The sequence below is a fragment of the Haliotis rufescens genome, unplaced genomic scaffold, assembly GCF_023055435.1.
Source record: "Haliotis rufescens isolate VD_foot unplaced genomic scaffold, xgHalRufe1.0.p SCAF_151, whole genome shotgun sequence".
NCBI classification, from domain to species: domain Eukaryota; kingdom Metazoa; phylum Mollusca; class Gastropoda; order Lepetellida; family Haliotidae; genus Haliotis; species Haliotis rufescens.
This window is the reverse complement of record NW_025963837.1, coordinates 1,560-145,738: the sequence shown is the minus strand read 5'-3', so window position 1 is coordinate 145,738 and position 144,179 is coordinate 1,560. Positions and strand designations below refer to the sequence as shown.

The following is a 144,179-nucleotide window of genomic DNA, read 5'->3' as shown; positions in this document are numbered from 1 at the left end:
TCAGAACGCATGCCACTTGATTCCTTGCATGTGCCTGGTGCTTGTTGGATAAACATGACTAGCACTAGCGTATGCTGGGGGTTACTCGGCAACACTCATCCTATTTCCCGTAGTGGCAGCAAGAAGAAGTTTGGAAATCTCAGCAAGCAAATGGACCCTGTATGCATCCCGCATCTGTTTTGTGCATGCTTGGATGAAAGGCTAGCACTAGCACATGCTGGGGGTTTACATGGTCACTAATCAAGGCGACCTTTCTGAGTATTCCAGATAAAGAAGATCGAATCCAAGTCTGCTTGACTTTCCCTTGCGTCTGTTCTGTGCTGGTACCAAATGAGAAGTAGCACTAGCATATGCTAGATGAAGTTGACAGGAAATTCAACTCTCACGAGGTTAAGCCTGCTTCAATACATTTGGTTGGGACCGAGGTTAAATCGCTGGTATTTGACATGTGCTTGCAAAAGTTGCAGCTAGCACTATCAAATGCTAGGGGTTTCCCACGGTACTTTCTGCAAGGTTGTTCTGTATATTATAGCATTTCAGATATTGATGATGGTGCCCATTCCCCCTGGTATCTGCGTAGTGTTGGCCGGATGCAGCAGCTAGCACTAGCAAATGCTAGGAGGAAAGATTACCCGGAACCAGCTTCTTTTCTTTGCAGATGTCGTGTATTGAAAAAATACGAAGAGGACTAAGTGATACCAGCCTAAAAGGAAACAGTATGGTTTTTCAGATTGCTAGGACGAAAAGCCCCAAGCTGATTGAATGTGTGCATAGTATGTAATGTTTCACTCTGCCGGACACTAATCCTTCGGCATCATGCTAAGATAATAGAATCCAATCAACAGCTTTTGTAAGTCGATCATCTTGCAGTCGAAAACCACTCAATGTGCAGTGACATGTGCAGCTTATTGCCGTGTCAGCGTCTCCTCTCTGTCATGAGAGTTGGCTATATTATGAAAACGCATTTGCTTCATGGACAGTTGTATCTTTCCATTGTAAATCCGACAACATAGGAAGAATGAAGTCCAATCAGAACGCATGCCACTTGATTCCTTGCATGTGCCTGGTGCTTGTTGGATAAACATGACTAGCACTAGCGTATGCTGGGGGTTACTCGGCAACAGTCATCCTGTTTCCCGTATTGGCAGCAAGAAGAAGTTTGGAAATCTCAGCAAGCAAATGGACCCTGTATGCATCCCGCATCTGTTTTGTGCATGCTTGGATGAAAGGCTAGCACTAGCACATGCTGGGGGTTTACATGGTCACTAATCAAGGCGACCTTTCTGAATATTCCAGATAAAAAACATCGAATCCAAGTCTGCTTGACTTTCCCTTGCGTCTGTTCTGTGCTGGTACCAAATGAGAACTAGCACTAGCATATGCTGGGGGAAGTTGGCAGGAAATTTAACTCTCTCAAGCTTCAGTCTGCGTCAATACATCTGGTTGAAACCGAGGTTAAATCGCTGGTATTTGACATGTGCTTGCAAAAGTTGCAGCTAGCACTATCAAATGCTAGGGGTTTCCCACGGTACTTTCTGCTAGGTTGTTCTGTATATTATAGCATTTCAGATATTGATGATGGTGCCCATTCCCCCTGGTATCTGCGTAGTGTTGGTCGGATGCAGCAGCTAGCACTAGCAAATGCTAGGAGGAAAGATCGCCCGGAACCAGCTTCTTTTCTTTGCAGATGTCGTGTATTGAAAAAATACGAAGATGACTAAGTGATTTCAGCCTAAAAGGAAACAGTATGTTTTTTTAGATTCCTAGGACGAAAAGCCCCAAGTGGATTGAATATGTGCATACTATGTAATTGTTGACTGTGCCGGACACTAATCCTTCGCCATCATGCTAAGATAATAGTATCCAATCAACAGCTTTTGTCAGTCGATCATCTTGCTGTCGGACACCACTCAATGTGCAGTGACATGTGCAGCTTATTGCCGTGTCAGCGTCTCCTCTCTGTCATGAGAGTTGGCTATATTATGAAAACGCATTTGCTTCATGGACAGTTGTATCTTTCCATTGCAAATCAGACCACATAGGAAGAATGAAGTCCAATCAGAACGCATGCCACTTGATTCCTTGCATGTGCCTGGTGCTTGTTGGATAAACATGACTAGCACTAGCGTATGCTGGGGGTTACTCGGCAACACTCATCCTATTTCCCGTAGTGGCAGCAAGAAGAAGTTTGGAAATCTCAGTAAGGAAATGGACCCTGTATGCGTCCCGCATCTGTTTTGTGCATGCTTGGATGAAAGGCTAGCACTAGCACATGCTGGGGGTTTACATGGTCACTAATCAAGGCGACCTTTCTGAATATTCCAGATAAAAAACATCGAATCCAAGTCTGCTTGACTTTCCCTTGCGTCTGTTCTGTGCTGGTACCAAATGAGAACTAGCACTAGCATATGCTGGGGGAAGTTGGCAGGAAATTCAACTCTCTCAAGCTTCAGTCTGCGTCAATACATCTGGTTGAAACCGAGGTTAAATCGCTGGTATTTGACATGTGCTTGCAAAGTTGCAGCTAGCACTATCAAATGCTAGGGGTTTCCCACGGTACTTTCTGCAAGGTTGTTCTGTATATTATAGCATTTCAGATATTGATGATGGTGCCCATTCCCCCTGGTATCTGCGTAGTGTTGGCCGGATGCAGTAGCTAGCACTAGCAAATGCTAGGAGGAAAGATCGCCCGGAACCAGCTTCTTTTCTTTGCAGATGTTGTGTATTGAAAAAATACGAAGAGGACTAAGTGATTTCAGCCTAAAAGGAAACAGTATGGTTTTTCAGATTGCTAGGACGAAAAGCCCCAAGTGGATTGAATATGTGCATACTATGTAATTGTTCACTCTGCCGGACACTAATCCTTCGCCATCATGCTAAGATAATAGACCCAATCAACAGCTTTTGTCAGTCGATCATCTTGCTGTCGGACACCACTCAATGTGCAGTGACATGTGCAGCTTATTGCCGTGTCAGCGTCTCCTCTCTGTCATGAGAGTTGGCTATATTATGAAAACGCATTTGCTTCATGGACAGTTGTATCTTTCCATTGTAAATCAGACCACATAGGAAGAATGAAGTCCAATCAGAACGCATGCCACTTGATTCCTTGCATGTGCCTGGTGCTTGTTGGATAAACATGACTAGCACTAGCGTATGCTAGGGGTTACTCGGCAACACTCATCCTATTTCCCGTAGTGGCAGCAAGAAGAAGTTTGGAAATCTCAGCAAGCAAATGGACCCTGTATTCATCCCGCATCTGTTTTGTGCATGCTTGGATGAAAGGCTAGCACTAGCACATGCTGGGGGTTTACATGGTCACTAATCAAGGCGACCTTTCTGAATATTCCAGATAAAAAACATCGAATCCAAGTCTGCTTGACTTTCCCTTGCGTCTGTTCTGTGCTGGTACCAAATGAGAACTAGCACTAGCATATGCTGGGGGAAGTTGGCAGGAAATTCAACTCTCTCAAGCTTCAGTCTGCTTCAATACATCTGGTTGAAACCGAGGTTAAATCGCTGGTATTTGACATGTGCTTGCAAAGTTGCAGCTAGCACTATCAAATGCTAGGGGTTTCCCACGGTACTTTCTGCAAGGTTGTTCTGTATATTATAGCATTTCAGATATTGATGATGGTGCCCATTCCCCCTGGTATCTGCGTAGTGTTGGCCGGATGCAGTAGCTAGCACTAGCAAATGCTAGGAGGAAAGATCGCCCGGAACCAGCTTCTTTTCTTTGCAGATGTTGTGTATTGAAAAAATACAAGGAGGACTAAGTGATTTCAGCCTAAAAGGAAACAGTATGGTTTTTCAGATTGCTAGGACGAAAAGCCCCAAGTGGATTGAATATGTGCATAGTATGTAATTGTTCACTCTGCCGGACACTAATCCTTCGCCATCATGCTAAGATAATAGACCCAATCAACAGCTTTTGTCAGTCGATCATCTTGCTGTCGGACACCACTCAATGTGCAGTGACATGTGCAGCTTATTGCCGTGTCAGCGTCTCCTCTCTGTCATGAGAGTTGGCTATATTATGAAAACGCATTTGCTTCATGGACAGTTGTATCTTTCCATTGCAAATCAGACAACATAGGAAGAATGAAGTCCAATCAGAACGCATGCCACTTGATTCCTTGCATGTGCCTGGTGCTTGTTGGATAAACATGACTAGCACTAGCGTATGCTGGGGGTTACTCGGCAACACTCATCCTATTTCCCGTAGTGGCAGCAAGAAGAAGTTTGGAAATCTCAGCAAGCAAATGGACCCTGTATGCGTCCCGCATCTGTTTTGTGCATGCTTGGATGAAAGGCTAGCACTAGCACATGCTTGGGGTTTACATGCACGTCACTGCAAACACGCAAACGTCGTTTTTTTCCGTATATGGTCATTGGACGGAAAAACGACGTTATTTGGACGTTTTCAAACCATCGTTTTTCCGTCCAAATAACGTCGTTATTTGACATCGGAATTTACTGGGACAGAACGAGAGCGTTAAGCTCCTCCCTTTCTTGATTGACATTGTCAATCAAGCAACAGCGTCTACCGGTATTTCTACTTCTCAGATTTCATTGGTCAGTATCCGCGTGTTAGATTACAGGCCCGCGTTTGACGCTGCACTCGAAGCGCTTAGCGGAAGTACTGAAATCAATCGTTCTGCGCATGCGGATTACTTAATGCCTTGACCAAATTTTCCGTTCTGTGCATGCGCGATTTCGCGTATTGTTTCCTAGATTTAATGTCACCACTATTTGACAATGGTTCATAAACACAGTCACGTGAAGGTTCGGAATCGTAACGAGTAACTATTGGAGATTCCAAGATGAAACTATTCTATGGCTATCTAGGCTGCCACCCAAACCGATCTAAACGGGACCCGATAGCTTATTGTATGCTATATAGTCATATGGAAGTGGACAAGAACTATACATTGTATTCCGGCCGATTGTTCTTGCATTTACTTATAAGTCAGGAAAATGGACTTAAAAGGGGAGTTGTTGAATGTAATTATTTTAATTATTAAATGTTGCCTATACACTAATCTGGACGAACTTCTCATTGTTCTGTTTATGTCATCCTATATACTATTAGTATGTTACCGTTCTAAAGTCAACCTCTCACATAACATTATATTGTTCATAGTATCAAAGTTTAATCAACAATATCAAGAGCAGCGATTTAAACCACTGAAACACCCAAACACAAGGCTGTTATCAAGCGCTAGTGCAGACGTGATGCATCGTAAAAACTGTATCGTGATGTCTTCAGAAATTCAATTATACTACGAGATATTACGGCTAACGCTGACTCACCGGTGGAACAAAGACAATATCGCTAATACAGATATGACGTATTTGAATGTTAATACTAAAGACAAACAATCATTATTTTTGCAGTGACGATATAACACGTATACACGTTTATTGTTAACTTTCATCAGTTTTGGTCTTCATTTTAATAACTTTGTTTTCACATATATATGTAGCAATACCCGACAAGCATGTCATACATAATATTGGGCAGTTTTCAATCTTGTACTGACTTACTCTGGTGTTAATGAGCGAACTATATTGGCTTGTGTGTAAAACCCCGTTTTTCTGGTAATCCTATTATTACTTAGTTTATTTCTATCTAATGACACCCTGTTCTCTGGATCATGGCTCCGTGACTATCCATAACAATTAAGATGAACATTCAGTTCAAGTAAATGAATGAGTTTGTTTGGACGCTACAGTCAGTCAAAAAACCAATGCTGTGAGGTTTGATAACACACTTCTACCAGATCGAACATCGCGGATCCTCATTTTCTGCCTAAAGAGAATCATAGTTCATATGCTAATCTCAAGATGACCTTACTTGTTGCTAAATCTATTATCTATCCCCCCAATCTTACCCCCCCCCCCCCCCCGCCCCGCCCCCCCCCCCCGCACGCACGCACGCACGCACGCACGCACACACACACACACACACACACACACACACACACACACACACACTTACACACACACACACACAAACACACACACACACAAACAACTGACCTAAATAACCTGGACAGGAAATACTGCTGTTAGCCTCTGGTCAACTCAGCCGCGCCACCGCAGAATGTTCGTCCAACTCTGCAGGGGGCATTCTCAGTGGCTTCAAACGCGCTGAAATGTTTTCGCCTTGCATCCAAGATGGTGGACAAGTGAAATCGTATGAAATTTGGCTATGTTAGGTCCTATCTCTTTTTTGATTACCCAATAAAGTCAATTCATAGTTACACGGTTGTGAAGAAGCTTACAACTTTATAAGACTTATTCATCTCATTCCAAAAAAAGCTACTCGCGCTAACATAAAGTTGTTGTTATTATGTCACTGTTTTATTTCTTTAAAAATATATTACATGTTCAACAATAACAATTAAGATGAACATTCAATTTCCGATATAAGTAAATGAATAAGTGTGTTTTACGCCACAATCAGTCAAAGACCAACGTTGTCCGGTCTGATGACACACAATCTACCAGGTAGCACATTGTGTACACCCTATCCCCATTGAAGTCTCCACCGTGGGTATTCCTGGGGACGAAAAGGCCCCATGTACCTAGGAATTTCATCAATACATTCATGCGCAGCATTCTCTGCCTAAAGAAGATCATATAGTTAACATGCTAATCCAACTCGAACTACCATCCCGCTCAAGATGAATGTTTTATGTAACATCCAACAGGCCCACATTTACACAAGCACGCACGCACGCACGCACGCACGCGCACACACATATTTGGATTAACCAATCCCTGAATTGAGAAGACGTGCTTTACGAAGCTCCTCCAAGTCGTCATCAATATCCGTATATGTCTGTGATATCATTACCCATCCAAAGCCGAATATACATTTATTGTGTTTTCTTGACAACAAATGTTATAATTGGGATAACACTTTCTGAGTAAAGTACAGATTCTCGTACTTTCTTGGGTTGAGTCCCGTCCGGGATTTGAACCCACACTGTGAGTGAGGCACCCAATCGCCAGAACACAAAGTTGGCGATCTAACCCAGCCACCGAACCAAAAATGTTAGTCCAGATGACGTATACTTTGTGTACTCCTCTGACAAGAGAAAAATGGCACGGCTTCTATGACCGAAAGCTTTGAACCAACAATGCCTTTAAGAAAGTGGTCAACAGTAACACACATTATATTTGGATACCACTTTCTCAGTAAACTACATATTTTTAGGGTGGAGATAATAGACGTTGATGGTTGATTATCAATGGACAAATAAAAGCCAAAACTTAACTTATGAATGATTGGTAATGGGAAATGGACAATGGGCAAACGGGAGGCGGGGTAATCAGCGCCATGCCAGTTATCTGTTGGCTTCCCTTGTTGCGTTCCCTTCTTTGCTATCTTTTTACTTTTGTTGTTCTTACAGGTACAAATATATGTTCTCTGCCTCATAGCATTTAATAATATGCACCTGATGAAGGAGAAAGTATATATTCCGAAACGCAGTGTTCCTCCGTTGACATCCATAAATATTTTTCCTTGTGTTTATTAGTTCTTAATGCCCTTCAAAGACTCAATCTAGCTTTGTTTTTAAATGTGGCAAGCTGTGATCTTTATTCATACTTTAGATATTCGTAATGGAGATCTGTAACTGAAGTTTACCGTAATCTTCCGCAACTCTCACCTCCTGACCAGTTGAACGTCTTAGTGCATTCAGATGCCATTGTAAAATTCCAGGCTGCCCCTCTTTCTGTGATGTTTTGACGGATGAAATCTATTGCGTTTTCATAATCTCTGTTTGCTGATATATAATATGTACATGTTGTAAAATATTTACGATATTTTAAACGTGTAATTCGATGCATATGCAATGCAATGTGAACATAAGTGCGGATGCACGAAGGCGGTTATAGTCATAGTTATACTGCGATGGATGTAGGGGAATGGTAGGGGGGTGTATGTATGTATGAAAGCACGAATACCGATACATGAGGGCGGATATAGTTATAGTTCGATGGATGTTGGGGAATGGTGGGAGGATGGATTATGTATGAAAGCATGCGCATGGATCCATGATGGCTGACGTAGACATAATGGTGGGGAAAGAAGAATGTGATGTGTGTGTGTGTGTGTGCGTGTGTGTGTGTGTGTATGTGTGTATGTGTGTGTGTGTGTGCGTGCGAGCATGCGTGCATGCGTTGTGATACGAGGGTGGGCGAACATGTTGTCAGATGATTGTGTGAGTAAGTTAAGTGGTCGAGGATGTGGCAGGTATGAGTATTGATGCATGCAGACTTGGGGTTGGGGGACTGGGTGTGCCTGTACTGAGGTCTTTTGTTTCACTCACTTATAGTGTTTTCTTTCACTCAAATACTGTTTTACGCATTTTAATGACTGAAACTGTAGTGACTCAAAGGTCATACTGGCCGGGCATTCAATATATCTACCCCAACTACATACGTAGCCATTTTAATGGTGTACAATTCCTCTTCTACCACACACACACACACACACACACACACACACACACACACACACACACACACACACACACACACACACACACACACACGCATTAATTGTTTTATTAAATGTATCTTCGAGAGTCAGTAAGAAACTAGAAATAACTGCCTTTGTTCTGTAAACCTCACCAAGTTTCAGCTTTCGCCTCTTCCTTTGTGGACTGAGGTTTCACATTTGTAAAATGATCTCTCTTATCTGTCTGTACCATCAACTTAACTGCCCTTACCCGCTGCAGTTTTCCCGTCCCATATTGCCAAGCAGGTGACCCACAAGGAGGAATACCGCCCTCCCTCAGTCCAGTAATACTGTGCCTAGCACAATATGTTGGGGATACGTAGCCTTGCTGTGGGCAAACATTTTGTAACAATTTGTAAACAGCAAATATTATTCAGTTTTATTTCAACAAAAGCGGAACAAATCCTACTTATTTTGTGGATACCATAACAATAAATCAAGCCAATAGATCGTTTGAGCTGGCATGAATATAAAAAATAATTAGCAAGTCGATAGTCATAATTCCCTCTGTTTGTCCCACGTGAAATGTTCTTCATGAATAGAATAGATGGCTGATAGACGTTCGACCGAATAATATCATTTGCTAACTTCAACTGTTCATCTAATTTCCATGAATGTATGTTACATAGTTCATATGTTCATGGGCTTCTTCACTGAATGTATAGTGTGGAGGACTACTTCACTTGAGGATAAGTAACATAAACAATGATGATAATTATGATAGTATTGCCATTATTATTCCTTCAGATTATTAAAAAAAAAGTTATTATGTTTTCATAGAGAGAAAGAGGTATGGAGATTGTGAGATTATTTTTAGCATCTGAATTGTTAACATAATTCTTAAAGATATTATGTTTTGTTTGTTTGTTGTTAAATGCTGCACTCAGCAACGTAAGGATATTAAAACATTACATTTAGGTTCAGTTGTTTTTTTTATATTTGTATCATTTTGCAAATGTTACAGAGACCTGATAAGGGATATATAATAATGTATAGTCGCTATTCTTAAAGTAAGAATATGTTACATTTATCAACCAGAAATATTGCACACAAGAGGATAATCATATTTCATGACACTATTCAACGTCGAAGTCAACGATATTTGTGTATGTTATTGCTACATGACACGGATACGTCATGATAAAGCAATTAGAAATTGGCATTTGATGATATAAGATAGCTACGCGATAAATCACAAAGAACAAAGAAGGAAGCGATATTTATTTCACGATAAAACATTGTTCTATCATGACGTCATTTATTGAGATTCGAACATGCACTCGCAACTTGAAAAGTAAAATTTGTCAATTTGACCTTATTTTTGAGAGGTATGTGTCTGGTGAGTTGTTCCCAATAAATGTTGCTGGAGAATCCGAAAATGAGAGTGATATGACAAATCGGTATTGGGAGAAAAGGTACAGATGATTGACGAGAAAATTGTGAGAATATGCGGGACCAAACTCAAATCCTAAAATGGATTTATCTAGCATGGCCGATGTCGGATTCTATTCAAGGAATCAACATTATTTAAGTACGGGTAAATATTGTAAAGCGTGTATTTTTTCCTAATTTAACACCCTAAAAGAGGCTGTACGTAATGTTGATATCTCATATAGAAATAAACGAGTCTCGGTCGTTGTTTATCGTACAATAAACAACTCCCACTCGTCGTTTGTTTCTTAATTACATGGCCATATACACTAACATTATATCTTTTCATGTTTATCGGTCAACAAAAGCGACATAAGCATTTCCATTATCATGAGAAACCCTTGCCGAAAGTAGCGCCAACTGCACCATTGCGTCAACATCAGGAGCATGTTTCATGATTCATCATAATAAATTATGACATTTGATGCTCGCAAAAACGCGAGCTCATTCCGATCCACTAGTGGCACCCGCCACAAACACATCCAAAGGCAAGCCAATTGTTCACCCGAAAAGGCAGAGAATTGCATCTGACATCATTTTTGTCATTGATACGTCAAACCTGGAAATGCCGTCTACACGTCCAACACAAAGCCCAAGCCAGGACCCAAATCCTTCAAACCCGGCCAAAGTTCTGTTAATTACATACATTTCCCCCTAACCTTAAATAATCTATACTAGTTCTGAAGTAAATCGTATTTACCCGTACGAATCGTCTTATGTTATTTATTGCCGATAAACAGAATATGCACACTTTCTGAAAGTACTGTGTGATAAGTCACGCACCAAACCTATACTCTCGATATACATGCTGCTCTTACTTAAAAAAGAATATTGGGTTAACAAGATACGTATATTAAAGTACCATGCTTTCCTGATGTGCTCTCATTCTAATTTGAAATAATGGCATAAATAGTTACCACTCATCTTTCAATATTTTTCAAGGTTGGGTTAATCACGAACATATTTGAATATGTACAACATCTATACTTACTTATCTTTATACTTAAAGGCATCAGGTTTGTCTGTCATAAGACCCCGAAACAAATATGTCCAACACAGCCCAATATTTGGCTCTTGGCTCCTTGTTCTTATATTTTATAAGTATTGTTTAAACAACTGTTTTTTTTTCTGTAAAATATGTTCATTTCAGAAATAAGTTGTTATTCTAACATTAGGTCTGTGGTACGTTTACTGCATCAGCATTACATTAAAACGATATTACATTATATAAATCCATACAGAGGAAATGCTTAACATTTATCTTTTAAGGAAGAGTGCAGGACGACTTGCTTTATACATATAAATGTGGACATATATGTATGGACATTTGGATGATACAGATATACCTCCTTAAAGATAGTGTGCGTAGATGACTGTAGAATATGGAATAATTATGTGAGTAATCGGGTTAATACCACGTTCAGCAATATTTAGCCATATTGCGATATTGGTTTCCAACATACAAGACGGACCATGAAATTATGACTGATTATAACACCCCAGAATCTCCGGTAGAAAAAGGGCTCAAAGCACGAATTAAGATCACGAGATGATACTGATGTATGCATCTGGACATATATTTGCGTAGTATTACTACCTTAATTCATCAGTATATATGTATTTTGCATAAAAGGATATTATAGGATCGACGCTGACATGCGCATATAACCTATTCACCAGTGCTGTAATATTTCATTTCTTCTGACACATATCGACACGAGAAATTATATTTAAATTTAAAAGGAGATCTGAACCTGTTGAACAAGGCTTGTTTCATTTTGGGCTATAGCATTGCCGCAAGGCCTGGGCGGAAGGGAACACCTGTTTGCACCCATCAGATACCAATCACAACTTCTCTATCCAAACGAAAACAAAATACGAAAAATGTCGGAAGTGTATCCTTCTAATTTTCTATTTAGATACATGTTTTAACTTTAAAGTAATTATATGTATCTCATGTATTATTGGTATCTGTGATGCTGGTACCGTTTTGTTGCCATTGTGTAGCTTTTGTGGAGTTATTATGAATATCAAATACATGCCTTGAAATATGGACTTGTGAAAGAACTCATCATTGAATCATTTGCATTTAAATTAATGCATATACCATTTACTTGGCGTGTATGGACATATTATCCATCTGCTTATACACACTTATTATGGACATATACAGAATTTCATTGTACCTTATTATTTAAAAAAATACCCGTGAAGATCCGGGTTAGAATAGGCATTCAACAACCCATGCTTCTACGAAGGCGATTTGGCTCGCTGACTTGGTTGATGCATGTCATCGTATCCCAAATGCGTAGATCGGTGCTCTTGATGATAATGATTAAATTGTTTGGTCCAGACTGGATTATTTACGAACCACCGTCATATAGCTGGTATATTGCTGAGTGCGGCGTTAAACAACAAACAATCAAACAAAATCTATATAATTATTAAACACCTTCCAACAATGAGAAATTAAACTTATATTTTCTAAATATTCTGTTATATTTATAACATAATTTGATTCATAATTTAATTATTGCGTTGCTTTCTTCCCTGTCATTCAATGTGCATGTTCAAACCCCTTAACTTTTAATATTTCATTTTTCATAAATGGCTACGTTAGTGCGTTGCCTAGCTCTCTCGTTACCTACTCACAAGAATAGATTAAAATAATTTGTTTTACTTTCATATTTCTGTTTATCTAATTCATAATACGAAATTGATAATATTATAGATCATATTCGTGTATATTACTATCTGATGCTAAGGTTTTATTTCAGAAAATATAATCAATTCAAAATGTAGAAAGATACACAATTTGCCATTATTTGACTTTTAAACTGTACAAAGTATGATATAATGATCAGAATGCCTGTAACGGGTAGTATTAAAGAAAGAAATATTTGTCGATAAGTCCCATTTTTCAGATATGCCCTTCAGTAGTATTATTGCATATCTCCAGAGAGAGGTTTACATTGTAGTTCTCATTATTTGTGGATAATTCAAAACAACATAGAAAATATATATGCTACCATGACGAAAGAATACAGAGTATACATAACTCGCAATTCTATATATTCAGCAAACAGCCCAAAACCGAAACTCCACAACATATCCGATTACACTGATTAAGGCTGTCCCAGTTCTCCATGCGATACTGACGCCCGTTCGTCTCCCAGACCATACATAATAAAGTTAAAAGGAATCCAGCTCAAGTCTAGAACGATTTGGCAAGCCTAGATTGCCTTAATTCTATCCATGAAAGTAAGCATTAATAAAAAAATATTGTTCTTGTCTGCTTCAGATTATATTTTGTAGATACTTATTTTAACTAGGAAAATTGTACTGACACCGGCGCTGTCCCTATTGAAGCTATCCATAAGAATTTCGAATTGCCGTCCATTGTTCGATGTCAATACATCGATGACAAGTGAGGATATCATAAAGTGATCGTTGATGCCGCGCGACACTTTGATAAAAATTATAATCAAGTTGACTGGTGTGTACATTACTACAGTGAACATGTACATGATCATGCCCTAATAATCAAATGCCGTAATGTCAAATACTAATTTATTATTGTGTGATGAATTTAACTGGATCAGTGGTAACATGTGATATTAATATTCCATCAATTTCTTTCCTGGTTGGTCCATCCATGTCTACAAAATGAAAATAATACAATTAAATTGGAGCATAGAACAATTCTTAATTTCAGGCTACAGCTGTGGAAATCTAGACTTTCCCAATCATTATAGACTTGAGTTGGTCTCATGTTTTACATTATTCTCTTGGGTCAACGTCACAGCTCATACCATACACTAACAAGACCAGCTTGCCCCCCGCCGGAGCGCCTGGATTTTGGTTATATCATCTAACATGGCCAACTCTGCTCTTAAGTAAACAAGAACCTAATCAGCGAGGGGTCCTTTATCATCCCTATGTGGCTGCTTACTAAAATCTGATATCTTTTCCCCAAAACCTGGTTAATAATATATTTTCTGCTGAATATTCGAAACAAATAGAGTGAGTTGGTACTACATGTACATATGTATACGGTTCTATTTTAAATGACTGCAGCGCTCCATTATGAAAACAATTTGTTTTAACGCCGCTCTCAGCAGTATTCCAGTGATATATGACGGCGGTCTGTTGTATATGAAATATATGCAAATTGAATCTTGAATCTTGAAAGTTGTAACATTTCCGCAAATAAGTATCACATGCAGTATACAGTATATCAACTGCCATATACTGTATATATCAGTATACAGTGTGTCGCGAGCTCTGTGCTGGGCTGGAGCACACATTTCCTACACCTCTCCCTTCGGCAAACACATCACGAGGGTTGCAACGAGGTCACAGGTCAGGCGTGCACTCGTCAGTTGTCTAATACGGTCAAGAGTAAGATCTTCCGGAAGACCACTGCACTGGAGGTATGTGGATTTTTGAGGAGGTACTACGGGTTTGGAACTGGGAGTTGAACACTAAGCACTTTTAGAGAAGAGCTCACAATAAAACGTTATGGACTCGCGGACGGACTTGTGTTTTCATTTCAAGACGTACATTTATCAGGTTGAACTTCCTAACTGTAACAATAACCGAACTTTACGCCTTTTATACACATTTGTGATGGGGCGACAATGCGACAACGAGACATATTTTGACCTTGAAAATTTCGCGTTACAGCATCGTCGCCCTTTTGTAAAATAAAGAAAAGGATTATCAAAGAGCGACAATGCGAACATGCGAACACGAGACAATGCGACAAATGGCCAATTGTCGCGCTTTTGTTAATTTTGACACGTTTTGCTTGTTTTTGTAAAGGCGTCAATGCGACAATGCGACAAAGAGACAATGTCCCTTCCATAGTAATCCGTGCAAAAAAAACTGAGTAATGCAACAGAAGTCTGACATGCCAGTTAAAAGATAGAGTGTTGCAGCTTCTGATTTCATAGATCTTCAAGAAGGGTTATCAATAATGGGATGGGTGATGAGTTCAACTGCATACGCTGTGATTAACAATAATGCTCCGAGTCAATACATTTTGTCAAATGTATGACATGTATTACGTGAATGAAATACATGCTCGGTAAAACTGAGGACGGGCATCATTGTGTGTTTCCGTGCTTTGTTCAGGTGAACAATTGACTTGTCCTTGCATGTGTTTGTGACGGGTGCCACTTGTGTGGCAGGATACGCTCACCTTTTCCCGAACACCCATTGGATGACCTGAACCACTTCGGATTTTTATCCCACATCAGTCTGATACACCATGATATAACTGAAATACTGAAATACTGTACAGTTGAAAATGATGTTTAATGCGATTACCGTAGTGTGTTACTGCAACTGTTCATATTTTGTGCAGTGATGTTATGTCATATGTAAAAGAAAGCATATTCAATTATCCAATTGATTTGAATGGAATATACTTGCGTCAGTGTATTTTATTAACGCCCCAAATCGTAATTTAAACACATAAAATAACAGATCACGCATGGTGCCTTGACTTACTACTAGATTTAATGGGCCACCCCGGAATAAAATAGTTCTCCCCAAAGCGAGGAACATATGTTTTAGTATGTTTACAAGAAATATATTCCAAACAATATCCTCATTAGATGAGAAGATATTTTATAGAATTACCTTAGTAAGTCAATTACAATGACAGAGCGTCGTAATACATTTACATCAAGTACAATACGTCAAAATGGCCGACACGATAAACGTGACGGGAGATATTTTCGAAGTTGTTAATTAACCTGTGGCTATTTCAAGCCTTTGTCGTCACTGATCAATTGGCCGATCATTGAAAGGTGATTGTGAAGATGTGTTAAATAGATACTAAGGTAAATTCATAGATTTCTGTAAATTGTCACTGCGACAGTTTGGATTTTTTTCGTGTTTTTTCTCTCTGGGATGGGTTGTAGCGAGGGTATCCTTAAATGGGCTTGCAACCACGCTTCTGTATGAATTCGTACCAGGGAATTCCAAGGGTTTTTCCCAAGGAATGTGGAAGTAGTCAGTGTTTACGCCTTTTCAAGAATACAGTCACGTGAAGAACGTCATGTGACCGACCTCGCGTCCAAGTCGTATATCTTGTAAACTTCACATTAAAAAATTAGTTATTGTTATAATCAAATGAAACACAACCCATTATCCGATAGGGGTAACTGTACATAGCCGTTACCACATTAAACTTAGTAACATTGTTTGGTTTGACTTCTTGGCGCGTGTCTGAATTCCATTAACATGTAACATATCCTAAAACTAGCTTATCAGCAAATCTCGCTGCACTGCGCGCGACAGATACCAGAGCAAGGCATGCCAGAAATACGAAACCTTTAAGCTTCCGAAAGGAAGCCTTGGACATCACGTGCGTCGGGGGACCAGCGCCATCTGATTGGCCGTTAACAGTTGTACAAGGCGGAGCAAAAAGCATCGTTTTTCCGTCCATTTTACGCTTGAAAAACTCGACCCTTTTCTGGACAATTTCTAGACGCTGACCAATTAATCAGTTTTAATGAATTTTTAGTCGTTTTTCCGTCCAATGACCATATACGGAAAAAAACGACGTTTTCGTGTTTGCAGTGATGTTCACTAATCAAGGCGACCTTTCTGAATATTCCAGATAAAAAACATCGAATCCAAGTCTGCTTGACTTTCCCTTGCGTCTGTTCTGTGCTGCTACAAAATGAGAACTAGCACTAGCATATGCTGGGGGAAGTTGGCAGGAAATTCCACTCTCTCAAGCTTCAGTCTGCTTCTATACATCTGGTTGAAACCGAGGTTAAATCGCTGGTATTTGACATGTGCTTGCAAAGTTGCAGCTAGCACTATCAAATGCTAGGGGTTTCCCATGGTACTTTGTGCAAGGTTGTTCTGTATATTATAGCATTTCAGATATTGATGATGGTGCCCATTCCCCCTGGTATCTGCGTAGTGTTGGCCGGATGCAGCAGCTAGCACTAGCAAATGCTAGGAGGAAAGATCGCCCGGAACCAGCTTCTTTTCTTTGCAGATGTCGTGTATTGAAAAAATACGAAGAGGACTAAGTGATTTCAGCCTAAAAGGAAACAGTATGGTTTTTCAGATTGCTAGGACGCAAAGCCCCAAATGGATTGAATGTGTGCACAGTATGTTATTGTTCACTCTGCCGGACACTAATCCTTCGCCATCATGCTAAGATAATAGACCCAATCAACAGCTTTTGTCAGTCGATCATCTTGCAGTCGGACACCGCTCAATGTGCAGTGACATGTGCAGCTTATTGCCGTGTCAGCGTCTCCTCTCTGTCATGAGAGTTGGCTATATTATGAAAACGCATTTGCTTCATGGACAGTTGTATCTTTCCATTGTAAATCAGTCCACAGAGGTAGAATGAAGTCCAATCAGAACGCATGCCACTTGATTCCTTGCATGTGCCTGGTGCTTGTTGGATAAACATGACTAGCACTAGCGTATGCTGGGGGTTACTCGGCAACACTCATCCTATTTCCCGTAGTGGCAGCATGAAGAAGTTTGGAAATTTCAGCAAGCAAATGGACCCTGTATGCGTCCCGCATCTGTTTTGTGCATGCTTGGATGAAAGGCTAGCACTAGCACATGCTGGGGGTTTACATGGTCACTAATCAAGGCGACCTTTCTGAATATTCGAGATAAAGAAGATCGAATCCAAGTCTGCTTGACTTTCCCTTGCGTCTGTTCTGTGCTGCTACAAAATGAGAACTAGCACTAGCATATGCTGGGGGAAGTTGGCAGGAAATTCAACTCTCTCAAGCTTCAGCCTGCTTCAATACATTTGGTTGAAACCGAGGTTAAATCGCTGGTATTTGACATGTGCTTGCAAAGTTGCAGCTAGCACTATCAAATGCTAGGGGTTTCCCACGGTACTTTCTGTAAGGTTGTTTTGTATATTATAGCATTTCAGATATTGATGATGGTGCCCATTCCCCCTGGTATCTGCGCAGTGTTGGCCGGATGCAGCAGCTAGCACTAGCAAATGCTAGGAGGAAAGATCGCCCGGAACCAGCTTCTTTTCTTTGCAGATGTCGTGTATTGAAAAAATATGAAGAGGACTAAGTGATTTCAGCCTAAAAGGAAACAGTACGGTTTTTTAGATTCCTAGGACGAAAAGCCCCAAGTGGATTGAATATGTGCATACTATGTAAATGTTCACTCTGCCCGATACTAATCCTTCGCCATCATGCTAAGATAATAGACCCAATCAACAGCTTTTGTCAGTCGATCATCTTGCTGTCGGACACCACTCAATGTGCAGCGACATGTGAAGCTTATTGCCGTGTCAGCGTCTCCTCTCTGTCATGAGAGTTGGCTATATTATGAAAACGCATTTGCTTCATGGACAGTTGTATCTTTCCATTGCAAATCAGACCACATAGGAAGAATGAAGTCCAATCAGAACGCATGCCACTTGATTCCTTGCATGTGCCTGGTGCTTGTTGGATAAACATGACTAGCACCAGCGTATGCTGGGGGTTACTCGGCAACACTCATCCTATTTCCCGAAAGGGCAACAAGAAGAAGTTTGGAAATCTCAGCAAGCAAATGGACCCTGTATGCGTCCCGCATCTGTTTTGTGCATGCTTGGATGAAAGGCTAGCACTAGCACATGCTGGCTGTTTACATGGTCACTAATCAAAGCGACCTTTCTGAGTATTCCAGATAAAGAAGATCGAATCCAAGTCTGCTTGACTTTCCCTTGCGTCTGTTCTGTGCTGGTACAAAATGAGAACTAGCACTAGCATATGCTGGGGGAAGTTGGCAGGAAATTCAACTCTCTCAAGCTTCAGCCTGCTTCAATTCATTTGGTTGAAATCGAGGTTAAATCGCTGGTATTTGACATGTGCTTGCAAAAGTTGCAGCTAGCACTATCAAATGCTAGGGGTTTCCCATGGTACTTTGTGCAAGGTTGTTCTGTATATTATAGCATTGCAGATATTGATGATGGTGCCCATTCCCCCTGGTATCTGCGTAGTGTTGGCCGGATGCAGCAGCAAATGCTAGGAGGAAAGATCGCCCGGAACCAGCTTCTTTTCTTTGCAGATGTCGTGTATTGAAAAAATACGAAGAGGACTAAGTGATTTCAGCCTAAAAGGAAACAGTATGGTGTTTTAGATTCCTAGGACGAAAAGCCCCAAGTGGATTGAATATGTGCATACTATGTAACTGTTCACTCTGCCGGACACTAATCCTTCGCCATCATGCTAAGATAATAGACCCAATCAACAGCTTTTGTCAGTCGATCATCTTGCAGTCGGACACCACTCAATGTGCAGTGACATGTGAAGCTTATTGCCGTGTCAGCGTCTCCTCTCTGTCATGAGAGTTGGCTATATTATGAAAACGCATTTGCTTCATGGACAGTTGTATCTTTCCATTGCAAATCAGACCACATAGGAAGAATGAAGTCCAATCAGAACGCATTCCACTTGATTCCTTGCATGTGCCTGGTGCTTGTTGGATAAACATGACTAGCACTAGCGTATGCTGGGGGTTACTCGGCAACAGTCATCCTGTTTCCCGTATTGGCAGCAAGAAGAAGTTTGGAAATCTCAGCAAGCAAATGGACCCTGTATGCATCCCGCATCTGTTTTGTGCATGCTTGGATGAAAGGCTAGCACTAGCACATGCTGGGGGTTTACATGTTCACTAATCAAGGCGACCTTTCTGAGTATTCCAGACAAAGAAGATCGAATCCAAGTCTGCTTGACTTTCCCTTGCGTCTGTTCTGTGCTGGTACAAAATGAGAACTAGCACTAGCATATGCTGGGGGAAGTTGGCAGGAAATTCAACTCTCTCAAGCTTCAGCCTGCTTCAATACATTTGGTTGAAATCGAGGTTAAATCGCTGGTATTTGACATGTGCTTGCAAAAGTTGCAGCTAGCACTATCAAATGCTAGGGGTTTCCCACGGTACTTTGTGCAAGGTTGTTCTGTATATTATAGCATTGCAGATATTGATGATGGTGCCCATTCCCCCTGGTATCTGCGTAGTGTTGGCCGGATGCAGCAGCAAATGCTAGGAGAAAAGATCGCCCGGAACCAGCTTCTTTTCTTTGCAGATGTCGTGTATTGAAAAAATATGAAGAGGACTAAGTGATTCCAGCCTAAAAGGAAACAGTATGGTTTTTCAGATTCCTAGGACGAAAAGCCCCAAGTGGATTGAATATGTGCATACTATGTAACTGTTCACTCTGCCGGACACTAATCCTTCACCATCATGCTAAGATAATAGACCCAATCAACAGCTTTTGTCAGTCGATCATCTTGCAGTCGGACACCACTCAATGTGCAGTGACATGTGCAGCTTATTGCCGTGTCAGCGTCTCCTCTCTGTCATGAGAGTTGGCTATATTATGAAAACGCATTTGCTTCATGGACAGTTGTATCTTTCCATTGTAAATCAGTCCACAGAGGAAGAATGAAGTCCAATCAGAACGCATGCCACTTGATTCCTTGCATGTGCCTGGTGCTTGTTGGATAAACATGACTAGCACTAGCGTATGCTGGGGCTTACACGGCAACACTCATCCTATTTCCAGTAGTAGCAGCATGAAGAAGTTTGGAAATCTCAGCAAGCAAATGGACCCTGTATGCGTCCCGCATCTGTTTTGTGCATGCTTGGATGAAAGGCTAGCACTAGCACATGCTGGGGGTTTACATGGTCACTAATCAAAGCGACCTTTCTGAGTATTCCAGATAAAGAAGATCGAATCCAAGTCTGCTTGACTTTCCCTTGCGTCTGTTCTGTGCTGGTACAAAATGAGAACTAGCCCTAGCATATGCTGGGGGAAGTTGGCAGGAAATTCAACTCTCTCAAGCTTCAGCCTGCTTCAATACATTTGGTTGAAACCGAGGTTAAATCGCTGGTATTTGACATGTGCTTGCAAAAGTTGCAGCTAGCACTATCAAATGCTAGGGGTTTCCCACGGTACTTTGTGCAAGGTTGTTCTGTATATTATAGCATTTCAGATAATGATGATGGTGCCCATTCCCCCTGGTATCTGCGTAGTGTTGGCCGGATGCAGCAGCTAGCACTAGCAAATGCTAGGAGGAAAGATCGCCCGGAACCAGCTTCTTTTCTTTGCAGATGTCGTGTATTGAAAAAATACGAAGAGGACTAAGTGATTCCAGCCTAAAAGGAAACAGTATGGTTTTTTAGATTCCTAGGACGAAAAGCCCCAAGTGGATTGAATATGTGCATACTATGTAATTGTTCACTCTGCCGGACACTAATCCTTCGCCATCATGCTAAGATAATAGACCCAATCAACAGCTTTTGTCAGTCGATCATCTTGCAGTCGGACACCACTCAATGTGCAGTGACATGTGCAGCTTATTGCCGTGTCAGCGTCTCCTCTCTGTCATGAGAGTTGGCTATATTATGAAAACGCATTTGCTTCATGGACAGTTGTATCTTTCCATTGTAAATCAGTCCACAGAGGTAGAATGAAGTCCAATCAGAACGCATGCCACTTGATTCCTTGCATGTGCCTGGTGCTTGTTGGATAAACATGACTAGCACTAGCGTATGCTGGGGGTTACACGGCAACACTCATCCTATTTCCAGTAGTAGCAGCATGAAGAAGTTTGGAAATCTCAGCAAGCAAATGGACCCTGTATGCGTCCCGCATCTGTTTTGTGCATGCTTGGATGAAAGGCTAGCACTAGCACATGCTGGGGGTTTACATGGTCACTAATCAAGGCGACCTTTCTGAGTATTCCAGATAAAGAAGATCGAATCCAAGTCTGCTTGACTTTCCCTTGCGTCTGTTCTGTGCTGGTACCAAATGAGAACTAGCACTAGCATATGCTCGGGGAAGTTGGCAGGAAATTCAACTCTCTCAAGCTTCAGCATGCTTCAATACATTTGGTTGAAACCGATGTTAAATCGCTGGTATTTGACATGTGCTTGCAAAGTTGCAGCTAGCACTATCAAATGCTAGGGGTTTCCCACGGTACTTTCTGTAAGGTTGTTTTGTATATTATAGCATTTCAGATATTGATGATGGTGCCCATTCCCCCTGGTATCTGCGCAGTGTTGGCCGGATGCAGCAGCTAGCACTAGCAAATGCTAGGAGGAAAGATCGCCCGGAACCAGCTTCTTTTCTTTGCAGATGTCGTGTATTGAAAAAATATGAAGAGGACTAAGTGATTTCAGCCTAAAAGGAAACAGTACGGTTTTTTAGATTCCTAGGACGAAAAGCCCCAAGTGGATTGAATATGTGCATACTATGTAAATGTTCACTCTGCCCGATACTAATCCTTCGCCATCATGCTAAGATAATAGACCCAATCAACAGCTTTTGTCAGTCGATCATCTTGCTGTCGGACACCACTCAATGTGCAGCGACATGTGAAGCTTATTGCCGTGTCAGCGTCTCCTCTCTGTCATGAGAGTTGGCTATATTATGAAAACGCATTTGCTTCATGGACAGTTGTATCTTTCCATTGCAAATCAGACCACATAGGAAGAATGAAGTCCAATCAGAACGCATGCCACTTGATTCCTTGCATGTGCCTGGTGCTTGTTGGATAAACATGACTAGCACCAGCGTATGCTGGGGGTTACTCGGCAACACTCATCCTATTTCCCGAAAGGGCAACAAGAAGAAGTTTGGAAATCTCAGCAAGCAAATGGACCCTGTATGCGTCCCGCATCTGTTTTGTGCATGCTTGGATGAAAGGCTAGCACTAGCACATGCTGGCTGTTTACATGGTCACTAATCAAAGCGACCTTTCTGAGTATTCCAGATAAAGAAGATCGAATCCAAGTCTGCTTGACTTTTCCTTGCGTCTGTTCTGTGCTGGTACAAAATGAGAACTAGCACTAGCATATGCTGGGGGAAGTTGGCAGGAAATTCAACTCTCTCAAGCTTCAGCCTGCTTCAATTCATTTGGTTGAAATCGAGGTTAAATCGCTGGTATTTGACATGTGCTTGCAAAAGTTGCAGCTAGCACTATCAAATGCTAGGGGTTTCCCATGGTACTTTGTGCAAGGTTGTTCTGTATATTATAGCATTGCAGATATTGATGATGGTGCCCATTCCCCCTGGTATCTGCGTAGTGTTGGCCGGATGCAGCAGCAAATGCTAGGAGGAAAGATCGCCCGGAACCAGCTTCTTTTCTTTGCAGATGTCGTGTATTGAAAAAATACGAAGAGGACTAAGTGATTTCAGCCTAAAAGGAAACAGTATGGTGTTTTAGATTCCTAGGACGAAAAGCCCCAAGTGGATTGAATATGTGCATACTATGTAACTGTTCACTCTGCCGGACACTAATCCTTCGCCATCATGCTAAGATAATAGACCCAATCAACAGCTTTTGTCAGTCGATCATCTTGCAGTCGGACACCACTCAATGTGCAGTGACATGTGCAGCTTATTGCCGTGTCAGCGTCTCCTCTCTGTCATGAGAGTTGGCTATATTATGAAAACGCATTTGCTTCATGGACAGTTGTATCTTTCCATTGCAAATCAGACCACATAGGAAGAATGAAGTCCAATCAGAACGCATTCCACTTGATTCCTTGCATGTGCCTGGTGCTTGTTGGATAAACATGACTAGCACTAGCGTATGCTGGGGGTTACTCGGCAACAGTCATCCTGTTTCCCGTATTGGCAGCAAGAAGAAGTTTGGAAATCTCAGCAAGCAAATGGACCCTGTATGCATCCCGCATCTGTTTTGTGCATGCTTGGATGAAAGGCTAGCACTAGCACATGCTGGGGGTTTACATGTTCACTAATCAAGGCGACCTTTCTGAGTATTCCAGACAAAGAAGATCGAATCCAAGTCTGCTTGACTTTCCCTTGCGTCTGTTCTGTGCTGGTACAAAATGAGAACTAGCACTAGCATATGCTGGGGGAAGTTGGCAGGAAATTCAACTCTCTCAAGCTTCAGCCTGCTTCAATACATTTGGTTGAAATCGAGGTTAAATCGCTGGTATTTGACATGTGCTTGCAAAAGTTGCAGCTAGCACTATCAAATGCTAGGGGTTTCCCACGGTACTTTGTGCAAGGTTGTTCTGTATATTATAGCATTGCAGATATTGATGATGGTGCCCATTCCCCCTGGTATCTGCGTAGTGTTGACCGGATGCAGCAGCAAATGCTAGGAGAAAAGATCGCCCGGAACCAGCTTCTTTTCTTTGCAGATGTCGTGTATTGAAAAAATATGAAGAGGACTAAGTGATTCCAGCCTAAAAGGAAACAGTATGGTTTTTTAGATTCCTAGGACGAAAAGCCCCAAGTGGATTGAATATGTGCATACTATGTAATTATTCACTCTGCCGGATACTAATCCTTCACCATCATGCTAAGATAATAGACCCAATCAACAGCTTTTGTCAGTCGATCATCTTGCAGTCGGACACCACTCAATGTGCAGTGACATGTGCAGCTTATTGCCGTGTCAGCGTCTCCTCTCTGTCATGAGAGTTGGCTATATTATGAAAACGCATTTGCTTCATGGACAGTTGTATCTTTCCATTGTAAATCAGTCCACAGAGGAAGAATGAAGTCCAATCAGAACGCATGCCACTTGATTCCTTGCATGTGCCTGGTGCTTGTTGGATAAACATGACTAGCACTAGCGTATGCTGGGGCTTACACGGCAACACTCATCCTATTTCCAGTAGTAGCAGCATGAAGAAGTTTGGAAATCTCAGCAAGCAAATGGACCCTGTATGCGTCCCGCATCTGTTTTGTGCATGCTTGGATGAAAGGCTAGCACTAGCACATGCTGGGGGTTTACATGGTCACTAATCAAAGCGACCTTTCTGAGTATTCCAGATAAAGAAGATCGAATCCAAGTCTGCTTGACTTTCCCTTGCGTCTGTTCTGTGCTGGTACAAAATGAGAACTAGCACTAGCATATGCTGGGGGAAGTTGGCAGGAAATTCAACTCTCTCAAGCTTCAGCATGCTTCAATACATTTGGTTGAAACCGAGGTTAAATCGCTGGTATTTGACATGTGCTTGCAAAAGTTGCAGCTAGCACTATCAAATGCTAGGGGTTTCCCACGGTACTTTGTGCAAGGTTGTTCTGTATATTATAGCATTTCAGATAATGATGATGGTGCCCATTCCCCCTGGTATCTGCGTAGTGTTGGCCGGATGCAGCAGCTAGCACTAGCAAATGCTAGGAGGAAAGATCGCCCGGAACCAGCTTCTTTTCTTTGCAGATGTCGTGTATTGAAAAAATACGAAGAGGACTAAGTGATTTCAGCCTAAAAGGAAACAGTATGGTTTTTTAGATTCCTAGGACGAAAAGCCCCAAGTGGATTGAATATGTGCATACTATGTAATTGTTCACTCTGCCGGACACTAATCCTTCGCCATCATGCTAAGATAATAGACCCAATCAACAGCTTTTGTCAGTCGATCATCTTGCAGTCGGACACCACTCAATGTGCAGTGACATGTGCAGCTTATTGCCGTGTCAGCGTCTCCTCTCTGTCATGAGAGTTGGCTATATTATGAAAACGCATTTGCTTCATGGACAGTTGTATCTTTCCATTGTAAATCAGTCCACAGAGGTAGAATGAAGTCCAATCAGAACGCATGCCACTTGATTCCTTGCATGTGCCTGGTGCTTGTTGGATAAACATGACTAGCACTAGCGTATGCTGGGGGTTACACGGCAACACTCATCCTATTTCCAGTAGTAGCAGCATGAAGAAGTTTGGAAATCTCAGCAAGCAAATGGACCCTGTATGCGTCCCGCATCTGTTTTGTGCATGCTTGGATGAAAGGCTAGCACTAGCACATGCTGGGGGTTTACATGGTCACTAATCAAGGCGACCTTTCTGAGTATTCCAGATAAAGAAGATCGAATCCAAGTCTGCTTGACTTTCCCTTGCGTCTGTTCTGTGCTGGTACCAAATGAGAACTAGCACTAGCATATGCTCGGGGAAGTTGGCAGGAAATTCAACTCTCTCAAGCTTCAGCATGCTTCAATACATTTGGTTGAAACCGAGGTTAAATCGCTGGTATTTGACACGTGCTTGCAAAAGTTGCAGCTAGCACTATCAAATGCTAGGGGTTTCCCACGGTACTTTGTGCAAGGTTGTTCTGTATATTATAGCATTTCAGATAATGATGATGGTGCCCATTCCCCCTGGTATCTGCGTAGTGTTGGCCGGATGCAGCAGCTAGCACTAGCAAATGCTAGGAGGAAAGATCGCCCGGAACCAGCTTCTTTTCTTTGCAGATGTCGTGTATTGAAAAAATACGAAGAGGACTAAGTGATTTCAGCCTAAAAGGAAACAGTATGGTGTTTTAGATTCCTAGGACGAAAAGCCCCAAGTGGATTGAATATGTGCATACTATGTAATTGTTCACTCTGCCGGACACTAATCCTTCGCCATCATGCTAAGATAATAGACCCAATCAACAGCTTTTGTCAGTCGATCATCTTGCAGTCGGACACCACTCAATGTGCAGTGACATGTGCAGCTTATTGCCGTGTCAGCGTCTCCTCTCTGTCATGAGAGTTGGCTATATTATGAAAACGCATTTGCTTCATGGACAGTTGTATCTTTCCATTGTAAATCAGTCCACAGAGGAAGAATGAAGTCCAATCAGAACGCATGCCACTTGATTCCTTGCATGTGCCTGGTGCTTGTTGGATAAACATGACTAGCACTAGCGTATGCTGGGGGTTACACGGCAACACTCATCCTATTTCCCGTAGTGGCAGCAAGAAGAAGTTTGGAAATCTCAGCAAGCAAATGGACCCTGTATGCGTCCCGCATCTGTTTTGTGCATGCTTGAATGAAAGGCTAGCACTAGCACATGCTGGGGGTTTACATGGTCACTAATCAAGGCGACCTTTCTGAATATTCCAGATAAAGAAGATCGAATCCAAGTCTGCTTGACTTTCCCTTGCGTCTGTTCTGTGCTGGTACAAAATGAGAACTAGCCCTAGCATATGCTGGGTGAAGTTGGCAGGAAATTCAACTCTCTCAAGCTTCAGCATGCTTCAATACATTTGGTTGAAACCGAGGTTAAATCGCTGGTATTTGACATGTGCTTGCCAAAGTTGCAGCTAGCACTATCAAATGCTAGGGGTTTCCCACGGTACTTTGTGCAAGGTTGTTCTGTATATTATAGCATTTCAGATAATGATGATGGTGCCCATTCCCCCTGGTATCTGCGTAGTGTTGGCCGGATGCAGCAGCTAGCACTAGCAAATGCTAGGAGGAAAGATCGCCCGGAACCAGCTTCTTTTCTTTGCAGATGTCGTGTATTGAAAAAATACGAAGAGGACTAAGTGATTTCAGCCTAAAAGGAAACAGTATGGTTTTTTAGATTCCTAGGACGAAAAGCCCCAAGTGGATTGAATATGTGCATACTATGTAATTGTTCACTCTGCCGGACACTAATCCTTCGCCATCATGCTAAGATAATAGACCCAATCAACAGCTTTTGTCAGTCGATCATCTTGCAGTCGGACACCACTCAATGTGCAGTGACATGTGCAGCTTATTGCCGTGTCAGCGTCTCCTCTCTGTCATGAGAGTTGGCTATATTATGAAAACGCATTTGCTTCATGGACAGTTGTATCTTTCCATTGTAAATCAGTCCACAGAGGTAGAATGAAGTCCAATCAGAACGCATGCCACTTGATTCCTTGCATGTGCCTGGTGCTTGTTGGATAAACATGACTAGCACTAGCGTATGCTGGGGATTACACGACAACACTCATCCTATTTCCAGTAGTAGCAGCATGAAGAAGTTTGGAAATCTCAGCAAGCAAATGGACCCTGTATGCGTCCCGCATCTGTTTTGTGCATGCTTGGATGAAAGGCTAGCACTAGCACATGCTGGGGGTTTACATGGTCACTAATCAAGGCGACCTTTCTGAGTATTCCAGATAAAGAAGATCGAATCCAAGTCTGCTTGACTTTTCCTTGCGTCTGTTCTGTGCTGGTACAAAATGAGAACTAGCTCTAGCATATGCTGGGTGAAGTTGGCAGGAAATTCAACTCTCTCAAGCTTCAGCCTGCTTCAATACATTTGGTTGAAACCGAGGTTAAATCGCTGGTATTTGACATGTGCTTGCCAAAGTTGCAGCTAGCACTATCAAATGCTAGGGGTTTCCCACGGTACTTTGTGCAAGGTTGTTCTGTATATTATAGCATTTCAGATAATGATGATGGTGCCCATTCCCCCTGGTATCTGCGTAGTGTTGGCCGGATGCAGCAGCTAGCACTAGCAAATGCTAGGAGGAAAGATCGCCCGGAACCAGCTTCTTTTCTTTGCAGATGTCGTGTATTGAAAAAATACGAAGAGGACTAAGTGATTTCAGCCTAAAAGGAAACAGTATGGTTTTTTAGATTCCTAGGACGAAAAGCCCCAAGTGGATTGAATATGTGCATACTATGTAATTGTTCACTCTGCCGGACACTAATCCTTCGCCATCATGCTAAGATAATAGACCCAATCAACAGCTTTTGTCAGTCGATCATCTTGCAGTCGGACACCACTCAATGTGCAGTGACATGTGCAGCTTATTGCCGTGTCAGCGTCTCCTCTCTGTCATGAGAGTTGGCTATATTATGAAAACGCATTTGCTTCATGGACAGTTGTATCTTTCCATTGTAAATCAGTCCACAGAGGTAGAATGAAGTCCAATCAGAACGCATGCCACTTGATTCCTTGCATGTGCCTGGTGCTTGTTGGATAAACATGACTAGCACTAGCGTATGCTGGGGGTTACTCGGCAACACTCATCCTATTTGCAGTAGTAGCAGCATGAAGAAGTTTGGAAATCTCAGCAAGCAAATGGACCCTGTATGCGTCCCGCATCTGTTTTGTGCATGCTTGGATGAAAGGCTAGCACTAGCACATGCTGGAGGTTTACATGGTCACTAATCAAGGCGACCTTTCTGAGTATTCCAGATAAAGAAGATCGAATCCAAGTCTGCTTGACTTTTCCTTGCGTCTGTTCTGTGCTGGTACAAAATGAGAACTAGCTCTAGCATATGCTGGGTGAAGTTGGCAGGAAATTCAACTCTCTCAAGCTTCAGCCTGCTTCAATACATTTGGTTGAAACCGAGGTTAAATCGCTGGTATTTGACATGTGCTTGCCAAAGTTGCAGCTAGCACTATCAAATGCTAGGGGTTTCCCACGGTACTTTGTGCAAGGTTGTTCTGTATATTATAGCATTTCAGATAATGATGATGGTGCCCATTCCCCCTGGTATCTGCGTAGTGTTGGCCGGATGCAGCAGCTAGCACTAGCAAATGCTAGGAGGAAAGATCGCCCGGAACCAGCTTCTTTTCTTTGCAGATGTCGTGTATTGAAAAAATACGAAGAGGACTAAGTGATTTCAGCCTAAAAGGAAACATTATGGTTTTTTAGATTGCTAGGACGAAAAGCCCCAAGTGGATTGAATATGTGCATACTATGTAATTGTTCACTCTGCCGGACACTAATCCTTCGCCATCATGCTAAGATAATAGACCCAATCAACAGCTTTTGTCAGTCGATCATCTTGCAGTCGGACACCACTCAATGTGCAGTGACATGTGCAGCTTATTGCCGTGTCAGCGTCTTCTCTCTGTCATGAGAGTTGGCTATATTATGAAAACGCATTTGCTTCATGGGCAGTTGTATCTTTCCATTGTAAATCAGTCCACAGAGGAAGAATGAAGTCTAATCAGAACGCATGCCACTTGATTCCTTGCATGTGCCTGGTGCTTGTTGGATAAACATGACTAGTACTAGCGTATGCTGGGGGTTACACGGCAACACTCATCCTATTTCCAGTAGTAGCAGCATGAAGAAGTTTGGAAATCTCAGCAAGCAAATGGACCCTGTATGCGTCCCGCATCTGTTTTGTGCATGCTTGGATGAAAGGCTAGCACTAGCACATGCTGGGGGTTTACATGGTCACTAATCAAGGCGACCTTTCTGAGTATTCCAGATAAAGAAGATCGAATCCAAGTCTGCTTGACTTTCCCTTGCGTCTGTTCTGTGCTGGTACCAAATGAGAACTAGCCCTAGCATATGCTGGGTGAAGTTGGCAGGAAATTCAACTCTCTCAAGCTTCAGCATGCTTCAATACATTTGGTTGAAACCGAGGTTAAATCGCTGGTATTTGACATGTGCTTGCCAAAGTTGCAGCTAGCACTATCAAATGCTAGGGGTTTCCCACGGTACTTTGTGCAAGGTTGTTCTGTATATTATAGCATTTCAGATATTGATGATGGTGCCCATTCCCCCTGGTATCTGCGTAGTGTTGGCCGGATGCAGCAGCAAATGCTAGGAGGAAAGATCGCCCGGAACCAGCTTCTTTTCTTTGCAGATGTCGTGTATTGAAAAAATACGAAGAGGACTAAGTGATTTCAGCCTAAAAGGAAACAGTATGGTGTTTTAGATTGCTAGGACGAAAAGCCCCAAGTGGATTGAATATGTGCATACTATGTAACTGTTCACTCTGCCGGACACTAATCCTTCGCCATCATGCTAAGATAATAGACCCAATCAACAGCTTTTGTCAGTCGATCATCTTGCAGTCGGACACTACTCAATGTGCAGTGACATGTGCAGCTTATTGCCGTGTCAGCGTCTCCTCTCTGTCATGAGAGTTGGCTATATTATGAAAACGCATTTGCTTCATGGACAGTTGTATCTTTCCATTGCAAATCAGACAACATAGGAAGAATGAAGTCCAATCAGAACGCATGCCACTTGATTCCTTGCATGTGCCTGGTGCTTGTTGGATAAACATGACTAGCACTAGCGTATGCTGGGGGTTACACGGCAACACTCATCCTATTTCCAGTAGTAGCAGCATGAAGAAGTTTGGAAATCTCAGCAAGCAAATGGACCCTGTATGCGTCCCGCATCTGTTTTGTGCATGCTTGGATGAAAGGCTAGCACTAGCACATGCTGGGGGTTTACATGGTCACTAATCAAGGCGACCTTTCTGAGTATTCCAGATAAAGAAGATCGAATCCAAGTCTGCTTGACTTTCCCTTGCGTCTGTTCTGTGCTGGTACAAAATGAGAACTAGCTCTAGCATATGCTGGGTGAAGTTGGCAGGAAATTCAACTCTCTCAAGCTTCAGCATGCTTCAATACATTTGGTTGAAACCGAGGTTAAATCGCTGGTATTTGACACGTGCTTGCAAAAGTTGCAGCTAGCACTTTCAAATGCTAGGGGTTTCCCACTGTACTTTCTGCAAGGTTGTTCTGTATATTATAGCATTTCAGATAATGATGGTGGTGCCCATTCCCCCTGGTATCTGCGTAGTGTTGGCCGGATGCAGCAGCTAGCACTAGCAAATGCTAGGAGGAAAGATCGCCCGGAACCAGCTTCTTTTCTTTGCAGATGTCGTGTATTGAAAAAATACGAAGAGGACTAAGTGATTTCAGCCTAAAAGGAAACAGTATGTTTTTTTAGATTCCTAGGACGAAAAGCCCCAAGTGGATTGAATATGTGCATACCATGTTATTGTTCACTCTGCCGGACACTAATCCTTCACCATCATGCTAAGATAATAGACCCAATCAACAGCTTTTGTCAGTCGATCATCTTGCAGTCGGACACCACTCAATGTGCAGTGACATGTGCAGCTTATTGCCGTGTCAGCGTCTCCTCTCTGTCATGAGAGTTGGCTATATTATGAAAACGCATTTGCTTCATGGGCAGTTGTATCTTTCCATTGTAAATCAGTCCACAGAGGAAGAATGAAGTCCAATCAGAACGCATGCCACTTGATTCCTTGCATGTGCCTGGTGCTTGTTGGATAAACATGACTAGCACTAGCGTATGCTGGGGGTTACACGGCAACACTCATCCTATTTCCAGTAGTAGCAGCATGAAGAAGTTTGGAAATCTCAGCAAGCAAATGGACCCTGTATGCGTCCCGCATCTGTTTTGTGCATGCTTGGATGAAAGGCTAGCACTAGCACATGCTGGGGGTTTACATGGTCACTAATCAAGGCGACCTTTCTGAGTATTCCAGATAAAGAAGATCGAATCCAAGTCTGCTTGACTTTTCCTTGCGTCTGTTCTGTGCTGCTACAAAATGAGAACTAGCACTAGCATATGCTGGGTGAAGTTGGCAGGAAATTCAACTCTCTCAAGCTTCAGCATGCTTCAATACATTTGGTTGAAACCGAGGTTAAATCGATGGTATTTGACATGTGCTTGCAAAAGTTGCAGCTAGCACTATCAAATGCTAGGGGTTTCCCACGGTACTTTCTGCAAGGTTGTTCTGTATATTATAGATATGCAGATATTGATGATGGTGCCCATTCCCCCTGGTATCTGCGTAGTGTTGGCCGGATGCAGCAGCTAGCACTAGCAAATGCTAGGAGGAAAGATCGCCCGGAACCAGCTTCTTTTCTTTGCAGATGTCGTGTATTGAAAAAATACGAAGAGGACTAAGTGATTTCAGCCTAAAAGGAAACAGTATGTTTTTTTAGATTCCTAGGACGAAAAGCCCCAAGTGGATTGAATATGTGCATACTATGTAATTGTTCACTCTGCCGGACACTAATCCTTCACCATCATGCTAAGATAATAGACCCAATCAACAGCTTTTGTCAGTCGATCATCTTGCAGTCGGACACCACTCAATGTGCAGTGACATGTGCAGCTTATTGCCGTGTCAGCGTCTCCTCTCTGTCATGAGAGTTGGCTATATTATGAAAACGCATTTGCTTCATGGGCAGTTGTATCTTTCCATTGTAAATCAGTCCACAGAGGAAGAATGAAGTCCAATCAGAACGCATGCCACTTGATTCCTTGCATGTGCCTGGTGCTTGTTGGATAAACATGACTAGCACTAGCGTATGCTGGGGGTTACACGGCAACACTCATCCTATTTCCAGTAGTAGCAGCATGAAGAAGTTTGGAAATCTCAGCAAGCAAATGGACCCTGTATGCGTCCCGCATCTGTTTTGTGCATGCTTGGATGAAAGGCTAGCACTAGCACATGCTGGGGGTTTACATGGTCACTAATCAAGGCGACCTTTCTGAGTATTCCAGATAAAGAAGATCGAATCCAAGTCTGCTTGACTTTCCCTTGCGTCTGTTCTGTGCTGGTACAAAATGAGAACTAGCACTAGCATATCCTGGGGGAAGTTGGCAGGAAATTCAACTCTCTCAAGCTTCAGCATGCTTCAATACATTTGGTTGAAACCGAGGTTAAATCGCTGGTATTTGACACGTGCTTGCAAAAGTTGCAGCTAGCACTTTCAAATGCTAGGGGTTTCCCACTGTACTTTCTGCAAGGTTGTTCTGTATGTTATAGCATTTCAGATAATGATGGTGGTGCCCATTCCCCCTGGTATCTGCGTAGTGTTGGCCGGATGCAGCAGCTAGCACTAGCAAATGCTAGGAGGAAAGATCGCCCGGAACCAGCTTCTTTTCTTTGCAGATGTCGTGTATTGAAAAAATACGAAGAGGACTAAGTGATTTCAGCCTAAAAGGAAACAGTATGGTTTTTTAGATTGCTAGGACGAAAAGCCCCAAGTGGATTGAATATGTGCATACTATGTAATTGTTCACTCTGCCGGACACTAATCCTTCACCATCATGCTAAGATAATAGACCCAATCAACAGCTTTTGTCAGTCGATCATCTTGCAGTCGGACACCACTCAATGTGCAGTGACATGTGCAGCTTATTGCCGTGTCAGCGTCTCCTCTCTGTCATGAGAGTTGGCTATATTATGAAAACGCATTTGCTTCATGGGCAGTTGTATCTTTCCATTGTAAATCAGTCCACAGAGGAAGAATGAAGTCCAATCAGAACGCATGCCACTTGATTCCTTGCATGTGCCTGGTGCTTGTTGGATAAACATGACTAGCACTAGCGTATGCTGGGGGTTACACGGCAACACCCATCCTATTTCCAGTAGTAGCAGCATGAAGAAGTTTGGAAATCTCAGCAAGCAAATGGACCCTGTATGCGTCCCGCATCTGTTTTGTGCATGCTTGGATGAAAGGCTAGCACTAGCACATGCTGGGGGTTTACATGGTCACTAATCAAGGCGACCTTTCTGAGTATTCCAGATAAAGAAGATCGAATCCAAGTCTGCTTGACTTTCCCTTGCGTCTGTTCTGTGCTGGTACAAAATGAGAACTAGCACTAGCATATCCTGGGGAAAGTTGGCAGGAAATTCAACTCTCTCAAGCTTCAGCATGCTTCAATACATTTGGTTGAAACCGAGGTTAAATCGCTGGTATTTGACACGTGCTTGCAAAAGTTGCAGCTAGCACTTTCAAATGCTAGGGGTTTCCCACTGTACTTTCTGCAAGGTTGTTCTGTATGTTATAGCATTTCAGATAATGATGATGGTGCCCATTCCCCCTGGTATCTGCGTAGTGTTGGCCGGATGCAGCAGCTAGCACTAGCAAATGCTAGGAGGAAAGATCGCCCGGAACCAGCTTCTTTTCTTTGCAGATGTCGTGTATTGAAAAAATACGAAGAGGACTAAGTGATTTCAGCCTAAAAGGAAACAGTATGGTTTTTTAGATTCCTAGGACGAAAAGCCCCAAGTGGATTGAATATGTGCATACTATGTAATTGTTCACTCTGCCGGACACTAATCCTTCACCATCATGCTAAGATAATAGACCCAATCAACAGCTTTTGTCAGTCGATCATCTTGCAGTCGGACACCACTCAATGTGCAGTGACATGTGCAGCTTATTGCCGTGTCAGCGTCTCCTCTCTGTCATGAGAGTTGGCTATATTATGAAAACGCATTTGCTTCATGGGCAGTTGTATCTTTCCATTGTAAATCAGTCCACAGAGGAAGAATGAAGTCCAATCAGAACGCATGCCACTTGATTCCTTGCATGTGCCTGGTGCTTGTTGGATAAACATGACTAGCACTAGCGTATGCTGGGGGTTACACGGCAACACTCATCCTATTTCCAGTAGTAGCAGCATGAAGAAGTTTGGAAATCTCAGCAAGCAAATGGACCCTGTATGCGTCCCGCATCTGTTTTGTGCATGCTTGGATGAAAGGCTAGCACTAGCACATGCTGGGGGTTTACATGGTCACTAATCAAGGCGACCTTTCTGAGTATTCCAGATAAAGAAGATCGAATCCAAGTCTGCTTGACTTTCCCTTGCGTCTGTTCTGTGCTGGTACAAAATGAGAACTAGCACTAGCATATCCTGGGGGAAGTTGGCAGGAAATTCAACTCTCTCAAGCTTCAGCATGCTTCAATACATTTGGTTGAAACCGAGGTTAAATCGCTGGTATTTGACACGTGCTTGCAAAAGTTGCAGCTAGCACTTTCAAATGCTAGGGGTTTCCCACTGTACTTTCTGCAAGGTTGTTCTGTATGTTATAGCATTTCAGATAATGATGATGGTGCCCATTCCCCCTGGTATCTGCGTAGTGTTGGCCGGATGCAGCAGCTAGCACTAGCAAATGCTAGGAGGAAAGATCGCCCGGAACCAGCTTCTTTTCTTTGCAGATGTCGTGTATTGAAAAAATACGAAGAGGACTAAGTGATTTCAGCCTAAAAGGAAACAGTATGGTTTTTTAGATTCCTAGGACGAAAAGCCCCAAGTGGATTGAATATGTGCATACTATGTAATTGTTCACTCTGCCGGACACTAATCCTTCACCATCATGCTAAGATAATAGACCCAATCAACAGCTTTTGTCAGTCGATCATCTTGCAGTCGGACACCACTCAATGTGCAGTGACATGTGCAGCTTATTGCCGTGTCAGCGTCTCCTCTCTGTCATGAGAGTTGGCTATATTATGAAAACGCATTTGCTTCATGGGCAGTTGTATCTTTCCATTGTAAATCAGTCCACAGAGGAAGAATGAAGTCCAATCAGAACGCATGCCACTTGATTCCTTGCATGTGCCTGGTGCTTGTTGGATAAACATGACTAGCACTAGCGTATGCTGGGGGTTACACGGCAACACTCATCCTATTTCCAGTAGTAGCAGCATGAAGAAGTTTGGAAATCTCAGCAAGCAAATGGACCCTGTATGCGTCCCGCATCTGTTTTGTGCATGCTTGGATGAAAGGCTAGCACTAGCACATGCTGGGGGTTTACATGGTCACTAATCAAGGCGACCTTTCTGAGTATTCCAGATAAAGAAGATCGAATCCAAGTCTGCTTGACTTTTCCTTGCGTCTGTTCTGTGCTGGTACAAAATGAGAACTAGCACTAGCATATCCTGGGGGAAGTTGGCAGGAAATTCAACTCTCTCAAGCTTCAGCATGCTTCAATACATTTGGTTGAAACCGAGGTTAAATCGCTGGTATTTGACATGTGCTTGCAAAAGTTGCAGCTAGCACTATCAAATGCTAGGGGTTTCCCACGGTACTTTCTGCAAGGTTGTTCTGTATATTATAGCATTGCAGATATTGATGATGGTGCCCATTCCCCCTGGTATCTGCGTAGTGTTGGCCGGATGCAGCAGCTAGCACTACCAAATGCTAGGAGGAAAGATCGCCCGGAACCAGCTTCTTTTCTTTGCAGATGTCGTGTATTGAAAAAATACGAAGAGGACTAAGTGATTTCAGCCTAAAAGGAAACAGTATGGTTTTTTAGATTCCTAGGACGAAAAGCCCCAAGTGGATTGAATATGTGCATACTATGTAATTGTTCACTCTGCCGGACACTAATCCTTCACCATCATGCTAAGATAATAGACCCAATCAACAGCTTTTGTCAGTCGATCATCTTGCAGTCGGACACCACTCAATGTGCAGTGACATGTGCAGCTTATTGCCGTGTCAGCGTCTCCTCTCTGTCATGAGAGTTGGCTATATTATGAAAACGCATTTGCTTCATGGGCAGTTGTATCTTTCCATTGTAAATCAGTCCACAGAGGAAGAATGAAGTCCAATCAGAACGCATGCCACTTGATTCCTTGCATGTGCCTGGTGCTTGTTGGATAAACATGACTAGCACTAGCGTATGCTGGGGGTTACACGGCAACACTCATCCTATTTCCAGTAGTAGCAGCATGAAGAAGTTTGGAAATCTCAGCAAGCAAATGGACCCTGTATGCGTCCCGCATCTGTTTTGTGCATGCTTGGATGAAAGGCTAGCACTAGCACATGCTGGGGGTTTACATGGTCACTAATCAAGGCGACCTTTCTGAGTATTCCAGATAAAGAAGATCGAATCCAAGTCTGCTTGACTTTTCCTTGCGTCTGTTCTGTGCTGGTACAAAATGAGAACTAGCACTAGCATATGCTGGGGGAAGTTGGCAGGAAATTCAACTCTCTCAAGCTTCAGCATGCTTCAATACATTTGGTTGAAACCGAGGTTAAATCGATGGTATTTGACATGTGCTTGCAAAAGTTGCAGCTAGCACTATCAAATGCTAGGGGTTTCCCACGGTACTTTCTGCAAGGTTGTTCTGTATATTATAGCATTGCAGATATTGATGATGGTGCCCATTCCCCCTGGTATCTGCGTAGTGTTGGCCGGATGCAGCAGCTAGCACTAGCAAATGCTAGGAGGAAAGATCGCGCGGAACCAGCTTCTTTTCTTTGCAGATGTCGTGTATTGAAAAAATACGAAGAGGACTAAGTGATTTCAGCCTAAAAGGAAACAGTATGGTTTTTTAGATTCCTAGGACGAAAAGCCCCAAGTGGATTGAATATGTGCATACTATGTAATTGTTCACTCTGCCGGACACTAATCCTTCACCATCATGCTAAGATAATAGACCCAATCAACAGCTTTTGTCAGTCGATCATCTTGCAGTCGGACACCACTCAATGTGCAGTGACATGTGCAGCTTATTGCCGTGTCAGCGTCTCCTCTCTGTCATGAGAGTTGGCTATATTATGAAAACGCATTTGCTTCATGGGCAGTTGTATCTTTCCATTGTAAATCAGTCCACAGAGGAAGAATGAAGTCCAATCAGAACGCATGCCACTTGATTCCTTGCATGTGCCTGGTGCTTGTTGGATAAACATGAATAGCACTAGCGTATGCTGGGGGTTACACGGCAACACTCATCCTATTTCCAGTAGTAGCAGCATGAAGAAGTTTGGAAATCTCAGCAAGCAAATGGACCCTGTATGCGTCCCGCATCTGTTTTGTGCATGCTTGGATGAAAGGCTAGCACTAGCACATGCTGGGGGTTTACATGGTCACTAATCAAGGCGACCTTTCTGTGTATTCCACATAAAGAAGATCGAATCCAAGTCTGCTTGACTTTCCCTTGCGTCTGTTCTGTGCTGGTACAAAATGAGAACTAGCACTAGCATATGCTGGGGGAAGTTGGCAGGAAATTCAACTCTCTCAAGCTTCAGCATGCTTCAATACATTTGGTTGAAACCGAGGTTAAATCGCTGGTATTTGACATGTGCTTGCAAAAGTTGCAGCTAGCACTTTCAAATGCTAGGGGTTTCCCACGGTACTTTCTGCAAGGTTGTTCTGTATATTATAGCATTTCAGATAATGATGATGGTGCCCATTCCCCCTGGTATCTGTGTAGTGTTGGCCGGATGCAGCAGCTAGCACTAGCAAATGCTAGGAGGAAAGATCGCCCGGAACCAGCTTCTTTTCTTTGCAGATGTCGTGTATTGAAAAAATACGAAGAGGACAAAGTGATTTCAGCCTAAAAGGAAACAGTATGGTTTTTTAGATTGCTAGGACGAAAAGCCCCAAGTGGATTGAATATGTGCATACTATGTAATTGTTCACTCTGCCGGACACTAATCCTTCACCATCATGCTAAGATAATAGACCCAATCAACAGCTTTTGTCAGTCGATCATCTTGCAGTCGGACACCACTCAATGTGCAGTGACATGTGCAGCTTATTGCCGTGTCAGCGTCTCCTCTCTGTCATGAGAGTTGGCTATATTATGAAAACGCATTTGCTTTATGGGCAGTTGTATCTTTCCATTGTAAATCAGTCCACAGAGGAAGAATGAAGTCCAATCAGAACGCATGCCACTTGATTCCTTGCATGTGCCTGGTGCTTGTTGGATAAACATGACTAGCACTAGCGTATGCTGGGGGTTACACGGCAACACTCATCCTATTTCCAGTAGTAGCAGCATGAAGAAGTTTGGAAATCTCAGCAAGCAAATGGACCCTGTATGCGTCCCGCATCTGTTTTGTGCATGCTTGGATGAAAGGCTAGCACTAGCACATGCTGGGGGTTTACATGGTCACTAATCAAGGCGACCTTTCTGTGTATTCCACATAAAGAAGATCGAATCCAAGTCTGCTTGACTTTCCCTTGCGTCTGTTCTGTGCTGGTACAAAATGAGAACTAGCACTAGCATATGCTGGGGGAAGTTGGCAGGAAATTCAACTCTCTCAAGCTTCAGCATGCTTCAATACATTTGGTTGAAACCGAGGTTAAATCGCTGGTATTTGACACGTGCTTGCAAAAGTTGCAGCTAGCACTTTCAAATGCTAGGGGTTTCCCACGGTACTTTCTGCAAGGTTGTTCTGTATATTAAAGCATTTCAGATAATGATGGTGGTGCCCATTCCCCCTGGTATCTGCGTAGTGTTGGCCGGATGCAGCAGCTAGCACTAGCAAATGCTAGGAGGAAAGATCGCCCGGAACCAGCTTCTTTTCTTTGCAGATGTCGTGTATTGAAAAAATACGAAGAGGACTAAGTGATTTCAGCCTAAAAGGAAACAGTATGGTTTTTTAGATTGCTAGGACGAAAAGCCCCAAGTGGATTGAATATGTGCATACTATGTAATTGTTCACTCTGCCGGACACTAATCCTTCACCATCATGCTAAGATAATAGACCCAATCAACAGCTTTTGTCAGTCGATCATCTTGCAGTCGGACACCACTCAATGTGCAGTGACATGTGCAGCTTATTGCCGTGTCAGCGTCTCCTCTCTGTCATGAGAGTTGGCTATATTATGAAAACGCATTTGCTTCATGGGCAGTTGTATCTTTCCATTGTAAATCAGTCCACAGAGGAAGAATGAAGTCCAATCAGAACGCATGCCACTTGATTCCTTGCATGTGCCTGGTGCTTGTTGGATAAACATGACTAGCACTAGCGTATGCTGGGGGTTACACGGCAACACTCATCCTATTTCCAGTAGTAGCAGCATGAAGAAGTTTGGAAATCTCAGCAAGCAAATGGACCCTGTATGCGTCCCGCATCTGTTTTGTGCATGCTTGGATGAAAGGCTAGCACTAGCACATGCTGGGGGTTTACATGGTCACTAATCAAGGCGACCTTTCTGTGTATTCCACATAAAGAAGATCGAATCCAAGTCTGCTTGACTTTCCCTTGCGTCTGTTCTGTGCTGGTACAAAATTAGAACTAGCACTAGCATATGCTGGGGGAAGTTGGCAGGAAATTCAACTCTCTCAAGCTTCAGCATGCTTCAATACATTTGGTTGAAACCGAGGTTAAATCGCTGGTATTTGACATGTGCTTGCAAAAGTTGCAGCTAGCACTTTCAAATGCTAGGGGTTTCCCACGGTACTTTCTGCAAGGTTGTTCTGTATATTATAGCATTTCAGATAATGATGATGGTGCCCATTCCCCCTGGTATCTGTGTAGTGTTGGCCGGATGCAGCAGCTAGCACTAGCAAATGCTAGGAGGAAAGATCGCCCGGAACCAGCTTCTTTTCTTTGCAGATGTCGTGTATTGAAAAAATACGAAGAGGACAAAGTGATTTCAGCCTAAAAGGAAACAGTATGGTTTTTTAGATTGCTAGGACGAAAAGCCCCAAGTGGATTGAATATGTGCATACTATGTAATTGTTCACTCTGCCGGACACTAATCCTTCACCATCATGCTAAGATAATAGACCCAATCAACAGCTTTTGTCAGTCGATCATCTTGCAGTCGGACACCACTCAATGTGCAGTGACATGTGCAGCTTATTGCCGTGTCAGCGTCTCCTCTCTGTCATGAGAGTTGGCTATATTATGAAAACGCATTTGCTTTATGGGCAGTTGTATCTTTCCATTGTAAATCAGTCCACAGAGGAAGAATGAAGTCCAATCAGAACGCATGCCACTTGATTCCTTGCATGTGCCTGGTGCTTGTTGGATAAACATGACTAGCACTAGCGTATGCTGGGGGTTACACGGCAACACTCATCCTATTTCCAGTAGTAGCAGCATGAAGAAGTTTGGAAATCTCAGCAAGCAAATGGACCCTGTATGCGTCCCGCATCTGTTTTGTGCATGCTTGGATGAAAGGCTAGCACTAGCACATGCTGGGGGTTTACATGGTCACTAATCAAGGCGACCTTTCTGTGTATTCCACATAAAGAAGATCGAATCCAAGTCTGCTTGACTTTCCCTTGCGTCTGTTCTGTGCTGGTACAAAATGAGAACTAGCACTAGCATATGCTGGGGGAAGTTGGCAGGAAATTCAACTCTCTCAAGCTTCAGCATGCTTCAATACATTTGGTTGAAACCGAGGTTAAATCGCTGGTATTTGACACGTGCTTGCAAAAGTTGCAGCTAGCACTTTCAAATGCTAGGGGTTTCCCACGGTACTTTCTGCAAGGTTGTTCTGTATATTAAAGCATTTCAGATAATGATGGTGGTGCCCATTCCCCCTGGTATCTGCGTAGTGTTGGCCGGATGCAGCAGCTAGCACTAGCAAATGCTAGGAGGAAAGATCGCCCGGAACCAACTTCTTTTCTTTGCAGATGTCGTGTATTGAAAAAATACGTAGAGGACAAAGTGATTTCAGCCTAAAAGGAAACAGTATGGTTTTTGAGATTCCTAGGACGAAAAGCCCCAAGTGGATTGAATATGTGCATACTATGTAATTGTTCACTCTGTCGGACACTAAACCTTTCTCCATCATGCTAAGATAATAGACCCAATCAACAGCTTTTGTCAGTCGATCATCTTGCAGTCGGACACCACTCAATGTGCAGTGACATGTGCAGCTTATTGCCGTGTCAGCGTCTCCTCTCTGTCATGAGAGTTGGCTATATTATGAAAACGCATTTGCTTCATGGACAGTTGTATCTTTCCATTGTAAATCCAACAACATAGGAAGAATGAAGTCCAATCAGAACGCATGCCACTTGATTCCTTGCATGTGCCTGGTGCTTGTTGGATAAACATGACTAGCACTAGCGTATGCTGGGGGTTACACGGCAACACTCATCCTATTTCCAGTAGTAGCAGCATGAAGAAGTTTGGAAATCTCAGCAAGCAAATGGACCCTGTATGCGTCCCGCATCTGTTTTGTGCATGCTTGGATGAAAGGCTAGCACTAGCACATGCTGGGGGTTTACATGGTCACTAATCAAGGCGACCTTTCTGAGTATTCCAGATAAAGAAGATCGAATCCAAGTCTGCTTGACTTTTCCTTGCGTCTGTTCTGTGCTGGTACAAAATGAGAACTAGCACTAGCATATGCTGGGTGAAGTTGGCAGGAAATTCAACTCTCTCAAGCTTCAGCATGCTTCAATACATTTGGTTGAAACCGAGGTTAAATCGCTGGTATTTGACATGTGCTTGCAAAAGTTGCAGCTAGCACTATCAAATGCTAGGGGTTTCCCACGGTACTTTCTGCAAGGTTGTTCTGTATATTATAGCATTTCAGATAATGATGATGGTGCCCATTCCCCCTGGTATCTGCGTAGTGTTGGCCGGATGCAGCAGCTAGCACTACCAAATGCTAGGAGGAAAGATCGCGCGGAACCAGCTTCTTTTCTTTGCAGATGTCGTGTATTGAAAAAATACGAAGAGGACTAAGTGATTTCAGCCTAAAAGGAAACAGTATGGTTTTTTAGATTCCTAGGACGAAAAGCCCCAAGTGGATTGAATATGTGCATACTATGTAATTGTTCACTCTGCCGGACACTAATCCTTCACCATCATGCTAAGATAATAGACCCAATCAACAGCTTTTGTCAGTCGATCATCTTGCAGTCGGACACCACTCAATGTGCAGTGACATGTGCAGCTTATTGCCGTGTCAGCGTCTCCTCTCTGTCATGAGAGTTGGCTATATTATGAAAACGCATTTGCTTCATGGGCAGTTGTATCTTTCCATTGTAAATCAGTCCACAGAGGAAGAATGAAGTCCAATCAGAACGCATGCCACTTGATTCCTTGCATGTGCCTGGTGCTTGTTGGATAAACATGACTAGCACTAGCGTATGCTGGGGGTTACACGGCAACACTCATCCTATTTCCAGTAGTAGCAGCATGAAGAAGTTTGGAAATCTCAGCAAGCAAATGGACCCTGTATGCGTCCCGCATCTGTTTTGTGCATGCTTGGATGAAAGGCTAGCACTAGCACATGCTGGGGGTTTACATGGTCACTAATCAAGGCGACCTTTCTGTGTATTCCACATAAAGAAGATCGAATCCAAGTCTGCTTGACTTTCCCTTGCGTCTGTTCTGTGCTGGTACAAAATTAGAACTAGCACTAGCATATGCTGGGGGAAGTTGGCAGGAAATTCAACTCTCTCAAGCTTCAGCATGCTTCAATACATTTGGTTGAAACCGAGGTTAAATCGCTGGTATTTGACATGTGCTTGCAAAAGTTGCAGCTAGCACTTTCAAATGCTAGGGGTTTCCCACGGTACTTTCTGCAAGGTTGTTCTGTATATTATAGCATTTCAGATAATGATGATGGTGCCCATTCCCCCTGGTATCTGTGTAGTGTTGGCCGGATGCAGCAGCTAGCACTAGCAAATGCTAGGAGGAAAGATCGCCCGGAACCAGCTTCTTTTCTTTGCAGATGTCGTGTATTGAAAAAATACGAAGAGGACAAAGTGATTTCAGCCTAAAAGGAAACAGTATGGTTTTTTAGATTGCTAGGACGAAAAGCCCCAAGTGGATTGAATATGTGCATACTATGTAATTGTTCACTCTGCCGGACACTAATCCTTCACCATCATGCTAAGATAATAGACCCAATCAACAGCTTTTGTCAGTCGATCATCTTGCAGTCGGACACCACTCAATGTGCAGTGACATGTGCAGCTTATTGCCGTGTCAGCGTCTCCTCTCTGTCATGAGAGTTGGCTATATTATGAAAACGCATTTGCTTCATGGGCAGTTGTATCTTTCCATTGTAAATCAGTCCACAGAGGAAGAATGAAGTCCAATCAGAACGCATGCCACTTGATTCCTTGCATGTGCCTGGTGCTTGTTGGATAAACATGACTAGCACTAGCGTATGCTGGGGGTTACACGGCAACACTCATCCTATTTCCAGTAGTAGCAGCATGAAGAAGTTTGGAAATCTCAGCAAGCAAATGGACCCTGTATGCGTCCCGCATCTGTTTTGTGCATGCTTGGATGAAAGGCTAGCACTAGCACATGCTGGGGGTTTACATGGTCACTAATCAAGGCGACCTTTCTGTGTATTCCACATAAAGAAGATCGAATCCAAGTCTGCTTGACTTTCCCTTGCGTCTGTTCTGTGCTGGTACAAAATGAGAACTAGCACTAGCATATGCTGGGGGAAGTTGGCAGGAAATTCAACTCTCTCAAGCTTCAGCATGCTTCAATACATTTGGTTGAAACCGAGGTTAAATCGCTGGTATTTGACACGTGCTTGCAAAAGTTGCAGCTAGCACTTTCAAATGCTAGGGGTTTCCCACGGTACTTTCTGCAAGGTTGTTCTGTATATTAAAGCATTTCAGATAATGATGGTGGTGCCCATTCCCCCTGGTATCTGCGTAGTGTTGGCCGGATGCAGCAGCTAGCACTAGCAAATGCTAGGAGGAAAGATCGCCCGGAACCAACTTCTTTTCTTTGCAGATGTCGTGTATTGAAAAAATACGTAGAGGACAAAGTGATTTCAGCCTAAAAGGAAACAGTATGGTTTTTGAGATTCCTAGGACGAAAAGCCCCAAGTGGATTGAATATGTGCATACTATGTAATTGTTCACTCTGTCGGACACTAAACCTTTCTCCATCATGCTAAGATAATAGACCCAATCAACAGCTTTTGTCAGTCGATCATCTTGCAGTCGGACACCACTCAATGTGCAGTGACATGTGCAGCTTATTGCCGTGTCAGCGTCTCCTCTCTGTCATGAGAGTTGGCTATATTATGAAAACGCATTTGCTTCATGGACAGTTGTATCTTTCCATTGTAAATCAGTCCACAGAGGAAGAATGAAGTCCAATCAGAACGCATGCCACTTGATTCCTTGCATGTGCCTGGTGCTTGTTGGATAAACATGACTAGCACTAGCGTATGCTGGGGGTTACACGGCAACACTCATCCTATTTCCAGTAGTAGCAGCATGAAGAAGTTTGGAAATCTCAGCAAGCAAATGGACCCTGTATGCGTCCCGCATCTGTTTTGTGCATGCTTGGATGAAAGGCTAGCACTAGCACATGCTGGGGGTTTACATGGTCACTAATCAAGGCGACCTTTCTGAGTATTCCAGATAAAGAAGATCGAATCCAAGTCTGCTTGACTTTTCCTTGCGTCTGTTCTGTGCTGGTACAAAATGAGAACTAGCACTAGCATATGCTGGGTGAAGTTGGCAGGAAATTCAACTCTCTCAAGCTTCAGCATGCTTCAATACATTTGGTTGAAACCGAGGTTAAATCGCTGGTATTTGACATGTGCTTGCAAAAGTTGCAGCTAGCACTATCAAATGCTAGGGGTTTCCCACGGTACTTTCTGCAAGGTTGTTCTGTATATTATAGCATTTCAGATAATGATGATGGTGCCCATTCCCCCTGGTATCTGCGTAGTGTTGGCCGGATGCAGCAGCTAGCACTACCAAATGCTAGGAGGAAAGATCGCGCGGAACCAGCTTCTTTTCTTTGCAGATGTCGTGTATTGAAAAAATACGAAGAGGACTAAGTGATTTCAGCCTAAAAGGAAACAGTATGGTTTTTTAGATTCCTAGGACGAAAAGCCCCAAGTGGATTGAATATGTGCATACTATGTAATTGTTCACTCTGCCGGACACTAATCCTTCACCATCATGCTAAGATAATAGACCCAATCAACAGCTTTTGTCAGTCGATCATCTTGCAGTCGGACACCACTCAATGTGCAGTGACATGTGCAGCTTATTGCCGTGTCAGCGTCTCCTCTCTGTCATGAGAGTTGGCTATATTATGAAAACGCATTTGCTTCATGGGCAGTTGTATCTTTCCATTGTAAATCAGTCCACAGAGGAAGAATGAAGTCCAATCAGAACGCATGCCACTTGATTCCTTGCATGTGCCTGGTGCTTGTTGGATAAACATGACTAGCACTAGCGTATGCTGGGGGTTACACGGCAACACTCATCCTATTTCCAGTAGTAGCAGCATGAAGAAGTTTGGAAATCTCAGCAAGCAAATGGACCCTGTATGCGTCCCGCATCTGTTTTGTGCATGCTTGGATGAAAGGCTAGCACTAGCACATGCTGGGGGTTTACATGGTCACTAATCAAGGCGACCTTTCTGAGTATTCCAGATAAAGAAGATCGAATCCAAGTCTGCTTGACTTTCCCTTGCGTCTGTTCTGTGCTGGTACAAAATGAGAACTAGCACTAGCATATGCTGGGTGAAGTTGGCAGGAAAGTCAACTCTCTCAAGCTTCAGCATGCTTCAATACATTTGGTTGAAACCGAGGTTAAATCGCTGGTATTTGACATGTGCTTGCAAAAGTTGCAGCTAGCACTATCAAATGCTAGGGGTTTCCCACGGTACTTTCTGCAAGGTTGTTCTGTATATTATAGCATTTCAGATAATGATGATGGTGCCCATTCCCCCTGGTATCTGCGTAGTGTTGGCCGGATGCAGCAGCTAGCACTACCAAATGCTAGGAGGAAAGATCGCCCGGAACCAGCTTCTTTTCTTTGCAGATGTCGTGTATTGAAAAAATACGAAGAGGACTAAGTGATTTCAGCCTAAAAGGAAACAGTATGGTTTTTTAGATTCCTAGGACGAAAAGCCCCAAGTGGATTGAATATGTGCATACTATGTAATTGTTCACTCTGCCGGACACTAATCCTTCGCCATCATGCTAAGATAATAGACCCAATCAACAGCTTTTGTCAGTCGATCATCTTGCAGTCGGACACCACTCAATGTGCAGTGACGTGTGCAGCTTATTGCCGTGTCAGCGTCTCCTCTCTGTCATGAGAGTTGGCTATATTATGAAAACGCATTTGCTTCATGGACAGTTGTATCTTTCCATTGTAAATCAGTCCACAGAGGAAGAATGAAGTCCAATCAGAACGCATGCCACTTGATTCCTTGCATGTGCCTGGTGCTTGTTGGATAAACATGACTAGCACTAGCGTATGCTGGGGGTTACACGGCAACACTCATCCTATTTCCAGTAGTAGCAGCATGAAGAAGTTTGGAAATCTCAGCAAGCAAATGGACCCTGTATGCGTCCCGCATCTGTTTTGTGCATGCTTGGATGAAAGGCTAGCACTAGCACATGCTGGGGGTTTACATGGTCACTAATCAAGGCGACCTTTCTGAGTATTCCAGATAAAGAAGATCGAATCCAAGTCTGCTTGACTTTCCCTTGCGTCTGTTCTGTGCTGGTACAAAATGAGAACTAGCACTAGCATATGCTGGGGGAAGTTGGCAGGAAATTCAACTCTCTCAAGCTTCAGCATGCTTCAATACATTTGGTTGAAACCGAGGTTAAATCGCTGGTATTTGACATGTGCTTGCAAAAGTTGCAGCTAGCACTATCAAATGCTAGGGGTTTCCCACGGTACTTTCTGCAAGGTTGTTCTGTATATTATAGCATTTCAGATAATGATGATGGTGCCCATTCCCCCTGGTATCTGCGTAGTGTTGGCCGAATGCAGCAGCTAGCACTACCAAATGCTAGGAGGAAAGATCGCCCGGAACCAGCTTCTTTTCTTTGCAGATGTCGTGTATTGAAAAAATACCAAGAGGACTAAGTGATTTCAGCCTAAAAGGAAACAGTATGGTTTTTTAGATTCCTAGGACGAAAAGCCCCAAGTGGATTGAATATGTGCATACTATGTAATTGTTCACTCTGCCGGACACTAATCCTTCGCCATCATGCTAAGATAATAGACCCAATCAACAGCTTTTGTCAGTCGATCATCTTGCAGTCGGACACCACTCAATGTGCAGTGACGTGTGCAGCTTATTGCCGTGTCAGCGTCTCCTCTCTGTCATGAGAGTTGGCTATATTATGAAAACGCATTTGCTTCATGGACAGTTGTATCTTTCCATTGTAAATCAGTCCACAGAGGAAGAATGAAGTCCAATCAGAACGCATGTCACTTGATTCCTTGCATGTGCCTGGTGCTTGTTGGATAAACATGACTAGCACTAGCGTATGCTGGGGGTTACACGGCAACACTCATCCTATTTCCAGTAGTAGCAGCATGAAGAAGTTTGGAAATCTCAGCAAGCAAATGGACCCTGTATGCATCCCGCATCTGTTTTGTGCATGCTTGGATGAAAGGCTAGCACTAGCACATGCTGGGGGTTTACATGGTCACTAATCAAGGCGACCTTTCTGAGTATTCCAGATAAAGAAGATCGAATCCAAGTCTGCTTGACTTTTCCTTGCGTCTGTTCTGTGCTGGTACAAAATGAGAACTAGCACTAGCATATGCTGGGGGAAGTTGGCAGGAAATTCAACTCTCTCAAGCTTCAGCATGCTTCAATACATTTGGTTGAAACCGAGGTTAAATCGCTGGTATTTGACATGTGCTTCCAAAAGTTGCAGCTAGCACTATCAAATGCTAGGGGTTTCCCACGGTACTTTGTGCAAGGTTGTTCTGTATATTATAGCATTTCAGATAATGATGATGGTGCCCATTCCCCCTGGTATCTGCGTAGTGTTGGCCGGATGCAGCAGCTAGCACTAGCAAATGCTAGGAGGAAAGATCGCCCGGAACCAGCTTCTTTTCTTTGCAGATGTCGTGTATTGAAAAAATACGTAGAGGACAAAGTGATTTCAGCCTAAAAGGAAACAGTATGGTTTTTTAGATTCCTAGGACGAAAAGCCCCAAGTGGATTGAATATGTGCATACTATCTAATTGTTCACTCTGCCGGACACTAATCCTTCGCCATCATGCTAAGATAATAGACCCAATCAACAGCTTTTGTCAGTCGATCATCTTGCAGTCGGACACCACTCAATGTGCAGTGACATGTGCAGCTTATTGCCGTGTCAGCGTCTCCTCTCTGTCATGAGAGTTGGCTATATTATGAAAATGCATTAGCTTCATGGACAGTTGTATCTTTCCATTGTAAATCAGTCCACAGAGGAAGAATGAAGTCCAATCAGAACGCATGCCACTTGATTCCTTGCATGTGCCTGGTGCTTGTTGGATAAACATGACTAGCACTAGCGTATGCTGGGGGTTACACGGCAACACTCATCCTATTTCCAGTAGTAGCAGCATGAAGAAGTTTGGAAATCTCAGCAAGCAAATGGACCCTGTATGCGTCCCGCATCTGTTTTGTGCATGCTTGGATGAAAGGCTAGCACTAGCACATGCTGGGGGTTTACATGGTCACTAATCAAGGGGACCTTTCTGAGTATTCCAGATAAAGAAGATCGAATCCAAGTCTGCTTGACTTTCCCTTGCGTCTGTTCTGTGCTGGTACAAAATGAGAACTAGCACTAGCATATGCTGGGGGAAGTTGGCAGGAAATACAACTCTCTCAAGCTTCAGCATGCTTCAATACATTTGGTTGAAACTGAGGTTAAATCGCTGGTATTTGACATGTGCTTGCAAAAGGTGCAGCTAGCACTATCAAATGCTAGGGGTTTCCCACGGTACTTTCTGCAAGGTTGTTCTGTATATTATAGCATTTCAGATAATGATGATGGTGCCCATTCCCTCTGGTATCTGCGTAGTGTTGGCCGGATGCAGCAGCTAGCACTAGCAAATGCTAGGAGGAAAGATCGCCCGGAACCAGCTTCTTTTCTTTGCAGATGTCGTGTATTGAAAAAATACGAAGAGGGCTAAGTGATTCCAGCCTAAAAGGAAACAGTATGGTTTTTCAGATTGCTAGGACGAAAAGCCCCAAGTGGATTGAATATGTGCATACTATGTAATTGTTCACTCTGCCGGACACTAATCCTTCGCCATCATGCTAAGATAATAGACCCAATCAACAGCTTGTGTCAGTCGATCATCTTGCAGTCGGACACCACTCAATGTGCAGTGACATGTGCAGCTTATTGCCGTGTCAGCGTCTCCTCTCTGTCATGAGAGTTGGCTATATTATGAAAACGCATTTGCTTCATGGACAGTTGTATCTTTCCATTGTAAATCAGTCCACAGAGGAAGAATGAAGTCCAATCAGAACGCATGCCACTTGATTCCTTGCATGTGCCTGGTGCTTGTTGGATAAACATGACTAGCACTAGCGTATGCTGGGGGTTACACGGCAACACTCATCCTATTTCCAGTAGTAGCAGCATGAAGAAGTTTGGAAATCTCAGCAAGCAAATGGACCCTGTATGCGTCCCGCATCTGTTTTGTGTATGCTTGGATGAAAGGCTAGCACTAGCACATGCTGGGGGTTTACATGGTCACTAATCAAAGAGACCTTTCTGAGTATTCCAGATAAAGAAGATCGAATCCAAGTCTGCTTGACTTTTCCTTGCGTCTGTTCTGTGCTGGTACAAAATAAGAACTAGCACTAGCATATGCTTGGTGAAGTTGGCAGGAAATTCAACTCTCTCAAGCTTCAGCATGCTTCAATACATTTGGTTGAAACCGAGGTTAAATCGCTGGTATTTGACATGTGCTTGCGAAAGTTGCAGCTAGCACTATCAAATGCTAGGGGTTTCCCACGGTACTTTCTGCAAGGTTGTTCTGTATATTATAGCATTTCAGATAATGATGATGGTGCCCATTCCCCCTGGTATCTGCGTAGTGTTGGCCGGATGCAGCAGCTAGCACTACCAAATGCTAGGAGGAAAGATCGCCCGGAACCAGCTTCTTTTCTTTGCAGATGTCGTGTATTGAAAAAATACGAAGAGGACTAAGTGATTTCAGCCTAAAAGGAAACAGTATGGTTTTTTAGATTCCTAGGACGAAAAGCCCCAAGTGGATTGAATATGTGCATACTATCTAATTGTTCACTCTGTCGGACACTAATCCTTCGCCATCATGCTAAGATAATAGACCCAATCAACAGCTTTTGTCAGTCGATCATCTTGCAGTCGGAAACCACTCAATGTGCAGTGACATGTGCAGCTTATTGCCGTGTCAGCGTCTCCTCTCTGTCATGAGAGTTGGCTATATTATGAAAACGCATTAGCTTCATGGACAGTTGTATCTTTCCATTGTAAATCAGTCCACAGAGGAAGAATGAAGTCCAATCAGAACGCATGCCACTTGATTCCTTGCATGTGCCTGGTGCTTGTTGGATAAACATGACTAGCACTAGCGTATGCTGGGGGTTACACGGCAACACTCATCCTATTTCCAGTAGTAGCAGCATGAAGAAGTTTGGAAATCTCAGCAAGCAAATGGACCCTGTATGCGTCCCGCATCTGTTTTGTGCATGCTTGGATGAAAGGCTAGCACTAGCACATGCTGGGGGTTTACATGGTCACTAATCAAGGCGACCTTTCTGAGTATTCCAGATAAAGAAGATCGAATCCAAGTCTGCTTGACTTTTCCTTGCGTCTGTTCTGTGCTGGTACAAAATGAGAACTAGCACTAGCATATGCTGGGGGAAGTTGGCAGGAAATTCAACTCTCTCAAGCTTCAGCATGCTTCAATACATTTGGTTGAAACCGAGGTTAAATCGCTGGTATTTGACATGTGCTTGCAAAAGGTGCAGCTAGCACTATCAAATGCTAGGGGTTTCCCACGGTACTTTGTGCAAGGTTGTTCTGTATATTATAGCATTTCAGATATTGATGATGGTGCCCATTCCCCCTGGTATCTGCGTAGTGTTGGCCGGATGCAGCAGCTAGCACTACCAAATGCTAGGAGGAAAGATCGCCCGGAACCAGCTTCTTTTCTTTGCAGATGTCGTGTATTGAAAAAATACGAAGAGGACTAAGTGATTTCAGCCTAAAAGGAAACAGTATGGTTTTTTAGATTCCTAGGACGAAAAGCCCCAAGTGGATTGAATATGTGCATACTATGTAATTGTTCACTCTGTCGGACACTAATCCTTCGCCATCATGCTAAGATAATAGACCCAATCAACAGCTTTTGTCAGTCGATCATCTTGCAGTCGGACACCACTCAATGTGCAGTGACCTGTGCAGCTTATTGCCGTGTCAGCATCTCCTCTCTGTCATGAGAGTTGGCTATATTATGAAAACGCATTTGCTTCATGGACAGTTGTATCTTTTTCCATTGCAAATCAGACCACAGAGGAAGAATGAAGTCCAATCAGAACGCATGCCACTTGATTCCTTGCATGTGCCTGGTGCTTGTTGGATAAACATGACTAGCACTAGCGTATGCTGGGGGTTACTCGGCAACACTCATCCTATTTTCCGTAGTGGCAGCAAGAAGAAGTTTGGAAATCTCAGCAAGCAAATGGACCCTGTATGCGTCCCGCATCTGTTTTGTGCATGCTTGGATGAAAGGCTAGCACTAGCGTATGCTGGGGGTTTACATGGTCACTAATGAAGGCGACCTTTCTGAGTATTCCAGATAAAGAAGATCGAATCCAAGTCTGCTTGACTTTCCCTTGCGTCTGTTCTGTGCTGGTACAAAATGAGAACTAGCACTAGCATATGCAGGGGGAAGTTGGCAGGAAATTCAACTCTCTCAAGCTTCAGCATGCTTCAATACATTTGGTTGAAACCGAGGTTAAATCGCTGGTATTTGACATGTGCTTGCAAAAGTTGCAGCTAGCACTATCAAATGCTAGGGGTTTCCCACAGTACTTTGTGCAAGGTTGTTCTGTATATTATAGCATTTCAGATAATGATGATGGTGCCCATTCCCCCTGGTATCTGCGTAGTGTTGGCCGGATGCAGCAGCTAGCACTAGCAAATGCTAGGAGGAAAGATCGCCCGGAACCAGCTTCTTTTCTTTGCAGATGTCGTGTATTGAAAAAATATGAAGAGGACTAAGTGATTTCAGTCTAAAAGGAAACAGTATGGTTTTTTAGATTCCTAGGACGAAAAGCCCCAAGTGGATTGAATATGTGCATACTATGTAATTGTTCACTCTGTCGGACACTAATCCTTCGCCATCATGCTAAGATAATAGACCCAATCAACAGCTTTTGTCAGTCGATCATCTTGCAGTCGGACACCACTCAATGTGCAGTGACATGTGCAGCTTATTGCCGTGTCAGCGTCTCCTCTCTGTCATGAGAGTTGGCTATACTATGAAAACGCATTTGCTTCATGGACAGTTGTATCTTTCCATTGTAAATCCGACAACATAGGAAGAATGAAGTCCAATCAGAACGCATGTCACTTGATTCCTTGCATGTGCCTGGTGCTTGTTGGATAAACATGACTAGCACTAGCGTATGCTGGGGGTTACACGGCAACACTCATCCTATTTCCAGTAGTGGCAGCATGAAGAAGTTTGGAAATCTCAGCAAGCAAATGGACCCTGTATGCGTCCCGCATCTGTTTTGTGCATGCTTGGATGAAAGGCTAGCACTAGCGCATGCTGGGGGTTTACATGGTCACTAATCAAGGCGACCTTTCTGAGTATTCCAGATAAAGAAGATCGAATCCAAGTCTGCTTGACTTTTTCTTGCGTCTGTTCTGTGCTGGTACAAAATGAGAACTAGCACTAGCATATGCAGGGGGAAGTTGGCAGGAAATTCAACTCTCTCAAGCTTCAGCCTGCTTCAATACATTTGGTTGAAACCGAGGTTAAATCGCTGGTATTTGACATGTGCTTGCAAAAGTTGCAGCTAGCACTATCAAATGCTAGGGGTTTCCCACGGTACTTTGTGCAAGGTTGTTCTGTATATTATAGCATTTCAGATAATGATGATGGTGCCCATTCCCCCTGGTATCTGCGTAGTGTTGGCCGGATGCAGCAGCTAGCACTAGCAAATGCTAGGAGGAAAGATCGCCCGGAACCAGCTTCTTTTCTTTGCAGATGTCGTGTATTGAAAAAATATGAAGAGGACTAAGTGATTTCAGTCTAAAAGGAAACAGTATGGTTTTTCAGATTCCTAGGACGAAAAGCCCCAAGTGGATTGAATATGTGCATACTATGTAATTGTTCACTCTGTCGGACACTAATCCTTCGCCATCATGCTAAGATAATAGACCCAATCAACAGCTTTTGTCAGTCGATCATCTTGCAGTCGGACACCACTCAATGTGCAGTGACATGTGCAGCTTATTGCCGTGTCAGCGTCTCCTCTCTGTCATGAGAGTTGGCTATACTATGAAAACGCATTTGCTTCATGGACAGTTGTATCTTTCCATTGTAAATCCGACAACATAGGAAGAATGAAGTCCAATCAGAACGCATGTCACTTGATTCCTTGCATGTGCCTGGTGCTTGTTGGATAAACATGACTAGCACTAGCGTATGCTGGGGGTTACACGGCAACACTCATCCTATTTCCAGTAGTGGCAGCATAGAGAAGTTTGGAAATCTCAGCAAGCAAATGGACCCTGTATGCGTCCCGCATCTGTTTTGTGCATGCTTGGATGAAAGGCTAGCACTAGCGCATGCTGGGGGTTTACATGGTCACTAATCAAGGCGACCTTTCTGAGTATTCCAGATAAAGAAGATCGAATCCAAGTCTGCTTGACTTTTTCTTGCGTCTGTTCTGTGCTGGTACAAAATGAGAACTAGCACTAGCATATGCAGGGGGAAGTTGGCAGGAAATTCAACTCTCTCAAGCTTCAGCATGCTTCAATACATTTGGTTGAAACCGAGGTTAAATCGCTGGTATTTGACATGTGCTTGCAAAAGTTGCAGCTAGCACTATCAAATGCTAGGGGTTTCCCACGGTACTTTGTGCAAGGTTGTTCTGTATATTATAGCATTTCAGATAATGATGATGGTGCCCATTCCCCCTGGTATCTGCGTAGTGTTGGCCGGATGCAGCAGCTAGCACTAGCAAATGCTAGGAGGAAAGATCGCCCGGAACCAGCTTCTTTTCTTTGCAGATGTCGTGTATTGAAAAAATATGAAGAGGACTAAGTGATTTCAGTCTAAAAGGAAACAGTATGTTTTTTAGATTCCTAGGACGAAAAGCCCCAAGTGGATTGAATATGTGCATACTATGTAATTGTTCACTCTGTCGGACACTAATCCTTCGCCATCATGCTAAGATAATAGACCCAATCAACAGCTTTTGTCAGTCGATCATCTTGCAGTCGGACACCACTCAATGTGCAGTGACATGTGCAGCTTATTGCCGTGTCAGCGTCTCCTCTCTGTCATGAGAGTTGGCTATACTATGAAAACGCATTTGCTTCATGGACAGTTGTATCTTTCCATTGTAAATCCGACAACATAGGAAGAATGAAGTCCAATCAGAACGCATGTCACTTGATTCCTTGCATGTGCCTGGTGCTTGTTGGATAAACATGACTAGCACTAGCGTATGCTGGGGGTTACACGGCAACACTCATCCTATTTCCAGTAGTGGCAGCATGAAGAAGTTTGGAAATCTCAGCAAGCAAATGGACCCTGTATGCGTCCCGCATCTGTTTTGTGCATGCTTGGATGAAAGGCTAGCACTAGCGCATGCTGGGGGTTTACATGGTCACTAATCAAGGGGACCTTTCTGAGTATTCCAGATAAAGAAGATCGAATCCAAGTCTGCTTGACTTTCCCTTGCGTCTGTTCTGTGCTGGTACAAAATGAGAACTAGCACTAGCATATGCTGGGGGAAGTTGGCAGGAAATTCAACTCTCTCAAGCTTCAGCCTGCTTCAATACATTTGGTTGAAACCGAGGTTAAATCGCTGGTATTTGACATGTGCTTGCAAAAGTTGCAGCTAGCACTATCAAATGCTAGGGGTTTCCCACGGTACTTTCTGCAAGGTTGTTCTGTATATTATAGCATTTCAGATATTGATGATGGTGCCCATTCCCCCTGGTATCTGCGTAGTGTTGGCCGGATGCAGCAGCTAGCACTAGCAAATGCTAGGAGGAAAGATCGCCCGGAACCAGCTTCTTTTCTTTGCAGATGTCGTGTATTGAAAAAATACCAAGAGGACTAAGTGATTTCAGCCTAAAAGGAAACAGTATGGTTTTTCAGATTGCTAGGACGAAAAGCCCCAAGTGGATTGAATATGTGCATACTATGTAATTGTTCACTCTGCCGGACACTAATCCTTCGCCATCATGCTAAGATAATAGACCCAATCAACAGCTTGTGTCAGTCGATCATCTTGCAGTCGGACACCACTCAATGTGCAGTGACATGTGCAGCTTATTGCCGTGTCAGCGTCTCCTCTCTGTCATGAGAGTTGGCTATATTATGAAAACGCATTTGCTTCATGGACAGTTGTATCTTTCCATTGTAAATCAGTCCACAGAGGAAGAATGAAGTCCAATCAGAACGCATGTCACTTGATTCCTTGCATGTGCCTGGTGCTTGTTGGATAAACATGACTAGCACTAGCGTATGCTGGGGGTTACACGGCAACACTAATCCTATTTCCAGTAGTAGCAGCATGAAGAAGTTTGGAAATCTCAGCAAGCAAATGGACCCTGTATGCGTCCCGCATCTGTTTTGTGCATGCTTGGATGAAAGGCTAGCACTAGCACATGCTGGGGGTTTACATGGTCACTAATCAAAGCGACCTTTCTGAGTATTCCAGATAAAGAAGATCGAATCCAAGTCTGCTTGACTTTTCCTTGCGTCTGTTCTGTGCTGGTACAAAATGAGAACTAGCACTAGCATATGCTGGGTGAAGTTGGCAGGAAATACAACTCTCTCAAGCTTCAGCATGCTTCAATACATTTGGTTGAAACCGAGGTTAAATCGCTGGTATTTGACATGTGCTTGCAAAAGGTGCAGCTAGCACTATCAAATGCTAGGGGTTTCCCACGGTACTTTCTGCAAGGTTGTTCTGTATATTATAGCATTTCAGATATTGATGATGGTGCCCATTCCCCCTGGTATCTGCGTAGTGTTGGCCGGATGCAGCAGCTAGCACTAGCAAATGCTAGGAGGAAAGATCGCCCGGAACCAGCTTCTTTTCTTTGCAGATGTCGTGTATTGAAAAAATACGAAGAGGACTAAGTGATTTCAGCCTAAAAGGAAACAGTATGGTTTTTTAGATTCCTAGGACGAAAAGCCCCAAGTGGATTGAATATGTGCATACTATGTAATTGTTCACTCTGCCGGACACTAATCCTTCGCCATCATGCTAAGATAATAGACCCAATCAACAGCTTTTGTCAGTCGATCATCTTGCAGTCGGACACCACTCAATGCGCAGTGACATGTGCAGCTTATTGCCGTGTCAGCGTCTCCTCTCTGTCATGAGAGTTGGCTATATTATGAAAACGCATTTGCTTCATGGGCAGTTGTATCTTTCCATTGCAAATCAGTCCACAGAGGAAGAATGAAGTCCAATCAGAACGCATGCCACTTGATTCCTTGCATGTGCCTCGTGCTTGTTGGATAAACATGACTAGCACTAGCGTATGCTGGGGGTTACACGGCAACACTCATCCTATTTCCAGTAGTAGCAGCATGAAGAAGTTTGGAAATCTCAGCAAGCAAATGGACCCTGTATGCGTCCCGCATCTGTTTTGTGCATGCTTTGATGAAAGGCTAGCACTAGCACATACTGGGGGTTTACATGGTCACTAATCAAGGCGACCTTTCTGAGTATTCCACATAAAGAAGATCGAATCCAAGTCTGCTTGACTTTCCCTTGCGTCTGTTCTGTGCTGGTACCAAATGAGAACTAGCACTAGCATATGCTGGGGGAAGTTGGCAGGAAATTCAACTCTCTCAAGCTTCAGCCTGCTTCAATACATTTGGTTGAAACCGAGGTTAAATCGCTGGTATTTGACATGTGCTTCCAAAAGTTGCAGCTAGCACTATCAAATGCTAGGGGTTTCCCACGGTACTTTCTGCAAGGTTGTTCTGTATATTATAGCATTGCAGATATTGATGATGCTGCCCATTCCCCCTGGTATCTGCGTAGTGTTGGCCGGATGCAGCAGCTAGCACTAGCAAATGCTAGGAGGAAAGATCGCCCGGAACCAGCTTCTTTTCTTTGCAGATGTCGTGTATTGAAAAAATACGTAGAGGACTAAGTGATTTCAGCCTAAAAGGAAACAGTATGGTTTTTCAGATTGCTAGGACGAAAAGCCCCAAGTGGATCGAATATGTGCATACTATGTAATTGTTCACTCTGCCGGACACTAATCCTTCGCCATCATGCTAAGATAATAGACCCAATCAACAGCTTTTGTCAGTCGATCATCTTGCAGTCGGACACCACTCAATGCGCAGTGACATGTGCAGCTTATTGCCGTGTCAGCGTCTCCTCTCTGTCATGAGAGTTGGCTATATTATGAAAACGCATTTGCTTCATGGGCAGTTGTATCTTTCCATTGCAAATCAGTCCACAGAGGAAGAATGAAGTCCAATCAGAACGCATGCCACTTGATTCCTTGCATGTGCCTCGTGCTTGTTGGATAAACATGACTAGCACTAGCGTATGCTGGGGGTTACACGGCAACACTCATCCTATTTCCAGTAGTAGCAGCATGAAGAAGTTTGGAAATCTCAGCAAGCAAATGGACCCTGTATGCGTCCCGCATCTGTTTTGTGCATGCTTTGATGAAAGGCTAGCACTAGCACATACTGGGGGTTTACATGGTCACTAATCAAGGCGACCTTTCTGAGTATTCCACATAAAGAAGATCGAATCCAAGTCTGCTTGACTTTCCCTTGCGTCTGTTCTGTGCTGGTACCAAATGAGAACTAGCACTAGCATATGCTGGGGGAAGTTGGCAGGAAATTCAACTCTCTCAAGCTTCAGCCTGCTTCAATACATTTGGTTGAAACCGAGGTTAAATCGCTGGTATTTGACATGTGCTTCCAAAAGTTGCAGCTAGCACTATCAAATGCTAGGGGTTTCCCACGGTACTTTCTGCAAGGTTGTTCTGTATATTATAGCATTGCAGATATTGATGATGGTGCCCATTCCCCCTGGTATCTGCATAGTGTTGGCCGGATGCAGCAGCTAGCACTAGCAAATGCTAGGAGGAAAGATCGCCCGGAACCAGCTTCTTTTCTTTGCAGATGTCGTGTATTGAAAAAATACGTAGAGGACTAAGTGATTTCAGCCTAAAAGGAAACAGTATGGTTTTTCAGATTGCTAGGACGAAAAGCCCCAAGTGGATTGAATATGTGCATACTATGTAATTGTTCACTCTGCCGGACACTAATCCTTCGCCATCATGCTAAGATAATATACCCAATCAACAGCTTGTGTCAGTCGATCATCTTGCAGTCGGACACCACTCAATGTGCAGTGACATGTGCAGCTTATTGCCGTGTCAGCGTCTCCTCTCTGTCATGAGAGTTGGCTATATTATGAAAACGCATTTGCTTCATGGACAGTTGTATCTTTCCATTGTAAATCAGTCCACAGAGGAAGAATGAAGTCCAATCAGAACGCATGCCACTTGATTCCTTGCATGTGCCTGGTGCTTGTTGGATAAACATGACTAGCACTAGCGTATGCTGGGGGTTACACGGCAACACTCATCCTATTTCCAGTAGTAGCAGCAAGAAGAAGTTTGGAAATCTCAGCAAGCAAATGGACCCTGTATGCGTCCCGCATCTGTTTTGTGCATGCTTGGATGAAAGGCTAGCACTAGCACATGCTGGGGGTTTACATGGTCACTAATCAAAGCGACCTTTCTGAGTATTCCAGATAAAGAAGATCGAATCCAAGTCTGCTTGACTTTTCCTTGCGTCTGTTCTGTGCTGGTACAAAATGAGAACTAGCACTAGCACATGCTGGGTGAAGTTGGCAGGAAATTCAACTCTCTCAAGCTTCAGCATGCTTCAATACATTTGGTTGAAACCGAGGTTAAATCGCTGGTATTTGACATGTGCTTGCAAAAGGTGCAGCTAGCACTATCAAATGCTAGGGGTTTCCCACGGTACTTTGTGCAAGGTTGTTCTGTATATTATAGCATTTCAGATATTGATGATGGTGCCCATTCCCCCTGGTATCTGCGTAGTGTTGGCCGGATGCAGCAGCTAGCACTACCAAATGCTAGGAGGAAAGATCGCCCGGAACCAGCTTCTTTTCTTTGCAGATGTCGTGTATTGAAAAAATACGAAGAGGACTAAGTGATTTCAGCCTAAAAGGAAACAGTATCTTTTCTTAGATTCCTAGGACGAAAAGCCCCAAGTGGATTGAATGTGTGCATACTATCTAATTGTTCACTCTGTCGGACACTAATCCTTCGCCATCATGCTAAGATAATAGACCCAATCAACAGCTTTTGTCAGTCGATCATCTTGCAGTAACAGGGGTTACTCGGCATCACTCATCCTATTTCCCGTAGTGGCAGCATGAAGAAGTTTGGAAATCTCAGCAAGCAAATGGACCCTGTATGCGTCCCGCATCTGTTTTGTGCATGCTTGGATGAAAGGCTAGCACTAGCACATGCTGGGGGTTTACATGGTCACTAATCAAGGCGACGTTTCTGAGTATTCCACATAAAGAAGATCGAATCCAAGTCTGCTTGACTTTCCCTTGCGTCTGTTCTGTGCTGGTACAAAATGAGAACTAGCACTAGCATCTGCTGGGGGAAGTTGGCAGGAAATTCAACTCTCTCAAGCTTCAGCATGCTTCAATACATTTGGTTGAAACCGAGCTTAAATCGCTGGTATTTGACATGTGCTTGCAAAAGTTGCAGCTAGCACTATCAAATGCTAGGGGTTTCCCACTGTACTTTCTGCAAGGTTGTTCTGTATATTATAGCATTTCAGATATTGATGATGGTGCCCATTCCCCCTGGTATCTGCGTAGTGTTGGCCGGATGCAGCAGCTAGCACTACCAAATGCTAGGAGGAAAGATCGCCCGGAACCAGCTTCTTTTCTTTGCAGATGTCGTGTATTGAAAAAATACGAAGAGGACTAAGTGATTCCAGCCTAAAAGGAAAGAGTATGTTTTTTCAGATTGCTAGGACGAAAAGCCCCAAGTGGATTGAATATGTGCATACTATGTAATTGTTCACTCTGCCGGACACTAATCCTTCGCCATCATGCTAAGATAATAGACCCAATCAACAGCTTTTGTCAGTCGATCATCTTGCAGTCGGACACCACTCAATGTGCAGTGACATGTGCAGCTTATTGCCGTGTCAGCGTCTCCTCTCTGTCATGAGAGTTGGCTATATTATGAAAACGCATTTGCTTCATGGACAGTTGTATCTTTCCATTGTAAATCAGTCCACAGAGGAAGAATGAAGTCCAATCAGAACGCATGCCACTTGATTCCTTGCATGTGCCTGGTGCTTGTTGGATAAACATGACTAGCACTAGCGTATGCTGGGGGTTACACGGCAACACTCATCCTATTTCCAGTAGTAGCAGCATGAAGAAGTTTGGAAATCTCAGCAAGCAAATGGACCCTGTATGCGTCCCGCATCTGTTTTGTGCATGCTTGGATGAAAGGCTAGCACTAGCACATGCTGGGGGTTTACATGGTCACTAATCAAGGCGACCTTTCTGAGTATTCCAGATAAAGAAGATCGAATCCAAGTCTGCTTGACTTTTTCTTGCGTCTGTTCTGTGCTGGTACAAAATGAGAACTAGCACTAGCATATGCTGGGGGAAGTTGGCAGGAAATTCAACTCTCTCAAGCTTCAGCATGCTTCAATACATTTGGTTGAAACCGAGGTTAAATCGCTGGTATTTGACATGTGCTTGCAAAAGTTGCAGCTAGCACTATCAAATGCTAGGGGTTTCCCACGGTACTTTCTGCAAGGTTGTTCTGTATATTATAGCATTGCAGATAATGATGATGGTGCCCATTCTCCCTGGTATCTGCGTAGTGTTGGCCGGATGCAGCAGCTAGCACTACCAAATGCTAGGAGGAAAGATCGCCCGGAACCAGCTTCTTTTCTTTGCAGATGTCGTGTATTGAAAAAATACGATGAGGACTAAGTGATTCCAGCCTAAAAGGAAACAGTATGGTTTTTCAGATTGCTAGGACGAAAAGCCCCAAGTGGATTGAATATGTGCATACTATGTAATTGTTCACTCTGCCGGACACTAATCCTTCGCCATCATGCTAAGATAATAGACCCAATCAACAGCTTTTGTCAGTCGATCATCTTGCAGTCGGACACCACTCAATGTGCAGTGACATGTGCAGCTTATTGCCGTGTCAGCGAATCCTCTCTGTCATGAGAGTTGGCTATATTATGAAAACGCATTTGCTTCATGGACAGTTGTATCTTTCCATTGTAAATCAGTCCACAGAGGAAGAATGAAGTCCAATCAGAACGCATGCCACTTGATTCCTTGCATGTGCCTCGTGCTTGTTGGATAAACATGACTAGCACTAGCGTATGCTGGGGGTTACACGGCAACACTCATCCTATTTCCAGTAGTAGCAGCATGAAGAAGTTTGGAAATCTCAGCAAGCAAATGGACCCTGTATGCGTCCCGCATCTGTTTTGTGCATGCTTGGATGAAAGGCTAGCACTAGCACATGCTGGGGGTTTACATGGTCACTAATCAAGGCGACCTTTCTGAGTATTCCAGATAAAGAAGATCGAATCCAAGTCTGCTTGACTTTTCCTTGCGTCTGTTCTGTGCTGGTACAAAATGAGAACTAGCACTAGCATATGCTGGGGGAAGTTGGCAGGAAATTCAACTCTCTCAAGCTTCAGCATGCTTCAATACATTTGGTTGAAACCGAGGTTAAATCGCTGGTATTTGACATGTGCTTGCAAAAGTTGCAGCTAGCACTATCAAATGCTAGGGGTTTCCCACTGTACTTTCTGCAAGGTTGTTTTGTATATTATAGCATTTCAGATAATGATGATGGTGCCCATTCCCCCTGGTATCTGCGTAGTGTTGGCCGGATGCAGCAGCTAGCACTACCAAATGCTAGGAGGAAAGATCGCCCGGAACCAGCTTCTTTTCTTTGCAGATGTCGTGTATTGAAAAAATATGAAGAGGACTAAGTGATTTCAGCCTAAAAGGAAACAGTATGGTTTTTTAGATTCCTAGGTCGAAAAGCCCCAAGTGGATTGAATATGTGCATACTATGTAATTGTTCACTCTGCCGGACACTAATCCTTCGCCATCATGCTAAGATAATAGACCCAATCAACAGCTTTTGTCAGTCGATCATCTTGCAGTCGGACACCACTCAATGTGCAGTGACATGTGCAGCTTATTGCCGTGTCAGCGTCTCCTCTCTGTCATGAGAGTTGGCTATATTATGAAAACGCATTTGCTTCATGGACAGTTGTATCTTTCCATTGTAAATCAGTCCACAGAGGAAGAATGAAGTCCAATCAGAACGCATGCCACTTGATTCCTTGCATGTGCCTCGTGCTTGTTGGATAAACATGACTAGCACTAGCGTATGCTGGGGGTTACTCGGCAACACTCATCCAATTTCCAGTAGTAGCAGCATGAAGAAGTTTGGAAATCTCAGCAAGCAAATGGACCCTGTATGCGTCCCGCATCTGTTTTGTGCATGCTTGGATGAAAGGCTAGCACTAGCACATGCTGGGGGTTTACATGGTCACTAATCAAGGCGACCTTTCTGAGTATTCCAGATAAAGAAGATCGAATCCAAGTCTGCTTGACTTTCCCTTGCGTCTGTTCTGTGCTGGTACCAAATGAGAAGTAGCACTAGCATATGCTGGGGGAAGTTGGCAGGAAATTCAACTCTCTCAAGCTTCAGCATGCTTCAATACATTTGGTTGAAACCGAGGTTAAATCGATGGTATTTGACATGTGCTTGCAAAAGTTGCAGCTAGCACTATCAAATGCTATGGGTTTCCCACGGTACTTTCTGCAAGGTTGTTCTGTATATTATAGCATTTCAGATATTGATGATGGTGCCCATTCCCCCTGGTATCTGCGTAGTGTTGGCCGGATGCAGCAGCTAGCACTACCAAATGCTAGGAGGAAAGATCGCCCGGAACCAGCTTCTTTTCTTTGCAGATGTCGTGTATTGAAAAAATACGAAGAGGACTAAGTGATTTCAGCCTAAAAGGAAACAGTATCTTTTCTTAGATTCCTAGGACGAAAAGCCCCAAGTGGATTGAATATGTGCATACTATGTAATTGTTCACTCTGCCGGACACTAATCCTTCGCCATCATGCTAAGATAATAGACCCAATCAACAGCTTTTGTCAGTCGATCATCTTGCAGTCGGACACCACTCAATGTGCAGTGACCTGTGCAGCTTATTGCCGTGTCAGCGTCTCCTCTCTGTCATGAGAGTTGGCTATATTATGAAAACGCATTTGCTTCATGGACAGTTGTATCTTTCCATTGTAAAACAGACCACAGAGGAAGAATGAAGTCCAATCAGAACGCATGCCACTTGATTCCTTGCATGTGCCTGGTGCTTGTTGGATAAACATGACTAGCACTAGCGTATGCTGGGGGTTACTCGGCAACACTCATCCTATTTCCAGTAGTGGCAGCATGAAGAAGTTTGGAAATCTCAGCAAGCAAATGGACCCTGTATGCGTCCCGCATCTGTTTTGTGCATGCTTGGATGAAAGGCTAGCACAAGCGCATGCTGGGGTTTTACATGGTCACTAATCAAGGCGACCTTTCTGAGTATTCCAGATAAAGAAGATCGAATCCAAGTCTGCTTGACTTTCCCTTGCGTCTGTTCTGTGCTGGTACAAAATGAGAACTAGCACTAGCATATGCTGGGGGAAGTTGGCAGGAAATTCAACTCTCTCAAGCTTCAGCATGCTTCAATACATTTGGTTGAAACCGAGGTTAAATCGCTGGTATTTGACATGTGCTTGCAAAAGTTGCAGCTAGCACTATCAAATGCTAGGGGTTTCCCACTGTACTTTCTGCAAGGTTGTTCTGTATATTATAGCATTTCAGATAATGATGATGGTGCCCATTCCCCCTGGTATCTGCGTAGTGTTGGCCGGATGCAGCAGCTAGCACTACCAAATGCTAGGAGGAAAGATCGCCCGGAACCAGCTTCTTTTCTTTGCAGATGTCGTGTATTGAAAAAATATGAAGAGGACTAAGTGATTTCAGCCTAAAAGGAAACAGTATGGTTTTTTAGATTCCTAGGACGAAAAGCCCCAAGTGGATTGAATATGTGCATACTATGTAATTGTTCACTCTGCCGGACACTAATCCTTCACCATCATGCTAAGATAATAGACCCAATCAACAGCTTTTGTCAGTCGATCATCTTGCAGTCGGACACCACTCAATGTGCAGTGACATGTGCAGCTTATTGCCGTGTCAGCGTCTCCTCTCTGTCATGAGAGTTGGCTATATTATGAAAACGCATTTGCTTCATGGACAGTTGTATCTTTCCATTGTAAATCAGTCCACAGAGGAAGAATGAAGTCCAATCAGAACGCATGCCACTTGATTCCTTGCATGTGCCTGGTGCTTGTTGGATAAACATGACTAGCACTAGCGTATGCTGGGGGTTACACGGCAACACTCATCCTATTTCCAGTAGTAGCAGCATGAAGAAGTTTGGAAATCTCAGCAAGCAAATGGACCCTGTATGCGTCCCGCATCTGTTTTGTGCATGCTTGGATAAAAGGCTAGCACTAGCACATGCTGGGGGTTTACATGGTCACTAATCAAGGCGACCTTTCTGAGTATTCCAGATAAAGAAGATCGAATCCAAGTCTGCTTGACTTTCCCTTGCGTCTGTTCTGTGCTGGTACAAAATGAGAACTAGCACTAGCATATGCTGGGGGAAGTTGGCAGGAAATTCAACTCTCTCAAGCTTCAGCATGCTTCAATACATTTGGTTGAAACCGAGGTTAAATCGCTGGTATTTGACATGTGCTTGCAAAAGTTGCAGCTAGCACTATCAAATGCTAGGGGTTTCCCACGGTACTTTCTGCAAGGTTGTTCTGTATATTATAGCATTTCAGATATTGATGATGGTGCCCATTCCCCCTGGTATCTGCGTAGTGTTGGCCGGATGCAGCAGCTAGCACTAGCAAATGCTAGGAGGAAAGATCGCCCGGAACCAGCTTCTTTTCTTTGCAGATGTCGTGTATTGAAAAAATACGAAGAGGACTAAGTGATTTCAGCCTAAAAGGAAACAGTATGGTTTTTTAGATTCCTAGGACGAAAAGCCCCAAGTGGATTGAATATGTGCATACTATGTAATTGTTCACTCTGCCGGACACTAATCCTTCACCATCATGCTAAGATAATAGACCCAATCAACAGCTTTTGTCAGTCGATCATCTTGCAGTCGGACACCACTCAATGTGCAGTGACCTGTGCAGCTTATTGCCGTGTCAGCGTCTCCTCTCTGTCATGAGAGTTGGCTATATTATGAAAACGCATTTGCTTCATGGACAGTTGTATCTTTCCATTGTAAATCAGTCCACAGAGGAAGAATGAAGTCCAATCAGAACGCATGCCACTTGATTCCTTGCATGTGCCTGGTGCTTGTTGGATAAACATGACTAGCACTAGCGTATGCTGGGGGTTACACGGCAACACTCATCCTATTTCCAGTAGTGGCAGCAAGAAGAAGTTTGGAAAGCTCAGCAAGCAAATGGACCCTGTATGCGTCCCGCATCTGTTTTGTGCATGCTTGGATGAAAGGCTAGCACTAGCACATGCTGGGGGTTTACATGGTCACTAATCAAGGCGACCTTTCTGAGTATTCCAGATAAAGAAGATCGAATCCAAGTCTGCTTGACTTTCCCTTGCGTCTGTTCTGTGCTGGTACAAAATGAGAACTAGCACTAGCATATGCTGGGGGAAGTTGGCAGGAAATTCAACTCTCTCAAGCTTCAGCATGCTTCAATACATTTGGTTGAAACCGAGGTTAAATCGCTGGTATTTGACATGTGCTTGCAAAAGTTGCAGCTAGCACTATCAAATGCTAGGGGTTTCCCACGGTACTTTCTGCAAGGTTGTTCTGTATATTATAGCATTTCAGATATTGATGATGGTGCCCATTCCCCCTGGTATCTGCGTAGTGTTGGCCGGATGCAGCAGCTAGCACTAGCAAATGCTAGGAGGAAAGATCGCCCGGAACCAGCTTCTTTTCTTTGCAGATGTCGTGTATTGAAAAAATACGAAGAGGACTAAGTGATTTCAGCCTAAAAGGAAACATTATCTTTTCTTAGATTCCTAGGACGAAAAGCCCCAAGTGGATTGAATATGTGCATACTATGTAATTGTTCACTCTGCCGGACACTAATCCTTCGCCATCATGCTAAGATAATAGACCCAATCAACAGCTTTTGTCAGTCGATCATCTTGCAGTCGGACACCACTCAATGTGCAGTGACATGTGCAGCTTATTGCCGTGTCAGCGTCTCCTCTCTGTCATGAGAGTTGGCTATATTATGAAAACGCATTTGCTTCATGGACAGTTGTATCTTTTTCCATTGCAAATCAGACCACAGAGGAAGAATGAAGTCCAATCAGAACGCATGCCACTTGATTCCTTGCATGTGCCTGGTGCTTGTTGGATAAACATGACTAGCACTAGCGTAGCCTGGGGGGTTACTCGGCAACACTCATCCTATTTCCAGTAGTGGCAGCATGAAGAAGTTTGGAAATCTCAGCAAGCAAATGGACCCTGTATGCGTCCCGCATCTGTTTTGTGCATGCTTGGATGAAAGGCTAGCACTAGCACATGCTGGGGGTTTACATGGTCACTAATCAAGGCGACCTTTCTGAGTATTCCAGATAAAGAAGATCGAATCCAAGTCTGCTTGACTTTCCCTTGCGTCTGTTCTGTGCTGGTACAAAATGAGAACTAGCACTAGCATATGCTGGGGGAAGTTGGCAGGAAATTCAACTCTCTCAAGCTTCAGCATGCTTCAATACATTTGGTTGAAACCGAGGTTAAATCGCTGGTATTTGACATGTGCTTGCAAAAGTTGCAGCTAGCACTATCAAATGCTAGGGGTTTCCCACGGTACTTTCTGCAAGGTTGTTCTGTATATTATAGCATTTCAGATATTGATGATGGTGCCCATTCCCCCTGGTATCTGCGTAGTGTTGGCCGGATGCAGCAGCTAGCACTAGCAAATGCTAGGAGGAAAGATCGCCCGGAACCAGCTTCTTTTCTTTGCAGATGTCGTGTATTGAAAAAATACGAAGAGGACTAAGTGATTTCAGCCTAAAAGGAAACAGTATGGTATTTGAGATTGCTAGGACGGAAAGCCCCAAGTGGATTGAATATGTGCATACTATGTAATTGTTCACTCTGCCGGACACTAATCCTTCGCCATCATGCTAAGATAATAGACCCAATCAACAGCTTTTGTCAGTCGATCATCTTGCAGTCGGACACCACTCAATGTGCAGTGACCTGTGCAGCTTATTGCCGTGTCAGCGTCTCCTCTCTGTCATGAGAGTTGGCTATATTATGAAAACGCATTTGCTTCATGGACAGTTGTATCTTTCCATTGCAAATCAGACCACAGAGGAAGAATGAAGTCCAATCAGAACGCATGCCACTTGATTCCTTGCATGTGCCTGGTGCTTGTTGGATAAACATGACTAGCACTAGCGTATGCTGGGGGTTACACGGCAACACTCATCCTATTTCCCGTAGTGGCAGCATGAAGAAGTTTGGAAATCTCAGCAAGCAAATGGACCCTGTATGCGTCCCGCATCTATTTTGTGCATGCTTGGATGAAAGGCTAGCACTAGCACATGCTGGGGGTTTACATGGTCACTAATCAAGGCGACCTTTCTGAGTATTCCAGATAAAGAAGATCGAATCCAAGTCTGCTTGACTTTTCCTTGCGTCTGTTCTGTGCTGGTACAAAATGAGAACTAGCACTAGCATATGCTGGGGGAAGTTGGCAGGAAATTCAACTCTCTCAAGCTTCAGCATGCTTCAATACATTTGGTTGAAACCGAGGTTAAATCGCTGGTATTTGACATGTGCTTGCAAAAGTTGCAGCTAGCACTATCAAATGCGAGGGGTTTCCCACGGTACTTTCTGCAAGGTTGTTCTGTATATTATAGCATTTCAGATATTGATGATGGTGCCCATTCCCCCTGGTATCTGCGTAGTGTTGGCCGGATGCAGCAGCTAGCACTAGCAAATGCTAGGAGGAAAGATCGCCCGGAACCAGCTTCTTTTCTTTGCAGATGTCGTGTATTGAAAAAATATGAAGAGGACTAAGTGATTTCAGCCTAAAAGGAAACAGTATGGTTTTTCAGATTGCTAGGACGGAAAGCCCCAAGTGGATTGAATATGTGCATAGTATTTAACTTTTTAGTCTGCCGGACACTAATCCTTCGCCATCATGCTAAGATAATAGACCCAATCAACAGCTTTTGTCAGTCGATCATCTTGCAGTCGGACACCACTCAATGTGCAGTGACATGTGCAGCTTATTGCCGTGTCAGCGTCTCCTCTCTGTCATGAGAGTTGGCTATATTATGAAAACGCATTTGCTTCATGGACAGTTGTATCTTTCCATTGTAAATCAAACAACATAGGAAGAATGAAGTCCAATCAGAACGCATGCCACTTGATTCCTTGCATGTGCCTGGTGCTTGTTGGATAAACATGACTAGCACCAGCGTATGCTGGGGGTTACTCGGCAACACTCATCCTATTTCCCGTAGTGGCAACAAGAAGAAGTTTGGAAATCTCAGCAAGCAAATGGACCCTGTATGCGTCCCGCATCTGTTTTATGCATGCTTGGATGAAAGGCTAGCACTAGCACATGCTGGGGGTTTACATGGTCACTAATCAAGGCGACCTTTCTGAGTATTCCAGATAAAGAAGATCGAATCCAAGTCTGCTTGACTTTTCCTTGCGTCTGTTCTGTGCTGGTACAAAATGAGAACTAGCACTAGCATATGCTGGGGGAAGTTGGCAGGAAATTCAACTCTCTCAAGCTTCAGCATGCTTCAATACATTTGGTTGAAACCGAGGTTAAATCGCTGGTATTTGACATGTGCTTGCAAAAGTTGCAGCTAGCACTATCAAATGCTAGGGGTTTCCCACGGTACTTTCTGCAAGGTTGTTCTGTATATTATAGCATTTCAGATATTGATGATGGTGCCCATTCCCCCTGGTATCTGCGTAGTGTTGGCCGGATGCAGCAGCTAGCACTAGCAAATGCTAGGAGGAAAGATCGCCCGGAACCAGCTTCTTTTCTTTGCAGATGTCGTGTATTGAAAAAATACGAAGAGGACTAACTGATTTCAGCCTAAAAGGAAACAGTATGTTTTTTTTCAGATTGCTAGGACGGAAAGCCCCAAGTGGATTGAATGTGTGCATAGTATGTAATTGTTGACTCTGTCGGACACTTATCCTTCGCCACCATGCTAAGATAAGAGACCCAATCAACAGCTTTTGTCAGTCGATCAACTTGCAGTCGGACACCACTCAATGTGCAGTGACATGTGCAGCTTATTGCCGTGTCAGCGTCTCCTCTCTGTCATGAGAGTTGGCTATATTATGAAAACGCATTTGCTTCATGGACATTTGTATCTTTCCATTGCAAATCAAACAACATAGGAAGAATGAAGTCCAATAAGAACGCATGCCACTTGAGTCCTTGCATGTGCCTGGTGCTTGTTGGATAAACATGACTAGCACTAGCGTATGCTGGGGGTTACTCGGCAACACTAATCCTATTTCCCGTAGTGGCAGCAAGAAGTTTGGAAATCTCAGCAAGCAAATGGACCCTGTATGCGTCCTGCATCTATTTTGTGCATGCTTGGATGAAAGGCTAGCACTAGCACATGCTGGGGGTTTACATGGTCACTAATCAAGGCGACCTTTCTGAGTATTCCAGATAAAGAAGATCGAATCCAAGTCTGCTTGACTTTCCCTTGCGTCTGTTCTGTGCTGGTACAAAATGAGAACTAGCACTAGCATATGCTGGGTGAAGTTGGCAGGAAATTCAACTCTCTCAAGCTTCAGCATGCTTCAATACATTTGGTTGAAACCGAGGTTAAATCGCTGGTATTTGACATGTGCTTGCAAAAGTTGCAGCTAGCACTATCAAATGCTAGGGGTTTCCCACGGTACTTTCTGCAAGGTTGTTCTGTATATTATAGCATTTCAGATATTGATGATGGTGCCCATTCCCCCTGGTATCTGCGTAGTGTTGGCCGGATGCAGCAGCTAGCACTAGCAAATGCTAGGAGGAAAGATCGCCCGGAACCAGCTTCTTTTCTTTGCAGATGTCGTGTATTGGAAAAATATGAAGAGGACTAAGTGATTTCAGCCTAAAAGGAAACAGTATGGTTTTTCAGATTGCTAGGACGGAAAGCCCCAAGTGGATTGAATGTGTGCATAGTATTTAACTTTTCAGTCTGCCGGACACTAATCCTTCGCCATCATGCTAAGATAATAGACCCAATCAACAGCTTTTGTCAGTCGATCATCTTGCAGTCGGACACCACTCAATGTGCAGTGACCTGTGCAGCTTATTGCCGTGTCAGCGTCTCCTCTCTGTCATGAGAGTTGGCTATATTATGAAAACGCATTTGCTTCATGGACATTTGTATCTTTCCATTGCAAATCTGACAACATAGGAAGAATGAAGTCCAATCAGAACGCATGCCACTTGATTCCTTGCATGTGCCTGGTGCTTGTTGGATAAACATGACTAGCACTAGCGTATGCTGGGGGTTACTCGGCATCACTCATCCTATTTCCCGTAGTGGCAGCAAGAAGGATTTTGGAAAACTCAGCAAGCAAATGGACCCTGTATGCGTCCCGCATCTGTTTTGTGCATGCTTGGATGAAAGGCTAGCACTGGCACATGCTGGGGGTTTACATGGTCACTAATGAAGGCGACCTTTTTGAGTATTCCAGATAAAGAAGATCGAATCCAAGTCTGCTTGACTTTTCCTTGCGTCTGTTCTGTGCTGGTACAAAATGAGAACTAGCACTAGCATATGCTAGGGGGAAGTTGGCAGGAAATTCAACTCTCTCAAGATTCAGCATGCTTTAATACATTAGGTTGAAACCGAGGTTAAATCGCTGGTATTTGACATGTTCTTGCAAAAGTTGCAGCTAGCACTATCAAATACTAGGGGTTTCCCACGATACTTTCTGCAAGGTTGTTCTGTATATTATAGCATTTCAGATATTGATGATGGTGCCCATTCTCCCTGGTATCTGCGTAGTGTTGGCCGGATGCAGCAGCTAGCATTAGCAAATGCTAGGAGGAAATATCACCCGGAACCAGCTTCTTTTCTTTGCAGATGTCGTGTATTGAAAAAAATACCAAGAGGACTAAGTGATTCCAGCCTAAAAGGAAACAGTATGTTTTTTCAGATTGCTAGGACGAAAAGCCCCAAGTGGATTGAATGTGTGCATAGTATGTAATTGTTCACTCTGTCGGACACTAATCCTTCGCCATCATGCTAATACAATAGACCGGATCAAGAGCTTTTGTCAGTCGATCATCTTGCAGTCGGACACTACTCAATGTGCAGTGACATGTGCAGCTTATTGCCGTGTCAGCGTCTCCTCTCTGCCACGAGAGTTGGCTATATTATGACATTGCATTTGTTTCAAGAACAGTGGCATCTTTTCATAGTAAGACTGACAACATAGCTCTAGAGTGTAATTACATGTACCACCCTTTCCCAGTGTTAAACCAAGCTCCTCCCCAGCGCGTGATACCTTTCCAACATCATTATGACATTAGTGTGGACGCGGCCATTACAACAATCTTGAAACTTGTATGAATGATGTTTATTCTCGTAAATCACGGCAGTGATACAGAGATGTAATTGGACACAGGAATAAGATACAATGAAGAAAACATGTCAGTGGAACATTTCCATACATGATCTTTTATAACTTGCCAGTTTTAATAGAGATGGCTTATAAGTAATGGACATCAAATGAGAGAATTTTACGGCAGAAGGATACATACAGTAGTATTGAGGCAAAAACTTGTTTCTAATTTCTGAGAGTTTTGGACATTCTAATAAAAAGTGCATTTCATCACATATAAAACTTTTACACAATGTACATTTTCTTTCCTCTCTCACAATATTATACCATCTTCCTGTTTCAATGGGTAATCTATGATTTGCTGTTCTAAAACGAGCAAGAGAGATGCGTAAGGTGATTGGTAGTTCTAGTAAATAAGGTTCTAGAGATGGTAACTCTTTAAACATGTTATAATAGTAACCTTTAGATGAATTTTCCTTTCTCGCCATCTTTGCAGAAAATTATCAATGAGAACATGTTTCACATTTTGTTTCAACCATGAGGCACTAATAAAGGTTTGAGACAGCCAAATGTTATTAAAGCCTATATTTTGAAGAATGCATTTTACTTCTTTTAATAGTGGGAAATGGTAATCTGGATTTGCAATGGACATTTGAAACATAAGTTTATATACTATACTAGAAAGGCTAGTTTGTGATGATGTTAGCTTGCACCAATATGAAGTCATTCTTATCTTAATGAAAATGCTGAGAGGATACCTCCCTATTTCACCATATACCATGTAATCGAGTGTTGACTGTTTTAACTTGAGAATATATTTACAAAATTTAAGATGTACACGTTCAATGACAACAGCATTTTCAAAACCCCACACCTCAGATCCATATAACAATACTGGCTGAACAAGTTGATCAAATAATTTCAGTTGACAGTCAATAGGAATTTCTAATATTCTAATTTTACGAAATACAGCGTACATTGCTCTAGATGCCTGATCTGTCAGTCTCTTTAGTGCCTTACAGAATCTACCAGTGTTTGTAAATAAAATACCAAGGTAAACATATTCTTTAACAACATGAAGAAACGAGCCATTTAACATAAACTTGAAGACTCTATTTGTGGAGCGCTTGGCAAAAATAACAACTTTCGTTTTGTCAACATTGACTTTAAGTTTCCAGATAGTACAATATTCTTCAAATATAGTGAGACACTTTCTTAAATCTTCTGGGCTTTCGGCCATTAAAACAGTATCGTCGGCATACAAAATGAGAAAAAGTTTTATGTACAGTTCAAGTGAATCTATTAAAAGGTTATTTACATTATGCAGTCCTTCAAAGTCATTTTCAGATAAAAATTGTTCAAGGTCATTAAGGTACAAAGCAAACAGGTAAGGTGACAAATTTTCACCTTGTCTTACACCAATTTGACATGGGAAGAAACCTGACACCTTGTTATTATGTGTAACACAAGATTTGATATTTTGATACATATTATATATGACATTAAAACATTTTCCTTTGATATTAGACTTTATCATTTTTGTCCACAGACCACACCTCCATACTGTATCGAAAGCTTTGCTAAAATCGACGAAAACACAATACAACTTCTTATTAAGGTTTTTTATAGATATCAATGAGAGCTTTAAGAATAAACATAGTCAATTGTTGAGTATTTTTTTTCTAAATCCTGCTTGCGCTTCGCTTATCAGATTAGTCTGAACTGAGTAAGCTTGTAAACGATTATTCAATAGTGTAGTGAAAAATTTACCTAAACAGCTTAGGATAGAAATACCTCTGTTATTGTCTGGGTCAGCTTGGTTTCCTTTGTTTTTGTAGATTGGTTTCATTTTGCCAACAAGCCAAGCTTCAGGTAAAACTCCAGTGTCAAAAACGAGGTTAAAAAGCCTTACGTAAACCGGCATCATAACATGAATAGAGCTTTTAATGTACTCATTGTAAATACCATCCAACCCACAAGCCTTATTGTTCTTCAATGCACGGACAGCTGACATAATTTCTTCTTCTGTAATCCTACAATCTAAGATATCATCATGATTATCGTAATTTGTGTTATTGGCAAAAACATCGTCATTATCATCAGAACTTTGATTAAGATCTTTAAAAAATTGAAAAAAATTGTCAATACTGATTTTTTCTGCTGTTTTCTTTGGTTCAAATGATTTTAAAATTTCCCAAAAATTCTTAGGGTTACTATCCTTACATTCCCTCAGTTGTTGGACACATTTGTTTTGATATGTCTTAAATGCCTTCTTTAGGGTTTTACTATAAGCTCTACTAGCTGAAATGTACATAGCTTTGCTATTACTGTCTTTAGTCCTTCCATATATACGTTTACGCTTGTGGTAAAATCTACGTGATGATTTACATTTTTCATCAAACCAGGGTTTATGCTTCTGTAGTAACGTGTGTTCGTGCGTGCGCATGTGTTCGTGTGTGCTTGGGAATGCCATCATTTTGAAAAGGTTTATGAATGACTTACTATTTCCCAGAAAAGATTATCCATTGTTTCCTCAATCAAATGGTTTGAGTCGATTTCATGTAGACGCCGCCCTGATCCACATTGGGTTTTAATGCCAATGCAATAAGCTGTGTTAAATGTAAGAATAAGTTCCTTCACAACTGTCAGTGCATGGTGGCAAGCATTATCCTAGAAGTATTTATTTTGGCTAAACACAAAGTCCCCAGCCCCACTGAACATGGTCAATGCCACCTATCAAAGAGCAAAAAGAAGATCATCTTATGTTACATTTAAACTTAGAAAATATAGTGAATATGTTTTTAAAAATACATACAAATTACCGATATATTAAATTCATACAAAAAACTAGTCACAATTTAACAAATAACAGTGAAAACATATGTATAAACTCGTGCTTGTGAAACCCATGGCTATAAATTCAATGACATTTCCACCATGACTCTTTGACATATGCACAAATTGTGTGGGACTAAAGGGAGGCTGGGTGGATTTTCGATTATAATCCACCATCAACATAAAATGTAACTTGCACGTTTACCATTGGTAAAATGTCAGCCCTCATATCATATGAGGAAAATCGGGTTGGACAGCGAATCGCAGCGCCTTAGACGACAGGGCCACCCGCGCCTCCTAACCATGATGGAATGCGTTGATGAAGCTGGTTGTTAATAACCTTTCACTATATCCCCTCCGAGGTTCACAAACCTCTGCCATCAATGCTGGACCCCACTGGAGTAGAAGGCTTCCACCTGGTGGTGTAAAACGTCCTCAGCAGAAATGACGTCCTCATCATTTACATAATGCTTGCTGTGCAGTTCTTTTTTCAAGTTTGGGAGGAGGTGAAAATCTGACGGTGCCAAATCTGGTAAATACATACGGTGTTCAATGAGTTTAAAGCCACAGTCATGCATTGTAGCCATGGTGACAGACTTGTGCACTTTTCATTGTCCTGAAAACCAACACACATTCCCATGCAGTTGCCTGGTAGGATTAGATTGACTACTATTGGTCTGACCTTTCAAGAGAGAGTCCATTAGTAGAATGCCTATGGAATCTCAGAAAACATGATGGAAAAGACTTTGCTTTCTTCCTCGAGTGTTGGTGGGTCTCTATCTCATAGTGCTAAAGCTAAGGCTCATCCATTGCTACCGATCGCATTACAAAGTCAGAAGATCTGCTTTAAAACGACTCAAGTTCTCAAGTGAGATCTTGAACCTGGAGCGTTTGTGGTCAGCAGTCAGAAGCCTTGTTCTGTATGTGGTACCAATGCAGACTGTAAGCATGGAAAGTATTGCACTCCGTGAATGGTGTGTTCACTAATGATGGTGTTGATGGTGCAGTGTATATCATGTAGTTAGGATCTGGGGGTTGCGGCCACACCTCGTACTGTCTATGTTGGATCATGTTGTTGTTCAGTGAACCCTATTTCAGCGGTGGGTGCCGTTGAACCCTCACCATGGTGGGAATCTGAAACGACACATACATCGTTGAACTAAACGAAAGTATTATTGTTTTAAGCAGCATCCACCATTCCTTTTTCATACGACCGATATGTATGTAAAATCCGGTCTTCTATACAGATTAAAAACAAATGTATCACAATGTTATAAAGTCTGTAAAGTTTAGGAAATGAAATCAAAGAATACCAGTTGTTTGTTTGTTGTTTAACGTAATCGGGGCGAACCGGGATTCGAACCCATAATCATAGGTTTCTGGCGTGCTGAAGGGACTCAAATCTGCACAGCGAAATGCGGCGCCTTAAACGACTGGGCCGACCGTGCCCGCTGATGGTAAAAAGTTCAATGTCTTCTTGAACATAAATAATGTTGGAATTACAAATGTTCGAACAAATAATTACTATTATTTTGAACACCATGAAGTAATATTGTTATCTGAGAGCCGATGCTGTTGATTAAGTCGACTATAATGTACACACCTCACCTCACCTCACCATCCTCAGCTTATACTGGTATTTACGGTACGCATCATATTACTTTGTTAATTTAAAGATTATTTATTAAGTCATCAATCTCATTCATTAATACCATCAGTAAAGTTTAGAACATGTAATCAAATTTTATTAGCTGAGGACCGATGGATTCGATAAACTTATACCAAGTATACAGCACGACCTGATGTTAATAAGTTACATCTCACCTTGAACAATTATAATGTGTGGGAATTACAACCCTTGGAACAAATAATTGATTTATCTTAAAAATCATGAAGTAATACCATTGTTTAATAAGTGTTGCCGTTGATTAAATAAACTATTATGCACACGCCTTCACCTACCAGTGCTATCCTCAATTTAAGTTTGTGCTTTTGTACGTTTCATATATCATTCTATAATCTGAAGCTGTAATAAAGTAAACTTCGTTTATAACGAACATGCTAGACTAACATATAGTCTCTGAAATGAACATATCGTACAGAAAAAAACAGTTGTTCAGTTATCTTAATAAAAATCTAATAAAAAGGGAGCCCAGTGATTCTCTTCATTTTCAGAGACTAAACAAATCTGCAGTGCTATAATTTCTTGGAATTTTACGACACGTGTAAAGGATCCTATCACCCATCACTGGCATGCCATTGAAAGTGTGTGTGACAGGAAATTTTATTGCCCCTACCACATCTCCCCAAACACACACCCCTCCCACTGGAAGCTGGGGGGTCAGTTTAGAGGGCAGTAAGTATCAAATGTCCAGAAATCTATTTTAAGAGCGAGCTTGGGTACCAGCTTAGGGGCAGCATTTAGTGTGATTCCCATGGCTAAACAACTTGACCTCTCGAAAACTCCAACGAAGGTTTCAAAGTTACTTAATATTTCTCCAAAATCTAAAGGTTCTGTTTGCACTATATGTGGCAGTTTCACTGATGTGCCATCAAACAGGAGAAAACTTTTTAGTAGTAATCTAGACTTGCCAAACATTATAGACTTGCATGGGCTGTAGTTGATATAAATGTATCAGGGTCTGTAAGACAGACTACTGCAGTAATCTAGACTTGCCAAACATTATAGACTTGCATGGGCTGTAGTTGATATAAATGTATCAGGGTCTGTAAGACAGACTACGAACATGCTTATAACGAACTTATTTTTTGGTCCCGGCCATTTGCTGTATATATGCATATTACGAACTGCGGTTCTAACGAACTAGAACTAGTGGTCCATTTGAGTTCGTTATAACCGTAGTTTACTGTAAAGTGAATTTGAGTTTAGTTGAGTTGATAAAATATTCTGGAAATCAATTCTATTTTCCCCGATTCCCTTACCACATACTTCTCGCTATTCTCCTGAAACCAAGGAATGCAGAGTTATCTGCACAGTTACTAAAGGAGGCAAGGGCAGGTTTTGTTTTATTTGTTTGTTGTTTAACGCCGTGCATAGCAATATTCCAGCTATATGACGGCGGTCTTTAATTAATCGAGTCTGGACTAGACAGTACAGTGATTGACATCATGAGCATCGATTCACGCAATTGGGATACGATGACATGCATCAACCAAATAAGCGAGCCTGACCACTCGATCCCGTTTGTCGCCTCTTACGACAAGCATAGCCGCCTTTAACGACAAGCATGGGGTGCTGAAGACCTATTCTACCCCGGATCTTCACGGTCGATGACAGATTAGGAAGCAAACTAAAACTGTCATCTGTTGAAGATTCACATACAATTTAGTCTCCTACTAAATTAGGAGTAGTTACCATGTGTGACATGGATGACCGTGCACCTTTGTCCCCCCTCGACCTGTACTGATGCCCTTGGTATAAAGTGTTGCCTACTCCAGACAAGAACATTTAGACTGTCTGGATGCAGCTGTTATATATATTACATTGCTGTCTAAAGCCATTCATCCACTCACATTCATGTCTGTCTAAGACTTCACACTTTCCCCTCACTTACCTGCTTTAACCAAAGAGAATACTTTAACACATTCTTAGAAAAAAAACACCAAAGCAAATTCTTTGTTATCTTTAAAATATATATTTCTTACTTCTACTTTCTAAAAATCATTACCACATCGGTCTTATTATGGGTCTGTATCTTAAGAAATTGGGGGTGGTCGGTTGCCTAGTGGTTAAAGCGTTCGCTCGTCGAAGACCCGGGTTCGATTCCCAACATGGGTACAAGGAGTCAAGTCCATTTCAGGTGTCCCCGCCGTGATATTGCAGGAATATTGCTAAAAGTGGCGTAAAACCATACTCACTCACTCACTTCAGAAACCTAGGTGACGCACCTGGATCCTGCAGAGGCGCAGGAAAGAAAAAACATCTGTAGGAGTACTTCCTGACTTTCCCCAACTTTAGGACTGCCATAGTCGCTACAGCTGCTGCAGATAACACCATGATCAACACTGCTACCACGAGGACTGTGACAACAGCATGGTTGGTTTGATCTGTGAGAGAGTGTATTCACGATTATGCGCCTTCAGCCCAAGTCAAAGTTAAATATCAAGATCATTTAGAAATTAGGAGACACATTCTGTGTAGAATCAATGTAGTGTATTAAATTTGGAACTGAATCCACGTGAGGCTTCAAATGTTTAATTTGGTGCAGGCCACGATACTGAGTCAAGTGTTGAGTCCAAAAGCATAAGTAGGTTTATAATAGCCAGTATTTCATTTGCTACAGTATACGCAAAACACTGTTTTTTACATCATACTCGCGTTTATACTAGGCAGAGAAAGTGTGTAGCACGGCTACTTCGCAAGCCAACACGAAGAGAGCGCCCAAAAACTTTATCTTAACCGCTGTGACCAGTCAGAATCGAGTGATTCCTGGAAGAATACCTCATTAGCTGGGGTCTCTTCACTCAACTCAACTTTGAGAGATACTTAAATTATAGCATACATTCACAAGGGATAGATTATTCCGAATTTCAAGAAGTCTATACTTTGTATTAATTAGGCACTGTCATATACAGGATGAATATGAAAAAAACGCATCAAATGTCCTCCCTGTACACAATTTCACAGAATTCAGCCTACTGTACAGATGAGACATCAAGAACAATGTTCTGAACAAAGAGGAATGTGAGTGACATGGCTTCAATTAAATAATCAGCATGGAGAATTGCTAAAATCTGTGGATATACTGGAAATGCATTACATTCTCGTGTCTAGTTTGTTTGTTGTGTAACGCCGCAATCAGCAATATTCGGCGGTCTGTAAATAATCGAATCTGGACCAGATAATCCAGTGATTGATATCAGGAGCATCGATCCACGCAATTGGGACGCGATGATATGCATCATCCAAGTTAGCGAGCCTGACCACCCGATCCCGTTTGTCGCCTCTTACGACAAGCATAGTCGCCTTTTACGGCAAGCATGTGTTGCTGAAGGCTATTCTACCCCAGATCTTTACGTGTATTTGTGTCTAGAATGTACTTGAAATAGAACCTCTTGCAGATCAACGAATCTCCGGTTTGAAAATAACGACATCTACTATGGAACTCGGCCAAGACGACTACTGAATGTGCTAACCCTTATCTACACTGAAATCAGTTATCTCTTAATCAGTAGAAAACAGTAAAAAAGGCATTTAGAAGTGATACACATAAGGAGGAGAATTTATGGATGTCAACTACTTTTTTATTGGTAACACAACGTTTCGTTTCCTGATGAGGGATATACTCCGAAAAGTTGTGTTCCTCATAATAAAGAAGTTGACATCCATATATTTCCCTTCTTGGAAAACTAAAGTGTTTACGTCCAGTCCTCCTGTTGTCTGGAGGAGTTGGCGACGGGAGGTCTCGGGGACTGGGCGTTACAGTTTGCCTCACTGGTGTTTCAACTACAAAAAAGGGTAAAACGTTAGGAAATGCAATGCATACTGTCATGTGTTTTAATGATGGATCTAGACCATTGTGAATATATATAGACTTCTTGACGTTCGCAGTGGCTTCTGTTACTTTTTGCGTTACAAACTCCTGTGTTCACGTTATTGCACGGAGACCTGATGAGTTAACATGATGAAAAAAATCGGTAAGTTCGTGTGGCGTACCTGGACATAAATCCATACATTTGTTTCGAGTTCCCCTCGCTTCCGCCTGATGACAGAGTTCGGCACAACTTCGACATCCGCCGACGTCAACGTCGTAGTAGTTATCAGACTGACAGGCTGCAGGATTAAAAGTGACACGTTCAGGAATGGCAGTACAGCTCGTGAGTGAGTGAGTGAGTTTAGCGCCGCTTTTAACAATATTCCAGTTATATCAAGGCGTGTCAGCTTATTGTGGGAGGAAAGCCTGAAGTGATGCAGGTCTCAGACGTTTACCACTTTGGTGAAACCCACGAGCATGGGTATGGTGCTGACAAACCTAGAAACATAATCAAGGCGAACCAGGATTCGAACCCAAAATCAAAGGGAAGCAGCTCTGTTCAGCGAATTGCGCTAAGACGACTGGGCCACCACTGTGCCAAGTACAGCTACAGATGGTCTACAAAGTATGCGTGAAATAATATCAAATGGCAAATGTCTGGCAGTAAATTTGTCAATCTCTGTTAAGTTTATTTTTGAATACAATTATGATAATTCTGAATATAAAAAAAATAATAAGGGAACCGTTGTTATAATTTAATTTAGCAAGGAACGAATAAAGTGCTTGAACATTTAGTGAACTAACGTAAACACTTTCCTTTGAAATACATCTGTTCATTACTATTCGTTTCCATATTGGTACAACAGATCATATATACGGTCAATTACTAGTTGCAAAGTAAAAAATTCTAAATCTATTCAAATTGACTGAACCCATTTAAAAAACTGTGTTCTTTACTGAGACATGCCAGTTAAACGATAATTTGACGTGCTCTTACTACCTTATTTTATTTCATCATGATGCGTCCGCAATTTCGATCAATAGACATTATGTCGCACCAAACATCAGGGTTACACCAAAAGCATATGACTGATTCCCCAAACGTGATCCTCAGTACTATGTAACACATATCAATACATATCATGTGACAGAACAAACGCTGGACAACGGCGACAAATTGGACAAATTAGACAGCATGTCAGTTTTAATCAGATTGTAGATTTGTCAGGGGAGCCCAATATGTTTAGCCAATATGGCTAGGCACCAGCTTTGTGTGTTCGTGTTAGATGATGTTAGATACTGCCTCGTTCCAAATTCGGCAATGGTAGAGCTACTCTGGAACGTCTGCTGGCCGCTCCTCACTGACCTGCTGTCAGTTATACAATACAAGACCCTCCTAGCTAGGGACCAGAGCTACAGATAAGCAGCTGGGGGGGGGGGGGGGGGGGGTCCAAAGAAGCGCTCGTAGAATGTGAAAAGATCAAACGATTGAAAAAAGCGCGTATAAAATCTTGGATGTACAGGTGTTTTTTGTTGTTGTTTTCTAAAAAAAGAAGTGGTGGTGGTGGTGGAGGGAGGTGGTGTAGGTGGTGGTGGTGGTTGTGGTGGTGGGTTCTTTGTTTGGGTTTGAGGGTCGTCAAAGCAAAGGATGAAAAGCGTTCTTTCGGGAGAGATGGGTGGCCCTGAAAAGGGCCGTTGGAAAACAAACTGGAAACTGGAAACGTCAGGAAACGTTAGGAACACTGGAAAAACTGGAAACGATTGGAAACTGGAAAAAAACAGTGGAGCAGCATGTCCCATGCGATAGTCACTTTGCTCAGATGGTCTATCTTCTTCATCCTCTACCGCCATCTCCTCCTCGGACTGAAGGCGTCGTCAGCGCTTTGAAGAGTGTTTTCTTGAGGGGCTTCTGTCCCGTTTTCTTTTCCCTAGACGTGGTGTGATGCCCGCACGGAGTTGTGTGATGCATTCTTTTAGGTCGAGAACATCGACATGCATGGCTTCTATGAGATGAAGCACTTGTGTCACTGGTGTCACTGGTCTCGACGTGGACGGTGCTGCTGACGTTTTCTTTCGACTGGGTTCTGGGCAATCTGCAGCGAAATGACCCACGACTTGACAGTTGTATCATGGGCCCTGGCGAGTCTTCTACTTATCTTGACTGCTTATCTTTGGACAGACATAGTGACGGTGACCTTGTGTGTGGCACTCACTACATGTCACTTCAGGGCATAACAGGTAACTGTGACTGTTGGTCTGGCACTTCATACAGTTGTATCGAGATACAGTTGTATCGAGATACAGTTGTATACATGGTTGATTTCATAGAATACAGTGTGTGAGTTCGCTCTTGTTTTTTTATAGGAAAGGCACTGACAACCCGATTGGTTCGTTCCGGTGCCTGGGCTGCACCTCAGTTTTTCAAAACGGACCGACCTTTGTGTTTCTTTTCCATAGGAAATGGATTTTACCATGGTAGAGAAAGCACAACCTTGGTTCGACCAATCAGAGCCCACAATGGTCCGAGCGCGGTCTCTGATTGGTCGAAAACCGAAGCCTCTGATTGGTCAGATTTCGATCCGGTTTTTTTTTCTGGTTGTGCATTTCGATCCGGTTTTTCTACATCCTACAGACAACATAACATTTAGGGTGAACACGAGGGTGACCACGAGGGTATGAACGTCTGTACACTTTGAAAAAAAAGAAGAAACTTTGTCACTTGGGGTGAACAAGACACTCGACTCTTCTCTTCCGTGCTTCTTTGGACACCAAACGTCTGTATTTTTCGTTCACTTTTCCATCAAGACAAAACACACACAAGTATTCACAGGGGACTTAGGCGTGCTTCAGATGTTCTTTCCAGGGTTTGTCTGTGGCTTCCCATTGGCAGAGTGTCACACCGCAGCAATAATAGATAACACGGTCACCTCGTCCTTGAAATAGCCAGCCATGGCCATGTGATAAGGGGTCTGGGTCATATGTATAGGCCACGTTTGAAAAGACCTCAGACGTTCTTGAAATGAATCATAGTTAGGATGAGAAGGATGACACAAGGTGTAAGAAGGAAAAGGTCCCTCCAGAATGTCACTGAGTCGCCATGTGTCGTCCATAAAGAGTGTGTCGTCCATAAAGTCTGTGCGTTTTCTCGCTTGTTCTCTCGCCTTTTCAGACACCCACTCGATATCGGGGACATCTCGGGAGGATGGCATGGCATTCATAGACCGTCTTTGTCCAATGATGACTGTGACTCACTGAAAGAAGGTCTGGGGGTTCGCCTGCTTTTATGAAAGTCTCCTCCCCCTTAAACGGGAGGTCATGACCTCTTCATCATCATCATCATCATCATTATGTGACGTCATCCTGTGTTTGGGCTGACTGACACACGGCATGACACACGGTGGTAGTTGTGGTGTGTACTGGAATGACTGACACCAGGCAGCTGATCTTTCAAGCATGGCCTTTTTTCTTTTATCTATTTTTTATATGTTATTCTTTACTTTTTTTCTTTACTTTGGTGTGTACTGACATGGATTCATATAGTGTAGACAGATGGTAAAGTGTACACGAACTGCTAATGTTCTTCTCCATCTGAATAATCTGACCATCTCTAGTGCAACAGAGCGTCGGGAGTTTCTCTGCTTAGTTGGGAAGGGTAGCTTGATGGAGTTGAAGAACTCCTGTATTGTCGAAGATCTTCAGTGCTGCCGGAGACACCATTATATTGATCCGTTCTAGAAGATTCAGCAATCAGAACCACATCAGGACCATCCATATCCCTTTCTTTCCGGACAGGCCCTGTGGTCAGCGTCAGTCCGGAGAGCGGAAGGTAGGGGATTCGATCCCCGGCCACGTCATACAAAAAGATGGTACTAGTTACTAGTTTGAATCCTGCCTGGCGCTCGACTGGTCGGCTCGGAGTCAGTATACTGTGTCTGAGTGGTGTATTCATGTTAAACTGTTGCATGGTATCTCAGTAGGCTTACACTATAAAACCGATATTATCGGCGCATTAGTCCGGACTAGCACAATCAGACCCACACACATCGCTATATGAATGCAATAATCTAGTCTGTCATACAGCCTCTTAAACAAATATAGCCACTACAGCCCATGCAAGTCTATAATGTGTGGCAAGTCTAGATAACTGCAGTATCAGTATCTGAAAATGAAGAAGTCTCTGGGCTCCTTTTTATAATATCTTATAACTATATTTTAACAAACGTTTTCAAATATGTTTATTTCTGAGATTAGATGTTAGTCTAGCAATAATCTTGAACGTGTTTTTTAACCCCATTTCTTCTCACCTCACCTTTTCTTTTCTATCTCTTAACCTGACTGTACATTAGATTTCCCTGTCACCAACTTTCTTCATATTTTGACAACTCTGCAATTTATTTTTACTCGATCCCTCTCCCGAACTCATTCGATGGTCAGTTAGTTAGCATAGTGCAAAGAAAGCTTTAATAAGTGTAACGTCTATTGCTCATAAAGTTGGAACGATATCACCTAAAATCTTCTTTCAGCTTTTTGATACTCAGATACGACCAATTTTATTGTGTGGTTCTGAAGTATGGGGATTTCAATTTGTCTGTCCATTATACAATGATCGTCGAAAGAAATATATGAAAGATTATTTAAAAGCAATGTTACCAATAAACGCCTTTGTGGTTATTCTGACGACAAAGAACGAATCTAATATATTAAATCTTTCTCGATATATTAAGCATACATTAGCCAAAAGAAATGAATGTGTAACATTTATGATTGTATCTACATGCGTAACTCTCTCTTGTATATGCGCCGGGGGCCTTTTGTACAATAAACTTCTTTTGACTTGACTTTTGACAACAGTGATGAAATATTCATCGTTTTCTTGCGAAACTTGAGAAGATGCTGAAAGCCACGTGTTCACATCGGAAGTAACATGCTCCCAGAAAGTCTCATTCGGAAACGTAACGAGCTATATGGGTTTATGTTAATGAAATGTGAATGTGAAATAAACAGTTAACGTACCTGACAAAAACTATCTGACACTAGAAATACAAACCAGCACATACCAAGCACTACAAGGTTCTCTGCTCAACTCAAGGTGGCATGACGTGTCTTCAGCAACACTGATAACGTCAAGACGTATGAAATCAGCACCGCCCCTGTGTCTTCAGAATCTATTCTGTTACGTTAACGTATCTGATGGAAAATGAACGTACAAAAATTCACAACTTTTAACTTTCACTTAGCACACCAACACATGAATAATTGTATTTGGTGCTTTTAAAAGTATTAAATATAAGTTTATTTGAAACGCACAACGATACAATATGCCTACATTTAATCAATCTGTGACTGTTGTAAACTTATTTCACGTATGTGATGCTTATCATTGGGACAGATTAATACTGGCGAGGGTCAATGATCCCCGTCGGTTTACATATAACTTCTGCAGAAAAAGGTCTGGCACTATAGAAGATAACACAGTGACAAAGCTTTGTGGTGACAATGTAATGTATATATCTTAAAAACATGTGCGGGGGACATGTAAAGTTTGTACAATCACATGGTATTTCCGGTACTGCCTTGGAAATATTCCCATGAAAGACAGCTCTTAGTTGTTTTGTGTATTGACGGAGGGACATTAGCGACAATTAGAGTATAAGTTAATGAACTTTTTTATATAGGAAACTATTTGTGGTTGAGGGACAACACAATAATGGAAACGTTCCACTTAAGATAAGCGGACTACTTTTTCTTATCATTTATATAATCTAGAAGTTATGATTTAAACTTATAAGTATTGCCTGATAGACATGTGTAAGTCAAGTGTTCCGTGGTTGCTATCTTAATTGTCCCGGCAAACACGAACCAGGTCGTTAGGAAAGCATCATCGGCCGTTAGGAAAGCATCATCGGAAGTACGCGCAGGACCGTAGCCGTTTGGCGCCATCTATTGGCGAAGTAGTGAAAGGGCATAGCTGAGGAATGTTGGCCATTGCATTTTCGATCACGCTGATGGTCTGACAGTAAGGTGCAGGAGAGCAAGTTGTCCCTAATGTCCGCTTATCTAGACTTGCCTGGTACAAGAATAGAATAACTATACACCATGGACTTATTCAGTCAAGGCTACACGTACAACGATATGCATTCTAGCTATTTTTAACCTACTTTCCTTCCGGAAAAGTCGCTGAGGTGATTACGGTCGGAGCCGATGCAAGTTCACTGTGTTACGTAAATGCAAAGGCAACTTACAGTTTATGACTCTACCATGTCCCACCAGTACAATACAGCCATGCATGTTGAAAGTTCATTTGATAATGGTATAGCTACATTAACTGCAAACCTTGAGATCTGCACCCGAGATGACAGTGGACTTCACCTGTGCACGGTTCGGAGCAAGGTTGACAACTCCGGGTACTGCTGTCAAAATATTCACCGGGGCTGCACACCTCTTTGCAGCCCGACGGGCACACTAACAAGTACAAACACACTCCGAGTTCGGAGTAACCTAGCTCCATCATATCGAGCACATAGTTGATACTACGCAGTTTGTTTGTAAACAACACCTTATATGGACAGTGGCTGCTACTAGCAATACAACAGTCGCTTACAATCCGACTCAGTTGGGACCCGCGTTTGAATATTTGTGAATGTTTTGGTGTAATGCTTTCATAATTGTATCTAGATTAACTGAAGTCGTTTGATTACTTTTGTGGGTGAGGTGAAATGGAGTTTAACGTCGCGTCCAAGATTATTGCACTTATATAGCGACGTGCATGCACGTGTATGTGTGTGTGTGGCTGCTTGTACTAGTCCGGGCTGATGCTGATTTATAGTGCTAGCCCACTGAGATGCCATGCCGCAGTTTAACATGAGTACCCCTCTCAGGGGGTAACGTCGCATCGGCATTATTCCAGCTATCTGTAGCGGTCTTTGCATATGTACTATAATCAGTCAGACAAACGTGTGTGTGTGTGTGCGTGCGTGTGGGCGAAAAGTAACCACCTGAGTTTATTTATTTAATCGATTTTGTCAATATTCCATGGTATTTATTATATAATATTGAGACACTCGCTGCGTAATAGGGTATTCAGCTCACAAGGGCCGAAGGTTCAAGTAAACTTGTTGTATGGCCCGTTGTCCGTTCCTCCTTTAAATTTCCATTTCTTCGCCGAACCGACTAAAGGGATGGCAAAATAGGTACTGGGAGAATATCATGACGTATGACCAGTACGACTCGTGTATGCTTAATAATAATAATAATAATAATAATAGGGAAATATCATCGATTGACCCATATCAGATATAATTAATTAAATGTAAGGGTTCACAATTCCGGTTATTCCAACAGCATAATATCTATCTTTTACTGACTTTCACTTTCATTTGTTTCTCCTGACAAAGATTCACATGCGATCAACCCAAGACAGTGATATTGTAATGTTTGGGGCGTGCTGCCTTTCGCCTTTCACGCATGTGTTGTTTGTTTTGTCTGTTCGTTGTTTAACGCCGCACTCGGCAATATTCCAGCTATATGAGGGCGGTCTGTAAATAATCAAGTTCGGACCAAACAATCCACTGATTGACATCATGAGCATCGATCCACGCAATTGGGATACGATGACATGCATCAACCAAGTCAGCGAGCCTGACAACCGATCCCGTTAGTCGCCTCTGACGACAAGCATAGTCGCCTATAACGGCAAGTATGGGTTGCTGAAGACCTATTCTACCCCGGATCTTCACGGGTCTTCCACTCATGTGTATGCGTGTATAGGGCCATATTCCCAAGATACCTACATGTTGCTTTATCACGATGAGTGTTATCACTGACATGGCAGTTATCCTATTCGTGAAGTACATCCAACACCGTCATCAATAGAACTTTGATCGTATCGCCACTGATAACTCTGCAGTCGGTGGACAGGTAAATATACAACTCACGACCTGGTCTTCACAAGCTTAATCCAAAAATCACGAAAACAACGCCAAAGGACCAAAGGCAACCTTGACACTGAGACAGAATGTAAAAGTGGTTACATTGTGATGGAGCCGTGTAGACCAGTACTAACGATATACTTGCTGCTGGCGTACCTAATCGCCAAGCAGACTCAAGCGATAACCCGTCCAACAGCCATAAAACTGGAGAACAATGGATATACTAAGGTTTTGTTTGCTATACACCAAGACGTCACAGAGAGTCAACCACTACTGGACAATATTAAGGTGATTTACTGGATGATGTTAGCTTTCTATTACACAATATGGACATTAATACTACATGAATTATTGAGTGTTTATATAAGGTAAGATCTGTATCGCTGCTTACGTTATATATTCGAGGAGGAGTTGTACTTGAGTGTTTCGGACGTAAAAACTGTTGAATGGATTCTAAAAGTATGTTTGTGTTTCACGGTTTTATTATAACCGAGCTAGCCATTATTGCTGCGAAGGTCAAAGGTTAGTATTTTACTAGGCATAATGGTTTGTCACTACCTTATGTCGCCCATGTAACCTTTATATGTGCCGCCAGTTTCAATTTACATCTTTTCCAAACAAATAGTCTGGTCTGTGTCAATCATTGGCATTTCATTGTTTATGCATAATACAGAACGAGTGCATGGTTATGAGAGACTATGGCAGAGAATAAATCTTGCATAACGGCATCGCATGAACTTTGATAAGTCATCAATCGATCGATTTTTTGGACTGATAAGAAAACATTTTACTTCTTAAAGGTTGATTGTTTGAACACTCAAGACGAAAGTAAAATAATTTTTCAATTTTAATCAAGTTACATTACAACAATAGACATAATATGGTTTTTTTCTGTCACTACTGACATCGTTATATAAGAACTGAAAGTAAAAGCAGATTTTGTCCACGAGAGCTACATCTGAACTGAGCTACATCTGAACTGAGTATATTTCTGTGTAGATAACAGTTACATATACCCGATAGCTATGAACATTAAAACTACTTTGCCAATTCATAGCTTTCATAGTTTATGATAATTAAAAGTATACAGTGGTGACTGTCCACATTCTCCATATACAATTCTATTGGGAGTACTTTTCATGATTCCTTAACATAGTGCACATGCGCGGGCTGGTCAAAAAGTTCTAAGCCCAACAAACAACACTAACAATTGTGAAACTGTTTTCAATTTTATTTTTCAACATAATCTGCCTGCTTTTCAATACGATCGTGAAGCTTCTCAATTCCAGTCAGGAAGAAGTTTTCTGAAGCCACCCTGAAAAACCCATTCACGGCAGCTTTGAGGTCATCGTTGTCGTCATAGCGCTTTCGACGATGGTGATCTTTCCGTTTAGGAAACGTGGAAATCACTTGGTGCCACGTCTGGCGAGTATGGGGAGCAGTCTTTACAAGTCGAGAGATGTGAGAAGATGCATTGTCATGAAATAATAGAACTCCAGCAGTCAGCATTCCTCGCCGCTTTTCTTCGATATAATCTCTCACCCATTACTAATCTCTTTTTTATTTTCACTAAATCCTCTTCAATTAGTGCTGAATCTCTGGCAATGTCAGTTCGTCTTTCCTTAAGATCAGAATTTAGAAACTTTCGCACCCAATGAGCAGATATGTTATTCATCTGTAAATGTTTATGAATAATAGTTTCAATGGATCCATGGCTCAGACCTGTGTCTTTCTCAAGTTCAGGAATGGCAATATGTCTATCTGACAGTATAAGTTTTTCTATCTCCTTGATTGAATCTTCATTGATGGAGCGTTCAGACCTAAGGTCATCATCAAGGCTTGTTCTCCCAGACTTAAATATAGCTGCCCAACGTTTAACAGTGGAATAGCTAGGTCACATATCTCCATACACTTGTGACATGCGGTCGTGAACTTCTTGGAGAGTTCTTTTCTCTGAAGTCAAAAACGTGATGGCTGCTCAGTACTCGTTCTTTTCCATTTTGGTGTCCTATTGGACCCCTATCAACTGGCTGTCACTAATATACAAACGGCCTCAACAGATCAAATACACTTGCAATGAACTACACTGGCTAGTTCACTTTGTTATGGCCCATAGTTGAAAGTTAGTCAGACTTAGAACTTTTTGAGCAGCCCTCGAACATACATATAAACTAATTCAACAGCATTATACACATTTCACCTCAGATCCATGTAGGAGAACGGGATATATTTTTGCAACCACTTTTTAAAGAACAATAATACTTTATAAGACCTTTTCAAAATCTGATAATGCTCCTAGAAGAACACTCTTGGTTTGTGTTGCAGCTCTATTGGCGTGTACACTTTCCATGTAATTTGTAACTGAATGGGACTCCGAGATATGCATTTGATGCAACTACCTATAAATGTTCTAGCCATGTATCCTTTCATTCCTGATCGCCCGGAGAGCGGAAGGCCTTGTCATACAAAAAAAACGTTTAAAGGTGGTACATTTTGTTACCCTGTCTGGCGCTCGGCATTAAGGGCCAAAACAAGGAGTGGTCGGCTCGGAGTCAGTATACTGTGTCTGAGTGGGGTATTCATGTTAATCTGCGGCATGGTATCTCAGTGAGCTAGCACTATAAATCGGCATCAGTCCGGACTATAGTACACACATACACACGCACGTACATGCACGTCGCTATATAAGTGCAATAATCTTGGAAGCGACGTTAAACCCCACTTCACCTCACCTTCTTTCATTTCTTGGTAGTTGTGTTCCACATTTGAAAACTAGTTTTGAAATTTGACTTTTGTTGGCAATAGCAGTAAAACTGATTTGTAAAATTTTGTGAGCCACGTATCGTCCTTGATATTACAATATCACCTGCCAAGTGAAAAAGTAATACCTTAATGGTTTCTGAGTGGAATTGTGTAGCAGCTGCAGGATCTTTCTAACTTCTGTATCGGACCAGCATGGCCGTTCATAAAGAAGGAGAAGGGGCATGGACTTACAATACACTCATATTACACAGTTGGCTAAAACAGAATCCTTGTGACATGTATTAACACTTGATAAAAACTGCACAACGTTCTCCCCACCTTGTTACTACTATTATATGCCTGAAATAGTCATCACAGATTAGTCAGATATGTACATATGACCAATGTACATTGCATAGAATGTGTCACGATTTGTGTAAATGTACTTAGGTATTGTTGACTTCAGCATGAAAATGTAGTCAACGGTCGAATACCTGTGTTTTCATTGGACCAAAATAACATTTCGTTGGTTATAGATGTCACCATTTCTCCGAGAACGGATAACATAGTAATACCACGATAAGTATTTGGATCATTTGTTGTTCATGGTTTTTTAAACTGGATCATAATTCCGATCGTTAAACCAATCAAAATGAATGTTCATTGTACCAGTACTGTCTCCAGTAGCATTGTATCAATACTGTCATCACTAGTATTGCGTAAATACCGTCATCCCCAGCATTGTACCAATACTGTCATCACAAGCATTGTACCAGTACTGTCTCCAGTAGCATTGTATCAATACTGTCATCACTAGTATTGCGTAAATACCGTCATCCCCAGCATTGTACCAATACTGTCATCACAAGCATTGTACCAGTACTGTCTCCAGTAGCATTGTATCAATACTGTCATCACTAGTATTGCGTAAATACCGTCATCACCAGCATTGTACCAATACTGTCATCACAAGTATTGGATTTATACTGTCATCACTAGCATTGGTTCAATACTGTCATCACAAGCATTGGATTTATACTGTCATCACTAGCCTTGAATCAATACTGTCATCACTGGTATTGGATCAATACTGTCATCGCTAGCATTGCTTCAATACTGTCATCACAAGCATTGGATTTATACTGTCATCACTAGCATTGCTTCAATACTGTCATCATAAGCATTGGATCAATACTGTCATCACTAGTATTAGATCAGTACTGTGCCATCACTGGCATTGCATCAATACTGTTATCACTAACATTGCATCAATACTGTAATCACTAACATTGCATCAATACTGTAATCACTAGTATTGCGTTAATACCGTCATCCCCAGCAATGCTTCAATTGTGTCATCACTAACATTGCATCAAAACTGTCATCACTAACATTGCATCAATACTGTTATCACTAACATTGCATCAATATTGACATCACTAGTCTTTGGTAAATTTTGTCATCTCTAGAATTCCACCACTGGTATTGCACTCATACTGGCACCCTTCTGATTGCATCGCGTTCGAATGATTATTTCCCTAGCTTTTCAAGGCCGTATACCCGTGCTAGTGGGGTTCACGAAAGTGGTAAACACCTAACACCTACATCACTTCGGAGTTTCCTCCTACATCGATCTGACACGCCGTGATATGACGGAAAACATTGTTCACTCACTCACCTATTTACAATGAACGCCTCATTTTCAATGATCGTTTTCATTGCATCATCAACACTGTCACATCAGTGATTTGTTCGTTTTTCTGTTGCTTACATTTCTGACATAGCATGTAAAGACATGTTTAGGATACTGACGTTACCAGGGTTACTTTTGGCAGGACATGATAACGAAGTCATCAGCCTTCATGTACACGGCAACACAGAAACGCGCGTACTTCAAAGAGGTTACCATCCTTGTTCCGTCGACATGGACGGGAAGCTACAGCGACGCGACATCCGAGGTATACACAAACGCCGACGTTGTTGTCGAGAAGGCCGGCAGTCGGTACGGCAGCGAGCCCTACAGTCGGACGTACAGTGGGTGTGGCAGGGCGGGCATCAGGGTGTACCTCACTGAGGCATTCATGACCAGCTCGTCAGCAGTCGGACAATATGGACCGAGAGGTGAGTGAGTGAGTTAGTGAGTGAGTGAGTGAGTGAGTGAGAGAGTTGGCGAGTGAGTGAGTGAGTTAGTGGGCGAGTGAGTGAGTTAGTGGGCGAGTGAGTGAGTTAGTGGGCGAGTGAGTGAGTGAGTGAGTGAGTGAGTTGGCGAGTGAGTGAGTGAGTTAGTGGGCGAGTGAGTGAGTTAGTGGGCGAGTGAGTGAGTGAGTGAGTGAGTGAGTGGGCGAGTGAGTGAGTGAGTGGGCGAGTGAGTGAGTGAGTGAGTGGGCGAGTGAGCGAGAGAGTGAGTGAGTGAGTGAGTGAGTGGATTAGTGAGTGAGTGGGTGGGTGTTTGTCAGTGGGTAAGTGAGTGAGTGAGTGAGTGAGTGAGTGAGTGAGTGAGTGAGCAATATTCCAAAAATATCAAGGCAGGGATCACCAAATGTGGACTTCACACATTGTCCCTGTGTAAAAAAATCCTATATTTGGTTATATTGGAGAAGATGAAGAAATAAGCTCATTGTGATTAGAACAATTTCGTTTTACTAGGGGTTAAAGTAGTATTTGATGTCTATGTGTTTAATGGTTTTACTCATGCAATATCAGGGCGGGGGACACCAAGAATGGGTTTTATACATTGCACCCAGGTGGTGAACTCGCGACGTGACGTGACGACCGTCAACACTATAACGTCTTGGCTATTTATGAGTGTACATGGATAGCCCAGACACACCCCACTGGGTTGACGTTCAATGCCCAACATCGCCAAAGAGTGCTGTTCTGTCATCAGTTCTTTTTTCGCATTACCATGTACCATTTCGTTTCCATGGTTACAGAAAAGGTTCTCACCCACGAATGGGCTCACTTCCGGTGGGGCGTGTTTGACGAGTACCCACAACTAGGAGAGCAGAAGTTTTACTTCTCTCCCTCGACTGGTAAGATGGAGGCGGTGCGTTGCAACATCGAGATCTACGGACAAATATATATACGGTATCCTAACGGGACACTCATCTTCTGCCGCGACCTTGACCCTCATACTGGGCGGTTCCCGGATGATTGCTCTTATCGGCCGGATGTTCGCAGAACTAAAAGTGTTTCTTCCATTATGGACAGAGTGTCCATCCCTTCGGTAAGAGTTTGTAATTGTCTAGAGTGAGTGAGTGAGTGAGTGACTTGGGTTTAACGCCGCTTTTAACAGTATTCCAGTTATATCACGGTGTGTCAGCTTAATGTGGGAGGAAAGCCCGAAGTGATGCAGGTCTCAGAAGTTTACCACTTCAGTGAAACCCAAGAGCATGGGTATGGTGTTGTCAAAACTAGAAACATAATCGGGGCGAACCAGGATTCGAACCAACAATTATAGGTTTATGGAATGCCCAAAGGACGCAACTCTGCTGAGCAAATCGCGGGTGCTTAGACGACTGGGCCACCTGTGCCCCCGTAATTATCTAGATTTGCTATAGTGAGTGAGTATTTCAGCAGTATTTCAGTAATAGCACGGCGTCCCAGCTTGATAAGGACGGAAAGCCCGAAGTGTAAAGAATGCCTTAACTTGTAAAGTATGAAAGTCGACTGTGTAAGCCCATATAGAAACACAAAATAGTACGACTTCGTCTTTCATTTATTGAAGATAAGTACGTGCATTAGAGATCTCTTACCCGATATCGGGGCGTAGGGTACCCTTGTGGTTAAAGCGTTCGCTCGTCGAAGACCCGGGATCGATTCCCGACATGGGTACAATGTGTGAAGTCAATTTCTGGTTTCCCCCGCCGTAATATTGGTGAAATATTGCTAAAAGCGGCTTAAAACCTTAGCCATTCACTCTTACCCGATGAAACATATGAAACGTTAAAAAAATGTTTTGGACTGTTTTAACGAGTCGCAATCTTCTTCATTATTAATATTATTGTTGTTGCTGTTGTTGTTGTTGTTGATGATGATGAAGATGATGATGATGATGATGATGATGATGATGATGATGATGATGATGATGACATGATGATACTGCCCTGATGACTACCTAACTGTTGTGCAGATCGTGGACTTCTGTGACGACGATCAGAGTAACACAGCCAAGGTCCACAACAGGGAGGCCCCCAATAAACACAACCGGATGTGTGGTCAACGCAGCACGTGGGCGGTCATCTCGGAGACGGAGGACTTCAAGGGGGGTAACAATCCCCCAAGGGACGGGATAGATACCACGCCCACTATCAAGATTGTGAAAGCAACCACAAAGAGACGTGTGGCACTTGTGCTGGATACATCAGGGAGCATGCTGGTAATGTTCCACACTACACTGCCGGACAGAAGAAAGTATACAGCCATGTTTGATTGGAGCTAATAATGAAACAAACAAGAAATGGTTATTCGATGGTGATGTATTTGCACGGGTATCATAGTTATGTAATGCAGTAAAAACTTTTGTAATTTTGTTGGTAAAATTCAATTTTCTACCCGAGATCCGGGTTAGAATACGTCTCCATCAACCCATTCTTGTCGTAAGAGGCGACTAACGGGATCGAGTGGACAGGCTGGCTGACTTGGATGATGCATGTCATCGTATCCCAATTGCGTAGATCGATGCTCATGGTGTCAATCACTGGTTTGTCTGGTCCAGACTGCCGTCATAAAAGCTGGAACATTGCTAGGTGCGGCGTTAAGCAACAAACAAACAAATCCAATTTTCAAGACTTTACTGTACACTTTCTTTTGCCGGGCAGTTGATATGAGATATTTACTTAGATTTACTGTGAATAGTGAGTGAAAGTTAAAGCGACATTAAGTCATATTCCAACTATATCATGGCGGTCAATAAAACATCGAGGTAGGGTCAGGCGAACCAGTGACTGACAGCATGAACAATTATCAACGTCATCGAGGCATAATGACACACACTCAACACAGTCACCGAGCCTGACCACCCGATCCTCTTTAATAGGCGTTTACGCATACGCGAGTAACTGGGAACCAATGTTTAATCGGAATCACCACGTGGGTGTATTTTCGTCTTTACGTGAGTGAATGCGTTAAGGAAGCTTCCACGATAACAGCCCAAAACACAGGTGTTACAGAACGCATGTTGTCGTGACAGACATAGTGTGCTTCAATGGACACTCCCACCTTGACATTGTAAGATTGTTACAACAGCCGCCGATTGTTTGTACTGGAACAAGATAGAGGGTGCACGAGATAACGGATGATCAGCATTATGTTATTTCTATATTTAAGTCACATCTAATCTGGATGACACGAAGGAGTGTCAGGGTGTTGTTTTTGTGAAATTGTGATGACGAATTCTCCAGATATTGCCGGACGTTTGGCTAGCCTAGACACGCTGATTTCAGAGGCCTGGGTTCGATTCCCGACGTGTGCAATGTGTGAAGCCATTTCTTAGTGTCCTCTGCCGGGATATTTGTGGGATCACTCACTCACTCACTCACTCACTCACTCACTCAGAGATATAACCGTTTCGATGTATTTAAAGAAGGTGGCGTTGATATGTCGCATAAATATACGACTAACAAATGGGTGAGGTATTACAGGATGCAAGCAAGATCTACCAAAAGTTGTATTGCAAATAGTGACTGAATGAGGTTAACGCTGCTCTGAACAGTTTTTCGTTTATAACACAGCGTATCAGTTTGTCGTGCTTAATTAATTGTGTGACTTGTGCTACCTGACCTATTGTGGTTTTGAGCCGAAATGTAGAAAAGCGGTCAGAAAGGGGTGGACAAATTTGTCTAAAATGCTGCACTGACTATGGTTGAGTAATTACAGCCCGTCTACACGGCAGTACTCGACTGAGACAAGCTCACATCGGCGTGTGTACACATAGGACTGACACCGCTCCTTTTCTGGGTACAGCTAAAGTTATTTGGTGTCAGACGTGGCCTGGAAGTTCCATGTGTGTAGGTGGGGATTGTTACGAAAGCCTATATCAATTATTTTCTAGTTACTTCGAAATTTTACTTGTAATTTTGATTATTTTCTTGTTATTTCAAGTATATCTCAAAAACTCGAACTTGCGAGAAAATAATAGAAATAGCGAGAATCGAAATAACGTGAAAAAACATAGCCGCGAACAGTGGCGCTTCAGACGACTGCAGCTTGACACGTGTCCTCTGAATCAAATAATAGATAAATCTGTTAAAAAATCAATACCTTAGTAATTTATAAATTTTCATTTTTTGTTCTCAAAGAATGAGGACAAGCTTACCCGATTACGGCAGACGGCCTCCAATTTCATCATGAACGGCGTTGACAGCGACGCTGACGTCGGAGTAGTCTCCTTCAGCAGCACAGCCCACGTCATCAGCCCCATGACGCCGATACTAAACAGCTCCGCTAGATACGACCTGAAACTCTCCCTCCCTCAGACTGCCGTGGGGGGTACCAGCATCGGCAAGGGGGTCAGGACGGCGCTTGAGGTGAACTATGTGGTGTAGCCATTTTGGAGTAAATCCATTTCTGTGAATATGTTTCTACAGTTATATTACTTAAATTCTGTATGTGTATATCCTGGTACTTCAAAGATTATCCAGACAATTTTGTCTCAGACACGAAATACCCGTGAATATCCGGATTAGAATAGGTCTTCACCAGCCCATGCTTGCCATAAGTGACGATTATGCTTGTTGTAAGAGGCGAGTAACTAAATGGGGTTGATGCATGTAATCGTATCCCAATTGCGTTGATCGATGCTCATGATATCAATCACTGGTTTGTCTGGTCCCGACTCAATTATTTACAAACCGCCGTCATATAGCTGGTATATTGCTGAGTGCTGCGTTAAACTAAAAACAAACAACAACAAACAGCCACTTAACAGGAACTGGGTGGGAATTCACAATAGATCTACATACCGTATGTCCTATGTGGTACAATGCTTTTGGTATTGTATGGCGGTCCCGTATGCTCGTATTGTAACGTACTAAGTAGATGGACTTGTTGAATGTTAAATCAACTCTGCATTTGAAAGAAATTTACATAAATATATATTCTACCGTATTAAATCGTCACGATAAAGCAAAGTTGAGAAAGTTCCACTTTGGGTCGTTTTCTAGGGACACCATGTTGTGGTCTCTACGAGAGCGAGTTAATGAAGTCAATTACATACCACGAAAACAAAATTCCTATGGCGATGACGTAGAATATAGATTTCTGGAGGTAACCAGTTTCCCAAAGTCACTCCGAAGCTATGCCGAGGCCATGTGAATTGTTACAGTACGTCGTTTGGTTGTCTGTTCATCAACTATAAATACGGGTTACGTCAGTCGTAAGTTGCTGCATATCTGCGTGTTGTCCATGAGTGTGTAACTGTGCCCCCCCCCCCCCCCCCCCGGTAGATGCTTGTTGTCCATGAGTGTGTAACTGTGCCCTGGTAGATGCGTGGTGTCCATGAGTGTGTAACTGTGCCCTGGTAGATGCGTGGTGTCCATGAGTGTGTAACTGTGCCCTGGTAGATGCGTGGTGTCCATGAGTGTGTAACTGTGCCCCCCCCCCCCCCCCCGGTAGATGCTTGTTGTCCATGAGTGTGTAACTGTGCCCTGGTAGATGCGTGTTGTCCATGAGTGTGTAACTGTGCCCCCCCGGTAGATGCTTGTTGTCCATGAGTGTGTAACTGTGACCCGGTAGATGCGTGTTGTCCATGAGTGTGTAACTGTGCCCCGGTAGATGCGTGTTGTCAATGAGTGTGTAACTGTGCGCCGGTAGATGCGTGGTGTCCATGAGTGTGTAACTGTGCCCCGGTAGATGCGTGTTGTCCATGAGTGTGTAACTGTGCCCCGGTAGATGCGTGTTGTCCATGAGTGTGTAACTGTGCCCCGGTAGATGCGTGTTGTCCATGAGTGTGTAACTGTGCCCCGGTAGATGCGTGTTGTCCATGAGTGTGTAACTGTGCCCCGGTAGATGCGTGTTGTCCATGAGTGTGTAACTGTGCGCCGGTAGATGCGTGTTGTCCATGAGTGTGTAACTGTGCCCCGGTAGATGCGTGTTGTCCATGAGTGTGTAACTGTGCCCCGGTAGATGCGTGTTGTCAATGAGTGTGTATCTGTGCCCCGGTAGATGCGTGTTGTCCACGAGTGTGTAACTGTGCCCCGGTAGATGCGTGTTGTCCACGTGTGTGTATCTGTGCCCCGGTAGATGCGTGTTGTCCACGTGTGTGTATCTGTGCCCCGGTAGATGCTGAGGGACAACGGCGAGAACGCCAGTGGGTCTGCAATAGTGGTGTTGACAGACGGTGTTGAGACAGTGCCCCCCTTTCTAAAAGACGTCCTACCGGAAGTAAAGCAGGCGGGTGCCATTGTCAGTATCATGGCCTTCAGCTCCGACCCGGATGACAACTTCGCCAGCTCCGCAACAGACACCGGTAAGCCCTGCCAATAGATACAGTGCTGTCGTACAAAACAACCTTAGCGCTACGACTGTCGTCAGTCTATGTTAAGGTATGGGAGTTACGATGACCTTAGCACTAAGATGGCTTTATGCAACGGCACCATGCTGTGTAGGATCATCCTTAGGACAGACTTTTTTGGAAATTGGCTTACGAATTCGCCGACTCCAAAAACTTGAAAAAGGAAAATATATATATATTCCGCCCACCTGAAATAAGTGAAATATAAAAACAAACCTCCTTTTTTGCTGTCGCTGTCACTATAAATTATTAAAAATACTATACTTAAAATCTTTTGAAAATCTATTTTACAAACTTCAAAACACGAAGTATGACTCCTACCAACTTAAGATTTTGAGGAAGTGAAAAAAAGAAATTTAAATTGGAATTTTCCCTTTTAATATTTTCGATCTGAAACTTTGGGTCATTAATCCGTCCCACCAGTCGTAGCGCTTAAAGATATCTGTTTGAGAGCCGTTCCTCGAAGCGATCTTAGCGCTCAGTCTGTGTTACTATGCGTTAATACGGTCGTAGCGCTAAGATCAGTTTGTTGAGAGGGGCCCGGTTCATAACACAAGCAACCTTCTCTGACTTTCTATGTGTGAAGTACTCAAGTGCTCACCAATTTCCAAACACATGATGTCCCCGCCGTCACAACGATCCGTAGATTCCCAGTGTGTTGCTTCTTATGTAGATGGTCTTCCTGCGAGCGAGATACGAGCTTGGTTTTAACAAATGCTTAAACAATTTGTTTCATTGGATTGTTGTTTTCAAGAACTCATTTGTATGTTGGAAAAAAACATGTTTTAGTTGAGCGTTTTGTCCGGCAGGGGGCCTATTCTACTATGACAGCAACGAGGCAGGTTCTACTTCTCTCGGCGACGCCGTGTTCGACATCTACACCACCTTCAGGCATGACAGACAAGACAACGCGGTTCAGGTGATACTTGCCTTTAAGTTGAAGGGATGTATTGTTATTCAGGCCAGTGTTATCAGGGTAGCACAGACCCGTGGCTAACAATTAAGGAGATAATCCAGTGATTGACATCATGAGCATCTATCTACGCAATTGGGATATGATGACATGCTTCAGCTAATTTAGCGAGTCTGACCACCCGAGCCCGCCAGGCGCGAATGGCTCATTTGCCTAGGACACCATAGCTCGTTATGCAGGATTGCCTTCCTTAGCAATGCCAGGAACCGCTGGTTATAGGGTGGAATCAATCATGATCCATGTTCCGCCAATACCACACCTGCCCCGCGTCAATTTGGCATGGTTTTGCTGTCACATTAAATCCAACTCACTCATTCACTCTTCCAATGTCAATAATGCGCGCATAAAGGGAAATAATGTAATATTTGGAAAAGTCAAATTTTCTGACTAATTACACAAGAAATATAGGGAGGGTATGATGCATTCGTATATTTATAATCATCGTTTTATTCATAATCTAAGAATGATCTAATATCTATAGTAAACATAGTAAACACAGTTTCCGTTACTTACAGTTGCTGAGCCGGGCCGCGGGTCTGGTGAAAGGAGATAACATTTCTGGTGAGGTTAATGTTGACGTTGACATCGGCAGAGACACACATTTCTTTATGACGTACCTACAAAGTGAACCTGACGTCACCATTACGTCACCAACAGGGAGGATGTACAAGAAAGTATATCCCGAGTACTCGTGTGATAACGAATTCAAGACTATCAAAGTAGCCATCCCTGAAATTGCAGAGGTAAGCGGACGGACATCCGGGCACCGGGATATTGTTCATTATCATACAATGATCAGTATATAAGAGTTATCGCAGTCTCAGGTATCTGGCATCTACACTGCGACTTACGCACGACTAGCTAGCCCTCGTTAGTCAGCTGTCTGTCAAGGCTCACCTTCGATATAATTTTGATTGCGTTGATACGGTTTACAGATCTAAATTGTGTTATGCTGTATACTCCAAAGGAAGCTGAGAATGTGACTGCGGCGATGAATAAGTCGCTGTATTATTATTATCCTGTCTGGTATGTTGTCATATGTATTGACCAGTAAAGGTTAGAGTACGCTGGCAATCAATGTTAAACAGTTAATCAGATGGTCCCCATGTGACATTGGACGGTGGATAAATAGCGGAGAGAAACACATCTCAGACGTGACCTGCAGGTTGATTATCATTGTGGCTCTTTGTCCGTAACTACTAGTTATTATCTCCAAACTTGGGTGCGAGGTGGGTGAGATGTACTACAAAGGTGGTTAAGGAAGTATATATTACTAAAAGAGTCCCCGTTAGATTCCGTTTTTATTACGAGTGTGTTTCAAAAGCTCAAGTTAGATACTTTTTGAAATACACGTATTGTAATAAAACGTTATCTAGCGGGGAAGAGTTTAGAAATTTATTTATTACTCACTTAATCAAACTTTGAACATTGTCGAGATTCAACGTAGACAAACGATATGAATACAACATTCGGAGGCGATGATTCGACCACAGACTGTTCTCTCTAGATGCAACCGGGCATAAGAAATGATAAGTGCCGGCTCTAATATCATGTCATTAACGACATTTACATACAGAAACATTACCAAGTTAAAGACATCTGCATTCAACGAAAGATGTAGCTTCAATCTCGGTTCAGTGTTGGTGAGGGGAGCTAGCAGACGACTGACTCATCGAATCATGTCAAAAGTTTGAAAATCTCAGGCTTGCCAAGTAGTTTTCAACTTTTATCGGCAAGTGCCTATGTAGCCCTATTTATGGCCAAGGTTTGATAACGGTAATGTCGCTGTGACAAAGCCATGTTATTGACTGTAAAGCCAGACCTCTGGTTATCGACCATTTGACACCAGTGAGTTGCCTCGTGGCCTCATACGAAAACTCATGATAAAGAGTCCAGAAACTCCAGTACAAAGTTTTGAAAGCACAGCTGATGCTTCATACAAAAACCAATAACACTGAAGCGTGAATCTGATCCCAGGCCTAATTTATATTGTTGTATTAAATTTTGAATTCGTTTCATTGCGAATTTGTATCAGCTTCCAACATATTGATTTGGTGCACGGACATTACATAAGGAGCTAGGTAACTCCATGGGAATAAGGAGACAGGTATCTCCATGGAAATAAGTAGCCAGGTATCTCCATGGGAATAATTAGCCAGCTATCTCCATGGGAATAAGTAGCCAGGTATCTCCATGGGAATAAGATCAAGGTATCTCCATGGGAATAAGTAGCCAGGTATCTCCATGGAAATAAGTAGCCAGGTATCTCCATGGGAATAATTAGCCAGCTATCTCCATGGGAATAAGTAGCCAGGTATCTCCATGGAAATAAGTAGCCAGGTATCTCCATGGGAATAAGTAGCCAGGTATCTCCATGGGAATAAGTAGCCAGGTAACTCCATGGGAATAAGTAGCCAGGTAACTCCATGGGAATAAGTAGCCAGGTATCTCCATGGGAATAAGTAGCCAGGTATCTCCATGGGAATAAGTAGCCAGGTATCTCCATGGGAATAAGTAGCCAGGTAACTCCATTGGAATAAGTAGCCAGGTAACTCCATGGGAATAAGTAGCCAGGTATCTCCATGGGAATAAGTAGCCAGGTATCTCCATGGGAATAAGTAGCCAGGTAACTCAATGGGAATAAGTAGCCAGGTAACTCAATGGGAATAAGTAGCCAGGTATCTCCATGGGAATAAGTAGCCAGGTATCTCCATGGAAATAAGGAGCCAGGTAACCATGGGAATAGTGGAACTTCAATCCAGCTGGCGTCGCACCCATTTATTTACTCACTCTGTTTCCCAGAGTGGACGGTGGAAATACTCGATGACCAGCACGGATTCCGACTATCAGAAGGTGTCCATCATGGTGGTATCCAGACCAGTTGACCCCAAGAGGGCCCCCATCAGAGTCGAGACGTCCATCATGTCCAGCAACACCAACTGGCCAGCACAGGTTATCCTGTACGCTGACGTGACCAAGTCTGTACACCCTGTTACTGGACTGAGGGTGCAGGCAGTTGTGGATAGACCTTTTGCAAAGCCTTATATTGTACACCTTCTTGACAATGGAGCAGGTAAGGTTCAAATTGTTCTATAAAATGAGACATTTAATTCTTGTTTCCGCTGCAATCGTGTTGATTTAGTGTGAATTGGTACTCCTATGGCGTCCGTGGCGTATCACACTCTCAGTCTGTAACCTGACCCGAGACATTGTGGGGATTCCGGGTTACATTTGATCCCCAGAAACGTATGCTGATCGGAACAGTCTGTGAAGTGAACCGGGTGGTCCTATTCGGGGGCTTGGTTGATGGCGTGTCACTGTAATCTTCCGCGTAGATCGGTGCTCACGGTATCAGTCAGTGTATTGTCTGGTGTAGATTCGCTTATTTACGACCATCGTCATATAGCTTGGATAATGCTGAATGCGGCGTCAAACAACAAACACACACGCGCACACGCGCAAGCACGCACGCATACGCACATACCTTACCCGAGATATGTAATAATGAAAAGTGCTCATCTGATGTTTGAACGGAGGTGGATATCCATCGTTCAGTTAATTTAACCAATGAGTGACCATTGTTTTACTCCACTCGATGCATTATTCAAATTACATTACCCTCATTTAAATCAACACGTGGACTTGTTGTAACGAACACATAACGACAACTCAAATATGCCAGGAATAAAAAGAAAAGTTGTTTTTAAGACACCCCCCTGCATTCTAGGCGCTGATATCACCAAAGACGATGGAGTTTATTCTCGATATTTTACCAAGTTTTCCGGAAACGGTCGATACAGTGTTCGGATCGAAGTAAGCGGAAAGGGTACACTCAAAACATACCAGCATCCATCCAACACAGATGGCTTTCTGTTGGAGGAAAACTTGCACCCAGGCAAGTACACTTTGAGTTAAATAGTATCACGTAAGACCATAGCGGGAAATGGTAAATATGCGCAAACTTTATAATTAATGTTTCAAAGAAACATCAGTAAATCTGACGATACGGGTTATATGACTTCATGGATTTGTCAATAATCAGGTTTGTGAACTGAAGTTAAAGGCGGGCACTTTGGTGTCATTTGTATGCGAATTGTTTTCACAACTCATAACGTTTCTATCCCTTCAAAACGATGTCTTCACGATTTGATGATAGTTAGACATTGTACCACACCGTGTGTACAGAACATCAAACTTGCAAGGCAGAATATTATAAAATGCCCCGTGAGCCTTTGCGAGTTTGGTATTATACGGTGTCTTGTATTCTTCAGGGCCCATTGTTCGGAGGTCAGTCTTCTTGTACCCCCTGTCCTCGCCTGTCAGTCGAGTAACATCAGGGGGAGCATTTGTGGTCAGCCACCCCAACCTAACCAAGTCATTTATGCCATTCGACCCTGCAATGCTCAAGCGTGATGACCTTGCTCCGGTCAGGATCACAGACCTCAAGGTCATGAAGACGTCACACCAAGAGGGCACTGTGGTGTTGTCGTGGACGGCGCCGGGAGACGACATCGACTACTATACAGGTATATAACACGGGGTTTAAATGCCACGGTTCCACTGCGAAAACGTTGAAATCAGTTTCTTGTTTGTAATTAAAAGTAACAAATTGTGCTGGTTTAATCAAGTAAATGTGTCCAAACACGGCAATACTACACTGGATTGGAGAGTCACACATTGCAACACATCCATGCAGAATGTTTGGGATGTATGAGGTGAGGTGAGGTGAAATTGGGTTTAACGTCGCCTTCCAAGATTATTGCACTTATATAGCGACGTGCATGCACGTGTGTATGTGTGTATGTGTGTGTGTGGCTGCTTGTACTAGACCGGACTGATGCCGATTTATAGTGCTAGCTCACTGAGATACCATGCCGCAGTTTAACATGAATACCACTCAGACACAGTATACTGACTCCGAGCCGACCAGTACTTGCTTTAACCCTTAGTGCCGAGCGCCTGACAGGGTAAAAACAAGTACCATCTTTTGACGTCTTTTGGTATGACGCGGCCGGGGATCGAACCCCGGACCTTCCGCTCTCCGGGCGGACGCTCTACCACTAGACCACGGAGGCGGTCTTGGGATGTATGACATAATAAAAGGGAATTTATTCAGGATAACAAACACGTATGTCGACAATCGACACTGAGCCATCGGCCAACAATTACTCTTGACTCGTTCATGTCTGACGAGCCCAGCTTCATAGTTGAACAATATTAACTTAACTGAACACTAATTAGTATCCACTTTCTTATCGTATTCCTCACAGGGGAATATCTAAAGTATACTTAATTCTTACCATGGGCATTTCCGTTGTCAAATGTTGTCAAACTGATTTCAGCCCAGCGTTACCAGATCCGTATTGCTCCAAACGCTGACGACATGATCAACAACCACCCCACCGTCAGTTTAGTCTCTCAAAAGGATGTTCTGTTTGGAGATCTTGGAAGTCCAAAGCCAGCTGGTTCCAGTGAAGTGTTTAAGCTGAAACTGAACGTGCCGCCACTGACTAACGCCAGCTTCGTGTTCTCCATCAGAGCCATTGATGACGTCGGAAATTGGGGAGATAACTCTAATTATGCTACAACTGCTTTTGGGTTTGTACCTGACTACACAGACCCTGACTATGTAGCTCCAGACATGGAGAAATCGAGTCCAACCGGGCCCTCTAGTAGCCAGAAACTGGTTATTTCAGGCGTTGTTGGGTGTTTGGCAGTACTATTGGCGTTGGTGATAATGGCGTCGCTGGTGCTGTTCAAGTGTGGACGAAAACCGAACTATGCTGATGAGAAAAAACTAAAAGGTGGAATAGTATAGAATTCCTTATGTTACCGGTAGATCCGTCTTCTATTGTGAATGGACAACATCTACTTTAGTGAACAAAACAAGTTAGAGATCATAACTATTTTGGGGGATATTGTTTTGATGTGAAGACAATGTTTTTATGTTTTTCATAAAAACAACACCCTCAAAATTATTCATGATCTCAAATCTTTATTGATGAAATGTTTTCTTCAGTATATTATTGCCGCAATAAACCCAGGCTGTTATCTTAATTCATAAAAATGCGATTGTTCATAAATCATATAACTTCACACGCACACGCACACGCACACGCACGCACATACATTGTCAATTGCGGAAACACTTGGGCTAGGTCAGACCAGTCCGTAGGGCACTGGAGGTCGACATGTTATACTCCGGACTGCTCGCCTCAATATCTCCTCAGAAACATGATTCGGCTAGAATGTGAATGTGGAATAAAAAAAATTAACAGTATAATAATCATCTGATCAAGACCCCGAACACAAAAAATATGTATGTGTTGTAGTAAAGGATCATAACACAGCATTGATATTGGTTACATGTACTCCCGGTGTTGAAAGAAGCGTCGAGGTAGCCGAGATGTCAAAGCGTTAGATTGTCACGGGCAGGATTCGCGACCTGGTCACCGGTTTGAAGCCCATTCTATTTGTGACTGCGATAGCTACAAAGGTGGCTTAAAGTCTCACTCACTCTACGTTTATTTCTGTGGCGGGCACTACCGGTAGAGTGGGAGATGCTTACACCGTTCGTGAACACCATTGGTTTTCAGTGATCCATTTATGTCATTGTCACTACTATTTTGACACCTAATGGAATTTGTTGATGCAGATAATCGAGACTGGTTCTTCCTGGCGTTGACGTTCTCTATTTACATGATATCACATATTCCGTACTGCAGGGGCAAACTGTAGAAGATGTTTACATGATATCACATATTCCGTACTGCAGGGGCAAACTGTAGAAGATGTTTACATGATATCACATATTCCGTACTGCAGGGGCAAACTGTAGAAGATGTTTACATGATATCACATATTCCGTACTGCAGGGGCAAACTGTAGAAGATGTTTACATGATATCACATATTCCGTACTGCAGGGGCAAACTGTAGAAGATGTTTACATGATATCACATATTCCGTACTGCAGGGGCAAACTGTAGAAGATGTTTACATGATATCACATATTCCGTACTGCAGGGGCAAACTGTAGCAGATATTTACATGATATCACATATTCCGTACTGCAGGGGCAAACTGTAGAACATATTTACAGAGCTTGTTATTGCTATTTCATGGTTACAAACTGTGATGGTTAATATGTGCGCTTCGCGCCCGAGTGGGCGGTATCCTAGCTATAATATGACGGCCTGTTAGTAACACATCATGAACTGTTACAACGCTCGTTTAGAAAAATAAACTATTACCATCTGTTAATTAATCACTGTAGTGTGTATGAGTATTTGTTTGTAGACCGAAAATCAGGCTAGTGGTTGATAGCACGATCAACGTTTCGCACCGCCGGGGCCCGATGACACACAATCAGCTGCATAGCCCGACCACCAAGACCTCCCGATCTCAAGTTATTTAGCTCTTACGACAAGAGTGACATCCCGAGGGCCTATTGTGACCGGAGCCCCCACGTGGTTGCTAACAATAAGAACATTGTAGATTACAAGTGAGATTCCGACTATGTTTTCTTGAATCATTACAACCGTACAATAAACTTGTCCTCGGCCCTTAATGCTTCAAGGGATGTCAGTCCTAATTATCCTTTTATGGGGTGAAGGGGATTTAACGTCGCGTTCAAGATTGGTGCACTTTATATTGCGACGTGCATGCCGGTTATATAGTGCCAGCCCACAGAGATAACATGCCACAGTTGAACATAGATACATACACGTCGCTATATAAGTACAATAATCTTGGAGGCGACGTTAAACCCAATTTCACCTCACCTCACCTCACCTCACCTAACCTAGCAGCGAAACAACAAGTACCATCTGTAACATATTTTGGTGTGGCGGGCAGACTTTCAATGAAATATATCGAACAGTAACAATACTGAGGATGTCAACTCCACTCCCCTGAAGCCCGAGTACCATCTACATTTTCACTCTCGTTGCTCACCCCTAAATCCCTAATACTACTTGAACCAAATCTCAAAAGCATTGAGAAAAGGGTGCGATTTGAAAAAATATTCGAATGTATAAAGCATTTTTACGTCCCCCATTGTTTTGTAAATGTTGAATCTGCGTAACTAATGCGATTTTATTAGCGTCCCGCGTATGACACTGCAATCCCGAACACCCTCTAAACAGACCCTAATCCCGCGTACCAAAATGGTTCGCAGTCTCCATACCTACTGCAGCCATTCATACTGTAGTACCTGAATTGATAGGAAGCAATTTAATCCCGAGATAATATCCCGATAATACGATCTTTAATCTTGCGCACAAAATATCAAGCCTATCATGAAAGCCGATAATAATTTCGATCAGGGCCAGAAGCTGTAATAAAGGCGCCCTATCTCTGTATTCCCTGTGGTGCAAGTGTATTCACCAGCTGTGATACTGTAGAGATGACAGGCTATCCAGTAACGCCGATATGACAGCTGCCTGCCTACTCCATATAACATGGCAACATCTGGCCAAGCCTCACTGGGTCGCCCAGCCTTGAATCATCAGAACTACTTCAGCTAACCACATACAACAGGCAGAACCATACAGCTATGGGAGACCATAGAAGTGGATCTCTGTAACAATATAAACTCGGCCTCCCTTGCTCCAAACCATTTTTGTTTCAATCAGTATGATCAGTGAGTCTATATATTTTCTTATATATAGGTTCCGGGTTTAGAAGTATTTGAATTTTTGCACTGTGACTATGCTTGTTTTCAAAAATGAAACTATTTATAGTTGTACAATGTCTTGTAATTATTTATACATAGTGACTGCTTTTAGGCTATGTGTATATGTGCATTATTGCATCATAAGTTGAATTAAGAACTATTGTATACTGTGATCTGTATATCCTATTGCTCCTTATAATCTAACTGGCCTAACAGTCGGTAAGTCAGTATGGTTTTATGCCACTTTTAGCAATATTCCAGCAATATCACTGTCGGGGAAACCAGAAATAGGGTTCACACATTGTACCCATGTGAGGAATCGAAACCAGGTCTTTGGTGTGACGAGCGAATGCTTTAACCACTAGACTACCCCACCGCCCTGTCCTAATAGTAATATATGCTAGGAAACACCAGCATCACGAGTATGAAGCGGTTGACACGAGTGAGTGAGGGAGTCAGGTTTTATGCCCCTTTTAGCAATATTCCTTTATCAAGTCCAATGTCATAGCTGAGACCACCAAGATCCAGGTCAGATTATGGACCCCAGCAACCTTTGCTTGTCCTAAGAGGCAACTAAATGGATCGGGTGGTCACGCTCTGTGACTTGGTTGATTGGATGTCATTGTATCTCAATTGAGTGGATCGATGCTCATGATGTCAATCACTGGATTACAGAATGCCATCGTACAGTTTGTATACTTCAGAGTTGCATGTTAAACAAGAAACAAACAAGCCAACCACAATAACACAAGCATGGGATGAAGACTTGCCAATAGGACTATTCTCCTTTTTCATCTTCCCATCATATCCACACCAGTGCCTGGAGAGCTGTCAAATCTAATTCATTTTTTTCAAAATTGATCCAACATATATTTGTCACAAATGGATTCTGCAGTAGACAAAAGTATTCCTACCTTTCATGATCCAGTCATCAACATATGCTACATCCAGGTATGTCCTTCACAATGAAAAGTTCAATAACACCCAGATTACTAACTAACCTTCAACATCAATACACACTATCAGCAAGGTCAAAAGAAAAAGAACATATTTCTCCATTTCAGTCCAATATTTAAACATAAATTGGCAATCTGTTGCACTTTTTAAGGAAGTAATTGTTCCACTTGTCTACCTTAAAATCAAGAGACTGGACTCTGTTTTTACAATATGTATCATACACGAAGGTACTCACCACTTGAAATAATGTGTGTTCGCATCTCAAAGTAAGTCAAAAGAACCTTAAATACAGGTGCATGTTTTCTTTCAGTTCATGATGTTAATAACTGTATGCTGTTAGTATAGTTGTTCGCAGTCTCCTGTTTGCCAACCCTTACCCAGATTGTAACCAAATGATCAAACCTCAATGATGATACACTGTATATTTCTTGAACATGTTAAAAAGCATTCCTTGCAAATTTTGTCATTACCTTCAGTAATATTCCTTATCCCAAGAAAAACCTTTTTTCACATTATAAGTAGTTGAACTCATGCAGCTTTCTGACTGCTTCCGTGGTCTAGTGGCAGAGCGTCTGCCCAGAGAGCGGAAGGTCTGGGGTTCGATCCCTGGCCGCGTTATACCAACAGATGTTAAAAGATGGTACTTTTTGTTACCCCGTCTGGCGCTTGGCATAAAGGGGCTAAAACAAGGACTGGTCAGCTTGGAGTCAGCATACTGTGTCTGAGTGGGGAATTCATGTTAAACTGTGGCATGGTATCTCAGTGGGCTAGCACTATAAATCGGCATCAGTCCGGACTAGTACAAGCAGCCACACACACCCGTGCATGCACGTCGCTATATCAGTGCAATAATCTTGGACGCAACATTATACCCCATTTCACCCTCACCTCAACTCACATGAAGCTATCTTTCATTAATTATTAATCGCGACATTTTTTATTCTATTTCAAGTTGAAAGAACTATAGTGGTGTCACAAGCATTGTACACCCAGAGGGACAACATAACACACTTCAAATAAGGAATTAATAGCTTTATTTTCTCATCTGGAAGGATTAATTCATCTAATCTTTCATGAAACTATCGGAACATAGTGAAAATATTTCATAACATATTCAAGGAAAAACCAAACAAATGTATACATTATTGCTATCAGCAGTAACACGAAGGCCCCGTCACACACTTGAGCAAGAACAAGCAGCCAATTATGCACAAAACTCACATATCCTTTCAGGTATATAATCACGTATATCCTGCCAATGGAAAGTCAACGTCTTCTTTATAACTACCAGGCAAAGAAGAGTATACACTTGACAACTGGACTTGACAAAAGAAATTCAAAGGCTATCGAAATTACTAGGCTGAAAACAGTTGACGAAACAGTGAAAACTGAGTGTATATTTTCTTTTGCCTGGCAGTTTATAAGCTCTGATTGAACTCAGTCTTGTCATTGAACACCATTTTGGATTTTGTTTTTGGGAATGATATACATCCTAAATGGAAAACATTATGGTATCAGTGCCTCCTAGTTGTAACAACCACTGTGACACACACTCTGCTAGTATGGCCATTCAGTATATACATGTCATAGTACTGGTTAGTGTGAATATACAAGACTCTGAAAATACCACAACAATTGGAATTCATAACAAACTACTTCCAAGATGATTGTTTGTATCATATACTGAAGTACTGAAACATAGTGTCTCTTTCTGGGTGTCTGTGGATGAGTGTGTCTTTCTTTGTGTGTGTGAGTGTGTGTGTGTGTGTGTGTGTGTGTGTGTGTGTGTGTGTGTGTGTGTGTGTAGCTTTCTCTGTGTATCTCTTTCTGTGTGTCTGTGGATGAGTGTGTCTTTCTGTGTGTGTGTATCTTTCTCTGTGTGTCTGTCTCTCTGTGTTTGTGTGCGTGTTTGTGTGTGTCTGTCTGTGTGTGCATCTGTGTGTAAGTCTCTGCATGTGTGTCTTTCTGTGTGTGTGTGTGTATGTGTATGTATGTGTCTTTATGTGTGTGTCTGTCTGTTTATGTGTCTGTGTGTATGCCTGTCTATGTGCATCTGTGTATGTGTCTGTGTATGTCTCTGTGAGTGAATGTCTGTGTGTGTCTGTCTGTCTATGTGTGCATCTGTGTGTGCATCTGTGTGTGCATCTGTGTGTGCGTCCTTGGGTCTGAGTGTACGTCTGTGTGCATGCCTCGGTAACAAACACATACAAAACCAGGCAGGTACATGGTATACCCATGAAATATTTCCATTGTCATGGAATGCTTGCAGATGAAACATTGTTTCAAGGTAACAGAAAAGAATTAAAAAGAATATATGCCCAAACAAAAGAAAACATAAAAACAGATATTATTCAGACATAAATAAATAATTATTTGGAGTAAATAATGTGGATGAACACCAGGCAATAAAAAAACAGAGACAAAACAAATAGAATGTGTTAATATCAATAGCTTGTACATGTTGTATATTGGATTTCAATTGAACAAATAAGTTATACATAAGAAACGAGAAAAGTAAATACTTCATGATCTGACAACAATTTATACTACAACCTACAGTAAATCAAAGTAAATAAAGTTGACTAAACACTAATATTTACGATACACACATAAACTTGATAAAGATATTCCTAAATGATTGTCAAGTAAAAATGAAGAGAACTTAAGAAAAAGTATAACTTATAAGACTTTAACATGAGGAACTGGTTCATTAATATAACTAATAAAGTCTGACGTAAACATAAGGAACTGGTTCATTATTATATCTTATTAAGCCTGACGTAAACATGAGGAACTGGTTCATTAATATAACTAATAAAGTCTGACGTAAACATGAAGAACTGGTTCATTATTTTAACTAATAAAGTCTGATGTAAACATGAGGAACTGGTTCATTATTATATCTTATTAAGCCTGACGTAAACATGAGGAACTGGTTCATTAATATAACTAATAAAGTCTGATGTAAACATGAGGAACTGGTTCATTATTATATCTTATTAAGTCTGACGTAAACATGAGGAACTGGTTCATTAATATAACTAATAAAGTCTGATGTAAACATGAGGAACTGGTTCATTAATATATCTTATTAAGTCTGACGTAAACATGAGGAACTGGTTCATAAATATATATTATTAAGCCTGGCGTAAACATGAGGAACTGGTCCATTAATATAACTAATAAAGTCTGACGTAAACATAAGGAACTGGTTCATTATTATATCTTATTAAGCCTGACGTAAACATGAGGAACTGGTTCATTAATATAACTAATAAAGTCTGATGTAAACATGAGGAACTGGTTCATTATTTTAACTAATAAAGTCTGACGCCAACATGAGGAACTGTTTCAGTAACACAACTTTAAAGCCTGACCTAAACTAGACAAACTGGATCAGTAAACTAAGACACAAGCCTTAAGCTCCATATAACTGTTACTTTGTGAAATCTAAACAACACATATTGTCATGAAAGATTATTTACAACTTAACTGGCTGAAAATACTTCCCACAACCTCATACAATTACAATTATAATTGTAATAGTTTGATACACAAAACAATATTTTAAGTAATCATATAGTAAAATTATCACAAATCACATGTAATTGCACTCACAATAATACATCTACTGTTCACATGGTACCATGTGATGCAGTTAGCTGGTAAACAATAAAGGTAAACACCATCAATTAATACTGACCATACAAAACTGAAAATGTCCCCTGCATCATGTACAAGGTACTGCGTTCATCCAGTAGGAGATTTCATACAAACTGATTACAAATAACATAAAATGTATAATTGGATGTGTGAGATTCTCAACAAGACACAAAGAATAATAAGAAATGTGTCTGTACTTGAAGAATGTGTACCAGCAGTTGTTTCATATGCATCGACAGTGACACAAAATGTTCAACTATCCACCAGCTACCAAAGATCAATTAACAAAAACAAACCATTCTGACTAATGATAAGCATAAATATATGTTTCTATATCCATATTACAAAGTAAGACCAAAACAAACAAGCCACATTTAATTTGTTAAGAGCTGATTGAAAAGCTGTTTCAAGGATAAATAATATGATGAATCCGATTATATGAAAATAAGGTTTGCATTAGGCTGCAGACAAATCTTATTTAATATTTGATGAGAATGTAAACATATATTTATTTGTCAGCACCAAAAACATACACAAATGGTTGGTTTCAGAACAGCAATATATGTTTTGCAGCTAAATATTGACATTATATGTAAACAATAAATAGTTGAGATGTATCACATGGAGCATATTCAGTAGTTTTACTCACGGTCCTGAACGTTCCTACCCAGTGACATGGTATAAACACAAGCATCATTCTCCACGACAATCATTTTCTCACCAATCATTCAAAGTTATCTAACACAAAAGGTAACCAAGTTTCAAAGACAATAGCAAAGGCACATGTTTCATGGAGCATCTGTGACAGGATTAACTGTAGGACAAGGGATGACAATAAACACCAGCTGATGAACAGAAGCAAGTTTGGTCCACAACAAAGCCATGGCTAATGCTCCATGCAGATGCAGACACAGAAAGGCTCTATGATGCCTGTTCTAGAATCAACGCTGCCCACAATTTAACATTAACACATGCACTGTATATTCAAAACATATTGCAACCTCTTTAATAACCATGCATTTCAAAAGAATAATTCATCATACAGATAAATATACACATGTTGGTTGAGTGTGACAGTGAATAATTTAGCCGACTGAGGGCATGTTTACGAATATATAAACATGTATACAACAACACAAATGGTCGTGAGGATTTATGTCAAGAATGGTTGCATTCTTAATAAGTTTCAATAATCATCATGATAATCCAATATGTCCTGTTCCCTAACTCTCTGGATTTACAGATGCTACCACACTGTAACTATTTATAAAATAATCATAATACCTAGTTGCTGTTCATTGACGACATGTCAGTATTGAAAAGAAGCAAAACAAACATAAAATGATATTTCCATTGTATTATTGTCAGCCCAAGACAAGGGCCCACTCAACTTATTCTACTACTCCAGTACATAACACCTCAGACATCAATGGAGTGCGATATTGCATGAAAGCATGTAAACCATGTCTTGTCACATCCCGCTGCATGTATAACACGACGTCCATTTCTATAAAGACTAGTTCTTCTGTGCTTAACAGACATAAGTATACACTCTGATTTGAAGACAAAAACACACAGAAACCAACAGTTACATGAGGTTCACGCCTTCCATCAGTTTCTGTCCTAGCATGTGACAGTCACATACAGGAAACTAGGTCCAGTGCTGGCAAGGAGAGTGCAGATCACAGAACTGGGTAATGAGGTACAACTAGACACTGACTCAGCCAGTGACAGTCACATACAGGAAACTAGGTCCAGTGCTGTCTAGGAGAGTGCAGATCATAGAACTGGGTAATGAGGTACAACTACACACTGACTCAGCCAGTGACAGTCACATACAGGAAACTAGGTCCAGTGCTGGCAAGGAGAGTGCAGATCACAGCTCTACACACTGACTCAGCCAGCTTCAAACACCCCCTGCAGGTTTTGTCCAGCTAATCATAACTTTACTATCAATAACATGGAACGGATTCAGGAGAGCTTTCTTGTCCTTCAGTTTCCTATGGTAACTCAATAAACAACAAAAGATGCAATTCTGTCAATGGTAAATGACTACGCTGCTCCAAAACATGCAATTCTGTCCATTGGCTAATGATTGTATACTGGCAAACAAAACAAAATGTAATTCTGTCCATGGGAAAATTATTGTATATAGCTATACAAAACAAGATGCAATTATGTCCAATGGTATATGATTGTATACTTCTAAACAAAACAAGATGCAATTCTGTCCAATGGTATATGATTGTAAACTGCTAAACAAAACAAGATGCAATTTTATACAAGAGTAAATTATTGTATATTGCTCAACAAAACAAGATGCAATGCTGTCCAATGGTAAATGATCATATACTGGTTATGGCAAGGGCAGCACATCGTATTATTGTGGAGACATCAAAATACAAAAGCACATGGTTTCTATTTCACAAGCAGCACAGTACATGTAGTATCAGGTCACATCATAAAGAAAGGCCACATACATTATATATGACATAAAATATTCATGTGAAAATATCTGATTCACAACCAGTGTTTGATATAGAATGGATGACGTGTGAATTCAACGACCATGTCAATAAAATGTGGGCTTTGAGACTTTTGTAAACTCTCAGATGAAAATAGTTAATGCTTGACAATCTAAAACATATTCCATAGCTTCCTGTAATCAGGTTTAAGTGGAATTAACCACAGCCCAATTTGGAAAACACAAAGTTGGAAGTATTAAAAAAGAATTGGTGGTCATTGTAGTGGCAGTTATCTGCACAACATTAAACAGCGCTGGACAGCATGGTCAGAAAGGCCTGTGTGCTTTATACTGTGTCCTATTCAGAGCTCATGTATACTGAAGCATGACCCATATTGAAAAGATCTGCATGGTATTATATTTATGAATGCCTTGAGTGGAATGTTTATGGAAGATTCATAACATAAAAAATATACTTATGGCTGCAAACAATAATAGTCTTGCTTATCAGGCACTGGCTGCATCATCATATAGTTTTCCACACATTTCAGTTTTATTTCCATTTTTAAAAAAATAAAAAAACCTCAAATAATCCAAGTCCATGGGTAGTTAAATACTGTATTCCAGTATTTTACTCATCAAGGAATATTTTATGAAGGCCTTTCCTAGGTGGATTGTACACAACTCTTTATTTGGTTACTTATAAGTTTGAACAACCCCACAACAAAAAAAGAAAAAAAGACACCGCCCACCCACACTATATTTTCAAAAGCCATTGCCTGAGAACAAATTCTTTTATTTTTTTAAAAATACTTCTTCAAACAGGACATACAACATGTACAACCCTTGTCCTTAAACAACCAGAATGTCGATGTTCTCTGTAACATACAAGAGAAACAAAAAGAACATAATAGTTCAACAAAATAAACAGCATCACCACCATGCAGTACTACCATGTGTACCCACCAAAACTACTGACACACAACTGGCACAAACATTATATCTAAAACAAATTCTATAACAATTCTCATTACACAACGAATGTGAATTTCAATCACCTTAAATCAAATAACCTTTCCATGAAAATAATAGGGAGATTCAAAATACTTCAGCTGATTTTGAGAAACATATTGCATGTATAGTACCTGACATGCATAAGCATGATAAGTATAAGTATACCTATCCAACATGTTGAAAAATGTTCAAGTCTCGTCTTTCAAATACCAGTTGCCATGTTGCATTAGTTGGCATGTTCCAGGTGCCAGACACAAGGCACTAGCTGTGAATAGTACAAACTGACAGGATACTCTTTCCAGTCACACATTCTCCTATCACATCAGAGACTTACTGGAAGAAAATGATGGCATATGGTGTTTAACTGATGTACATGATCAATGCTTTCATTTTCAGGTAAACAGTATGATGTAGGACTGGGACGGGTAACTCGGGTACTTGTGTCGGGTTGGTACTGAGTAGGACCCGGGTAAACACAGCACTACCTGGACCTGTGCCTAGTCACGTGATATATTGTTTAATGACAGAAATTACTCCATGGTTACACTACATGTCTCTACTACTGGCATTTCTTTATGACTTTTATATGTTTGAATAAAGATAAAACTTTAGTCAACTTCAGTGTATGCATGACCAGATCATTTTATACAGGTATCTACATTTTGACAGGAGTACAGTCAAACTATTCCCAAAAGGACATTTTGTACCTATCTCTTGAGACCTACAGTGGGTACCTGGGTAGTAAATTTAGACTCATCCCAGCCCTAGTATGATGCCATATTTCTTGCAAATTCTCTATTCCAAAATGAACTGATATGACTCCATTTATATAAATTCTGCAAACATGTTACCATGGTTACAGTAATAGTTAAAAAAATACATAAAATACTTATAATGTTGATAAATGCCAGAAATATTTTACTGGTCCTTGAGAGCCATCTCGAGCCAGTCGTCAGCATCTCCATCCGAATCATCAGCATCTTCTGTTCGGAGAAGACGTACATACTTTATCTTCTCCTTCTTTGGAAGACAGAGAGAAATAACCAGGTACACCAATGCCCAAATCCCAGTGAGAACACTTCCTGTCCAGTACAACACAGAGATACCAAACAAATCATACAATATGCCTGAAAACACACTTCCGGCAGAAAACCCAACACCAAAGTATACAGACGATAGGATGGATCGGATACTCCGGTCAACAGCAGGACCGACATTGAAATCATCATAGCTGAGAATAGCATACCACATTGCAGTGTGGGTGAACGCATGCAATAATTCAGCTGGAAGTACTGCCCATGGCACCCACAAGAAGGAATAATATAGCGTACGAATAGTCATCGCCAGGAGGGAAAGTGTCACAACTCCAGCGTTTCCGATTTTATTCACTAACTTACCGCTAAACATGAGCATTGGGATTTCAACAAAGGCACCAATAGTGACACATAATCCCATGTTGACTTCCTTTCCTCCTCGGTCCTGGATGAGCCAGAAGAGGTAGTTGTGTACCGAAGCATAGGTAGCTCCCATGATGAGCAGAGTGACCACATACAGGAAGCCACGGCAGTCACAGCAGATTATCTGCAGTCCTCTCACAACCTTACTCTTGGTCCTCTTCTTCTCAGGAGGTGGCACCGGGTAGAAGAACGCAATCAGGAATGTCAGTCCAATGAAGACACCAAACACATAGAAGTGGATGAGAAAATGATGGATGTCATATGGCAGCAAGCAATTCGAGTAATCAACAGCCAGGGACACAATGAGCGGGAAAATTGTGAATGCGATTGACCCTGATAGTCTCTGTTTCCCATACTTCTCGAGATCATCCACTCTGTCCAGGAAGTCAAACCAGGAATCATCAGCCACTTTCTCCACAGGGGAACACATGAACTCCCCCAACATCACGACCACCAGGACGATGAGGAACACCTCCATCTTCCTCTCCTCAATCTCAGTCACTAGATTCGTCATCTTGTCCCTGAAGGAGTTCCATGTCTCATGGATGTCTCTAGTGTCCCTGTGGCTTACTTCGTGGCTGCCTTTACCATCAGACTTCATCAGTTTCGGCCAAAGGTCATTAAACACAGCCTGTGATAACCCTGTGTCTGGGTAGTGTGTGGTAATCAATACAAATGCCTCCTCAGCAGTGACTTTATTGTCCTTAATATCCTTTATAGAGTATCCCATTTGTTTCAACATTTTTATAACAAGACCAACGATTTCTGCATCTGTTTCGTTAACTGACTTATCCCGATCAGAGACAGGCGAACCAGTAGCTGATGGCTCTTTTCCTTTGACAGTTGTTGGTGGTGGAAGAGTCGTAGATGAGCGGGTAATTTTTGTTGTGGTGGTCTGTATTGTTGTAGGAGTTGTTTTAGTTGTAGTTGTAGTGGCAGTTGCATTGGTTACTCCTTTACCCAAAGCTGATGCAGTAGTTAGTTTATCAGCTACTGAGTCATCCTTCACAGCATTTTCAATATGCTTACTGACTGGTGGGTGTGTTGCCATGGCTGTACTAACATATGACTGACTAGTGTTTCCACCATGTCCATCCCTGGGTGTCTGACACATAGTCTTGGCATTTTTTAGATGACTGAACACAAATGACAGTGAGAGATATGTTGCTGCCATGATGAACAGAGAGAACATGAGAACAGTTCTCCTTTTATTGTAAGCTATTGCACACTTGGACCATAACGGTGCCCACACAAACCCTGTTACAGTCTTAGCAGCCATGATGATGCCTGTTTCTGTGGCAGACAGGCCAATAAGACGGCAAAAGATTGTCAGAAAAGGTATGAGTGATGCCTTAGCTGCTGAAAAACAGAAGTGGAATATGTTGCACACCAGAACAGATCTCGTTAAGTTGACAGTCTCCATCTTTGTTTTTGATTATTCACTTTTGCAGTGTGAGGTATTCGTGGGCTAGGTATGGCTGGTTTCGAAAAGGGAGAATATTACCTGAAAGAGAAGAAGGTGATATTCAAAAAACATGTTGTATGTAAATATACCACCTCCATTTTGATTCACTCTTTTTCAACAAGTCAGCTTATTTTTTCCCGAATCAGTAAATGTTTCTTATAAAATGTTCACAAACCCTCAACCATTGGTTAAGTTTTGATGTAAACTAAAAGAATAAAGAAACTGGTTTGGTTCATAATGCATATGTCACCTTGAATAATTATTCCAGTTCTCTTTGATGACTCATCCTGCTACAGTTAACGTGGTTAATTCAGGATGCATGCAAGAAAACCAGTAAAATGACACCAAAAGATAAGCAGTAAGGGATGGAAATACGGAAATGTTCTGTTCAGTGATCATGGACAAATGAGTTCAGTTGGACCAGCATTAGATCTATTTGGTAACATTCTGAGACACCAATGATTTTAAATACATCAAAATGTTAGTCTAGTCACTAACGCCAACAAAAACCTTTCAATGAGTAAACCAAAATAATATCCGTACAGGACAAATGAAAACATCACAGCAATACCAGAGTTGTGTACGGAATGTTTTTGTAACAAAATGGCAACAGAATCTGACAAATTAGGGTGTACAAACTGAATATTTCAAGTCTACCTCTGTACCGCTACCTGTTGATTCTCACAAGTTAACAGATGTGGAAATGTCGTAAAAGGATTAAATACATTCTACAAAATAAGACCTAACAAAAATTAATCACGTATACCTGTTTCAATCTTGGCATTACTTCCGTACCACTATGTGATACATATAGAGTTTACATATGCGATATATCCATTTACGACTGTTGTGTTTACAACATTTCAGAACAATTTACGATCCTCTCCCACCAAGCTCCAATACAGTGTTTTTCAATGCCACCACGTTGCACTCGCCTAAGGAAACGATCCACGGCCGGAAACGACGCATCTCTGTTAGGAGCTTGTGTGCCAGCGTGTAATAACTTGCAATGGCCGATTCGTCATCTGCAACTGAGAATTCCAAGGTACAACAGGCTCCTGACAGCAAGACAACTGGCGTGCCAACGATGGAAAGAGGTGCAGTGGCCGTAGAAAAAGTTAAACCGAAAGGCATCCTCGACCAACTCGATGAAACTACAAGACAAGCTGAAAGGAAATTCCAGGGTGTAAGGATCCATTAATGTTCTGCTAATACGATCTGTCTGAGTGTTTGGGTATCTTGTTGCTATATCTACAGGTGTTGTATTCTCTAAGTTTCTGCGTGTTATGTATCATTGACTGAACACTATGAATTCATCCATTTGTAGTTTGCATTGTCTAGTACGCGTTTCATCCAATGTATTTCATACATGTATTGATGTACCAGGAAATAGTCAATAGATTATCTGAGCTGGTGGTTTGAACTTTGATTTTATTCTTCATTTTTAATTTTACCACCTACATCTTAGAATCCATTTTAATTAGATCTATTAGGTAATGTTTGACATGGGGTGACTTACCATCACAACCAGATCAACAACCTAAGGCATGAATAGCAAACACTTTAATCACCACACCAACATCATACTTAACTACAAATGCAAAGCTACTGAGATGAATGATCTTACTTATAAGTTTCCAATTACATTCAAACATTGATCAGTTTACCCACTAATAGTGACAAGATTAATTGGCCAACCATAAGTATGATACAATAACATATTACCATGATTACAACAATTATAAATGTTTAACAATCAGTAAGTCATATGCTTCTTTCAATTTCAAATATTTGACTTTTCATTAAACATTTACATGATGAAATGACGTAAACAACATACTGATAGTATAATGACAAGATAAGAAATTCTCATTGACTAAACACATCATGTATACTACATGACTAACAACATGAACAAATAACAGAAAACATAAACATTAATATAATAACAAAAATGATAATTTCAAATCTCAATCATGATCACTGGTCAATGATGTCATAATGACATGTACAAATCACTACTACATGATAGCAGCAGCAGCAATCCATCTGTACAGAAATCATATATTCTTGACTCTTTACAAAATCTTCAATAGATTTAGCAATGCTAGTGTTAATATACAGACTATTATCTACACTTACTACTACAATTGGTCAGAACAAATTTACTACTGTTAGACTTGAGCTTTGGACAAGTGTATTATTGTGGATGGAGTTAGAAACTGCACCACAACAAGCCACTCCATGCAGTGTTTTACATTAGGCATGAAAGTCATTGTGTCATTGCCATCCCAATAATGTTAACCGTTAAAGATTTACTACATTTAGGGGCCCCGCGGTCAAATAATAAGGCAGCAAATCTCGAGGACCCCCATAAATTTCAAACACTGATACATGTCTCAAAAACCTTGTCAGGATTGCGGGTTAGAATAACTCCCTGGCCTTACCTGGGCGGCTAATTATTTTGGGTGGTCAGACGTGGTGACTGTTGATTGCACGTCATCATACTCTTGAAATGAGGCATGATATCTCTGTAGGCCAGCACAGGGGTGGTCGGGTAGTCCAGTGGTTAAAGCGTTCGCTCGTCACGCCGAAGACCCGGGTTCGATTCCCGACATGGGTACAATGTGTGAAGCCCATTTCTGGTGTCCCCCGCCGTGATATTGCTGGAATATTGCTAAAAGCGGCGTAAAACCATACTCAGTCCGCACTAGTACAAACAGCTAAACACATGCATGCACATGCATGTTTAAATGCAAACATCTCGAACACGACATAATACACCATTTCACCTCACGTGTTGTCAATCATCAGGACACCAAGTCGTGTCTTACCAACATATGCCATGGTATAAACTTCTTGTCTTCAGAGTTGTTCCGATTTATTGAAGAATGTTTCATTTAATGTTCAAAATCTATATATTTTTATTGTCTTAGTTTAGTTTATTTTGATAATGATAAAATGAGTATAACTATGATAAAGACTAAAATCTTTCATGACAAACAAAAGGTTTCAGCCATGTTGCTGTTGCAAGTTCCCTGGAGGCTGTGTTTTTGAAATATCATTTCAGAGTTTTGCTGTTACACATGTTTATCGTGTTTATTGTGACTTTCAACACGTACGAGGAGGATGCAAAGAATAAATGCTCCAGATATAGGATTGTAATATTGTCACACACAGTGGATCATCAGATGTTGAATTCATTATATGTTGGTACTCTTAAGGGTTTCCTGACCCCCATGCTGGCAGAACTAGAGAAAAATGTGGCCAAGAGTAATGAAGTCCTGGATAAGATCAACCAGTAAGTATACCAGAATTGTAGGCATTTATAGCATCGTCTGCCACGAGAGGACAACCATATTTTGAAATTTGGGAAATAATAACAATAACAACGTTACAATAAAACATTCATGTTAAGCATGTTAAGTGTATTTATATATTAATAACATGAATGTGTGTTGTTTGTTTATCATGTATTTGTAAATCCCTGACCCATAACAAAATGTGATGTCATATGTTTCATGAATTCTATTTTGTCTTCAGTCAGTTGTCTTTTTTGGTTGATATGTAAAATAAGCCTCGTTTGCCCACATTACATTAAAGACCTGACGATGATGATTTCCTGATTAAGATAGTGCTGTTCAGTTCCCCGAGGTAGTTTCAACATGACAGCTTAATGATGCTCTAAGCCTGAAGGTCTGTCTTACTTGCTGTTGACCTGACTCACACAAAGACTTGCTATCTGTTCATCCTGCGTCCCTAGGCTATATTTGCTGCAAGCTGCTACCATGCCGTGATAGGGACATTGATAACAATACTTCTTGCTGAAAGTTAGCAGATTGCTGAAGAAATAACCAAATATTGAGTAATCTTTTCATAATCAGAATAATCTTTAAGAATATAGATCTACTAGTAAATTGCAAAGACCAATTAAGACATGTCCAAAATAGTACCCTGATTGGATTTATGAGACTTGATGAAGGACAGGAAAAATAGTATGTATACAGGAGAGTGTTTTGGGTTGCTTGCTATAGGGTACGTTTGAGTGTAGAGGATGCATGATCATAGGAAGCATTGTGTTACAGGTAGGGCTGTTACGATTCACTCGCATATTCAGTGAATCGAACCGTATCCATTCATGAATTGAATTTGTTATTCGTGGCCACTTGAATCAAATATTTATGAATATGCAAGCATGTACATTTACATAAAAATACACATAAGAACATATTATAGGTATAGATTTCTTCAAAAGACAATACTCTTATACTATTTAATTTGACAGTATTGTGGTCACTGGTCATGTCGCATTTGAGGAGATACTAAACCTGGATAAGTGCAGTATATAAATGTATAATATATTAATAATTAACAAACCATGTCAAATAATGTATGTTGTTATTGCTTCACTGAATATAACAAATATACATCAGCTGCTGACTTGTTATTGTATTCGAAAATTAATATTCGTATTCGTTACCCTGTATTAGTGATACAAATCATATTCACCTCATAGTGTATAGTTGCAGCCCTGGTTACAAGCATTTTGATATGGTGTACAATCACTATCATCATATAACCTTATCTTTATATGTAATCTGTAAGTAATACTTTATACGTTTTTTTCATAAAAAAATTGACATGATTAAAGCATTTTCAAAGTAATATAATCATGAAAAGAAGCATGCCAATAATATCGTTATGGTAAAAGTCTCTTACTTCTTATATTAATCTACTTTTGGGTTAATTTAACCAATGTTGTTTTGTAGGATCAGAGACCGGTCATTTATTATAAGGGGGATGGGATCACAAGTTTTGTCCTTCATATATTTTATTATTGTTCTTCTGAAAGCTGCAAAACATTCACAGTCTGATGTGTGTTATTTCAGAGGTATGGAAGCCGAGAGACAGGAGAGGCTGAAGGCCAGGCTGACATCTCACATTCCAGAGGCAATGAAGGGAGGGTAGGTCATGTCTTAGTATATCCAGGAAACAAAAGTTACAGCCCTGATTCGGAGGAAGGGGTGGGGTTTGGTGGTGGTGGTGGGGGGAGATATCGATAGCTGTGTAAGTACTGCTTCACAAGTCTGTGTGAACATTCTGTGGGTGACGGAAAGATCCACATAACAGGTGACTGCGTCGGATTGTGATGCGGTGCACGTGGAGTGTTCAGCAATGTGCCTCGTCATCTGGCACAAGAGCAAACCTTCCACCCCTGCTGTTATTATCGACTGCATGGATATGCAAATCTAGGGTTCACTTTTCAGTTCACACTTATTTTGTTTTGCAGTACAATGAATGGAAGTGCCTAGCCTTACATGACATATTATTTTATTTGCAGCTTGTTACATTTTTGGTGCCTAGTTTAATACCAGTAACAATAATTGTAGGATAGAGGGTTCTAACATTTTGAATTACCACTGGAATTCATTTTGTTTTTCTTTCTTCTTTTAGTGGACAGAAAATAGAGGATGTTTTAAGAGCAATTGAAGAACTGATCCTGTATGGAGATTCTGATACAGAGACGGTGAAAGACAGGTAAGTCACACCATTGGCAAGGCCAGATAGAGTGAGTTTGGTTTTACATCACTTTTAGCAATATCATGGCGAGGGACACTAGAAATGGGCTTCGCATATTGTACCCATGTGGGGAATCGAACCGGATCTTCGGCGTGACGAGCAAATGCTTTAACCACTAGGCAACCCCCCTCCCCCAGGCCACATAGAGTTGTGTGGGGAACAGTATCTGGGTGAACAAAAAGTTGGAACAGGAACCATCTCTAGTCGGAGCATGGATTCTACACCATTGTCCCCTACACCCAGTTGTACTCCCACGCTGTACTTGCTATGTCAGCGGTAATCAGTCTGCAAGGCATTTGTTCCATCCAGGGTAAATGTATCATGGAAAAGTTTACCTAGTATCAAATGTTCAATATCAATAATTACTCTTGAGGAAAATAGTACAAAGGAACATTTTCATTAGAGGTAGAGATACTCTTTGACCACTGTACCTAGTAATCTGGTTCTGTAAAAGATATTTGTGAGATGCCAAGTGAATTGAGATGAAATAGTTAATTGTAGTCTTTGATCGGCATTTAGAAGTTGGAGGAATTGAATACATGACGCTTTTTGTGTTGATAAAACAACTTCTTATATTTTTTGTAATGACGTTTCAGAGGTGAAAACTGTTTTCACCCGATGAAAGGTCAAGCAGTAGCCTGGAAGTGTTGAACAAAGAATAAAAGAAGTTGTTATCCCCCCAAAAGTGTCATGTATTCATAGTGAATTGTAGCTCTCCCACAGTTCTAGATCTAGTCTCTATGTACAGTTTGCATAGTTAAGGAATTTTACTCCACTTTTTGAGGCAAAGTATCTCATTTATTATGTACAGCTTTGTTTGACAGGTATACTGCAATGTTACCAACTAATAATTTTAATCATGCCATTTACAGTTACATAGATGTATGTATTAAGGAATCAGTTCTGTGTATTAAAGTTAGTTTTGTATCGATGAAGTTGTAAATAGGGGTTATAACATGGGTGTATGTAATCCTGATCTTTAAAAATGAGTCTGAATGGTTTTATTTGCAAAGTGAAGTTTTGTAAAATCACTATGACACGGACACAAGGCGAAGTTTCATAAAATCACAATGTAGTATTCAGATATAAATTTGATCTCTTTGTTGCCCACACATGTTGTTGGTTGTGTGTTGTATATATAACTGCATGGAAAACAACAAGGAAAGTTCTACATGAAAAAACGCTGTAGTTAATGTGTCAAACTTGTGACTGGCTGTGTATACGGATGTTGACATATGCTGTTTATATGGACATGTGCTGTGTATATGGATGTTGACTTGTGCTGTGTATACGGATGTTGACATATGCTGTTTATATGGACATGTGCTGTGTATATGGATGTTGACTTGTGCTGTGTATACGGATGTTGACATATGCTGTTTATATGGACATGTGCTGTGTATATGGATGTTGACTTGTGCTGTGTATACGGATGTTGACATATGCTGTTTATATGGACATGTGCTGTGTATATGGATGTTGACTTGTGCTGTGTATACGGATGTTGACATATGCTGTTTATATGGACATGTGCTGTGTATATGGATGTTGACTTGTGCTGTGTATACGGATGTTGACATATGCTGTTTATATGGACATGTGCTGTGTATATGGATGTTGACTTGTGCTGTGTATATGGATGTTGACCTATGCTGTTTATATGGACTTGTGCTGTGTAATGGATGTTGACTTGCCTGTTTTCCAGGGAGGTGCTTCTACAGAAGCTGGACGATCACGGCCAGGTGGCTGTCATGGCCCACAGTTTGGCTGCATATGTCTCAACACTGGACGAGGAACATCTGAAGAAGTTCACAGCCAGGATCACTTCCGACTGCCAGCTCTGGCTGTCCAGACTCTTCAGGTACCTAAAAGACATGGTCAAATCAGTGTCTGACAAATCAGGGTCCAGTCAAACCAGGGTCCAGTCAAACCAGGGTCCAATCAAACCAGGGTCCAATCAAATCAGTGTCCGGACAAACCAGGGTCCAATCAAACCAGGGTCCAATCAAACCAGGGTCTGGTCAAACCAGGGTCCAATCAAACCAGGGTCCAGTCAAACCAGGGTCTGGTCAAACCAGGGTCCAGTCAAACCAGTGTCCGGACAAACCAGGGTCCAGTCAAACCAGGGTCCAATCAAACCAGGGTCCAATCAAACCAGGGTCCAGTCAAACCAGGGTCCAGTCAAACCAGGGTCCAATCAAACCAGGGTCCAGTCAAACCAGGGTCCAATCAAATCAGTGTCCCGTCAAACCAGGGTCCAGTCAAACCAGGGTCTGGTCAAACCACGTTCCGGACATTGACCGTTACTCATCATGTGTATACATGGACTTGAAGTAGATGTAGCATGAAGGCTGCTTTGTGAAAACAAGTCAAGCAGATGAAAAATTCATTTACTTAACTGGCATGTTTCCTATCAATTTGAGATTTCTGACTTCAATGATGTGGCCAAGTTCTTACGTCAGAGCAATGAAAAAATGGTAACTCTTCATTAAGAAAGCAGTTTTGAAATGTGAATACAGCTTATAAGATTTGTGTATGTCATCTGTAGTCTTTTGAATATTGTAACAAGTGCAGAATATTAGAGTGCAGCATGATTTTCTTTTTTGAAGATTTCAAAACTGCTGTAACTATTTATACTTACACTAGCACGTTTATTTGTATTAGATTTGAAGATTCGTCAGTGGTGTACCATGAAGATCCACGAGACGGTCTTGTCAAGATATGTCGCCTGGCTCTGTATCAGAAATACCCAAAGTATGCCACTGAAGGGTTCGAAGCACTGTACTCTCGGCCCCCCGTCATCTACATCAGTGCCGCGTCGCGACCCGGCCTCGGACATTACCTGTGTCTACAGGTGAGACATTCTAAAAGCTACAAAAAATCAATAATCCCACGTTCTGTCATTGCAGGAGGAGTACATATTTAGTGTGATGCATTACCTGGTTGGCTGTACTTTAACACTCTATTGTTTCAACTAGTTGGAAGATAAAATTCTGCAGACAAAGGGGAGATAATTTAAGTAATGGAGTGAGTGAGTTGGGTTTAACGCCGCTTTTAACAGTATCCCAGTTATATCGTGGCGTGTCAGCTTAATGTGGGAGGAAAGCCCGAAGTGATGCAGGTCTCAGACGTTTACCACTTCGGTGAACCCACGAGCATGGGTGTGGTGGATTAAATGGTGGACACAATCATAGATTTCTGGCATGCCCTAGGACTGCAACTCTGCACACAAAAATGTGGCACTTTGGACAACCTTTAAGTAAAGGAAAAAACAATAACCTGTTTTCAATTTAGGGATGCAGGTCTTCTGTTTACTGTGGTACTGATAGAGTTATAATTATTGGTTATCATGATATCATCTATGCCATTACTGTACCTAATGTCCAGTTAGACAATACCACATGCAGCTAGATGTAAATGGGCCTCAAGATGTACCCCAAAACTACGTCCACTAATACTACCTGAGATCAAGTTCCGTTGTTATTGTTTGTAAATTTTCTTCCTTCCTTTTATGAAACAATAGATCCTCTTTGAGGCAGTGTTCCCTGTTTTCTGCCATAGAATATTATTGACAGTGATTTAATTTTTTTAGATATTTCTTTGAAAATAATGTTCATGCTCAGTCAGTTATTTTGATAGTAGAAAGGCATTCCCTGAGCATTGATTGGTTGGAACTGAAGGGAATGATGTCTGTGTGTTTCAGCTTGGCTTGCCCTTGTCCTGCATCTGTACAGTTCCCTGTAACACCATGTTCGGATCCAGCAGCAAGATGGTGAGTGGTGATGGACTGTAGCTGCTGTCACACGACATCCGTCCATTTGATTGTGGCTCTCTTGAACTTCACATCATAGTTGAACATCATATATTACATAAAAACCATATAAGATTCAAAATTATATACTCTTTTCAATATTTCTTTCTCACGTTCTCTTTGTTAAAAATACCCGTGAAGATCCGAGGAGAACAGGTCTACAGCAACCCATGCTTGCCATAAAAGGCGACTCAGTTTATAAGAGGCAACTAACGGGATCGGGTGGTCAGGCTCGCTGACTTGGTTGATGGATGTCATCGTATCTCAAACATGTAGATCGATGCTCATTATGTCATCACTGGATTGTCTGGCCCAGACTTGATTATTTACAGACTGCCGTCATGTAGCTGAAATATTGCTGAGTGTGGTGTTAAACAACAAACAAACAAACTTTGTCAAAAACGCAACATCAATTGTAAAGGTAATCAGAATTAATCCAGTGTACCGAAACCTTTCATAAACTGGCATATTCTGAGATAAGAATGTATTGAAAGATTAATACTTTGTTGCAGGATGTGGCCATGTTGGAGAAACTCATACAGGATGACATTTCAGCAGCCAAGACTCCGGTCCTCCTTGTGGCTTTTGCAGGTATGTGATGTACGATGTGTCACGCCACTACCAGCAGCTGCTACTCTGGTTCATTGTCGTGTCATTCCTGGCTCTGTTGCTGGTACTGCTACAGCAGAAGATGTAACAGAAATATTCCTTTACTAACTACGAAACTATTCACAAATATTTGGCAATTGTCATTCATTTTGAATATTTCAATTGTTACCCCACAGACATTATTACAAATATTGCCATGTGTACATGGTTTAGGCAGCAAAGTTATTATTTTCATTGCACTGAAGGAAGATGTAAGATTGCGACTGAATATGTAATTCTCTTATTTCAGGTACCCCAGTAGTTGGCCATGTTGACAAACTCGGAAGACTTCAAGAAATTTGTCAGTCCAATTCCATCTGGCTACATGTGGAAGGGTACGTCTTCCTTGAGGACATATTGGTCATAGAGTTCAAGCATTGATTATAACGTTCAACTTAAAATGAGTTAAAGCACACCCGATTCCTTCACATTACGTCCTGGCATGACAGGTTATCTGTAGTCAGATATGGGGGCAAAGGCGGCCCAGTCGTCTAAGACTGTGTAGAGTTGCAGCCCTTGGCCACGCCAGAAACCTACGATCGTGGGTTTGAATCCCGGTTTGCCCTGATTATGTTTCTAGGTTTGACAGCACCATTCCCGTGCTCTTTGATTTCACGGAAGTGGTAAACGTCTAAGACTTGCATCGCATCAGTCACTATAGTAACATGAAAGGATTGGTGTTCTTTAACTTCTTTTGAGTAGTATATGAAGTAAGATTTATCATTCTGAGCTATGGGTAAGATAAATAATATTTATGCTCTTTGAACAAGTATTGACATTAGACTAATAAGCAACTCATTGATAATGTAACAGCAGAGTTCACCGTGAGATTATATTATACACTACGTTTATCAAGGATGCCCTCTATCTAAATGACAAGGACACCTTGACCTAAGTTTGAACACTAATATAGGTAAAATATATTAATGAAGTGAAACTATTTTTCAGAAACAACTTGGCAACCCTGACCATGTTCTCAGTCCCTACCTCTGTGCAGTCAGCCAAGTCTGGAGACAGTCTCACGATCAACGTCAGCAACTGGCTAGGCATCCCCGCCCTCCCACATGCAGTATCCTTACATAGCACCGCCACATCTAGTCTTGCCTTCAGAAATTGTAATGGTTAATTTACAGGATGAATATATTTGATTATATCGCTGAACTATTATTGACTGTAGTGGTCACTCGTTCATTACCAAGCTGAACTCAATTTCTTTGTCAACAGAGAATTATTGCACTTCTCTGAAAATGTTCCATGGAGTCAACACCTGCAGCTGTTTTGTTTGCTTCACAAACAAGTCAGCATTCTTTATGATTCCCCAAATAAATAAAAGTGAAAAAGTTCGCAATTTATTTCTTTTCATTGAAATTTAGTTCCAACAAATATTTTAATCAGGACATATGTGTAAAATGTAGTATGCACTGTTTGGTCTATTTCTTTAACGTTGTCCTAGACACTGTACAAATCAACCGACCCGACTCTTGACCATGCAGCTGGCCTCAACACCTTCGTGTCACAGCTCAAGCTGAGTTGTCTCCCTTTGTGGATCTGTCTGCAGAGTCTTGGCCATGACGGTATCGTGGAGAGAGTGAAGCATTCGTGTGATTTGGTGAGTGAACATTCAGCTGACATTCATAGTTATCAATATCTTGTTCATCTTAACATTTTCTTGCACTTTTTATCTATTGTTTGATCCTATCTGTAGTGTAAGCTCTGAATGTTTCATTTTCATTCCTGTCACTACAAGATAATAGGATGTATTATATGTGTGGTGACAGGGCGGTATTGTTTGTGTGGCGTTGTTGCAGGGGTTTTAGGTGCATGCTTAAAGATTTCAGGAACTGTGATGTTAAATTCAGTTTTATTTACTAGAGTGTCAACATTGTTCTTGCTAAAAAAATTAATAGTCTTGGTTCTCAGTGCCGCCAACATCATCATACAGTTCGCCGCATGTTTCGTTTTTATTTCCATTTAAAAAAAATAAAAAATCTTTTAATGTTCCAAGTCCAGCGGTAGTCAAATACTGTTTTCCAGTATTTTACTCATCAAGGAATACATTTATGTAGGGAGGCCCTTTCCCAGGTTGATTGTACACAACTGTTTATCTGGTTACACACTAGTTTGAACAACCTAAAAAATTAAAAGGCACTGCCTGCCCGCATTATATTTTCAAAAAAATATGAGAACCGATTCTTTTCTGTTTTTAAGCCTTAGGCTTTTCATTTATATGGCAAGAAGTGTGTCTTGTACTTGTACTGACATAATCCTCGTCTCTTGTTGATCAGCTTCTTTCATGTTTCAGGCCAAGTCACTGACAGAGTTGTTGGGAGAGATATCAACAATAAAACACGTGGTGAGTGACGTGTGTGCAAGTAAGGATAAGATTCATGGATGAACAACTTTATTACAATTAGGAACAATGTTTCGGTGTAAGATAACGGTGTTAGAACCTACTTGGAAATGTTGCTCCCAATCGTAATAAAGAAGTTGTTCATCCACGTATCCTATCCTTTCTTAGTACTCCAACTTCTAAATGCCTCTCAAAGAACTTGTGTGTGTCGGGTGTCAAACTCAAGCACCAAGTGTTGTAGTACTAGTACCAGTTATTTCTCTCTGTGTTGAACATATCTTAGTTAAAAACCAAAGTGATTGTACTCAGTTACTATGGAAACCTACCATAGCCCCCAACTTACTTTTAAAGGGAGTTAACTCCTGAAGGAATCACGAGGGAATCATTAAGTAAATGATTATATGAGTGCTTTCAAAAACATCACATTCTGTTTAGTTGCATGAACATGAAACAGGTTTGGAAAGGTTCGCTGAAGTTACAAGACATTAAACAGCTTGTCCATATGAGTGAATTGAAAGGATGAGGGGGCCAGCCTGGGCTTACGTACCAGTCATTCATCACCATTGCTGATGTGAAACCTAACTTATAGAGATAAACGTACTGACCCTTCTGACTGACTCTTCTGACTGACTCTTGTGACTGACCCTTGAGACTGACCCTTGTGACTGACCCTTGTGACTGACCCTTGTGACTGACTCTTGTGACTGACCCTTGTGACTGACCCTTGTGACTGACCCTTGTGACTGACTCTTGTGACTGACCCCTGTGACTGACCCTTGTGACTGACCATAGTGACTGACCATAGTGACTGACTCTTGTGACTGACCCTTGTGACTGACACTTGTGACTGACCCTTGTGACTGACTCTTGTGACTGACCCTTGTGACTGACTCTTGTGACTGACCCTTGTGACTGACCCTTGTGACTGACCCTTGTGACTGCCTCTTGTGACTGACTCTTGTGACTGACCCTTGTGACTGACTCTTGTGACTGACCCTTGTGACTGACCCTTGTGACTGACTCTTGTGACTGACCCTTGTGACTGACCCTTGTGACTGACTCTTGTGACTGACTCTTGTGACTGACCCTTGTGACTGACTCTTGTGACTGACCCTTGTGACTGACCCTTGTGACTGACTCTTGTGACTGACCCTTGTGACTGACCCTTGTGACTGACCCTTGTGACTGACTCTTGTGTTTCAGAGTGTAGAAAAGAAGGAATCTAAGAAGACTGCCCGGTCATTTGGGGACCTCATCAGTCAGGCTATCAGTGCACTGGTAAGATTCTTCTTGACATACAACGAGTAAAAGTTCAAGGTCTTGGTGCTTGGAGATAAATGCCACCAGTCTTTTGCTGATTAAATTGCGATCCCTGTGGGGATTCTGGGTTAGATATAGCAACCTATGCTGGTCGTAAGAGGTGACCAATGGATCGAGTAGTAAGGCTCGGTTACTTGGTTGATAGAGTGTCATCATGACCCAATGGTGTGGATTATTGCTCACAATATTGATCACTGGATTGTCTGCTCCAGAATCAATTATTAACAGGCTGACCATGTATAGTTGGAATATTGCTGAGTGTGGCGTAGAACCAGAAACAAATTATAACTCAGGCCTGTTTTGCTCGAAAAACGAAGGCCTCATAACGGCATATCATTTTCACGCTATTGGGAGCTTCCTACTTTCACTGTGAAAAAGAGTTTATATTTTCAAACACAGATACTAACTAATTCTAAAATTGCGTTTTGTTTAGAAAAAGAAAGAAAGTGATTTTTGCGTGAACACTTCCCCTTTAATCATTTGCTAAAGATGGATGTTTAGTTATAACATAGTCCTGTGATGTACAGATAAATACATTCTTGTGATTTCAGGTTGTGTTTGAGATTGTCACCCCTACCGTCGTGTTTCGCTATTGTGAAGACCCCACTGCTCCAGGTAGAGTATTTGCTATATCTGCTCTTCCATGCGTTACCCAGACAGCAACTGGAACTCCCTGTGTTTCTATTCAAACACTTACTAGAAAGAGAAACAGTAACAAGATGAAAGTCTCTGAAAAGTGACAAGTGACCTGCTTGTATATAGCAGTTGAGTTCTTATAGACAGGAAATAAGTTAAACCAGTCTATTTGGGTAGTCTAAGAATTTGGGTATCTAGATTAACAGGAATTAACTTTAAGTATAATGTCAAGTAGGGCTGGCTAAAAAGAATAATAATCAGAATTATCATTGATGGGAAGAAACATTAATGATTATTGATATGAAAATTGTGTCATCGATAATATATTACATGATGTGATGAAATAAAGTTTAGATTTAGACATGTTGTTGTCAGTCATGTCAATTGATGATCAAGGAAAGCAACTGTTTGTTATATCTTAAATGTCTAAAAAGTAATCCATGCACAAATGTGCTACCAATGTGAAATATTGCTTTCTTTAGGACTTTTTTTGACGTATTTGTTCAAAGTACTTCTGCGATATGTATCGATAATTGATCGATATTTAGTTAACAATTATCGTTTTCTATGATCTGTATCGATAGCCAGCCCTAGTGTAAATGTTAACAGGACACCTCTCCATACAAACAAACTAGACAGTGCTAGTGTAAATGTTAACAGGACACCTCTCCATACAAACAAACTAGACAGCCCTAGTGTAAATGTTAACAGGACACCTCTCCATACAAACACACTAGACAGTGCTAGTGTAAATGTTTACAGGACACCTCTCCATACAAACAAACTAGACAGTGCTAGTGTAAATGTTTACAGGACACCTCTCCATACAAACAAACTAGACAGTGCTAGTGTAAATGTTAACAGGACACCTCTCCATACAAACAAACTAGACAGTGCTAGTGTAAATGTTAACAGGACACCTCTCCATACAAACACACTAGACAGTGCTAGTGTAAATGTTTACAGGACACCTCTCCATACAAACAAACTAGACAGTGCTAGTGTAAATGTTTACAGGACACCTCTCCATACAAACAAACTAGACAGTGCTAGTGTAAATGTTTACAGGACACCTCTCCATACAAACAAACTAGACAGTGCTAGTGTAAATGTTTACAGGACACCTCTCCATACAAACACACTAGACAGTGCTAGTGTAAATGTTTACAGGACACCTCTCCATACAAACAAACTAGACAGTGCTAGTGTAAATGTTTACAGGACACCTCTCCATACAAACAAACTAGACAGTGATAGTGTAAACGTTAACAGGACACCTCTCCATACAAACACACTAGACAGTGCTAGTGTAAATGTTTACAGGACACCTCTCCATACAAACAAACTAGACAGTGCTAGTGTAAATGTTTACAGGACACCTCTCCATACAAACAAACTAGACAGTGCTAGTGTAAATGTTAACAGGACACCTCTCCATACAAACAAACTAGACAGTGCTAGTGTAAATGTTTACAGGACACCTCTCCATACAAACAAACTAGACAGTGCTAGTGTAAATGTTAACAGGACACCTCTCCATACAAACAAACTAGACAGCCCTAGTGTAAATGTTAACAGGACACCTCTCCATACAAACACACTAGACAGTGCTAGTGTAAATGTTTACAGGACACCTCTCCATACAAACAAACTAGACAGTGCTAGTGTAAATGTTAACAGGACACCTCTCCATACAAACAAACTAGACAGTGCTAGTGTAAATGTTTACAGGACACCTCTCCATACAAACAAACTAGACAGTGCTAGTGTAAATGTTAACAGGACACCTCTCCATACAAACAAACTAGACAGTGCTAGTGTAAATGTTTACAGGACACCTCTCCATACAAACAAACTAGACAGTGCTAGTGTAAATGTTTACAGGACACCTCTCCATACAAACAAACTAGACAGTGCTAGTGTAAATGTTTACAGGACATCTCTCCATACAAACAAACTAGACAGTGCTAGTGTAAATGTTTACAGGACACCTCTCCATACAAACAAACTAGACAGTGCTAGTGTAAATGTTTACAGGACACCTCTCCATACAAACACACTAGACAGTGCTAGTGTAAATGTTTACAGGACACCTCTCCATACAAACAAACTAGACAGTGATAGTGTAAACGTTAACAGGACACCTCTCCATACAAACACACTAGACAGTGCTAGTGTAAATGTTTACAGGACACCTCTCCATACAAACAAACTAGACAGTGCTAGTGTAAATGTTTACAGGACACCTCTCCATACAAACAAACTAGACAGTGCTAGTGTAAATGTTAACAGGACACCTCTCCATACAAACAAACTAGACAGTGCTAGTGTAAATGTTTACAGGACACCTCTCCATACAAACAAACTAGACAGTGCTAGTGTAAATGTTTACAGGACACCTCTCCATACAAACAAACTAGACAGTGCTAGTGTAAATGTTTACAGGACATCTCTCCATACAAACAAACTAGACAGCCCTAGTGTAAATGTTAACAGGACACCTCTCCATACAAACACACTAGACAGTGCTAGTGTAAATGTTTACAGGACACCTCTCCATACAAACAAACTAGACAGTGCTAGTGTAAATGTTTACAGGACACCTCTCCATACAAACAAACTAGACAGTGCTAGTGTAAATGTTTACAGGACACCTCTCCATACAAACAAACTAGACAGTGCTAGTGTAAATGTTTACAGGACACCTCTCCATACAAACACACTAGACAGTGCTAGTGTAAATGTTTACAGGACACCTCTCCATACAAACAAACTAGACAGTGCTAGTGTAAATGTTTACAGGACACCTCTCCATACAAACAAACTAGACAGTGCTAGTGTAAATGTTTACAGGACACCTCTCCATACAAACAAACTAGACAGTGCTAGTGTAAATGTTAACAGGACACCTCTCCATACAAACAAACTAGACAGTGCTAGTGTAAATGTTTACAGGACACCTCTCCATACAAACAAACTAGACAGTGCTAGTGTAAATGTTAACAGGACACCTCTCCATACAAACAAACTAGACAGCCCTAGTGTAAATGTTAACAGGACACCTCTCCATACAAACACACTAGACAGTGCTAGTGTAAATGTTTACAGGACACCTCTCCATACAAACAAACTAGACAGTGCTAGTGTAAATGTTAACAGGACACCTCTCCATACAAACAAACTAGACAGTGCTAGTGTAAATGTTTACAGGACACCTCTCCATACAAACAAACTAGACAGTGCTAGTGTAAATGTTAACAGGACACCTCTCCATACAAACAAACTAGACAGTGCTAGTGTAAATGTTTACAGGACACCTCTCCATACAAACAAACTAGACAGTGCTAGTGTAAATGTTTACAGGACACCTCTCCATACAAACAAACTAGACAGTGCTAGTGTAAATGTTTACAGGACATCTCTCCATACAAACAAACTAGACAGTGCTAGTGTAAATGTTTACAGGACACCTCTCCATACAAACAAACTAGACAGTGCTAGTGTAAATGTTTACAGGACACCTCTCCATACAAACACACTAGACAGTGCTAGTGTAAATGTTTACAGGACACCTCTCCATACAAACAAACTAGACAGTGATAGTGTAAACGTTAACAGGACACCTCTCCATACAAACACACTAGACAGTGCTAGTGTAAATGTTTACAGGACACCTCTCCATACAAACAAACTAGACAGTGCTAGTGTAAATGTTTACAGGACACCTCTCCATACAAACAAACTAGACAGTGCTAGTGTAAATGTTAACAGGACACCTCTCCATACAAACAAACTAGACAGTGCTAGTGTAAATGTTTACAGGACACCTCTCCATACAAACAAACTAGACAGTGCTAGTGTAAATGTTTACAGGACACCTCTCCATACAAACAAACTAGACAGTGCTAGTGTAAATGTTTACAGGACATCTCTCCATACAAACAAACTAGACAGTGCTAGTGTAAATGTTTACAGGACACCTCTCCATACAAACAAACTAGACAGCCCTAGTGTAAATGTTTACAGGACACCTCTCCATACAAACACACTAGACAGTGCTAGTGTAAATGTTTACAGGACACCTCTCCATGCAAACAAACTAGACAGTGCTAGTGTAAATGTTTACAGGACACCTCTCCATACAAACACACTAGACAGTGCTAGTGTAAATGTTTACAGGACACCTCTCCATACAAACACACTAGACAGTGCTAGTGTAAATGTTTACAGGACACCTCTCCATACAAACAAACTAGACAGTGCTAGTGTAAATGTTTACAGGACACCTCTCCATACAAACAAACTAGACAGTGCTAGTGTAAATGTTTACAGGACACCTCTCCATACAAACAAACTAGACAGTGCTAGTGTAAATGTTTACAGGACACCTCTCCATACAAACAAACGAGACAGTGCTAGTGTAAATGTTTACAGGACATCTCTCCATACAAACAAACTAGACAGTGCTAGTGTAAATGTTTACAGGACACCTCTCCATACAAACAAACTAGACAGTGCTAGTGTAAATGTTTACAGGACACCTCTCCATACAAACAAACTAGACAGTGCTAGTGTAAATGTTTACAGGACACCTCTCCATACAAACACACTAGACAGTGCTAGTGTAAATGTTTACAGGACACCTCTCCATACAAACACACTAGACAGTGCTAGTGTAAATGTTAACAGGACACCTCTCCATACAAACACACTAGACAGCCCTAGTGTAAATGTTTACAGGACACCTCTCCATACAAACACACTAGACAGTGCTAGTGTAAATGTTAACAGGACACCTCTCCATACAAACACACTAGACAGTGCTAGTGTAAATGTTAACAGGACACCTCTCCATACAAACACACTAGACAGTGCTAGTGTAAATGTTAACAGGACACCTCTCCATACAAACAAACTAGACAGTGCTAGTGTAAATGTTAACAGGACACCTCTCCATACAATCAAACTAGACAGTGCTAGTGTAAATGTTTACAGGACACCTCTCCATACAAACACACTAGACAGTGCTAGTGTAAATGTTTACAGGACACCTCTCCATACAAACACACTAGACAGTGCTAGTGTAAATGTTTACAGGACACCTCTCCATACAAACAAACTAGACAGTGCTAGTGTAAATGTTTACAGGACACCTCTCCATACAAACACACTAGACAGTGCTAGTGTAAATGTTTACAGGACACCTCTCCATACAAACACACTAGACAGTGCTAGTGTAAATGTTTACAGGACACCTCTCCATACAAACAAACTAGACAGTGCTAGTGTAAATGTTTACAGGACACCTCTCCATACAAACAAACTAGACAGTGCTAGTGTAAATGTTTACAGGACACCTCTCCATACAAACAAACTAGACAGTGCTAGTGTAAATGTTTACAGGACACCTCTCCATACAAACAAACTAGACAGTGCTAGTGTAAATGTTTACAGGACACCTCTCCATACAAACAAACTAGACAGTGCTAGTGTAAATGTTTACAGGACACCTCTCCATACAAACAAACTAGACAGTGCTAGTGTAAATGTTTACAGGACACCTCTCCATACAAACAAACTAGACACTGCTAGTGTAAATGTTTACAGGACACCTCTCCATACAAACAAACTAGACAGTGCTAGTGTAAATGTTTACAGGACACCTCTCCATACAAACAAACTAGACAGTGCTAGTGTAAATGTTTACAGGACACCTCTCCATACAAACAAACTAGACACTGCTAGTGTAAATGTTTACAGGACACCTCTCCATACAAACACACTAGACAGTGCTAGTGTAAATGTTTACAGGACACCTCTCCATACAAACACACTAGACAGTGCTAGTGTAAATGTTTACAGGACACCTCTCCATACAAACAAACTAGACAGTGCTAGTGTAAATGTTTACAGGACATCTCTCCATACAAACAAACTAGACAGCGCTAGTGTAAATGTTTACAGGACACCTCTCCATACAAACAAACTAGACAGTGCTAGTGTAAATGTTTACAGGACACCTCTCCATACAAACAAACTAGACAGCCCTAGTGTAAATGTTTACAGGACACCTCTCCATACAAACACACTAGACAGTGCTAGTGTAAATGTTTACAGGACACCTCTCCATACAAACAAACTAGACAGTGCTAGTGTAAATGTTTACAGGACACCTCTCCATACAAACAAACTAGACAGTGCTAGTGTAAATGTTAACAGGACACCTCTCCATACAAACACACTAGACAGTGCTAGTGTAAATGTTTACAGGACACCTCTCCATACAAACAAACTAGACAGTGCTAGTGTAAATGTTTACAGGACACCTCTCAATACAAACAAACTAGACAGTGCTAGTGTAAATGTTAACAGGACACCTCTCCATACAAACAAACTAGACAGTGCTAGTGTAAATGTTTACAGGACACCTCTCCATACAAACAAACTAGACAGTGCTAGTGTAAATGTTTACAGGACACCTCTCCATACAAACAAACTAGACAGTGCTAGTGTAAATGTTTACAGGACATCTCTCCATACAAACAAACTAGACAGTGCTAGTGTAAATGTTTACAGGACACCTCTCCATACAAACAAACTAGACAGTGCTAGTGTAAATGTTTACAGGACACCTCTCCATACAAACACACTAGACAGTGCTAGTGTAAATGTTTACAGGACACCTCTCCATACAAACAAACTAGACAGTGATAGTGTAAACGTTAACAGGACACCTCTCCATACAAACACACTAGACAGTGCTAGTGTAAATGTTTACAGGACACCTCTCCATACAAACAAACTAGACAGTGCTAGTGTAAATGTTTACAGGACACCTCTCCATACAAACAAACTAGACAGTGCTAGTGTAAATGTTTACAGGACACCTCTCCATACAAACAAACTAGACAGTGCTAGTGTAAATGTTTACAGGACACCTCTCCATACAAACAAACTAGACAGTGCTAGTGTAAATGTTTACAGGACACCTCTCCATACAAACAAACTAGACACTGCTAGTGTAAATGTTTACAGGACACCTCTCCATACAAACAAACTAGACAGTGCTAGTGTAAATGTTTACAGGACACCTCTCCATACAAACAAACTAGACAGTGCTAGTGTAAATGTTTACAGGACACCTCTCCATACAAACAAACTAGACAGTGCTAGTGTAAATGTTTACAGGACACCTCTCCATACAAACACACTAGACAGTGCTAGTGTAAATGTTTACAGGACACCTCTCCATACAAACACACTAGACAGTGCTAGTGTAAATGTTTACAGGACACCTCTCCATACAAACAAACTAGACAGTGCTAGTGTAAATGTTTACAGGACATCTCTCCATACAAACAAACTAGACAGCGCTAGTGTAAATGTTTACAGGACACCTCTCCATACAAACAAACTAGACAGTGATAGTGTAAACGTTAACAGGACACCTCTCCATACAAACACACTAGACAGTGCTAGTGTAAATGTTTACAGGACACCTCTCCATACAAACAAACTAGACAGTGCTAGTGTAAATGTTTACAGGACACCTCTCCATACAAACAAACTAGACAGTGCTAGTGTAAATGTTTACAGGACACCTCTCCATACAAACAAACTAGACAGTGCTAGTGTAAATGTTTACAGGACACCTCTCCATACAAACAAACTAGACAGTGCTAGTGTAAATGTTTACAGGACACCTCTCCATACAAACAAACTAGACACTGCTAGTGTAAATGTTTACAGGACACCTCTCCATACAAACAAACTAGACAGTGCTAGTGTAAATGTTTACAGGACACCTCTCCATACAAACAAACTAGACAGTGCTAGTGTAAATGTTTACAGGACACCTCTCCATACAAACAAACTAGACAGTGCTAGTGTAAATGTTTACAGGACACCTCTCCATACAAACAAACTAGACAGTGCTAGTGTAAATGTTTACAGGACACCTCTCCATACAAACACACTAGACAGTGCTAGTGTAAATGTTAACAGGACACCTCTCCATACAAACACACTAGACAGTGCTAGTGTAAATGTTAACAGGACACCTCTCCATACAAACAAACTAGACAGTGCTAGTGTAAATGTTTACAGGACACCTCTCCATACAAACAAACTAGACAGTGCTAGTGTAAATGTTTACAGGACACCTCTCCATACAAACAAACTAGACAGTGCTAGTGTAAATGTTTACAGGACATCTCTCCATACAAACAAACTAGACAGTGCTAGTGTAAATGTTTACAGGACACCTCTCCATACAAACAAACTAGACAGCCCTAGTGTAAATGTTTACAGGACACCTCTCCATACAAACACACTAGACAGTGCTAGTGTAAATGTTTACAGGACACCTCTCCATGCAAACACACTAGACAGTGCTAGTGTAAATGTTTACAGGACACCTCTCCATACAAACACACTAGACAGTGCTAGTGTAAATGTTTACAGGACACCTCTCCATACAAACACACTAGACAGTGCTAGTGTAAATGTTTACAGGACACCTCTCCATACAAACAAACTAGACAGTGCTAGTGTAAATGTTTACAGGACACCTCTCCATACAAACAAACTAGACAGTGCTAGTGTAAATGTTTACAGGACACCTCTCCATACAAACAAACTAGACAGTGCTAGTGTAAATGTTTACAGGACACCTCTCCATACAAACAAACGAGACAGTGCTAGTGTAAATGTTTACAGGACATCTCTCCATACAAACAAACTAGACAGTGCTAGTGTAAATGTTTACAGGACACCTCTCCATACAAACAAACTAGACAGTGCTAGAGTAAATGTTTACAGGACACCTCTCCATACAAACAAACTAGACAGTGCTAGTGTAAATGTTTACAGGACACCTCTCCATACAAACACACTAGACAGTGCTAGTGTAAATGTTTACAGGACACCTCTCCATACAAACACACTAGACAG

The 144,179-nt window shown here is 41.8% G+C and overlaps 4 protein-coding genes across 5 annotated transcripts; 2 read left to right on the top strand and 2 right to left on the bottom strand.

Annotated features, from left to right (window-relative positions):
• Positions 1 to 74,797: 74,797 nt before the first annotated feature.
• Positions 74,798 to 87,586, bottom strand: LOC124114032. 2 transcript variants are annotated; one of them, XM_046474567.2, is made up of 5 exons: positions 87,365 to 87,586; positions 81,214 to 81,330; positions 80,920 to 81,003; positions 79,424 to 79,604; positions 74,798 to 76,670 (listed from the first exon to the last, which is right to left on the bottom strand). In XM_046474567.2, the coding sequence occupies exons 1-5, from the start codon at positions 87,540 to 87,542 to the stop codon at positions 76,655 to 76,657; spliced, it is 576 nt and encodes a 191-aa protein (XP_046330523.2). In that variant the 5' UTR covers positions 87,543 to 87,586; the 3' UTR covers positions 74,798 to 76,654. The 2 variants fall into 2 exon arrangements, with proteins under 2 accessions (XP_046330523.2, XP_046330522.2); XM_046474566.2 differs by having other exon boundaries at positions 79,446 to 79,604; positions 87,365 to 87,585.
• Positions 87,587 to 88,905: 1,319 nt separating this feature from the next.
• On the top strand, positions 88,906 to 108,455 carry LOC124114031 (calcium-activated chloride channel regulator 1-like). Its single transcript, XM_046474565.2, has 12 exons — positions 88,906 to 89,247; positions 93,537 to 93,822; positions 94,635 to 94,927; positions 95,834 to 96,079; positions 98,001 to 98,228; positions 99,982 to 100,168; positions 101,023 to 101,132; positions 101,702 to 101,929; positions 103,989 to 104,259; positions 104,914 to 105,081; positions 105,458 to 105,712; positions 106,529 to 108,455. The coding sequence occupies exons 1-12, from the start codon at positions 89,068 to 89,070 to the stop codon at positions 107,002 to 107,004; spliced, it is 2,928 nt and encodes a 975-aa protein (XP_046330521.2). The 5' UTR covers positions 88,906 to 89,067; the 3' UTR covers positions 107,005 to 108,455.
• Positions 108,456 to 112,853: 4,398 nt separating this feature from the next.
• Positions 112,854 to 121,575, bottom strand: LOC124114029 (major facilitator superfamily domain-containing protein 6-like). The gene is made up of 2 exons (XM_046474564.2): positions 121,540 to 121,575; positions 112,854 to 120,921 (listed from the first exon to the last, which is right to left on the bottom strand). The coding sequence occupies exon 2, from the start codon at positions 120,838 to 120,840 to the stop codon at positions 118,879 to 118,881; it is 1,962 nt and encodes a 653-aa protein (XP_046330520.1). The 5' UTR covers positions 120,841 to 120,921; positions 121,540 to 121,575; the 3' UTR covers positions 112,854 to 118,878.
• A 269-nt stretch (positions 121,576 to 121,844) lies between these two features.
• LOC124114028 (putative pyridoxal-dependent decarboxylase domain-containing protein 2) lies at positions 121,845 to 135,331 on the top strand. Its single transcript, XM_048396559.1, has 14 exons — positions 121,845 to 122,068; positions 124,107 to 124,183; positions 125,772 to 125,846; positions 126,337 to 126,420; positions 128,168 to 128,323; positions 129,127 to 129,316; positions 130,166 to 130,234; positions 130,786 to 130,864; positions 131,172 to 131,256; positions 131,870 to 131,990; positions 132,375 to 132,530; positions 133,224 to 133,274; positions 134,475 to 134,549; positions 135,143 to 135,331. The coding sequence occupies exons 1-14, from the start codon at positions 121,892 to 121,894 to the stop codon at positions 135,329 to 135,331; spliced, it is 1,584 nt and encodes a 527-aa protein (XP_048252516.1). The 5' UTR covers positions 121,845 to 121,891.
• The last annotated feature ends 8,848 nt before the right edge of the window (positions 135,332 to 144,179 follow it).

Bases quoted from the DNA above. Each gene is read 5' to 3' on its own strand.
- LOC124114031 (XM_046474565.2), top strand. From the start codon at position 89,068: ATGGAGCCGTGTAGACCAGTACTAACGATATACTTGCTGCTGGCGTAC. The intron at 96,080-98,000 runs GTAATGTTCCAC...TTGTTCTCAAAG, and splicing joins ATACATCAGGGAGCATGCTG to AATGAGGACAAGCTTACCCG. The intron at 101,133-101,701 runs GTGATACTTGCC...CGTTACTTACAG, and splicing joins GACAAGACAACGCGGTTCAG to TTGCTGAGCCGGGCCGCGGG.
- LOC124114029 (XM_046474564.2), bottom strand. From the start codon at position 120,840: ATGGAGACTGTCAACTTAACGAGATCTGTTCTGGTGTGCAACATATTC.
- LOC124114032 (XM_046474566.2), bottom strand. From the start codon at position 87,542: ATGATGGAGCTAGGTTACTCCGAACTCGGAGTGTGTTTGTACTTGTTA. The intron at 81,004-81,213 runs GTACGCCACACG...CCTTTTTTGTAG, and splicing joins ATGTATGGATTTATGTCCAG to TTGAAACACCAGTGAGGCAA. The intron at 76,671-79,445 runs GTGCGTCACCTA...GTGTCGTTTCAG, and splicing joins TGCGCCTCTGCAGGATCCAG to ATTCCCACCATGGTGAGGGT.
- LOC124114028 (XM_048396559.1), top strand. From the start codon at position 121,892: ATGGCCGATTCGTCATCTGCAACTGAGAATTCCAAGGTACAACAGGCT. The intron at 129,317-130,165 runs GTGAGACATTCT...TGTGTGTTTCAG, and splicing joins GACATTACCTGTGTCTACAG to CTTGGCTTGCCCTTGTCCTG. The intron at 132,531-133,223 runs GTGAGTGAACAT...TTCATGTTTCAG, and splicing joins TGAAGCATTCGTGTGATTTG to GCCAAGTCACTGACAGAGTT.